A 130,931-nucleotide genomic window follows, 5' to 3' on the forward strand; every position below is an offset into this window, starting at 1 on the left:
ATACAGACATATTTCAATTCCCATATTAGACACAGTCCCTCAATTTCTCTTGAGTTTAGGTACCACTTGGCCGAACTAGGTCTATACCTACCTATCTAATCTAGGTTAAGAAAATTAGGATTAAGATGCACCTATGCTGTCTTCTTTTGGCATGATGACAAAAGATATTTTATTAAGGTGCACCACTTGGCCATAATACATTTCATTCTCTAGTTACAAATAATTAGACTTTTTAAAAAGAAAAAATGACAAATAAATAAGGCTAAATATATGATACTTTAATTTGAAAAGTTATTTCTTTTGAAATTCAGTAAAATAACAAAAATGCCCTTTGTAACTCCTCGTTGATGGTCGGCCACAGCTAGTGACTAGCTAGCTGGTGGTGGAATTTTTTTAGTCACAAATTTTATTTTGGTCATGTGAGAATATTTAAAGAAAGTGGTGGAGTAGGATTTGATCTCACTATAGTCATTGGGCATTTGAGCCAACAAAAGGTAGATGATCATTGGATTGCCAATGATTTGTTAACATTATAATGTAAACAAAAATATAAATTACTTTTTTATTATAGCTGCAGCTCGTGACAATAATTTATTTGGGGATGACAAGTCTTAATTGAAAAATAACACATCTTAATTTAATATTAACAAAGTAAATTTTCCTAATACATAACAAAAAATAATATGTATTAAAAATGACAATAATTTATTTGAAAATGATGTGTCTTGATTGGAGAATAATAAGTTCAAACTTGAGACTAACAATATGTTTTTTCTTCATATAAAAATAACATGTGCATTAATTAAAAAATAACAATTCATTTGAGAATAACAAGTGTTGATTATGAAAATGACAAGTTTAAATTGGATATTAACAAAGTAACTTTTCCTAATATATAACAAGAAATAACATGTATATTAATTAAAAATGACAATAATTTATTTGGAAATGACATATCTTAATTAGAAAATGAAAAGTCTAAACTTGAGATTAACAATGTATTTCCTTCCTAATATATAACAGGAAATAATAGATACATTAAAAATGATAACAATTTATTTGGGAATGACAAGATTTGATTGTGAAATGACAAGTCTAAATTTGATATTAATAAAATAATTTTTTCTGATACATACAAGAAATAACATGTACATTAATTAAAATGATAATAATTTATTTAGAAATGACATGTCTTGATTGAAAAATGAAAAGAAACTTAACAATATGTTTTTTTCTAAATGCATAACAAAAAATAACAGGTATATTTATGAAAAATAATAACAACTTATTAGGAAATGACAAGATTTGATTGTAAAACGACAAGTCTTGATTAGACTAGCTATGCCTGTCACACCCATAAATAAGATTTTCAATATTTATACCTAAATGACTATGACAGAAAGGACATCAAAATTTATAGTCTTTTGTAGATAATTAAATAAATTTAACACATACAAATCATTTAGGGAAGAAAAAAGAAACAACACAAATGCAAAACAAAAATTGTAATCAAGCAATCAAGACTTGTCATTTTCCAATTAAGACATTTCATTCCCAAATAAATTGTTATCTTTTTTAATTAATGCACATATTATTTATTGTTATGTATAAAAAAAAACACATTATTAATCTCAAGTTTATACTTGTTATTTTCTAATCAAGACATGCTATTTCCAAATAAATTATTGTCATTTTTAATTAAAATGCATGTTATTTCCTGTTATGTATCAGGAAAAGTTGTTTTGTTAATATCAAATTGAGATTTGTTATTTCTCGACATCTCTAGTTAAATTGTTGTCATGGGTTGGACCCACAGTAAAAGAATCAACTTATATTTTTGTTTGCATTACAAGATTAGTAAATTATTAATGGCCCAATGGTCATCTAACTTTTTGTTGGTCCAAATGACCAAGGACGGGATCAAATCCCACTCCTACCATGTCATCGACAAAATACATTTTTGTCATTTCATTGAATTTCAAAATTTCAATTTGAGAACAACTTCCCTCTCTGTCATTTTCAACCTTTAATCCCAAATTAGGATATCATCTGCCTACTTTATTGATCATTTTCCTTTTTAAAAACCCATTAAAAGACATAAGAACACTACATAGAGTAAAAACTCGATTGAAAAAATACTACCTCCGGTCCTAATTATAAAAGCTAGTTGACTAATTTGAGGAGATTAAGGAAGTAAGTTGAGTTAGTTATTTGTCCTAAATAGATATTGTCTTTCCTAAAATATCCCTACTAATCAAGTGTATTTTTTACTAGAACTATAATTATTAGAAGGACTATCTTGAAAAAAATTAAGTAAATATGAGAGATAAAGTGGATTGGGGTCTTATATTTAGGATCAAAATAAAAGTCAAATAGAGTCTTATATTAAGGATTGGAAGTACTACATCCAAAAGTATTATTTTCCTTAATCAACACAAAAACACAACATATTTAGCTGAAACCCAATAAATAGAACTACAATCAAAGAACAATCCACCTTTGAAACAGAACTATAAAGCAAGCTAAAGAACAATCACAACAAACAAACACAACACAACTGAGAAAAAGGGAGGCAACCACGAACCTTGCTAGCACCTACTAGCAAACAAAAGTAAACATAGTAAAACACAAATGTAGCAACAAACACAAGAGGAACCCAAGAGGAACCCCCAAAATGACGCCCTCTAAAGCATCCACCCAACATTTGTGAATACATCCTAGAAAGAGGAAACAGTTGTAAATATGAGCTCATACTTTTTAGGGTCTTGAGTTTACTCAAGGTGTGATATCCTTGAGTTGGTTTTCTGCATTTATAAAGAGTAGAGAAGTGAAAATCAAGACTAAGTCAGCCTTGTGTCTATTATAAATACCTAGTTTTGAAAACTTGCAAAAGCATACTGAAATTAGGCCCTTGCTACTTGGATGTAACACGAGGAAACCTTAAAAATAGGCCCTGAGGTCGTCCAACTTCAAAACACTCAAAACACAATCACAACAAACAAACACAGCAATTGAATTACAATCAAAATAGCAAACACAAAATAAATAAAGTTTAGAAGAAGGATGCAACCACAAACTTCTCTTGATAGAATTTAACACCAAACAAAAGTAATCAATAAAAAAAACCCCTAAATCATGCCCTCTAAGGCATCCATCCAAACCTTCAAAGTGAACTTGGCCGAGCAAACCAGCCGAGCAAACCAATACAACACTCATATCAATATACGAGAAGTTTGGGAATCCCTTCAAATTACCTAAAAATGGTATTCCATATTTTACACTGAGCAACTGTAATAAGCAAGATGGAAAGAAGCTTACCTTCTTTATTGAATAATATTTTTTGTTCCACATCTTACACTAAGCAACTGCAGAAATTATGTCTAATTTGGAGAGCAAGTAGGAGAAAGCAATTTACAAAAACAAACAGAAGATGGAGAGAACTTTTACCTTCTTTGTTGAATTTGATTTGTTACAAGAATACAAGCAATTTGAATTGGATAGCTCGTCAGAAGAGAGATCTTACATGGAAAAAATGAAGATGTAAAGAATCTTGGCTTATTGCTAATTTTTCGTCGCCATGACATGGAGATGGAGATAAGTTCTTCCCATCCTCTCTCTTCCTCTGTCACTCTGTCTTCCTCTACTTATTGCTAATTATGTTTTGTCCTACTTGACAAAATCTAATGATGGTCAAGCTCCCATAATTATGAATAATGTGAATATTAAAAATTAGCACTGATTATGTGAAGAAAATTATATTTCAAATATATAAATAAATCATACCATATATAAATCATAAATAAATATAAAGGAAGTCTATGAAGGACTTTTATATAGATAACAATGATCAATAACTTACATGTATGCTTTATCAAGTCTTCGTCATGTTTCATGTTTACAATTACCATCTCGAACAAATCATGCTTCCTCCTGCTGACAACCTTCAATTTCTAAAGCCAAAAGTTTCACCAATAAAGATGCTCCCATACAAAACAAGAGGCGCATATGATCATTGTGAATTTTTTGAAAAATCTTTTATATGAAATATATAAATAAACCATACCATATATAATCATAAACAAATATAAAGGAAGTCTATGCTTACTTTTATATATAGAAAACAATGATCAATAACTTACATGTATGCTTTATCGAACCTTTGTCATGTTCCATGTTTGCAATTACCATCTCGAAAAAACCAAGCTTCCTCCTGCTGACAACTTTTAATTTCTAAAACCAGAAGTTTCACCAATGCTCATATTGCTATGATTACTCTTGTATGAGTAATCTCATATGATCTATAATTATCTAGAAGAATTTCTATAATATGGAAATTTAGGTTGACCATGAACGTCACCCTCTTCCAACAAGGGGACGCATGCTGGAATAATCATTGACTATCTATCTTAACATTTCAGTCATGTTATAAGGGGAAAAAAATTTATTAGTAGAGGACATAGAGAATGTCACCAAACTACAATGATCATAAGTTCTGGTAACGAACTATGCCTGTGCAATCCTAAAAAAGTCACCAAATCATGATTTTCTAGCCATGATTTGTGCACGAGAGACTTTCATGTAGTGTGGTAAGCTTATTTTCCTCCGCATTAGGGGTAGCATAACCCTACCTAATTGCACTTTCATCATACTGGCACAAAATTATTTTGGAGAGCAAATCATGCACATAACCTAACATGATATATTCAAATCTCCAACAACCTCCACATTCTATTAGGGTAACGAATAATGTCCAGAAACAACAACCACATCATGAAAACAAATATATTGTGCAGAAAACAATTAAGAACAATGATTCACAAAGCACTAAAGAGCACTTGTACGCAAGCAAGAGAGTAACTACAATAAACAAAGACATTAATGGTAACAAACACAGCCTAAAAGCAACCACCACAATATGAAAACAAATACATTATGCAACAATGGCCAAAAAAAAAAAAACATTACACAACAAACAACTAAAAATAAAGATGGCAACAAATTAATGGTATAAAAAAGATTAATCACAAAAACACATTAATGGTAATAAATAATGTCCAGAAACAATAAACCACATCATGAAAACAAATATATTGTGCAACAAACAATGATGAACAAAGCACTAAATCAGGCCCTTGTATGCAAGCAAAAGAGTAATTGCAATAAACAAAGACATTAATGGTAACAAACACAACCTAAAAACAACAACCACAATAACAAACAACTAAAAATAAAGATAAAGAGAGAAAGTAACTTGGTAGCTGATACATTTCAGGAAATTCACCATAACAATGAAGGGGAAGCACAAAGTCATGACAACAAATATAACATGCAACAAACAACTAAAAATGATAATGAACAAGGCACTGACAACAAACATATTTCAGAAAGTTCAACTCAAAAAGAGCATTACAATCAATTCACACATCAATGAAACCATACACAAAATCCTTATCCCTTGATGGTAACGAGAAGCATACCACAAGCAAAAAGAGTAATTACAATGAATAAATTCATCGGTGCTAGCAAATAGTCCAAAAACTACAACCACAACATGAAAACAAATATATTATGGAACAAACAACTAAAAACAAAGATGAAGAGGAAAGCAACTTGATAACTAATCCATATCAGGAAGTTTACTTCTGCAGAGAAGTATTCACTATTACAATCAATTCACACATTAACGAAGGGGAACCACAAAATCCCTCCCCCTTGAGGGAGCCTAGACTTTCAAGCAGACCACAAGTGAAAGATTAATAACAATAACAAAACACAATAAAGGTAACAAATACAGTCCAAGAACAACAACCACAAGATGAACACTATATTATATAACAAACAACTAAAAACAAAGATGAAGAAGAGCCTAAACTTTCAAGCAGACCACAAGCAAAAGAGTAATAACAATAAACAAACACAACAAAGGTAAAACAAACACAGTCCAAGAACAACAACCACAATATGAAAAATATGCTATGCAACAAACAACTAAAAACAAAGATGAAGAGGAAGGCACCTTGGAAACTAATAACAATAAACAAACACAACAAAGGTAACAAACACAATCCAAGAACAACAATCACAACATAAAAAATATGTTATGCAACAAACAACTAAAAACAAAGATGAAGAGGAAGGCAACTTGGTAACTAATCAATGCCACACATTAAATGAAGGGGAACTACAAAATCCACACAAAAATCCATACATTAATGAAGGTAGAACCACAAAAATCCCCTCTCAAGGGCACCTAAACTTCTAGGAAGAATCCAAACAAAAGAGTAGTCGCAATAAACAAACATAGTAATCTAGTGATAATCATATGCTAGAAGCAACAAACACAACATGAAACCATAATGTCACATAACAAACAATTAAAAAATAAAAAAACACAGCTTTGATGCGGAAGGCAACAACAAAATCCCTCCTCCTTGAAAGCACCCATGCTATTCAAGAAGCATTCAATAACAAACAAAAGTTAATCACAATAAACAAACACTCCAATCTAGTAAAATCACAATCCAAGCAACTGAAAAAATCACTTATTGCTGGAGAAATCATCATCAATTCAAGCAACCTAGTAATCAATCCCTTCCCAAAAAAAATCACTTACTACTGAAAAAATACATTGACTATCACCATCAATTCAAATATCATCGATGAGGAAGGTAACCAAACAAGCAAATGCAAAGAACAAAGCCTTAATAGGAAAGACAACCACAAATTACTCTCCCTTGAAGAAATCCAAGCTTCTTAAGCAACATTATAACAAGCACAACAGTCCAACAAGAAGATGGAAAAGAGTGTGCATACAACTAAAAACAAAATACAACCTTGAAGCAGGAGGCAATTTAGTGACCAATAAAATCACTACTAGAAGAATATATTCACTACCACCATCAATTCATACATCATTAAAGAGGCAAGCGCAACCAAAAACTCTCCCCCTTGAGAGGACGTTCAAGCTTTTCAAGTAGAACTTCGTCTTATTCCAGATTCCATGGGTATCTGGTATACTACATCAAGATATATAGATTTAAAAAATGGAACATGACAAAATAATTACTAATAATATAAGAACCAAAGAAAGATGGACAAACAATAAGGAAAACTCAAAAGTAAAGAAAAAGAAAAGCAAATTGGACAACTAGTAGGAGGAGAAACAGAAAATTAAGTCCTATTCTAGATTTCATAAATGAGAACCAATAAAAGTGGAACATAAGGAGACAATGCTCATGATATATGCTTTAAAGAGAAAACGCGGAAAAAGAAACACAAAAACTGAGGAAGAGAGCAAGAGAAGACAACCAATAGGAGGAGATATCTTATAGAATGTTGTCCTACTTCCAAATTTCATTACAGCCCACCGAATCCTCCAAAACCAAATGCATAAGAAAATAATACTAATGATATCTTTGAAGAGAAAAGCGGAAAAAGAGACAATGAAAATAGAGGGAGTGGATAACCAGTAGGAGGATGGATCTTACAGAATATCATACTTCCGAATTTCAAATATCAATTACAATATCTAAGTCAATCCAACAGAGAAATTCTCCGAAAGTAAACGCATCATAGTGACGGCAAAAAGTGCAAAGGGAGAAGAAGTAGAAAAAACCACAAGTATATATTTATTACCTAGTATAAAAGAACAGATTTATTCAAACATTAAGGATAAACAAAGGAGAAAATTACAATGAGAAAGAGAGCAAGAGGGAAAAAATAGGGTACAAGTGGAAGAGCAAATTGAAGAGAAAGTAGGAGTAAAGATTTTATAAAAAGAAATTAAAGATGGAGAGAAGCTTACTAGCTTTGTTGACTTCGAGCCTTCACAATTTCCATTACTTGAACGGGATGGCGGCTACTAAGTTTTGATTATCATTAAGATGAATTCAAAGTCAAATGTAATTGATGAATTAAATAAGTAATTTATAATATTTTCCAATTATGGAATTTCTTTCGTATACTTAAAATATTTGTTAACCAACAAATATTTATTTCAAAAACAACTTTCAAATAATAAGATCATGGACCTTAAATTGCAGAAGCAAAGCAATGAATTCAAAAAACACAAGAAGAAGCAATTAAATCAGTAATTATTAAGTTTGAATTTAAATGAATTAAATAAGTCATGTAAAATATTTTAAAATAACGGTGTGTTTTTATTCTATTTGAAATATATGTTAAATATTAAATATTTATTTTCAAATCAAACTTAAAATAGTAAGATGGTGGATCTTCAAATTACATATTTTTGACTCAATCACAAAAAACATAAGATGAAGAAGAAGGAATTAAATAAGAAATTAATATGTTTCGATTCAGGCTTTTGATATGAATTATTTAAAACATTAAAATCAAATTTAAAAGAGTAAGGTAATAGATCTTAAAATTACAGATTTTAGAATCTATCAATCTATCAAATAAGAAAATAACAAGAAGAAGAACGGATCAAATAAGTAATTACTACAACATTATATGAATTAAGTAAGTAGTTTTAAATATCTGCTAACTATTAAATAGTTAGAAATTTAAAATAATGAGATAATGGATCTTGAAAATGAAGATACTTGAATCAATCAATCAGTTAAATATTAAATAATCATATAATAAAAATAAAAAATAATTGTTAACTATTAAATAATGAATTTTTAACAGAAATACTTAACAAATTTGTGTACTGCTGAATATTTATTTTTAAAAGGCATGCTGATATAGGTAATATTGAATAAATGGGCATATACACATTTTAATTTTCTTATCTACCCAGTTGATGACAGAGATAAGTCAAAAATAATAAAGTTCTTAAGACACGCAGCAAGATTTAAAAAAAAAAAAAAAGTTGTTGTCAAAATGTCATTGATGATCATTATAATCCAGACATGAAATTCAAGATCTTACCTCATCATGCTTGCATTATATTTCTTTTTCATGTTATAATCATGAGCTGAACGAGAAAAAATCATGAAACCAATCGCTGTGAGATGTTAGTAACAAAATCTAACTGAATTTGGAACTTCTTAGAGTGGTAACAGGGTTAAAATGTCTTGAAAAATCTTCATTTCATCTCACTTGAGTTTCACTTCACATAAGGATCCTCATGAGTTTCACCAGAAAGGATCCTATGAATGCTTCATTGACAGATCATATAAGCACCATACATGTAAGCACATTTGGAAATTAGACAACACACAAACAAAATCTGAAATAGAAATAATACCTGCAACATTTGAAGCTGTCTTGCCTCTTTACTTGTGGGCGTGATGATCAGCCAGCGATGGATGATTTATCAACCAATGCCTCCCTTTTGATAACAAACATTGCCATCATTGTTCCTCTAAAATTCAGTGATAAAGTCCATACAAATATGGTAGAAGTTACTTGTTTAGTCCTATATAAACTATTGAAAGTCAGACCTAACAGAGTATAATCCCATAATTTATATGATTTGGTCAGTCATACCCCCTTGAGGCCATGGTCTTCACATGAACAATGAATCAACGAAACAGAGAAAAGAAAATAATTTTGTCTTTTCTACAGAAATGTTCCAATTCAAAGAATCAACTATTTTTGAGCGCATTTAACAAAGGAAGTGTTTTCTGATCTGTCGAAAATAGAATCATCTGTGAGAAGACAATCTTCATGGATTAAAAGCGCTATACGCCTTCCATAAATAAATGAAATTTATCTGTAGAATAAGGAGGCAAGAGTTAACATCACAATGCACAAATACAATCTAGATACACATTTAAATTTCAATTTCAAACTTCTTCTAGAGTTAGGGTTCGACGCTAGTGTTTTCCTGCTAGAACTATCACAAGCAAATAGTGTTGCGCTTCTCTTAAACGGACTATTATCCGCAAAATCAATTATCAATTCAAAGATTAAAACCAAATCGAAACGAGTAATTATCGAGACATACAAGTACCCAATGAGAACAGAGCAGATCCCTAACGAATCAGTGAATCAAAGAGGATACACTTGCACGAGGAAAAAAATGTGTGTGGAGGAAATTGAGCGATCAGATCAATCACGAGAGAATCGAGGAAGTCTACCAGTCTTTTATGATGCCTCAGTTACATATATCATTGCACTTCAACTTCGTGAGACTCCAGTTTCGGTCAATCGTACCGTAAATCAAGAACTCTTGCCAGAGATACTCCCGAATAGGATCGTACGATGACCTCCCGACTCAAATAAACCAATTTCTACCCTCCATAATTACCAAGTAATTATATTACACAAATATACCGGTTGAATAATATAGCCGTTAGAACTAATTCGTCCGAATATTTGAGTAGTTAGCCGTTGTTTCCTTGAAATTTTGAACAAGGGAATTGCATCAGCTGCTTCTTTTTTCTTTTATTACACTTCACCAGGAGGGTAAACCTCACAACATAAAGTGGACGGAAAGTAATAATTTTGTCTCTTTTTTCTTTTCTTTTTTTCAAATTTTCAAAACAGTTACATTTTAATTCTCATTCTTAATGTTAAATATAAAATGATGATAATTTTGGAAAAAAGTGACATTTAATTAAATGTTCAGCAATAATAGTTCTTTTTTCAGCTGCAATAATGGTATATTGATAGTTAAAATTTTATAGAAAACCAAAAGAGTATTTGGATAAAGCCAATCTATGGTTTGAAAAATAACTTTTACAGAATACATTTTTTTTAAAAATAGATTTTGTGAAAAACTAATTCTGATAAAATAAGAGTGTTTGGATAGTTGTTATCAGAAGCACTTTTTATATATACAAATTACTAAAAAAGGCATAAGTTAATACTTAATATGATAATTACATAAAAATACATTTTATAATATAATTTAATTTTAAGAAATAAATTTGTTAATAATATATTTGAAGTGGTGCTATATTTGGTAGACCTCAAAGAAATAAATATTTGGTATATTTATTGATTATCATGGGTATTAATAAAGAAGCCAATTCATGAACAATTATATATATTCTCACCGATTTGATATTATACGATATACATGAACGCATTTAAAAGTTAGCACATATTAATTTAGAGTAAATTTAATTTCACTTTAGTATCTGAAATTTACAAATGATCTTCTTTATATATTCTTCACAGAATCTTAATGATCTTCTTTTTTCTTTTGTTTGTTTCTTTTTAAAAAAACTATAAAACCGCACATTATAGTTGGATAGATATGTGCAGAAGTACCCAAAAAAAGAGAGAGATAATACTAGAAAAATTAAAATTTGTTGTGCTTCCCCCACCTTTCAATATGTGCTTTCGCCAAAGCAGAGAGAAGGTGGAGTGGGCCGAGGTTTCTTCATAATCAAGAGCGAGAAAAAGGAAGAGCACATCTCGGTGAAGTAGTTCATTTCACTACCAGAAAAAAAGGCTTTTCACGGCGGTTAAAAGTGGTTTTTCACAACGGTTTTGAATGCAAAGTTGATAAAGGCGACGTTGAAAGGTAAAGAAAACACAGTGGTTGCAAACCGCCGTGAAAAATTGATTTTCCACAGCGGTTAAATAAAAAACCGCCATGGAAAATTAAATATTCATGGCGTTTGCTTAATAAATCACTGTGGAAAGTTAGATTTCCACGGCGGTTACAAAAAAAACCACCGTGGAAATTTAGCTTTGTACAGCGGTTTTTTGTTTAACAGCCGTGGAATATGTTTTTAACGACGGTTATATAGATAACCGCCGTTAAAAATATCATTTTTTTAAAAAAATTCTGCTCGATTTTATTTTTACTACTCTGCAGTTTATAGTTCCAAATAAATGTAAGCAGTGCAGAATACGCAAAACAATATCAATTAGCTAGTTAATATATATATAGCATTGAAATTTCTTTTACATAAAGCAAAAATAGAGAAATCGGCCAATAGAACTAAGGGGTTAAGACCAAAGAACACATATAGGCTAGAACCAGCAATTCTGAAAAACAAGTAACTACTTCTCTGTACAATAGAAACCATGAACATGTATAAGAGGGAACCAAGAGAAAACATCTAACAATGAATTTTTTGAGAAATGACCTAACTATTTGAAAGCTAAGTTTCAATATTTTGTACAAATATTATTGACAAAGTGTCCCTCATCAAGTTGATGTCATCCATGAGATATGGCACAGTATTTTGAACTACCTGTTAATAAAAAATAACATAGTAAACTTAGTTAAAAATGTGAAATGAATTGAAGAACGTCATGCAACGTAACTCATCTTTACCTCGTCTAATTTCTCAATCGTTCCAGTCTCAATGATGTCATTCATGTAGCGGATGACATAATATCCACATGTCCTTGTTGACAATGGTACTAACAAAATGAGATATAAAATTGAATATTAGACATTATTGATTATAAACATTAACTTTAATTCATCTAAAAATGTTTAAAAGTTAGTTCAAAACAACATATACCTTTGGAAGCATCCATCTTGGTGGTTGTCTATTTTGTTTAATCGCCACAACATTAAAACTATAAAAAGCCCTATCAATAATATAAAAGAAAATGATATTAGAGCATGTTTTTATAAACTTCACAAGTAATAAATATATAAACATAAACTAACGTGTCGATGACATCTTTGCTTTCTTCGGATGGACTTCCACAGAGTGAATCGAATAAACTTTTTTATCAAAAGGGGCACAAACAGTTAGAGTCTAATGATAACTACAAAAAACAAACCATGTTAATTATAACCCGACATATACAACTTGTGTATCTCAAATGCAATAATACACTTACCCTTCCACGTAAGGCGCAAAATATATTGGCTTTCTGATCTGAGTCATTGTGGTCATCATGTATATTGACCTCACTTCCACAGTATTAAGCTCTTTCTGCACCCTTTGAGGACACATAAATCCATATATTCCTTCAAGTCCTCCGTTTCGACAGATTTGATTAAAGTGCTTGTTGTTCAAATAAAAAAACATTAGGACATGCATAAAGTATAACATAAAATAAGAAAATGATATTGTAACTTACAAAATAGCAAGCTGCATAAAGACTATATCAAGCTCCTCAAAGTTGAGGAACTGAACGAGGTGCCTCTTGTCAATGGTGAAGTCGTATGTTATATCTGAACCCACAGTCCCCAACGGCATCTTGAAAGTAACAGGCTTATCCATGTTTGGCACCATGGAATGAAGAACCTCTGTAACATCCCAATTTTTGGGCCTAGAAGTATCAGAAATAGCCTGAATGGGATAAGCTACCAGACCCCTTTTTAGTAGAGGTCCTAAAGATGAGAAAGGAAGTTAAAACAGTTTCAAGGACTAAACTGCAAAGTGAAAGTTTTAAGGGGCTAAATTGTAATCAAAGTTAGAGGCTCCAGTAAAGTCTCAAAGGCCCAGAAAGAGAAAAGAGGCTAGATACAGACCAAAGGTTAAGTTAGAAGCATCAAAGAGATGGTTTTATGAGGTTGAGCCTAAACAGGGGTAAAACCATAAATTCATAAAGTTACAGCAATCAGGGGCAAAAATGAAACGTACTTAGAAAATTCTAAGAAAATCTCAAAAAATGGAAAATAATATTCTAAAGCTTTTTTGTGAAGAAAGATAATGAAAATACCCCTGAGATAACTTAAAAGGAATTTATAAGTTTATGACTCAGTTTGAAATGTAGAGGTAGATTTAATTGTTTGAGTCATAAGGAAACCTCAGAAAATTATGAAAAAATAGGGATGTATGATCTAAGAGACTATAGAAAATTATAAAATTAGTCTCAACCCCAGAAGACTAGCAAAATGGCTTTAAGAATACTTAAAAGCCAATTATGCCAAAAAAGGGTATTTTAAAGAATGATTTTTAAGTGGGGCTACAAGTCGAGTTATGGCCTGAGAAAATTCACAAATTTTCTCTAGAATACGAGGAATTTTATGATATTTTTGGATGAATTTTTAGAGCTCTGGATTGAATAAAATGCTCCAGTCAAATATTAAATAATTTGGTCCCCTAAATATGAGACAAAACCAAAGAAAATATCTAAGAGCCATCATGACGATGCTAAGTCAGCATACTGAGTCATCAAGCTTAATCATGACACCAACGAGTCATCATACTGAGTCACCAAGCGTAATCATGACACCTACGAGTCATCATGCTGAGTCACCAAGCGTAATTATGACACCTACGAGTCATCATGCTGATTCACCAAGTGTAATCATGACACCTACGAGTCATCATGCTGAGTCAACAGAAGATATTTATAGACAGCATAAAAATCAGAACGCAGTACGGGAATATTTTAGACAGTCTTTTGTCTACCCGTTATAGTGAAATCTCTACTGCATGACTTAGAAAGGTTAAGTAGCCTGTCAGTAGAGCTAATTATTTTCATCTATGCTCCTTTAAAATGGCACCATATATGTACCTTTTATTGGCCAAAATTTTAAAAAAGAAGTTGTCCTGGTGGTACAGGGTAAGTCAGAACCCGAAAAATATCCGTTACGGTGCAAGTTTGGCTTGATAAGTGGAAAAATAATTAAGCAAATACTTTTACATGAATTTTCCATTTCTTTCCTCCCTATTTTAATGCCAAGTTGATGAGTAGGCATGAAAGGAATTCTTCAAGTTGTTTGAAGAATCTAGAGCAATCAAAAAGAGTATAGAAGAACCTAGAGGGAACTAGAAATCTCTAGAAGCATCTACAAGCTTCTTGAAGTCATGACTCACCAAGACACTTGTCATCTTCTTAGGCTATGTTGCTTAAGATGTGTACACATGGAAAGGGTAGTTGAATGGAGGGCTAAGATCAAGTCTTATGCAAGAAGGGCATATGTGGAATTATAGAAAGTATGAAGCCTATAAATACCCCCCATCCATGGTTCATTTTCGTTCAAGCCCATTTTAAGAGAGGAAACTCTTGCAAAATCAAAACTAGAGAGAGAAAGAAGAGAATTCTAGAGAGGGGAAGTGACTTGGAACCAAGGTAAGGCTTACAAACTTCTCTATGTTGGTTTATGGTAGTTATATGTTGATTTTATGATAGTTTGATGATGTTGGGAAGTTATTTTTCTAAGGGGAAGTGCTGCCCAAATTTTATCAAAATGATAGGGAATAATTTTACAAAGCTAGAACATCAATCCAAAATTAAGAGAAAAGGGTTAGGTTCAAGAAGGGTAGTCTTGAACTTTATATAATCTCTTAGTCCTAAGACCCATGTGATTATGTTTAGGACCTTAGAACATCCAAGAGGATGTTTGATGATGTTGACCGAAACCAGTTGTGGTTGGAAAGTTAAGGGAATCAAAAGAAAAGCAAGAGGAAAGCTTGAGGTGCAAGGTAGTGAACTTACCCTTTATGTGCTTAATGTGGTATGCTCATGTGTTGGTTTGTATTTGTTGTTTGAATGATGTTATGACATGATGATTGTTGCTAGAAATGCTATTTTTAATAGGTTCCCATGGCCAAGCATTTTTATACCAAGCATAAAGCATGACGGCATGTCACTAGTTAACTTAAGTTTATGAAAAACTACATACCTTACACTAGCATCCATCTTGTGCATGTATGTGGTAATGTTTGCTACTGAAATTCTCCCGAATCTCATCCCTTCATAACCAACCATTTAGGTCAATCAACGATGGGTAATAATGGCATGAGAAGCAAGAAGTAAGCAGTGAATTATTCTTGTTAATGGATGAGACTGTTGATGAATGTATAATTCTCCTATTTTGTAAACTATGTTATGGATACCAATGATGCCATGTATTTAATTATAATGTTTATGGAATGAATAGAAATGTATGAGAATGAATGAGAAAAAGTAATCCCAAGTTATGTATGTCAAAGAAATAAAAAGAATTAAAGTAAAGAGTAGTTAAGGGGCAAAACGTAGGTCCTAGGGTAGTGAGTTTGTAGCTCTAGTTTGACCTAGCAAATGAATGATTTTAGCCACAAGATTTGGCATACTTATAGTAAATATCCCAAGGTTTAAAATGAGAGGTATATTGCCTTAATTGGATGTGTACACAAGGAGATACGAATTTTCAAAGTTGAGCCATAGAATCTCAAAGTTCCAGATTTTGCCAAATGAACAGTAATCTTTATTGATTAAACTGTACGAATTGTGCAAGGATAAGTCCAATTGGATATTTTTCTCTTAAAGAGATTTCAAAGAGCTTTTGGTATAATTTTAGAACACCTCAATACGATTTTTATAGAATTAGTTATGATTTTTCAAAGTTGGACCTGTAATCTGAAATTTAAATAATGAATAGTAACCCGAGTAATTATGTCGAAATTTTTAATCCACGGGCTTGTGTCGTGATCTGCTTGAATCATAACGCTTACAAATGCACACTCTGAGGGGTTAAAGGTAGGATGTTTCAACCTCCAAACTGGAATACATAAGCGCAACATCACCAAGAAGAGGCAAGAGTACAGGATCTGATGATGCGCTCGTTGTGGCCTTCTTCGCTGCCGCCTTCTTCACCATTGGCTTTGCAATAAATCTCTTTGGCCACAAAATGAACTTTCATTTAGCTTGGGCCAAGAGTCAAACCTCATCAGTAGGAATCGGCACTGGTGTACCCCCTGGCCACGAACAATTCTCTCCACTGTCACCCTTGCTTGATTGCTCAGAATTTTGTTGCCGTGAATCGTTGTGCCCATGAATGCTTGACCACTAGGAACATGAACAAGTGAATTTTCATAATCCACATAGAGAGTACACAGGCATCCCATTGTCTTCGACAAGGTCAAGGCTAGGGTCAGGTAAGACACTGTCAGTTGCTGTGTCTGATTATTACTGCCCTTCCTGCTTTTTATCACAGGTGAACCCTGAAACATGATATGAAATTAGTTAAGGAACATTAAATAAGTTTAAATGGATCAAATGAAACTTTAGAAGATTTAAAAAGATGTGTGATTATTACTTGGGAAGGTTCAGATACTTGGGGCATCTGGAATCCGCTCGTGCCTATCATCATCATAGTCTGTTAAAACTTGGCATCGAATTCGTCACGTATCTTTTGCATCTTTGCCATGTGTTGTTGACTTAGTTCAGCTCGAACTCTCTCTGTTTCTTCCTATAGTCGTTGGTCGAGCTCCTCTTTAGATACCATGTTAGCGGAGGATGATCTTGTGCTTCTTCGTGAAGCAGAGCCAAAAAATTCTTTAATACCAATCCCTTTAGAGGTCCCTCTGACTCTGCCGGGATGGTTAGCCTTTCCAATAGCAGTGGCTAAGATATCCATCCGTCCTTGAGGGATGAATGTACCTTGGGATAATTGCTTCTCAACTGTATCCTATAACATTAAAGCAACAAATTCAATTTAGGATAATTGAAAAAAAACAATTAATGAAGCATAATTCTTAAATATTACTTACAATCCTCTCAGCAAAAATAGCAAATTGTGGAGTAATGTATTGACCTTTTTTAATCCTCGCCGCCTTCCATTTTTCTTGGTGAGAAGGACACTCAATGGGTGGAATGTAGCCAGTAGGATCTGAAGCAGCAGCCATCTGTGCATTCTTCATTCGTTCCTCTATCATACTTCTTTCCAATTGAGAGAGTATCACATAACCTTCATTTTCTAATTCATCCAACTCAGCAGGATCAATGACTTTGCTGCAAATGGCACTAAAAAACATACAAAGTCTTGTAATAGTATTTCTCACATAGGTTTTCATAATGCCTCGAATAGCAAGTGGAAGTAATTGTTACATCAACACATGACAATCATGAGACTTCATTCCTGTTATCTTCAAATCTTGCATTGAAACAAGTTTGCTTAAATTAGAAGAATAACCTTGTGGCACCTTAATACTATTGACAAAACCACAGAAACTTCTTTTCTCTTCTTTTGATAATGTGTGCGCTGCTGGATGTAAATAAGCCCTCTTACCATCTCTTTCTTGTGGGTGGAGGACATTTCTTATTCCAATTTTGACTAAGTCCCGTCTTGTATTGATTCCATCTTTAGTCTTTCCACTTATATGCAAAAGTGTACCAATAAGGCTCTCACACACATTCTTCTCCACATGCATCACATCTAGACTATGTCTCACATCAAGACTTTGCCAATATGGAAGATCAAAAAAGATAGATCTTTTTTCCATATATTCCTCTCACCGGTAGTGTTCTTCTTCTTCTTACTGAAGACCACATTAATTTCCTCCACCCTCTGATAAACTTCTTCTCCAGTTAATGGTCTTGGAGCCATTTCATATTCTTGTGAGCCATTAAATGCCTTTTTCAATTTACGGTAAGGGTGATACCAACTAAGAAACCTTCTGTGACCAAGATATACCGTCTTCCTGCCATGTTTAAGTTGCATATAGTGGGTGCCTTCTTCGCATATTGGGCATGCTTTATACCCCTTAACACTGTATCCTGACAAATTTCCATATGCCAGAAAGTCATTTATCGTGGTGAAGATCATGGCATGTAAATTGAAGGTCTCTTGTTTATATGCATCAAACACATCAACACCTTCCTCCCATAATTTCTTCAGATCCTCAATCAAAGGTGCCAAATACACATTGATATCGTTTCCCGGTTGTTTTGGCCCCAAGATCATCAAAGATAGCATAATATACTTTGTTTTCATACATAACCAAGGAGGCAAGTTGTAAATTACAAGGAGCACTGGCCAAGCACTGTGTGTGCTACTAAGATTACCATATGGGTTAATTCTGTCTGTACAAAGCCCTAGCCGAAGGTTTCTTGGCTCACCACCAAATTGAGGAAATTTTTTATCTATTGTTTTCTATTGAGGAGAATCTGCCGGGTAACGAAGCTTTCCATCACATATGTTCTCATTGAAATGCCATCTCAAGTTCTTTGCATCTGTGGCATTAGCAAATAAACACTTAAACCGTGATATTATTAGAAGATACCACAGAACCTTCAAATGAAAACCTCTGGTCATCTCATTATAATCACCATCATCTTTCTTCATTTTGTATCCTGAAGTCCCACATTTATGGCACTTATTCAACCCTTCATAATCATTTCTAAATAATATGCAATCATTAGGACACGCATGTATCTTTTCATATTCCAAACCCGTTGGACACAAAATCTTTTTTGCCTCATACATTCATTTCGGAAGTGAATTACCTTTGGGAAGAATATCACTCAGCAATTCAAGCAATTCCGTAAAACTAGCATCGGTCCAACCATTTCTTGCCTTCAAATTCATCAGTTTCAATACGGTTGTCAACCTTGTATAATCATCTTTGCACCCTGGGTATAAAGGCGTCTCTGTATCACTACACAAAGTTTCAAAGGTGGGAGAGAACTGTGTAGAGGATTCAGACCTTATATCACGAAACATATCCGAAATTCTATCACCAAAGTCTTCATTCACAACCTTCTCATTTGCAGACAGTGTAGTCTTTCTAATTTCTCCATGCCATATCCAATTTGTATACCTCAAATTTATCCCATTACAGATAAGATGCTCTTTTATCTCAGAAATATTCCGTCGACTATTGTTTAAACATTTGACACAAGGACAATAATACAATCTATCTCTTTTACTAGGGGCATTTCTCTGAGCAAACTCAAGAAACCTTTCAATCTCATCTTCATATTCCTTGCTAATTCTCTTAGCTTTCATCTAACTACGATCCATTGCTCTACAGAGTCAATGAATATAGTTTTCAAACTCAATTCTAATTCCTTAATTCAAATATTAAAATAATAAAATCATTAAATGTTATTCAATAAATTAAAATTGACTAACACTTAATTACAAATTAAAGGGAATGTCTCTTTTTTAAAAATAAAAAATTTGACAAAATTTCCCTTAACAACTATGTACAAATTAAACACCAAATTAGGGAAAAAAAAACTCAATTTTAATCAACATGAATCCAAAAATATAACAAATAAAACTAAAGTAAAAATAACATATTTCAACGTTGAAATAGTTAAACAAAAATTATTTTAATAAACAAAAAAATATTATTCATAACATATTTCAACATGATAAATTTGAAAAAATTAACAAATTTGAAGAAATATAACAAATAAAACAAAAAAAATCAATTTTAAACCAATTCGATTAATAAAGATTTTTAAAGCTAAAACTTCTGAATCCAAAGCGAAAACACAAATGATATCTATTTGCAGTGAAATTTTAAACAACACTTTACTATCAATCAAAGTTCATAACAAAGAAAAAAAACACAAAATAACAAGTAGATTATTTATTTCTAAATTCTTATATTTATTACAAAAAAATTACCAAAAATTCAAAATAAATATCAAAAAATTATTTTAAAAAATTAAAAACTTCACAACTAATCAACTTCAAACATTTAAACATGTTTCTAATACGGTATATAAGAAGGAGTTAAGGTTTTCTCACATCCAATGCCCATCAATCAACAGTTCAACCACATAAAAAACGCAAAATGAACAATACAAGCCAACCACAATGTAAAACTAACAAACCCATTTCAAATACAACAGATTTTCATGGCCAAAACATTCTACAAACCAAGAAAAATTGAAAAGAATGAAAGAAGAGATACTTACAAATAGAGATGATTCATATGCGAAATGAGGGGCGTTCAAATGGCGGCAGACGGCAGCAAGACACCACAAGCTAAATGAAGGAGTTTAAACAGTGGGGTAGTAGGGGGAATGGCCGGTAATGGCAGTTTTTTGGTGGTGCGACAGAGGGGGACCACGGCGCACTATGAATGAAGCGAGAAAGAATGACCGAACAACACACGCTGTAGGGTTAATTAACGCACTTTCCATGGCAGTTTTTAAGAAAACCGCCGTGAAAAGTATTTTTAAATAACCGCCATTAAAAACACTTTCCATTGCGGTTTTTAAGAAAACCGCCATGGAAAATAACCTCACATTCAACTTATTTACAAAAATGCCACCGCCTTTTTTTCATGTCGTTTTTTTGCTTAACTGCTGTTATTTTGCAAATTTAAAAGTCTTTTTTCTAGTAGTGTCTTCTCCATCATTATATTCTCATCTCAAGTAAGAGAAGTCCCCTCTCTATCTCAAAACTCAGATAAATATACGAATTTAGCGAAAGCATAGGGGTATATAGTGAATCTTTTGATGGATGGATCAGACAACCCAATACTTGATCTTGTTTTGGTGAGCCAAGAAAGACCTCACTAATGCTTGCTTTCACGAGCCCATAACGATCTCCCATGTGGCAAGGCATTTTGTAGATTTTTAGAGGAGCGACGGCGAAGGAAGGGCGAACAAGCAAAGCATGAAATAATTCTTGTGAGTGTTTTTGTCGAATATATCGTTGGTAGCCTCCGACACTCTCACTTCTTAGTAAACCATGGTTTCACCTGCCAAAACCAAAGAGTGTTTGGATGAAAACAAAATCAAGATTTTAAAAGTGTTTTTACGATATACGAAATAAATATATAGAGGAGTTTGTCTCATTTGCAAAAAAGTGTTTTTGAAAAGCGCTTTCACACTCATCCAAACAACCCCTAAGATTTTGATTCAAACCAAGGTTTTAATAAAAATGAGACTGTTTGGATATCATTTGGTCCAAACCATGACCATACCTCCCAAATCATGATTTTGAATGATACCCAAGCAGGCCCTAAGACACACAATACCCCCCTCATTTTTTCTTATGCTTTATGGTGATCAAATAGAGTATTTTAGAAAAATTAAGTATTAGTCGTACCACCAATAGAAAATTCACGTTCACGCGTTAAAAACAAATAACCAAAAAAAAAGTAAACACTCAAAAACACATAAAATATTATTAGTAATCCTTAGCTAAAAATTACCATTAGTTTATAAACTCTTGCAAATCTTACAAACCTAAAAGTACATTTTAAATTTTATTAAGGTCTTTAAATAGACAAATTCTACATATTATCAACTAAGATCCCAAAACTTGCTTCTTGCAACCTAAAAGTAAATACGAAAGAAAATGCATACGACGAATGGAAAACTTAAAAATGTGGAAAATATTATCAGCCAAAAAAACTAATTTCGAGATCCACAAAGAGTAAATAAATCTAAAAAAATATGAAATAAGAGAATATTATCAGTTAAGACTTAAAAATAATAGCAAAAAAACAAAATTAAGACTTGAAAACACAAAAATATTATCCTTTAAAACCACTCTTTTCTTGTTCTTTAAATGGCTAGATACAAACTTGTTCTACCCTGAAAATATAAAACAGAGTTGATTAATCCATAAATAATTATCATTCATTCTCATTCATACATTCAAAACATGTTTAACTATTAAGATGGTTTGGAGGTCTGTAACTCTTAGAAAGCTTTTCCCACACTTGATGCAAAAAGAGAGAAAATAGCCACCTTCTAATCATGCCATAAAGAACTATAGGAAATCGACATATTCTTATGCCTTGGATGAAGCTATCGAAACCTTTATGATTAGAAACTTGGCAAGGCTTATAGTGGCTAATTCTTGGCTTTATCATGTGAAATTAGCTATTTTGACTAAAATAGTGACTTATAGTTAGTTTAATTAAAACCCTAGTATTTTCACATGTTACAAACATGAAGCGCCAAAAATACTAAGACCCATAGCTTGAGGTAGCCTCCCAACATATCAAAATAAACGCTCTCCTCTCTGGATCCCCACAAAAAATTTTGCATAGGAGGGGAAGTGAGAGTGGAGGAAAGCACCATACCTTGAGTTTTGAGAAGCAAAGAAATGGTGGAAATGAAGCCCTAAGAAGACGAGAAACCTCAGAGCTGCTCCTCTAAAGCCTACTCCTTTTCTTTTGTTTCGCATCTGGTTCCAAGCATCTAAATCATTATTTACCAACATGTTATAATTTTAATTAATCACAAATACTCTTCTAATCCTAAATATAAGACTCTTATATTAGTGTGTATAAAGGTTTTATATTTAGGACCGGAGGAGTAATTTTGATGCAATTTTCAGTTCCTATTTAATATTAATTTCTTAATAATATAATTTTTTGAGCTTATTGACTATTGGTTTCAACAAAACCGATTTGCAATTTATTAGGATCTTGGTATTTATTTTTTCTGTAGCGTATTGCTCAAAACCCCAACTTATAAATTCATTTCGATTAAAATCCTTTAAAAATTACCCCCTTTTGAGAGTTAGATAGACCATCACCAAAACAAATAATAATGTAATGGCATGTATAGATCCTATGTAAAGGCATATTGGTTTCTTTCATCACTCTGATAACAAAAAATACAAAAACTAAGAAAGCAAACAAGTCCAACTTCATAAGCCAACAAAGCACTGGCAATGTCGCAATCAATGTTAAATGGGTACAGAACAACAGAATTATGCTTGAGATTTCATTTCCATTTTATCCGCGGATCATTCTTTCCTACTCCAATTAAATCAATACTAAGCGCAATTGGGCACTTTATTTAAAATAGCATAATAAAAGAGATCAGGATCTTCTTGTCTGGCTCTGCTTTTAATTTCTATAAGTAAAGGTAGGAAGTGACTAGATTGATAAGGAGAGGAAGTGATTACCGGGCCGAATTAATTTAGTAAAGGAGAGGTAGCAAGCGAAATAGAGAAGGGAGTTTGACTTTGAGTTCTAAGTTCAGGGACATTTACTAAGAAGGAAGGGATTGAGTTGAAGCCATCGCTTGTTGGCTCACTCAACTGTGCCTCGGGAAAGAGAAAGAAAAGGCTATTTATCTATCCTCATAGCAAGCCTAGAACAAGATTAAGAAAGTAAAGTATACATGTTTCTTGGCATGAGAGAGAATCATAATCATCTAACCAAATCAGTACATTTCAATTTATCAATTCATTAGATTGTTAGACAGAATGATTAACCTTCCTCTTGATTCACTTGAGGATGATGAGAAGAAATCCAACTAAAATCAGAAGCAGATGAACTGATTTATTAATTAGTATATATTCTGACAACCGAATTACCGTCCTAATCCTATTGGCTCTATAATGTAAAAGGTAATTCATGAACCAGATCCAGAAATGAAAATAAAGTAAGCCTTTCCTCCAAAGCTAAGCACATTAGATTGCCTCCAAAATCAAGCAGGAGCTATATCACCCTTCTCTTTTTTCAGAGTCAAGAACTTCATGCCTATAGGAGAGTCACTAAGAAAGCAGCAATTGAAGGCGGAAATTTAGGAAGGAAAATAGTACAGATGCGAACGAGGGAGGAAAATTTAGGAAGAAAAATTATTGATAGGGAAAAGCACTGGGAAAATGTTTAAATAGAAAACATATCCATTGATTAAATTTACGATATGCGACACAGAAAATCTCCAATCTTCAATATAACAACAAGTTGAAAAACAAAAAGCTTATCACTGAAGAAAACTATACAAGCATCCAAATTCTTTGCCGATCAGAATCCAATTAAGCAAATGAAAACTAAAACGCCTGGATTCTGCTAGAATATATCGAAAGAGAAAGAGGGAAAATAAAAATATATATATCAAAGAGCTCAAGACAAGGAAAATCACATACCGAGAATTCATGAATCAAACTATAGATCAAATCATGGAGCTCTTGCAGTCCAGAAGTTTTTGATGGAATTAAACGCAATCCAATACCTTGCTCTTAGAGTTTGCTAAAAACTAATGCAAGATGACTGAAGAACAAACAATTGGGGTAAGCGAAGGAACCAAAGTGTTGAAGCACGTATTTAATGTTGTGTTAAATGTTTGTTTTGTATTTTAACTTTATAGCTGTACACGTGTAGGACTAAGATTATTTTTTTCTTTCTTGTAACCTAACTCTTTGGTTATATAATACATAGAAAACTAAGCCACTGATTGTAACTTAGCATATTTATTCAAATAATACCCTAATTCTTTCTCGGTATCAAAGCATATTTATTCAAATATTACCCTAATTTTTTCTTGGCATCAGAGCCTTTGGAGACATGCCATCTTCTTCTGCATCTGCCTTCTTAGGCTATGTTGGGTCACATGGGTCCTCTACTTCATCCAAGACATATTCTCTATTTAGCTCTTCAAGTCAAACTACCTCAATCAAGCTAGATCGAGACAATTTTTTGGTCTGGGAATCAATAGTTCTCCCTCTCATTGAGGGAAACAAACTAGAAGCTCACGTCAACGGAATACCAGCTCCTCCTCGTATCGTCCCTCAAGGTGCAGAGACGGTGACCACCTCAAAGTATGAAGACTAGTTTGCTGTGAATCGTCTCCTTATTGGGTGGCTCAGAAACATTATGACTATTGAAGTAAGAGCTCAGTTGCTTCATTGCAAGACAGCCTGTGACCTATGGGTAGAGCTCACAAACTAACTACTGCGTCCACCAAAGCTTGGATTATGGTTCACAAAACTAAGCTACATCAAACCACAAAAATGGGTTAAAAATGAAAGAATACTTAGCTAAGATGAAGAGCATTTCTGTAACATCCCAATTTTATTGGATACCAAATTGTAATATCCCACCTAAAATTACGCCATACCTAAATGTACAAGTAGCACATGCGTATGTTTACTAAGGTAAACAAAAGAAGAATCCAAACCTTCATTTTTTTTCCGCTAAATAACCATGATATGTAAAAAAAAATACCATACCCTAGCACATATCATGGTTATATAAAAAAAAATATCGTACTTACTTCTTCACCTTAACCATGTTAGAAAAAAGGCTCAACCCCTACATGGTTATTAAAATTCCCGAGTACCTGATTAACATAGACATTATATAAAATAAATCACAAGAAAAGTATCACTAAATGACCCGCTTATTCAAATGCAATTGCCATAATGTTCAGTTGGGGGTGTATAGCCCTTAGAGCAATCAATAAAAACATCCATAGCCAAGAAGAAAAACAGTCTAATAGTAATAACAATTCCAAAATAGGCCACTAGCAATCTAAAAGAACATCATGGCTCCTAGGTGGCAATTAAACGTAAAACAAACATAAATTTTAGAATCAAAGCACAATCACTAGTATAAGTGACCTCATGCTTACAGTGCCTTCCCCACTACGTCTCCCCTACTGCTCTCACCTAAAATTGATGAAGTAATGGAATGAGACCACTGTCTCAGTAACATATATCCTACCCACCTTACTTACCAGTACCCTTATGAGATGCCAGGTAGGACTAACAGTTCAAAATCAATAGTTACCAATACCATATAAATAGCAAGCAAAAAGGCATATCATTTAAGATCACATTATGTCATAATATTCAAACTAAACAAAATGCATCATAATTGTCACATTATCACAATATCTTAAATTTCCAGTTCCACCTTATAACCTCCTTATAACTGCCAACTGAACCCATGGGCTAATTGCTACCCATGTCATAACAGACTCTCGCAAGCTTTCTAAAAGTGTGATGCAGACTGGCCAAAGTTGGCAAAGCACACAGGGGCCATAGGTTCCTCCACAAAGGGTTACTGCTCTCGAGGTTACTGCCCTCGGGGTTATTGCCCCTAGATACCTTTGGAGTGTTGCAAGCCAAGGGTTACTGTCCTGGTAATATGGGCCAGCCATAGAGTGCCCTATGGCAGCCTATCACGTGGTCACAATGTCACACAATTTCCCATCACTCCTCCAGCATATTTATTTTCCATAGTTATATTTCATAATCATAAAATATCACAGCAATGGCATATAGTATAGTAGTTCACAGGATCATATCTCTAGGATCACAATATGTACAGCACCTAGCATGCATCAAAACAAACAATAAAACTAATTATAAAACACTAGACTCAAATATGGGTCGTTTGCAAAAATCATCCCACAAGGCTGGTTTTTTGGATCCAAAAGAATTTTTCATGATTTCTAGCAAATCTTTTCTCAAAACGATAAAGACCTGTCTCTAAAGATTCTATATTTATTAAAGGACTCATAGGAGTCACTAGCAAGTAAAGTAGGTACAAATCTATATTACTTGTTATCTTTTAGACACAAGTAGTTAAACAGAAATTTCAACAACCAAGGCTCTCCATGAGAGGCTACAACAATAACATATATACGATAATATTAATATATATAGCTCAGAACTATTAAAAGTCTATCCTAGACCTATACTAAAGTTTTTCCAAAGTCATCCCAAGGTCTTATAATTTATCCCTAGAAACATAAATCTTCTTTTAAATTCATATTCCTTTCTAATTTAATTAGTTCACTATAGTAGTAAATTATGTGAAGGTCTTGAATTCTTTGTTTTTTTTAAGAAATTTCCAAACCTTCATATTTTAGTTTATAAACTAGATTTATGTTATATATTGATAATGATTATTTTTATAACTAAATAGGTATAGATTTTGAAATATATTTAGTAAAATCTATGGATAATTTATACCTATTTAATTATCTTTTATAGATTTTCTTCTTTTAAATCAATTATAGGATAAAAGATGATCTTGTATAAAATCTACTCAAATCTTTTTTTTTTTGTGCAAGAGATACAAAATTATTGAGAGATGGAAATATCATATATATGTACACATATGTATTGGGGAAAGAAATGATGACCAGTTGAAAAGGAGTAAGTTATCTCTAATCCAAAATCATTAGTTATGTATTTTATTCTAGTTGTTCACATTGTGAGTTTGAAGCGTAATATGGGCAAGTAACTAAATTATCCTAAACATTCATATACATATGCAACTAGATACATGGCCCCAAAAACTCTACCAAACTCAAGCCTTTTGATCATAGCTCATGTCATGAGTGTTTTACTTCATTCATGTAATACTAAATTATCTACATTTATATATGGGTACAACTTGATGACAGGACGGGTACAAGTGATGAAGACATATCCAAATATATATATTAAAGATGGGAAACTATGAAAGGAAGAGAGGGAGCGATGGAAAGACGCACATATATATAAGAAGTGTGTGAGAGAGAAAATAATATATATGTTTATATACCTTCGAGAGAAGACAACGCCAATGATTTGTTGGTTGCAGAAAGGACAAGGAAAGTCGATCAAGATTGCTGTGGAAAGAAAGAAAAAAAAAAAAAGAACAAGAGACAAGCGGACTGATGGTTTGGCTCAAAAGGATGGAGTATATAAGAGAAGGAATACAAAAGAAAAGGAAGGACAAAGGAGAAGGTACCTACAGAGCGATCAGGTTTGCATTGCGGCAGCCACCAATAAGGTAGAAACTAAGTTCTTAGGTATTTGTAGAATTTATAAAATTTAAATTCCATCCCTTTATTTGATCTTAACTTATTATTCTTATTATTATCAAAATCCTATCAGATATGGTGAATTTAAAATTTAAACCATTCTTCCTAAATATATATATTTATATATTTTATCACCCTTTTATTTATCTTTAAATATTTATACATTGCTCTCTTTACTTTTCATACTCTTATTTTCTATTTAATTTTTACATCTAAATATATTGTTTCCCTTCTCTTTTATTTTATAATATTTTTTTATATATGGCACTACTTGTACTAAGTTCCCAAACAAAAGAAAATTGGGATGTTATAATTTCTGACCAGCTCACTATCGCTGGAGCACCATTGGCTATTGAAGATCTTATTTTTCATACTCTTAACAAGGTTGATGCTGAATACAATGACATAATCATCAAGTTAATGGATAAGGTGAACCCCACATAGGTTGAAGCTCAATCCTCATTGCTGGCTTTTGAAAGCCTATTGCACCAACTAAACCATTTCTCTATAGTATCTCTACAACCCTTGGCAAACCTTGCTCAGAGGGACAATATGGAAGGTCAAGATGTTGATAATGGTCAATGATACTCTGACTATGATTGTGGTAACTGGCACAGGTCAAGGGGCTCGCAAAGCCATAGATCTCATGGACGGCGAAATAGCTATAATAACTATGACAGCAATAACAACAATCGAAATTGTGAAAACGCAGCACTGTATATTTATTTCATTCAAGAAACCAATACATATAGGAGAGGGAGAGAGTTTCCCATATCATATCATATCTATCTAAATAAAATAATAAGAGATAAAACCAGAAATAATAATCTGATATCCCTAAGATAATGCAACAATAAAAACTAATTAAAAGAATATTAGAGTGAAATCTTGCGGCTGCTGCACTAAGGTATAAGAGTAAATTAGGGTTAAGTGGGCTTGAAACTTAGGCCCGCTTCCAACACTCCCCCTCAAGCTGGCGAATAGATGTTGATCATTCCCAACTTGCTTAGTAGTTCATCGAACTTGGATCTGGCCATTGGTTTAGTCATCATATCTACTATTTGCTTCCCAGAAGCAATGTAGGAGAGATCTATCACCTTAGCATCAATCTTCTCCTTAATGAAATGTCTGTCAATCTCAACATGTTTGGTACGGTCATGTTGAATTGTGTTATTAGCTATCTTGAGAGCAGCCATACTATCACACCACATTTTAACTGGTGATACTTCTATACCAAGTTCTTTTAGTAGCCGTACTACCCAAATTCCTTCACAAATTCCAAGAGCTAGAGCCCTATATTCAAATTCAGCAAAGCTCCTTGACACCACGGGTTGTTTTTTACTTCTCCAAGTCACCAGATTGCCCCAAACAAAAGTACAATATCTTGTGGTAGAGCGCCTATCATTAATTGCACCTGCCTAATCAGTGTCTGTGTATACTTCAATATCCTTCTTAGTGCCTGGAATTTTGTTTGCATCAGTGTATATTTCCATATTCTTTCGGTTATTTTTAGAGAAGAATAAACCACTGCCAGGGGTGGTTTTTAGGTACATTAGAATTTGATATACAGCCTCTATATGTTCCTTTTGAGGATTGCTAGCAAATTAACTTACAACCCCTACGGCAAAGGATATATCTAGTCTGGTGTGAGATAAGTAAATCAATTTTCCCACCAACTTCTGATATCTTTCCTTATTAACAGCCTTTCTATCTAGCTTCACTTCAAGTTTACAATTAAGTTCCATAGGAGTTTCAGTAGGTCTTGCCCCTAGCATCCCAGTTTCCTTTAGTAGATCTAGGGTATATTTTCTTTGAGACACACTAATACCCTTTGGTGATCTAGCTATTTCCAAACCAAGGAAGTACCTCAGATTTCCAAGATCCTTAATCTCAAATTCTGTAGCCAATTTTTTCTTCAATTCTGCAATTTGCTCAACATCATTACCTGTTAATACTATATCATCCACATATACAATTAACACGATCATTTTTTGGTTAGAGTGTTTAACAAACAAGGTATGATCTGCCTGACACTGTTGGTATCCAAACCCTTTGACTGCACGGGTAAACCTTCCAAACTAGGCTCTAAGTGACTGTTTCAACCCCTATAGAGACTTGCAAAGCCTACATGGCTTGGTTGCACGTTCTAAGCTCCATAGCCCTAAGGGTATTTCCATGTACACTTGTTCTTCCAAGTCCCCATTTAGGAATGCATTTTTAACATCTAATTGGTGCAACGGCCAACCTAGATCTGCAGCAAGAGATAACAACACATTTATAGTATTAAATTTGGCAACTGGGGCAAAGGTTTCCTTGTAGTCAATGCCATAGGTTTGAGTAAAGCCTCTTGCAACTAGTCTAGCCTTGTACTTATTAGTACTCCCATCAGGATTATATTTTTTAGTAAACACCCATTTGCTTCCCACAACAGACTTTCCTCGAGGTAGATCAACAATTTCTCACGTTTGGTTCTTAGCTAGAGCATTTAATTCTTCCTCAATAGCTAATTTCCAACATGGATTAGTCATAGCATCATTAAATGTTCTAGGTATCTCCTCATTATCCACAGCTGTCACAAAAGCTTTAAATGTAGGAGTGAGTTTATCATAGGATACATACCTTTTTATCGGATGTCTAGTACAACTCATTTTCCCTTTCCTTAGAGCAATTGGCCACTAAAGATCTCCAGGATTAGCCTCGAGTTGAGTTTCATGACTTAGCCTTGGAAGTGTAATGGAATCTTCACGGTCTCTCGGCTGTTCCATCTGATTCTCCCTTTGTTCATTTACTTGTGATTCTAGACCAAGACTATGAGGAAGAGTAGATGTCAATTCTGTTTGGTTCTCGAGTATGTTTGGTTCAGGAATCTGTATTTCAGGATCTAGATCTGAGTGTTCTACTGCTGGAGGTGTAGGAATAGATGTTGGAGGTGTAGAAATAGATGCTGGAGGTGTAGAGATAGGACCAGTATCAAGATCTGAGATAGTGGGTAATGATAGGAACCCAACCATAGGGATATTTGTTTGCTGTGTTTGCTACCTTTTACTTAAATGACCACCCTCAGGAGCACAAATTAACCATTCACTATCACTCTCCCCCTGAATGGGTAATTTGGGGTAGAATGGTAGAGACTCAACAAATTTAACATTCATAGTGACATACATACGTTTAATGGCTGGAGAGTAGCATTTATATCCCTTTTTAGTAGGGGAATAACCTAGAAAAATACATTTGATAGACCTAGGATCTAATTTTCCACCACTATCATCAAAACCAAATGCTACACAACCAAAGACAGGTGTTTGTAGTGGGTTAATAAGGTGAGAATGAGGAAAATGGTCCAAAAAATTTTGTAGAGGCATCTGAAATTGTAAAATTTTTGAAGGCAACCTATTAATGAGATAGGTAGCAGTCAGAATAGCATCTCCCCAAAAATTATTTGGAACATTTTTGTCAAGTAAAAGAGCTCTTGCCACTTCCAACAGATGTCTGTTTTTCCTCTCTGCCACTCCGTTTTGTTGAGGGGTATGTACACACGATGTTTGATGATGTATGCCTTTTTCAATGAGAAAAGATTGAAATTTTGAATTGATATATTCTTTCCCATTGTCACTTCAAAGAACTTTAATGGAGTTTTGAAATTGAGTTTGGATAAAGGCATAAAAATTAAAATAGTGAAAACTTCAGATTTTTCTTTTATTAAAAAAAGCCATGTGAACCGAGTGTGATCATCAATAAAAGTAACAAACCATTTAGCCTTGGAATTAGTTTCAACCCTAGATGGGCCCCAAACATCACTATGGATGAGGGCAAAAGGTTGGGTAGGTGTATAAGGATTAGGTAGATAAGAATTTTGGTTTTGCTTGGCAAATTGACAAGTGTCACAATGAAATGTAAAATCTTTATTCACAGAATTGGGAAACAAAATTTTCACATAATCAAAGTTTGGATGACCTAGTCTAGAATGCCACAACATAGTGTCTTCGTGAGACATAGAGGAGATAGAAGTAAAAGCTGAGATGGAATTTGCCATGGACCCTTTAGTGGTTGAGTTGTCTTATAGATAATAGAGCCCATTACACTCCTTAGCCTTGCCAATCACCTTCCCCAAAGCCAAGTCCTGAAAATCACAGTGAAATTGGTCAAAGATAGCAAGACACTTTAGTTGATAGGCTATACATTTTACAGACAGTAAGTTACACTTAATGTCTGGCACATAGAGCACATTAGATAAGGTTATGTTTGCTGAAACAACAATAGTGCCTGAACCCATAACCTTTGCATAAGTATTATTTGTAACCTGAACCCATGGATGCTCTAAATAAGTTGTAAATTCGGTGAATAATTCTTTAAAACTTGTAACATGGTCTATAGCCCCCGAATCGACTACCCATTTGTTCTTTGAATGAATTTTGAATGCTGAGAAAAATGCAGTACCTACGTGGGCTAAAGTAGCCAATGGAGTTGTTGTTCCACTAGGTTTCTCTTGAGAATACTTATCAAGAATTTTGCACAGAATAGTGAGTTCATCAGGGTTCAGCATGTCACTGTCTGTAGCACTACTAGTCATCATACCCTTGCTGTCTCTATCTCCCTTTGGTTGTTGCTTCATGTTTGTAGGCTTACCATGAAGTTTCCAGCAAAAATCACGTGTATGACCATTTTTTTTACAATGATCACACCTTTTTGTCCCTTTTTGGTAGCCCTTTGAATTGCTGCGAGTTACCATGGCTGAGGTTTCAACTGTTGGCAGAGGAGCAACATTCAAAGGACCCTGAATTAGTGCCTTGCGACTTTCCTCATATTTAATCATGTTAAAGGCGTCATCTAGAGATGGGAAAGGTTTAATCCCCATAATTCTCCCACGAACATCTTCATACACATCAGACAATCCAAGTAGAAAATCATGACAGCGTTCACATTCAATATATTGTTTAAAATATACCTCATCCTTTTGACGCGTCCATTGGTGAACCTCATACAAATCTATTTGCTGCCACGAGCGCATAAGAGCATTGAAGTATTGCGTCACAGATTTCTCTCCTTGAGTCAGGTTTCGTAATTGTCGCTTGACCTGACAGATGGCTGCTGTATTTTCTCGAACAGAGTATGCACGATTTGCTGATTCCCAAATTTCTCTAGCAAAAGTAGCAAGTAGGTAGTTCTCACTGATTTCTATAGTCATTGAGTGAACTAGCTAAGTCATTACTAAATTGTCTTCTGCATACCAGGTTGAATACTGCGGGCTGTCGGTGGCTAGAGGCTTAGGATTCCAGATGAGATATCTCTCCTTGTCCTTACCGCGTACGAACATAAGGATGTTTCTTGACCATTGAAGATAATTGTTCCCATTCAATTTATGGGAAATCATGATTTGCGAGGAGGAGTCGAATGCGAAACCAGTTGTAATGGTTTGGTTCGCACCCTTCCTAGAGTCTGCCATCCTTCTTGACCCTTTTCTGTCTCTGGCGGTGACTGGTTTTCGTCCCTGACGGTAGTGAAGGCTCTGGTTTGGCCGATCAGCGCTAACTTGAACGACAAGGAGGACGCCGCTCTGATACCATGTGAAAACGTAGTGATGTATATTTATTTCATTCAAGAAACCGATACATATAGGAGAGGGAGAGAGTTTCCCATATCATATCGTATTTATCTAAATAAAATAATAAGAGATAAAACTAAAAATAATAATCTGATATCCCTAAGATAATGCAACAATAAAAATTAATTAAAAGAATATTAGAGTGAAATCTTGCGGCTGCTGCACTAAGGTAGAAGAGTAAATTAGTGTTAAGTGGGCTTGAGATTTAGGCCTGCTTCCAACAGAAACAATGGTGGATGCCACTTTTGCTACTTTTGTGAACGTTCCTGTCACACTATGGCTGAGTGTTTTCACATGTATGATCGCTCTTTTATACCTCCATCTGAGTATTGTTAGAACAATATTGTTTTCACTCTGCAAGCATACTATGTTGGACCTCAAATAGTAACTGACCCATCCTGGCACATGCATAGTGGAGAATCTTACCATGTGACCCCTAATGCTAAACAACTGGATAGTGTAACTCCTGTGGGTAAGTCAGATCTTCTAACTTGTACTAGTGAAAGAACTAAAACAATCGGAATTGGTTCCACTTCCTTCAATTATTGTAACTCTGAGATTTGTTTGAAAGATAAATGCATCTAAAATATTCAGAGCACAAGTCAAAAACCATTTCAGCACCACCATTAAAATGTTCCAGTGCAATAATGGCTCAAATACAAACCCATTATAATTGCACAGGAAGCTAGAATAATGATGCGCTACACCTGTCCTTACATGTCTCCTCAAAATAAGTGGACCGAGAGGAAACATAGACATGTAGTTGAAATGGGTCTGACACTCTTGGCCCAAGTGAAACTACCCCTTATCTATTGGGTAGATGCCTTCCAAGTTGCAGTGCATTTGATCAACAAACTACCAACTCCAATGCTTGATAATCCAACTCCCTTGTTTAAATTATACAAAACAGAGCCAGACTATACCAATCTACAACCATTTGGATGTGCTTACTACCTGTGTCTTAAATCTTACAATGATCATAAATTCCAATCACAATCAATTATGTGTATATCTGGAACCCGCATCACAACAGAAAGGATTCAAGTGCTTGAGTCAAATGAGCAAAATTTATATCTCAAGGCATGTAGTTTTTTATTCTAAAAATTCCTATGTGCTGATGATTTTTCAACAAGAGAGCTGTCGTCAATAAAGAGGAACACATTATTCCTATGATAATTTCTCACATAAATAGTATTGACCACAACTCAACAACTATCTTAGAATCAAATTCTAATTCACAAGCTGAACTTTTTTTTTTACACCGAATCCTATTACTGCCAATCACTCTTCGGCCCATCCATCACTTCAGTAATCCACATCATGGGTTTCAAAATTCAACCCACCAAGATTCTGGCTCAAGTTCAACTCATCAGGAGTATCAAACACAAGCCCAAACTCAACTCAACATCCATCTTATGGTTACAAGAGCAAAAGATGGTATACACAAGCCTAGACATCCATTTGTGGGCTTATTAGAAGGAGAAGATAACAAAGTGACCGAACCTCATTGTGTTTAAGTAGCTTTATCGCATCCCTCACTAGAAAAGAGCTATGGCTGAAGAGTTTGATGCGTTGAGAGAAATCAAACATGGGTTCTCGTTCCCTTTGATGGTACACAGAAACTAGATGATAATAAGTGGATTTTTAGGACAAAGTATAAGGCCAATGGTTTGATTTTAAAGCACAAAGCAAGATTGGTAGCAAAAGGGTTCCAACAAGCTCCTGGAATAGACTATAGTGAGATGTTTAGCCTTGTTACTAAACCTATAACAATTCAAATTATTCTTACCATTGCTATTACATTCAATTGGGAAATCAAACAGCTAGATGTGAATAATGCTTTCCTTAATGGATTTTTGCAAGATGTATATATGCCTCAACCTGAAGGATTTCAAGATCCTCGCCAGCTGAATCATGTATGCAAATTGGTAAAAGCAATCTATGGTTTGAAGCAAGCTCCTCGTGCTTGGTTTGATCAACTTAGATTCACTCTGATGAGATAGGGTTTTCAAAATGCTAGGAGTGACACCTCGTTATTCTTTCTCCTTACACAAGGACTCACAGTATTTGTGTTAATCTATGTAGATGATATTTTGATCACTGGCAATAATCCAAGCTATTTGAAGTCCTTTATCTTTGGATTGAATAGTACTTTCTCTCTAAAGGAACTCGGCCCTGCTTATTATTTCCTCGGTCTTGAGATTTTCAAAGATAAATCTAGGATAGTGCTAAATCAAGGTAAATATACCTTAGATATTTTGAAGAAATTCAGTATGTTTAACTATGCTCCAGTGCCAACTCCCATGGTAACTGGTAGACAATTCTCTACTCAAGATGGTGAAACTATGAAAGATCCTTCTTTATATCAGAGAGCTATTGGTTCTCTTCAATATCTAACTACAACTTGTCCAGACATATCCTTTTTGGTGAACAAACTTAGTCAGTTCATGGAAAATCCTATAGATGTACACTTCTAAGGAGTGAAGAGAATATTTTGTTATCTCAAGGGCACCTATCAGCTGGGGCTTCACATAAAACCATTCAAATCTCTGCATTTAATGGCCTTCACTGATGCAGATTCGGTAGCTAACATAGATGATGGAGAATCTACTACTGGTATTTGTGTATATTCAGGTGGAATACTTGTATCTTAGGCCTCTAGAAAACAATGAGTTGTAGCTTGATCCAGTATAGAATCAGAGTATCGAGCTCTAGCAGATAGAGCTGCTAAAATTAGTTGGTTGAGCTCTCTGCTATTTGAACTTAGATTAACTCTTAGACAACCATCCATGATTTGGTGTCACAATCTGAGCAATCAAGCATTGGCTGCAAATCCCAGTTCAACATGCACGAAGCAAACATATTGAGATAGATATGCACTTCATTAGGGATCTAATATCATCATGACTAATCGACGTTCAATACATCCCTTCATCTCATTAATGTACAGATTGTTTTACCAAAGCTTTGTCTCACTCTCAGTTTTTGCATTAGAGGAACAAACTCGAACTGTTTTGGACACCCTTTCATTTGAGGCAGAATGTTGAAGCACATAGTTAATGTTATGCTGAATGCTTGTTTTGTATTTTAACTTTACAGCTATAGCTTACCAATCTCTTTACATGTGTAGGACTAAGATTATTTTTTCCTTCTTGTAGCCCTAACTCTTTGACTATATAATACATAGAAAACTAGGCCACATCAGCATATTTATTCAAATATTACCCCTAGTCCTTTCTCAAAGTAAGCAAGCGTAAGAACAATATTAATAGAAGCTCAAAGTAGTCGTTGCACAATAGTGTCGTTGCAGTGATGCAACCTTTCAATTCATAAGAATTTCAATCGATCAATTACATGTTGTGGGAGTTGTAAAATGAAATGGCTGATTTGCCTTTATTTTAAAAAGTTTAAGATGGCTCAAGTTAGGCTGAAGAAAAGACTATAGGCTATGTTTGGTAAGTAGGATTGGGGGGAAGGGAATGGGATTGGAGCAAAGATTGGGTGAAATTGTCATGTTTGGTACAATGGATTGAAGATTACCACATTGGTAGGATTATACAATCCTACCTCCCCCCCCAGTAACGCCCTCTGATCCTGGCATTAAAAGACACAAAAGACAAAAAATACCCATATTACAATAATGTTAAGACAAAATTACCCCTCCCATTTTTGCATCTCATCTCCTCCCAGCTCTCGATCTCTATAGTCTTTCTTGTGCACGCTCACTTTGTCACTCACGCCATCGCTCACACCGTTGCTTTCGGTTAGTCTGTTCATCTTCAATCACTAGTAAGATCAATTCTATCCTCGTTTCTCCAGTTTTCATTAACATTTTTTTTAATCTTCTTCTATTCACAAATTCTAGTGGATTTGGAAGATTGCTAGCATCACGAACATGAATCGGTTTACTAATGCTAAGATCATAAATGGTTCCTCAATGATTTTATAGTTCCTAATTTGATCTCCCTAATCTGATTCGTCATGCTTTATCATCAGCTTTATCTTCATCAGGTAGTGTATATATTACCTACTTACTGTTAATCAGTTTTTTTTTTTTCAACAAAAAAAAATTGATGTCAAAGGAAGCATATGCTAAGGAAGCTTAAGGGAAGGAAAAATCTAAGCATCGTAGATTTAAGAACCATTAGTCAAGATGGTTGAGAACAACATAAGGGGGATTCAACGAGGTGGTTAGTATACTAATTAATGAATAACAAAACTTGACATGAGGTTAGAGAGAGAAAGGGGCGTTCATCAAATTATCCACTAAAATTGAACGTATCGGAACCTTACCTAAGAATGCCTCTATATATTACTAGTATGTTATGTAGTCATAGACCCACCATCAAGTCAAAACTCCCCCATATGAAAAGGAGAGAATCATATACACATATATAGATGAACTAACAGATGGTGGAACTGGTAACACTACCAGAAAAAAGGCTTTCTACAGTGGTTATTTAGGGATTTTCACCACAGTTTTGGAGGCAAAGTGGATATAATCGATGTCGAAAGATAAATAAAAAATGGCGGTTGCAAACCACCATAAAAAATTGACTTTCCACAGCGGTTATTAATAAAATCACCGTGGAAAGTCAAGTTTACACGGCAATTTCATTAATAACTATCATGATAAATTGTTTTAACGTCAGTTATATAAATAACCACCACTAAAAACTTAAATTTTTTTTAAATCTGCATGAATTTCTTTTTACCTCCTTGCAATTTACAAAACAATTTAAAATCTAGGCAGTGCACAATATGCAGAACAATTTCAAGATGACCATGTGAACAAATAATCAACTAGTTAGTTAATATATACATACAGCAAGCATTGAAATTTATTTTAACATAGGCACAAAGCTTATTAAAGTAGAGAAGCAAAGTACAAGGGAAACAATGAAACAAAGAATAGTAACAAGTGAAAGGGAGCTCGCTAAATTCTGTCCGTAGAATAAAACTAAGAAACATGTATGGGGAGAAAATAAGAGAAAAAAATCTAACAATGAATTTTGTGAGGAATAACCTAACTATTTGAAATTTTCAAAATTCTGTAGCAATGTTATTGATAGAGTGTCCCTCATCAAGTTGATTTCATCCATGTGATATGGCGCAATATTTTGAAATACTTGTAAATCAAGAATAACATAGCCAACTTGATCAAAAATATGAAAAGAATAGAAGAATTACATGCAATGTAACTTATCTTTACCTCGTCTAATTTTTGAGCCACCCATGTCTCAATGATGTCATTCACGTAGTTGATGACATAATATCCACATTCAACACTCCCTTGTTGACAACGGTACTAACAAAATAAAATATAAAATTGAATATTAGACTTTGATTATAAATAGCAACTTTAGTTATTGAAAAAGATTTAAAGGTATATATTTAGCTCAAAACAACATACTTGTGGGAGAATTCATGTTGGTGGTTGTCTATTTTGCTTCTTGGCCACAACATTGAAACTATGAAAAGCCCTATCAACAATTAAAAAATGATATTAGAGCATATTTTTATAAACTTCACACGTAATAAATATATAAACATAAACTAACGTGTCGATAACATCTCTGGTTTCTTTGGTTTGACTTCCACAGAGGAAATAGAACCAGTAGACTCTGTTATTGAAAGGGGTACAAACAATTAGGGTCCAATGATAACTGCAAAATAAGAACCATGTTAATTATAATCCTATGCATACAACTTGTGCATCTCAAATAAAATAATATACTTACCCTTTCACATAAGGTGCAAAATATATTTGCTTTCTCGTATGAGTCATTGTGGTCATCATGTAGATCGACCTTGCTTCCACAGTATTAACTATTTTCTACACCCTTTGAAGACACATAAAGCCATATGTTCCTTCAAATCCTCTATGCTAACAGATTTGAGTAAAGTGTCTGTTGTTCAAATAATAAACATTAGGACATGTATAATTATAACATGAAATAAGAAAATGATATTAACTTACAAAATGGCCAGTTGCATGAAGACTATATCCAGCTCCTCAAAGTTGAGAAACTGAACGAGGTCCTTCTTATCAATGATAAAGTCATATGTTACATCTGAACCCACAATCCCCAACAACATCTTGAAAGTAAGGGGTTTCTCTATGTTTGCCACTACGGAATGAAGAACCGCCATACTGGAATATATAAGCCCAACGTCACCAGGAAGAAGCAGGAGTATAAGATCTGATAATGTGCTCTTTGTCGCCTTCTTCCCTGTCGCCTTCTTCATTAATGGCTTTGTAACAAGTCTCGTTATAATGACCATTATCTTTCTTAACTTTGCATTTTGAAGTCCCATATTTAGGGCATTTATTCAACCCTTCATACTCATTTCTGGTCAATATATAGTCCTTAAGGCACGTATGTATTTTCTCATATTCCAAACCCATTGGACACAAAATTTTCTTTGCCTCATACATTCGTTTTGCAAGTGAATTCCTTTTTAGAAGAATATCACTCAGCAATTCAAGTAATTCCGTGAAAGTAGCATCAGTCCAACCATTTCTTACCCTCAAGTTCATCAATTTCAACACGGTTGTCAACATTGTGTAATCATCTTTACACCCTAGGTATAAAGGCGTCTTTGCATCACTACACAAAGTTTCAAAAGTGGAGAGAACTGTGTAGATGATTCAGACCTTATGTCACAAAACATATCCGAAATTATATCACCAAAGTCTTGATTCACAACCTTCTCCTTTCCCGACAGTATAGTCTTTCTAATTTTTTTCATGCCATATCCAATTTGTATACCTCAAATTTATCTCATCACAGATAAGATGCTCTTTTATCTCAAAAATAATCCACCAACTATTGTTTAAGTGTCACACCTTACTATTATGTTGACTTAGGTTCCTTTCAAAATCATTTTAGATCACATTGGATGGTCTTGAGCTCACTTTTTCCTATAAAAACGCTAATTTTCGGATTTTTACTGTTCATCGGGTAAAAATTCAGTTTTTCTGGCCCAACTTCAAAAATTCATAAATTATTCTACAAAAATCCAATTGGGGTGATTCAAAATTCTAATTAAAGCTCTTTAAGTCCTATTTCAATGAAAAATAATTTCATTGTCCAATTCCTTATGAGAAAGTGTCAGGTTTTTTAGAAAAGCAACACTGTCCATTTGCCAAAAAACCCTGATTCCCAGATTCTGACCTTTAACTTTGAAAAATCATTATAAATCATATAATGGGCCATTTTTAACGTATTAGCTATCAAATTGAAGCTCAGGACGTTATCTTTCATCATACCAAATTTCAGGATTTAACGCATTCGGAACATAATCAAAAAGTCACGTGAACTAGTCAGTGTCAGTGTGCTTCCAACACTGTTAGTTTAATATTTACATAACCAAAATGAGCTCACGAATTTTGTGGCTAAACCCCACAAATTAGCCTTCAATCTGCAGCTTCTCCTTGGAGGATTCAAGCCCTAAAATATTACATTATTTTTGGGGGATGAGATTTTTGAAAATCCCAGTAGCAAATTAACCAACTATAACACCAAGCAAGCATCATTATTATGCATGATCATATTAGCTACTATTGGTGAACTAACATGCTTATCATTTGGCAAACTCAAACACGCAAAGGCCAAAGCAAGATACTATAAAGAGCAGCCACATAACAATCAAGAAAGCTCAACCACAATAATAGTAATTAACTATACAATAATCAACAATGCTAGTTAGTGGTAGTAGCTAGGTTTAACTTACTACCTTGCTCCAAAAGTCTTAGCTTTTCTTCCTTCTCCTCTTTCTCTTGACAAATATCAAACCCTAACCATGTGATCCAACAAAAAGGGCAGCCATAATCATTTTTCAACCATGAAAAAGCAAGAACACAAATTAAAACAACTCTTGAACCATAAAGCTTCAACCTTAGTTCACTACTTTTTGGATTTGGTTCTCTTTAACCGTAAAAATCACACCTTGACCTAACCCTACATGGTTTTTCATGTAGAACTCAAATATATGCTCAGATCTAGCAAAATAAAATGGCCTCCTTCAGTTTCATGTTGACCGAACCACTAGGGATTTTTAACCAAAAATCACAACTTTGCTTTAAAGCTTCCAACACTTGTTTCCTTTGGTTTACCCTACACCATTCCTCATTTTAAGCATCATGGAAGCCTTAAAACAATGAAAAACTCATCCTAGGGTTCAGTTTACCTCTTGGCCAAAATGATCACTCACAACAACAACCATGAAAAAATGCTTTAAAGCAACTTAAACTCACTTGCAAACACTAGGATCTAGCTTGTGTTGTTGTGTCTTAGCAAGTGTAATAATCAAAACTCCTTTCCCCTTTTTTTAACAACCAGTTAGGCCAGCCACAAGAGAGGGAAGAGACAGATTTTAAACCATAAAAATGAAAGAAAACAAAGTAAGAACACCTCTAGTACCAAGATCTACCTTGAAAGCTTGCTTGAATGACCAAAGGTGCCTCCTTTTCTTCTTGTTTCCTCTCAAGCTCTCTCTTTTCTCTTGCTCTCTCTTTTGGACGAAATGGACATCTGAAAATGGGGGAGGAATGAGCTGATTATTGGCTCAAAATATCTCAACCATCTTCTTTAATGATAATCCAAGTGTCATTACCCTACTAAGTCTTGATTCCTTTCTCTTAATTAACATAATTCCAAATGAAATTATTTACTAAAGTCAAAATCCTCTCCATTCATGGAATGACACTTGGCTAATTCAAATCTTCTCCTTCAAGAGCTTGACACTTGGCTCATTAGGATCCCTTGGATTTGCAAGACACCAATCTTGCTTTATCAGTATACTTTAGGCTCTGAGTTTAACTTCTTTTCTATAATTACAGTAGCTTAGACTCTGTAATTATTTTCTGTCAGATCCTTAATTTATTCTCCTCATTATTATCTTCCCAAATTTCTCTTTGTCTCAAAATTAATTTCCTAATATTTAAATAAAAAGAAAATTAATTTCCTTCTCTTTAGGGATTTTTCCATTTTTCATCATTATTTGGAAAAATCTTGGACACTTGAGGGTCTCCATTTAATTCCATAATTCCTTATAATTCCTTAGGATCTCATAGGAATTTTTTGGAATTTTATTCCCCTTAAAAATATTTATTTGGAATTTTCCAAATAAAATCCCTTAATTAGCCTAAATCACCCTTTAATTCTCTCATAATTTCTCTAAGGGTAATTTGGTCATAAAACCAACTTTATAATTTCATATAACTCTCAAAAGATATTATCCTCATTTTTCCTTAATTTTCCAAGGCTCAAAAATATTTTTCCTTATTTACATTTGACCAATTTTTCTTAATTAGTCAATTTCCTATAATTGGTTTGAAAAATTACTGTAATTATTTTTCACCAAAATCCTTTGACTTTTCCTTATTATTTTGAATCCTCAATAATTTGAGAATATTTCTTATCTCTAATTATCATAATGCTGGATGTGACATTAAGCATTTGACACAAGGACAATAATACAATCCATCTCTTTTACTAGAAGTATTTCTCTGAGCAAACTTAAAAAACCTTTCAACCCTATCCTCATATTCTTTGATAATTCTCTTAGCTTTCATCTAACTATGATCTATTTTTCTATCGAGTTAATGAGCATAGTTGTCAAGCTCAATTCTAGTTAACTCCTTAATTCAAATATTGAAATAATAAAATGATTAAATGTTAGTTAATAAATTAAAATTGACTAACACTTAATCATAAATTAAAGAGAATGTCTCTTTTTTAAAAATAAAAAATTTGATAGAATTTCCCCTTAAATATATAACAAAGGGAAAATTAAAATGAAGGACCAAGAAAAAGTTATTTATTATAAAGAATCTAAAAAATTGTAATTATTTAAAAGGACCATAAATAAAAAAATTAAATATACAAACACTAAATTAGAAACAAAATGCACTCAAAATTTTTAATCAAAAATAAAATTTTCTTCAACCAATAAGATGAGGACAAATTCTTTAACTCTATTTTTTTCTCAACCATGTTTGTCTTATTAAATATATTATAATAAAAAATAAAATATATAATTACTTTTAAAAATTAGATTAAGTAATTTCTAAAAAAATTGTTATATACAGTGAATGAACGAAAATATTAATAAAAATATAAAATCAAACAAATATCTATAAGTTCTGTAAAATAGTTAAACAAAATTATTTTAATTAAAATTAAAACTATTCATCATAACATATTTCAACATGCATAAAGTTTTATAAAAATATTAAATTAATTTAATATAATTTCTTTTCAAACACTTGTTTCTAATTTAAAGTTATAGAAAAAAAATAAAAATAGGTTTGTATATAAAATTTAGCTTTTTGTAAAAATAAATTAAAACACATACTTAAAGAAGTAAATTTTTATAAAAATATTATTCCCTATAGGTTCCCCATTCTAATTTTTCCTATAACAAATCCTAAATTATTTAAAAATAAACATATCAATCAATCAACCAAACTAACTTAACAATATAATAAACAAATTAAAAACAGGATAAATTTGAAGAAATATAACAAATAAAATAAAATAAAAATTCAATTTCAAACCAATTCAATGAATAAATATTCTTAAAGATAAAACTTCTGAATCCAAAATGGGGATACAAATGATATCCATTTATAATGAAATTTTAAACAACACTTTATCATCAATCAAAGTTCATAATGGAAAAAAGAAATTTACAAAACACTAAACAGATTATTTATTACTAAATTCTTAAGTTTATTACAAAAAATTCGAAATAAATATCAAAAAATTATTAAAAAAATCAAAAACTTCAAAACTAATGAACTTCAAACATTTAAACATTTTTCTAATGCCATATATAAGAAGGAATTGAGGTTTTCTCACACCAAATGCCACCAATCAACGTCTCAAGCACATAAAAAACAAACAATCAACAATGCAAGACAACCATAATATAAAACTAACAAACCCATTTAAAATACAACATATTTTTATGGTCAAAACATCTAACAAATCAAGAAAAATTGAAAAGAATGAAAGAAGAGGATACTCACTCAGCAGAGACTATTCAAATGCGAGAAGATGGTGTTGAAACAGCGGTGGACGGCGGTAAGACACCACAAGTAAAATAAAAGAGTTTAAAAGGCGAGAAAGAGGGGGAATGGCTAGTAATAGCAATTTGTTGGTTGTGGGACAGAGGGGGACCACAGCGTATGGATATGAAACTGTGAAAATGAGTACAACTGAACCCTATTGCTGTTTATTTTAAAATTTTCTATGACGGTTATTAAGAAAACCGCCGTGGAAAGAACTTTTTAACGGAAGTTCTTTATTTAACTGCCATTAAAAGCACTTTCCAAGCGGTTTTCTTAATAACCACTGTAGAAAGTGAAGCGTCAATTCACTTATTTTTAAAAATACCACTGCCTTTTTTTCTACGTCATTTTTCTTCTTAACTGCCGTTATTTTGTATCGTTAAATGTCTTTTTTCTAATAATGTAATTGAAAATTGTGTGTTTCTTGGATGACTCATTTGATAATCATTGGCAACATTTCTTAGTTGCATGTATCTAAGGGTCGTTTATTTGCTCTCCTACTAGCTAGCTTGCTGTTTATCTGACTTTTTTTATCGTGATTGTCCAGGCCATTTCTGAAAAGCGCTATGATAAAGATTGGACTATATCATCACTTTACCTGAGCTGTTAATATTAACTAAAAAAATTAATTAGGATGGGTCAATTTTGTCACAGGAGGTCACCATCTAAGAGGGGGCCAAATAAATTGAAGAAAATAAATTAAAATGGGGCACCTAATGTAGGTACTGTTGTACGAAGAAAAGTTTAATACTCAAAGATGAATGAGCACTCTTATGAAAAACTAGTTTGATGACAAGTGGCCTCCTCAATGATGAGGTTGTTGTGCTTGCTCATATATTAACTTCTGCTAGTCGTGTATTGAATCTGAATTTGTCCTCTTTGGGTCTTGAACTCTTTGAATGGATTACTAGAGTTTCACAATATTATTGTTCATTTAAACTTTGAGTAGAAAGTGACAATATAATCTCAACTTACTTTTTTTTTTGTTCTTTTTTGTTGGGTATATATGTATATTACATGTATATATTCTAATTAGAGTAATTAATCTGTGTATATGATTATGTGTTGAAGGATGAGTTTAGTTCAAGATTAGAGATTTTTTTTAATATCTCTTGGATTAATTCATGAATAAGAACTCCAAATTTATACATGTTTAAAATGTTAAAAAAAAAAAAACTACATCCCGATGATACATAAAAGAAAACTGGATCAAACACTAAAGAGAGACAATTTTAAAAAAAAAAGATAAAATCATCAATTTGATACACTTTGAGTTCTTATAGGATGTGACGGAGGAAATATAAGAATAAATATGTTGTGCTTTTTTTTTAAAATGAATTTATGGGCGAATATAAAAGGGAAGAAAACAGAGTGGGATCTAATGATGGCATCTGTCAACGAGGGGGAATATGGGAGTAGCTTTAATACTCAGGGAGTAACAATGAAGGGTAAGTAATGAAAGGACGCATTTAAGAGCAAAGGGCTTGGTGCAGTATTCCTATTCCTTTCTTTTGACCTCCTCAATTTATCTGAATTTGGTTGGAATACTGAGAGAAAATATGTGACAACTCCTAAGGCAGTATTGGATGAGTATGTAAAGGTAAATGTTTACTTCTGCAATTTACATATATAGCTACTGTTTACTGCTGTGATTGATAAAAAGTTTGCAGGCATATGTAAGTAATTTGCTGCCATGATTTCAAATTTCTGTTTTACATGCATCTACACTTTAGTACAAAATTTCTGATAAGTTGCATGATAACCATCTAATTTGTTGAAAAATAAACTAAACTTTAGCATGATGATTGAAGTACCTAACATTAGAACTCTAGGCACTACAATAGGACATACGACTAAAAACAAAATAGCATTATTGATATTACGGAGTGCAGAATCCCAATACTGATTAGCCTTGTTCAGTTTCTTTGCTGCTGGAAAATTATGGATAAACCTCAACGAGGGACCAGAACTGGAATTATCTTATAGCCCATTTCATAATTGTGCTTCAGGTTGTTTAATTATTTATTAATGATTGTTACTTGTGTTATCCTTGTAGGTGCATAAGGAGGCAGCTAAGTTCTGGAACAAGTCTTTCCCTTATTATGATGAGCTTCATGATATGTTCGGTAAGGACAGGGTAATCAGTAAGGATGCTCAAACATGTGAAGATGTCCTTAAGGAGTTTCAAGATCAGACTGGTTTGGACAACTCAATGCTTGAGGCTAACCCAAATGCTGATATGGATATATCACATGTCAACACTTCACATCCGGAAGACACTTCACATGTCAACAATCAAACTGAGCACATTTCATCTAATGCAAGTTCGGCGTCCAAAAAGCGAAAGCACACAAGAGCTGATCATGATGACATCTTATTCAAAGGTATTGAGACACTTGCTCGTTCATTTTCTGAAGGTTTGATGGAGGCAAGTGATTATCTGGGAATGCGTCTGGATAGGGCTGAACGTGAGAAACATTTGGATGGAATGAAGGAGTCACTCTATGGTGATCTTATGAAGGTTGAAGGACTTTCACACAAAGAACATATTGCAACTTATGTCAAGATGATATTTGATTGGATTTTTTGCCATGCCTCAAGAGGGCAAAGTTGATGTGATCCATGAAATAATATTTCCAAGAATATGCTGATGAATATTTTGATATTTGTGTGACTAAAGTTGGGATATTTTCATGAATTCCTTTCATGAGAAACATAGGAATATTTTGTTAGACTTGAAATATTTTGTTAGAGACTTGAAATATTTTGTTTCAAATAGGAATATTTTGTTACAGACTTGAAATATTTTGTTTCAGATAGGAATATTTTGATGGCTATTTGAAGTAAGATATAGATTATCTTACTTATCTGAACTAATATTACAGAAAATTATAGTAAGAACTGTCATTTGCTTTTTATCTTTTGATCTTACATATTATTAATTTTAAAATGCATTACTAAATTTTAAGTAAATTATAATATTAAGGACCTAGTGATAAATTTTTATTATAATTTTAAGGAATTATTAATAATTTGTTTGGGATAAATTTTAAAGAAGTATTGATTTGTTATTACTTTTTTATATATAAATTTGTTGGGATACGGTGGAAAATTTCTGATTTTCAAAATATTTAATTTATTTTTATTGTAAATGAAGCAAATTTTAATATATTTATTTTTAAAACAATATATATATGACAATGCGGCCTTCTTTTTATTAAAAAAGGAGTGTATGAGGTTAAGTCCCAAGTTCTAAAATACCAAAGGGTATTATAGTCTTTTAATTTTATATATCTTATTATAAAATAAAATAAATGCATATACTCCTTCCCCATGTTACCTCTAACCAAACACAAAATAAAAGTCTCATTCCCAATCCTATTACCATTATCATTCCCAATTCTATCACCATTTCCATTCCATCAAAAATCAATCCCTCCTACCAAACGTGACCTACATGGGCCTCTTGATCAGCGTATAATTATTAATATTTTTTGCCAACTTATTAATATATTTTGCGGGCATATAATTATTAATATAACTAATAATTTTGAGTCGTGTCAGATATTATTTGAAATGACGAATGGTTTGCAGGTTTTTTTCGGAAAAAATAAAAAAAATACCTGGAGAGAATGATATTTATGAGGTAGGATCATAAAAATTAAAACTATTTAAAGAGACCAAAAATTAAGATACAAGTTTTAAAATATTAAATTGTTTAGAATCAAAGTAAACCACCTAAATGCTCTTCCACATTACCTCTCGCACAATCTATTTTTAAAACTTTAAATTTCATTAAATTAAACAAAACTTCCACTGGATTTTTACAACCTGCATAGATTAGGGGGAAAAGAGTTACACAAACATTCTTTAGTAATGTCACAATCAAAATTTTATTTTTAAAATCTTCACAAACTTTTATTAAAAATAAAAATATATGATTTTAATTAGATGCGAGATCTTCTACAATGTATTATAAATGTTGAAGAAATGTTATATGTGTCTTGAATATAAAAATTATGTTTACTTAAGAAAAAATTTAAAGAAAGTTTGTATAACTTTCATATAAGAAATTTCTGAGTTATAAAAATAAAAAAAAATGAATGTAATGTTAATGAAATTAAAAAAAATCCAAATAATCTTTTATAATTTTTATGCAAAAGTGGTGATGAGGATGCTTCCATGAAAGAATACTTACTTGCGAGTAAGCTAAAATAAATATTTTCAATAAATATTTTAATGTAATCAATAAAATCTATGATAAAACATTATAAACAAATGATAATAAGGTTTGTTATTATTTTGTGGGGAATAAGGCCTTTTTAAAATCTTCATATACTACTGTAATTACTAAGATAGTGGATAGAAAATTTAAAATTGGTATATACTAGTTACAAATTAATTTTTTCAGAGTATGCCCCCTTATTATATTTCTGTTAGGTGAAATACCTCTTCTTTCATCTTTCAAATTTTTTTTTAATTCTGCCTTTATATTTATCTTGACATACTATCAAAAACGTTATAGAGGTTAAAAGGTTTGAGGACAGAATAATATCTTTTGAGTAATTATTAAAAAAGATACTATCAATATCATTAGTGCCTATGCACCTCAGGTTGGGACAGAGTCACACCTTAAAGATAAGTTCTGGGAAGATATGGAGGGGTTGGTTCAAAGCATACCACTCGGAAAAAAAAATTTTATCAGTGGGGATCTTAATGGACATGTCGATAAGGAAGCACGACAATTCAGTAGGGCCCATGGTGGTTTTGGTTTTGGGGAGCTTAATAGTAGAGGACAATCTATTCTTGACTTTTCTCTTGCATACAATCTCAAGATTGTCAACACTTGTTTTAAGAAGCGAGAGAAGCATTTAATCAAGTACAAGAGTGGTGTCTCAAAATCACATATTGATTTCTTTTTTGTTAAGAATCCGGATAGAAGACTGTGTACTAATTACAAAGTGATCCTGAGAGATAGGGTGACTGCCCAACAGAGTACTTTTCCTTGATGTACGTTTTAAAAGTACCAGGCAAAAGTACCATCAAGTGGTAAAACCCAGGGTTAAGTGGTGGCAGTTAAAGGGTGAGAAGCGAGAGTTATTCAAAAGGATCCTTTTGGAGGAAGGGATTTGAGAGTCACAGGGAAATACAAATATAATGTGGGAAGAGATAGCTACAAGGATTCATTTGGTAGCTGAAGCAATTTTAGGAGAATCTGAAGGTCCTAGTCAGAGAGATAAGGAGACTTGGTGGTGAGATAAAAGTGTGCAAGAGAAAGTCAAACAAAAAAGAGATAGTTTTAAGGCATACATTTGTGCAATAGTATAGAAAACTAGGAAAAGTATCAGTTGGCTAAGAAAGAGACGAAGAGAACAGTGAGCGAAGCACGTATTAAAGCTTATGAGGGGTTTTATCAAGAGTTAGGAACAAAGACGGGAGAAAAAAATATTTACAAGATTGCGAAGCAAAAGGAGAGGAAAAAGAGAGATGTGAACCAAGTGAAGTGTATAAAGGATGAAGATGGTAAAGTACTAGTTACTGATGGTGAAATTAAGGACAGATGGGAGGCTTACTTTTACAAGTTATTTAATGAAGGAAGCAATTATGCGATCAAGACTTACAGGACTTGCTAATTAACGAAGATGATTAGAATTTAGCTTTTTACCGCAAGATCCGTATCGGAGATGTTAAGACAACTCTCAAGAAAATGGACAATGGTAAAACCGTTAGGCCTGATAGTATCTCTATTGAAGTTTAGAAATGTTTAGGCGATGAAGGTGAGGTGTGGCTAACCAAGCTTTTTAATGAAATTTTACGCTCTAAGAATATGCCAGATGATTGGAGGAGAAGCATTTTAGTTCTTGTTTACAAGAATAAAAAAGACATTCAAAACTGTGCAAGTTACAAAGGGATATAAAACTTATGAGTCATACAATAAAGTTGTGGGAAAAAATGATGGAATATAGGTTGAGGCTGGAGACTTCTATTTCAGAAAACCAATTTGGATTTATGCCAGGGAGATCCACATCAGAAGCAATCTATTTACTAAGGGAGTTAATGGAAAGATATAGGAGTAAAAAAAGGGATTTACATATGGGTTTTATTGACCTGGAAAAGACTTATAATCTTGTGCCAAGAGAAGTAATGTGGACAGCTTTAGAAAAGAAAGGTATACGGGTTGCTTATATCAAAGCCATACAAGATATGTATAAGGGGGTAACTACCAGTATAAGGACACCTGGAGGTGAGACAAAGAACTTTCCTATTAAGATTGGCCTACATCAGGGATCCTCTTTGAGTCCATACTTATTCAACATTGTTTTGGATATTCTAACTGAACCTATTCAAGAAAGAATCCCTAATTCTATGCTTTTCGCGAATGACATAGATCTCATGGCGGAATCAAAAGAAGAGATTAACACTAGATTGGAGTTATGGAGAAGGACTTTGGAGTCGAAAGGTTTCTATTTGAGCAGGAACAAAACAAAATATATGCATTGTGATTTTGGAGAGAAGCAAGGCAATGGGGATTTGGAGGTGACGATGGGAGATTAAATCATTCCTCAAGTATCAAAGTTTAAATACCTAGGATCCATTATACACGAAGATGGGGAAATTGATGGAAACGTTTCTCGTAGAATACAAACTGACTGGTTAAAGTGGAGGAAAGCTACCGGAGTTATTTGTGATAAGAAGGTACCTTAGAAGCTCAAAGGAAAATTTTATCAGATTGTCATAAGACCAGCTATGTTGTACGGTAATGAATATTAGGCAATAAAGGGAAAACAAGAGCACAAAGTCAGGGTAGCAGAAATAAGGATGTTGAGATGAATGTGTAGTCATACAAAAAAAGATAGGATTCAAAATAAAAATATCATGACAAGAGTCAGAGTGGCACCTATCCAAGAGAAAATGATTGAAAATCACTTAAGATGGTTTGGACATGTGCAGAGAAGGCCATTGGAGACCCTAGTGAGAAAGGTAGATCAGACAAGATGGAGTCCTATAAAAGGGACAGAGAAAGACCAAGAAGAACACTTAATGAGGTCATTGAACGAGACCTCCTAGTCAACAACATATCCAAGGACTGGGTTGTTGACAGAGCACGATAGCACCGTGTGATTCATGTAACCGACCCCACCTAGTGGGATAGGGCTTGTTGTTGTTGTTGTATTTATCTTGACATACTACCTCTGGTCCTAATTATAAAAGCTAGTTGACTAATTTAAGAAGATTAAGGAAAGAAGTTAAGATAGTTATTTGTAATAAATAGATATTCTGTTCCTAAACTATCCTTGCTAATCAAATGTATTAGCTAGAACTATTATTGTTAGAAGGACTATCTAAAAAAAATACATAAATATTATAAACAAAGTATGTTAGGGTCTTATATTTAGAACCAAAATAAAAATCAAATAATATCTTATTATAAGGACTGAAGGTAGTATCATATATAGATTCATGGTCAAGAAAAGATGTACCATGCATGAATTGGATTTTTTTTTCAAATGATTTTGAGGAGGGATTCTTCTACTCATATAATAAAAAATTCTAATAAACGATATCATTTATTTATTTATAAACTATAATAAATTAAAATAATATGACTCATTTTTTATTATCTTGTGAGGTCCGCGTTAATTTGTTCATACTTTGATGATATGTTGTGAAGTTATGATCTGGGGAAACAAAACACTCTAAATATTTTGCGTTATTTCTGTTTTATTTATTTAGTGTCCTTAGCATTATTATGTAAACACACACACACACACATATCACCGGGAAAAAAATACTACTTGGAAGAAAACTTGCAAATATTCCTAGGACTTCCAAGAAATTCTTCAAAAGCCAAGTAGAGAAGAAAAAATTGCTTGCTGCTGAGGTCGTACACATCTGTCAAGTGAATTTTTGCCCGATTGTGATTTTCATGTCAGCGCTGTCAACGATGATTTTCTCCTTTGCCAACAAAAAATGATACAATATATCTCTACATACAATACAAAATCTAAAAGAATTTGTGTTATTCATAAGCCACAGATATCAGGGCTCGTGTCAAACTCCCCATAAAGCGTGGGTTACAATAATTTAAGTATATGCTCATGCTCAAAGGAACTAAACAAACCTATAATTCACGGGGAGAAAAATTTCTAACTTTTATCTTCAGTGTATAAAAGCCTCCCCCCATGTACTCTTTCAGAACATATCAAAGGTCAAAAAATATATATATATATACACACATGCATTTACCAGACCACAAGAGAACTACATTTTGCTCGCATGTCTTCCGAATAGTGAATGACGACCTTCTGCTATTAATTCTCCAGTTGCTTTATTTTTTAAGTGAACTACTGTTCCAGAATAACCTCCTTTCCGTCCCAAGAGCCTAGAAGTCATGTCTAGTTCATCGTGCAACAGTTAACGCACGCATATGATCACTACATTAAAACACGCTAAACTATGTCTGGCAACCTCCACATGAAGATTCATATCAATAAAATAATTGTCGGTGCGTGTAGCAGAAGGAATGACTAGAAATGAGGGCTTAAAACCTCATAACAGAGTAGGTGCAAAAAGCCAAGACTAAGATAAAGCAAACAATTACAGCAAGAACTCATAGTGATGCACAAATCCCTACCGACAGAAATATCAAAGAAAGAGTTAATAGCATATCTATACAGGAAACGTAGAACAAGTTAACATTCACAGTCGTCAGGTGGATCACTTAAACAATCTAAAAACAATGTGCTTTTTCTTTTTTTCTTTTTCTTTTGGCTTTTTTTTTCTTTTTTGATTGACAACAATGTGGTTTTTCTACATTTACATTAGTAAATACACGTAGTATATTGGGAGTGATAGAAACAAAATCATGGGTACGAAAATCAGATAAGGATCCAAACACCACTTGATGGAAAATTGAAAGCTTAAGATAGGGATAAGAGAGTTTAGGGTTTATTTTATACAAGACTTTCTTTATTTTATTTTGAATTAGGATTTTATCTTAGTTACATTAGTTTAACCTATTAATTATTAATTCTATAATTTGTATCTAGGCTTTATGAATAACTTAGGGCTTCCTCATTTGTCAGACATTTTTGCTCATTAATTCCTCCGTTCTTCTCCTATTCCCCTCCTTCTCCTTCTCCCTCTCCCTCTTTTCCCTTGTCCTACATCACTGCTACATTCTGATATATCTCTCTCCTGGAATGCATAAATGTTAAGGATCCAGATTGAAAAAGTTAGGGACTAGCATAGCTGCATAGGGTATGCTGGGTAGGAGTGAAGTTGGGGTGAAAAATTATCATGTACCAAGAAATTTTGCATAATTTGATACATTTAAATATCCTACTCTTCCCCCATCTGGTACTCCAATTCAGGTCCTTTGCGGGTCAATCTCGCTATAGGCTTAGGCCATTAGTGACTACCCCTGTAATTCAAATCAAACTTCCAAACAGAACTTTTCACAGATTTTCCCTTTAAGCCTCTTACTCTTCCTCCTCTTGCATACTCTCCCCAATTTCAGTTTCACTAGCACAACATAACTACGGTAGAAAGAGAGTAAAACCTGACCTCAAATTGAAAGGCACATATACCAAAAGTAAGTTTCCAGCAAATTCTTGCATTAACATGGGCATTTGAGAGATAAGAAATGGACATGTCAACAGAAACATCCAAGGGGAGACCTTCCAAATGAGCTACAGCACCTCCAAGTTCATCTACAAGGTTAGCTATTGCACCGTTAGGCGTTAGCCAACTTCCCAGTTCTGTCCTGTAGAAGCGAGCCCAATATGTTTCAGATTCTCAAATATTTTCATAAAATAATTTCAGGGAACCCAAAAAATAAAATAAAATTGCAAAAGCAGTAACTCCTGTCCCATAAGAGACTTGTACCTACAGCCAAAATTCATTAAGGATTAGGAGATTACTCATTATTCTGAATGATTTCCCCATTATATCGGCAACTTTTCCTACCAAGAAGCAAAAGTAACAAATAAAATTGCAGAGAACAACACGAATTAGCGCATATCCACAGTAGCAATTAGTCACTAAAGAACACAAATCCAGCCTAAACACTCCTATTGAGAACTAAAACCACTGAACTGAGTCTAACAATCAAATGAATGATAATTTTCCAATGTGGTAAATCAGCAAAAATTATGAATGCGAGAAATGCATTATGAAAGAGTAGAATAGTTTGAAAAAAAAGAGGGATAAGAAAACAGAAATCTATGAAGGAAGAATCGAAGGATGAGGCATGTTACAGTGAGACGGGGAGGGACTTCGAAGGTACAAACAACGAGACTGGGTTCGACTTGATCCACTTGGATGCCTCCGAGGATGAACTGCCGGCATAAACAGAATGTTGGGTGAGGCGTGAGAGGAGGAAGGTGGTGTGACAGGGATTGCGATTCCTCAGAGGTGACTTGCAGGCTGCAGCAATTCCTTCGCCTTCTCCGTCTTCACTTCAGTACCGTCAATTTGGGTAGGTGGCACCTCCTTGAAGGCAGTAATGTTAAAAAACAACTACTTAACAGCAGTTTTTTTTTTAATAATTTTAATTAAATCAAGACAAAATTTTTCTTAAACACTAAAATCACTCCTTCGAACACTCTCTAAATCAATTATTATTAAAGGCAATAATAATAATAATAAATACCTGCATCCAGGGGAATTGCCAAGGAAATGCCGGAATGCAAATTTCTGGGGTAATATTGTCATACTAATAAATAACTTGTTGATTTAAACATTTTGGGTTACTGTAAAACTATAGTACTGCTAGCACTGTTTCAAAGACAACTTAAATTTTTGTTACAAAGATTGCATTGAAATTAGTTTTTATTTAATATGATCTATTCAATTACACTCAATGCATTTCAATAAAGTGCTATAATATATAATATGAAAAATTGCTTAGTATTAGGAATAGGAAATTTTTTGTGGTTAATTTGACATTGATTAACGCTAATCCATTCATAATAATGAAATTATTCTAACATAATGATAAACTGATAAGGTAAGTTATTTGTTAGGAAAAATGACAAATAAAGACCTTCAAATTATCAAAATTACACAGAAGTCTCCTGAACAAGTAAAATTACTATAAAGGACCCAATCTCATATTACAAATATAAAATCTTAACGAAATGTCTGAAATGCCTCTTAGCTAAGTTGTGATTTGATTTCTTGAAGTTGTCTGTTGCTAAAGTAAACTTATTATTTCTTATAGTCAACTTGTCATTTGACATACTTTCAACTAAATTGTGATTTGATCTATTGAAATTGTCATTCATTAAAATGAATTTATCATTTCTTATAGTCAACTTGTCATTTGGCTTAAGAGCATTTCAGACATTTCACTAAGATTTTATATTTACAATATGAGACTGGATCTCTCATGGTAATTTTACTTATTCAGGTGACCTCTGCGTAATTTTGGTAATTTGGGAGGCCTTTACTTGTGATTTTCCCTATTTGTTATTTTAGTTTTACAAAACCTAATATCATAATGGCTTATTTACATATGAAAAGTTGTATATACCACTTTAATTAGTTTGTATCTATCCCTTTAAAAATTAATATTTATTTTTTTCGTTTTGTATGATTTGAACTGTGGCAAGTGATTTTACTTTTCCATAAAAAATGATGCTTATGGAGCAATCCGAACACAAAAAGATATCATATACTACCTCTAATCCTAAATATTCGGAACACAAAAAGATATCATGCGCTACCTCTAGTTCTAAATATAAGATATGATTTGTAATGCAATTTATATTATAGACTAAATTTTATACTTAGCACCAGAGGTAGTAAATGCTTTTACAATACGATCTCTCCCGCTGTAGAAAATCAAATGGGCCTAAAGTTATGATAAAAACTTTTAAAGAAATCATAACACATATCGTACTCAATGTTAGTCTCGCAGTTCCATTCATGCAGCATTTTGAAAACTAATCTATGAATTTGCATGAGCTTTCTCACATGCACTGGAGGATAAAATACTAATGGACAGAGGAACATAATTCAATATTGACACCAACCCTAATTTTGGTCTAACATGAGCAGGATGCTTCAACGATATTTTGTTACTCCAGTACTCAAATCAGATGGATAATTTTGTTTCAGCCTTACAGAACACTGAAACAAAGCGAAAATGAAACAAAGCCATACTTCTAAACACTGAAATAACAGAACAAATCCTCAGAGAATCTTATTCATATGGACACTATCATTCCTATACTAAAGCAGGACTTTTGTTCCCAAACTTATTTGCCTCTGCACTTTTAACCCAGTTTTTAGCGAAGAGGACCAACCGGTCTTTTATATTTATACAACCTTGCCACCAGCAGGAAAGCTACCAAATTCAGAACACTTAGCACAGCCAATAACCAGAAGAAATAGTCGATATGACCATAGTTCAGATTGTCAGGTATCCATCCAGGACTGCCATTTTTGGTACTGATATTCGTGACAATCGTCACTAGGAGCGAGCTCAGGTATTGTCCAAGTGCGACAGTGAGCAATGAGAGAGCAGAACACAAGCTTCTCATGGCATCAGGTGCTTGCTCATAGAAGAACTCCAGCTGACCAATGAATGTGAAGACTTCTGCACACCCTATGATAAAATACTGGGGAACCTGCCAGAAGATCGACAGGGGAATCTGGTTGAGTTCATAGTAATTGTGGCGTCTCACCATTCTAAGTCTTACGAGCTCCAGAACTCCGGCTGAGAGCATGGAAAATATGGATATGAAGAGGCCAATGCCCATTCTTTGAAGCTGAGTTATTCCGCTTTTGTGTCCAGTGAACTTTCGAGCAACTGGCACAATAATCTGATCATACACTGGGACCCAAAAGATTACGCTAATGGTGTCAAAGATTGAAAGAGATGCTGGTGGGATCTTAAAGGAGGATTTGCCAAAATGAGGATCCATTGTTGCCCCTTGCAACACAAATAAGGTGCTCATCTGACCATAGACAGTAGCAAAGATGATACCAGTGGCCCATACAGGAAGCAGTCTTATGATAGCTTTCAGCTCTTCCACTTGAGTCACAGTGCAAAGTCTCCAAGGGTTTGCTGGGCTCTTCACACTATCTGATTGCTCTGGCACAGCTGCTTTGTCAAAGAAGCTGAGACATCCAACAAAAGTGAATATATACCACGTAAGCCAAGAAACACATTGGATAGTCATATTCTGTTCTTTAATACTTTTTTTTTTTATCAATGAAGCTAACACAAAACAAATGACAATACTCATCCAAATTTCAGTAACAGCACCTGAGGTGGCATGAAAGCTGACTATATCACTATTTCCCTATGTTTTACAAATCAACAAACAGAAAACATTAAATAATCAAGTGATAGACTTAGGTAAAGACTCTTGGGTTTGTTTTTCATGTTGTCCAACAAAAAATAAGATATATGGAAGTTTTTTCTTTTTTTGTTGGCAGGGCAGCACATAATCACGTGTCATTGAGTTGTTAAAAAAAAAAATCCACTAATTATACTCTTATTAGAAATCCTGATAATGAACCCACTAATCAATTACAAAGTTCATTTTGATTGGTTTACCTTAATCCTTTCGAGTGATCAAGCTTGCGGCTTCCTTGGATAACAGATTCTGTATCTGCTATCTCATATAAAAGAGACTTGTCTTCAGGCACTTGTACTTTGTACTTTCTTATGGATGCAGCAATGACTTGACAGATTCGCGTGAGGGGGCTGCCTCCAGGCTTCTGGTTTCGGTACAATCTAGTTCCTGAAAAGAAACTCACCACAGCTATTGCCATGGTCACTGCAGGAATTCCGAAACCCCATCCCCAACCCACATTATCTTGCACCCAAACCAGTAAAGAAGAAGCAATAAGAGCACCAATATTAATTGAGAAATAGAACCAATTGAAGAAAGAACTCTTGTGTTCCTTCTCAACCTCATCAGCGTCATCAAACTGATCTGCTCCATATGATGACACACAAGGTTTAATTCCACCAGTGCCAAGAGCTATGAGGTAGAGTGCTACGAAGCACACTGCGCTCTGTGCATCAGTAGCATGACAATTGTCTTCACCATGACAGGTTGGCTTTATGCCAGGGACTGATGCAGACAATGTCAAGAGTGTCATTCCCTGTGTACATAGGGGAATCTTTTTTAGCTGTCTAAAGCAAGAAGATAGAATCAATATCAATATGAAATATATATCTGCATCGTACCATTCATAACCCATAAACAATTCTGCTTACCACATATTCATATGAGAAAATGCGCCCATTTTATTATTAACTTTTTACAAGTTTGAACACGTAATTAACCTTATTACAGAAGCCAATAGTTAGTTTTCTTCATCCTGAGTTAGTTATATGCATGTGTGATGCTTAAGTGATCAATATCAAAGCTAAAAATTTCAACCTCGAATTGGCAGCAGCGGAGAAACCATCTTTGAGACAAAGCATTAGCGCCAGATTATGGAAAAACCATATTTGAGACAAACCTATGCTTAAGTAATCAAGTACAGTACTGGAGAAACCATACTCACAATAACGTAGATTATGGAGAAACTAGCAATAGTCCAATATCTCCCCAGATAGGCATCAGCCAAAAATGCTCCAATCAATGGTGTGATATAGCATGTCCCACTCCAATCTGAGACGTTCTTGGAAGCAGTAGCACTATGCTCATGCAGCCTCTTCTTAAAATAAAGCACCAGATTTGTGCTCATCCCATAGTATGCCAATCTCTCACAACATTCATTTCCTGTTAATTAATTGAAGCATAAAACTTTAAGGATCTCAGAATATCAAATATTGCATTCCAATAACACCACACCATAGTTACCTAAAATAAAGGGACAGGCCTTCCAGGTCCCAGTTTTCTTCTTATTTGCTGGATTTCCGCGGAAATCTACAGTTCCATCTTTTGTATAAACTTCATCTTCTGCCATTGTTATTCAGAATTGGCACGCACCAGGTAATTTGCGCAGATGAGGTATTCACTTGCAATCGTGCCGCACAGGAATCAAAATACTATATAGGAAAAAGCAAGGAGATTATTAATTATTCACCCAGTCTTCTAAAAAATACAATGATATGGTGAAAATCAAGCGACCAAACTAGAAATGACTAGAACGAAGTGGTCCTTGTTTAAAGAAAAATGACTTCTCTGGAGCCACTCTAGCCGAAACCTAAAATAATCCATTTGTTTCTCATGTTTAGCTGTGTATCAATTCTTAACCTCCTTCAGGAGTTCAGAATTGAAATTTAATTGCAAATCACTCTTACAACCCAAGACAACTTCTAACAGGATCCGAAGCAAGAATAGTTAAAAAGCACATCAGGATATTAAGAAGCAAAATCTCAGAGAATTTCCACTTGAATCCGCTGAAAGGTATGGTTTTCACAAGCAGAAATGGTCCCACAAGCAGAATATATAATCAGAGAAATGCATTTCTCAACATGATAAATTAGCTATTCATACCAGAATCTACAGTGTTCTGGAGAACGCGTAGTTTGGGGTGATGATACTGATAACGATGAACCCAGAACCAGAATGGCCCTTAAACCCATGCGAGTGTTCTGTCACTAACCTGGCCTCTTTATACGGGAAAAGTTCTGATTTTTTTTTATTTATTCAAAAAAAAAAAAAAAGGCAGAGTATGAAAGTGCCGACCTTTTTTTGGCCGTGGGAATGAGAGTCAGAGATGCAAAGAATCTTGAAAACGATACCCTGTTTGGATTAGATTCTTCAAAGTAGAATCGCATTTGATCCCAGCCAGTCTCCAGCTTGCGTAAACGTTTTCGGCTTTAGAAACGGAACAACGTGCTGTGCCAGTATTTTCGTCACTGGGCAACGCATACTTTTGCCACCATTAATAATTAATAATTAGGACTGGAGGTGGTGGTGGTAGTATTATAATTATTATTACTACTATTATTATTATATCTATTACAATTCAATACGAAATAATCTCTCAGTCGTTTTTATGAGAAAATTTCGAAATATTTTATTGATTAAAAAGAACAAACTTTTTTTTTTTGCCAGAGATAAAAAAACAACAACCTACCTTTTGAAGTATTTATTATAATTTTCTTTTTTATCGTTATTAAAAAGGTGTATTTAATAATAAATCAATTATTAACACCCGGTAGTTGAATGTTAAACGAAGATACATTTAGAGAAAGAATATTACAAAAAAAAAATAGTACTTTTTATCAAATAAATTCGTTAATTTTTAATATTTTAAAATTTAACTCTGAAAAATAAATTATTTATTTAGTTCAAAAATAATTAACCTTACTTCTTTTTGTAACATCCTAAGTTTTTATCGGGTTTTAATAGCCTCTTTTGGGTTGATTTTGAGGATAGATTAGTGATTTAATCTTGATCTGGGTGTTTGGGTTAAATTTGAGGTTTGTTGGAGGAATAGGTGAACGTATCCCTCTCAAGGTATGTTCGCCGCGGCGCACCGGGAGTTTCAGAGGGGAGTGTCTTCTCGGAAAGGTTTGGCCGCGGCGAAGTTGTTCAGGTGAGCGAGGCTTCCCTTTCGGGAAGGTTTCACCGCGGCGAAGGTAGGGGTATGCCGCGGCGAATGTTTTCTGGGCGAGCGAGAGTTTCCTCTCGGGAAGCTTTCGTCGCGGCGAAGATTGGGGTTCGCCGCGACGAAGTCAGGTTTTCAGGCGAGTAATTCCTCTCGGGATTAGTTCGCCGCGGCGAAAGGTCGCGATTCTATATAATCGCTGGAGGGTTCAGTTGTGCGAAAATAAGAAAATTTGAAGGAGGAGAGAGGAGCTCTGCTAAGGTTTCGGTTTTGAGGCTTGGGAAAGACATTTCTAAGGATCCATTACCTCAAGTAAGTGATTTTAACCTCTAATCTATCTTCTTGATTGGAATCTCTGAGGATTTTTGGTGGAACCCTAGGATTTTCTAAGTTGTGATGAAACTGAGGTTTTTGACCGATTGTTTTGAGTTTAATTGATTGCTTTGGGTTAGTTTAAGTATTTAATCGGTGTAGTTTTCTTGGATTTAAAGAATCTTGAGTTTTTGGAGCTAGGGTTTATGGAAATGGATGATTTGGGATTGAGGATGATAATGTAGAGATTGATTTTGAGTTTTGTGAATTGGGTTATGTTAAAGAGGGTTAAATTGGATGTTTAATCGGTTTAGATTTGTTGTTGGAACTTTAATTGCTCAAATGAGATGTTGGAGGTTGAATTCCTAAAGTGGGTCCTTGAGGTTTGAATTCTAATTGATGCTTGGAAGGAGACTTGATGTTTTAATAGACTTTGAGGACTTTGGAGTGTTGTTTTGATAGTTATACCCTTTGAGTTGGGTAGAGTTTTGATGGGAGGTAGGAATTTTGTGTCCCCAAGTGTTGTTTTGGCCACATTATTAGTTTGAAAGCTAATATATGATGGTTGTGTGTTTGTGTGCTTGTGTAGACCGGTTGTGAGTCGTGGTGGTGCACGGGGCCACATTGTTGGTTTGTTATTCCTTGCTCAGGCGAGAGGTAACCACTTTCCAATCCTTAGTACTTGCTTCTGTGGTATTGTGAGTAGATTTGTGTTTTATGCTCCAAGTAGTAATTGTGTTCAAACTATATGTTGTATATAAAAAGGGAAAACCGTCTTGTGGGGTTTTTGATTGATGATGAATGAGTTTTGGAAATTGTGAAAGATATGCCACTGAATGAGGTTAATTGTGAAATGATTATTACTCTTTGATTATGATTTGAGCATGATGCATTGATTGGGAATTGGTGAGAGATTTGTCTGTTACTACCACGTGGTAAGGCCTCCATTAATGCATGATGGTTGGCTTAGTACGTCCCCATAGTGAGGGATAGGCCTTTTGGCTCCCTACGTCCCCCAAAGTGAGGGATAGGCCTTTTATGGCTCCTTACGTCCCCCATAGTGAGGGATAGGCCGGCTTCGGCTCCTGAAAATCCCCCAAAGTGAGGGATTTGGTTGATGGGATTGCATCATTGCACTTGCATGATTTGTTGTGGCTATCGTTTTATATTATTTATGAACTGCCCCACTTGACACCTCACGAGCACCTATTTAGTAGTACCTAGTATTGGAAAGGTTGGTTACTGGGACTTTGTCTCACCCCGTGGTTTACAATGTTTTCAGGAGAAGGTTCTAGGCGTGCGCCTTCGGGAAGAGACGCAGAGGCTTGAGCTTGGTTAGCTGTAGGCCTTTTGCTTTTGTCTATGTATGATCTGTTGTATATTGCCACAGTTAGGGGTCTTTTGTGATATTTTGACTGTTGATCTATTGTAAATTGGAAGATACGTTACCTCCTTGTTTTAGTTGGCCGGAGGCCATTGCTATTGTTTTGTGGAACTTTGTTATACCTGGTGGAAAACAAATTGGATGGGCTGATTTTTGGATGTATGTTGTTACCCGGGCCAGAGGCTCGGAGGCCCAGCGGATTATGATTGAATGGATTATTTTAGTTGCATGCAACGTCTATCGGGTTGACCCGAGTTTGAAAGTCAATTTTTAAAAATATGAAATTTTCCTTCTACTATGGTAGCTCGTTTTAACAGCTTTCCTTTTCTACCATAGTAGTGGACTTTATAATGATTTATGATGTTTTGAGGTTAAGGGTTTTACACTTTCTAAATGATCTGTCGAATAAAAAATAATACACTACCTCTAATTCTTAATATAAAAGCTAGTTGACTAATTTGAATATATTAAGAAAACTAATTAGTCAGTTATTTGTAATAAATAAGTGTTATATTTTCTAAAATATCTTTATAAATCAAATATATTAGTTAAAACTACTACCATTATTATAAGGACTACCTTAAAAAAAAAAGATAAATATAAGAGACAAAGAGGATTAGAGTTTTATATTTAGAACTAAAATAAAAATCAAATAAGCTCTTATATTAAAGACAGGAGATAGTAAAATCTAAGAAGGTTATCTAAAAATTAAAAATAATAATTCAAATTAAAATAATTAAACGATATGAATTTCATAGAAATTTAACAAAACTCTAGAGACGTTAATTTCTTAAAAGTCAAAACAAGCAACTAAAAATCTACAATATCGCCCATCATTAAGGAGAAGGAATTGATTTCGGCCAAGTCAGACGAGCCGGAGTTTGACTTTTGACCACACCTAATTTTTTAAAGATATTTTTAATTTTGTTATTAATTTTTTTGTCAATGAAAGTCAAATAGTAAGCAAAGTTGCCGTTTACACACAAAGGGACGATTTATTTATTTTAAAAAATAAAATACTCATGAAATTTGTGATAATGATTTAAATTAATGATAAATTGAAATTATACTTTAATATTCAACGATGCATTTGCAAAGTATGATGCAAACATTGAATTATAAATGGTTACCTACAATTCTCTTCACCATGAGTAACTAACAAAAAAATTAAAGCTATCTTGTTTGGCTCAATGAGAGAAAAGTGAAGGGAGGAATTTTAATGAAAAGAAGGAGAATGAAAAGATTTTAAATATTACCTTATTTGGATTTATAAAAAAGGAGGGAATGGGAGAAGAGGAGAGGAATTTTAATATTATCTTGTTTGGTTCATGAGGGGAGGGGAGGAAAAAATATTTTGACATTGACAATTTTACCCTTATTTTATTTAAGATTATTTTTTCAAATTTTATAGAATGTTTAATAAAATAGAATTGTAAATAACATTTATTGAGTAATATTTATACCAGAATTCTAGTATACTCTACAACGTTAAATATTATTAAAAAGAAAACTGAAGTAATGTTCAGCCACAACTTGTACTGTATTCCATCTTTAAATGAAATATTTGGTCGTACAAAGGAGAGAGCAGCGTCTGGAGACAAAAAAAAAGGATTTAGTATAGTATAGGGATATTAAAAATAAATATAAGCGTAATGATCATAACATGACAAAATATTACCATTTCCTTTCAAATCCTCCTATTTTTGGAGGAGAGGTTGAGAAAGGGAGATTTTAATTTTCCCTCCCTTCTTAAAATCTGCGTGTTACCAAACAAGAAAAAATATTAAAATCCTTCAACTTCCCTCCAAATGGCTCGTACCAAAGGCATCTAAAAAGAAATAATCGTTATGCATCTGAATGCGATCATGAAATTGCTCATATCATGTGGAAAATTTGACCTTTGTGGGCCTGAATGTGGAAAATTTGACCTATTATCACGTAATTATTTTGTACTTCACTTCATAAATTCAACTTTATATTCAAAAATACTCCTTTATCTTGAATATAAGGTTTAACGAAGATTTTTTTTTAATTCTAAATATAAGATCTTAATTAATTTATTTATTAAATTTATTATTTTTTCTCCTCAATTCTTTTTATGATTTCATATATTAAAGAGGTTTTTCTTTAATAAAGCAGTTTTTAATACAAATAATTAAAATTAATTAATTTTCTTTACACAAAATTTTAAAAGTGAGATGGATCTTTACACAAAAAGGGTAAGTTTGGCATGATGAAAAAATATCTTAAATTAGAGTTAAGGATTTGAAATAAAGAAAAAATAGAATACGCAGGTCAATTAGTATTCAATAATAAAATCATGCATCTTACAGCTTGTAAAGCTAAAAAAAATATAAAACATAAGAGGTGCTGAGAATATTATATTTTGGCTTCTTCTTTTTTTTAGCCTTTCACATGTAATGAAGCTGCTCTTTTGAGTAGGATATTATGCATTGCCATGGCGGGTCATAGTGAATTCTCCACTAGTGTGAAGACTTTTCTTTTTTGGACTTTCACAGCATAGAGGTTTGGTATAATGTGGAAAGATAAGTTCCATTGTATATTTTAAATAAGAAGGCTTCTAAGATCTAATATATTATAGAAATTCGGAAAGATAAGCTCCATTTTTTATTGCGTAAATCATGCATTTTATTATAAATCTTAGATTTTAAATAGATATTAATTAACATTGCATTTTGTAAAAATTGTTATTATTATTATTTTGGGAAACAAAAAAGTTAGAACGAAAGACATAAAAGAAATCCTAAAAATTGTAATTATTTTAAAAGACCAAATGCCAAAACATAAATTTAAATGTAATATATTACCCATAGTCAAATTTACTTCCTTTTCTCTTACTTTCAGAATTTTTTTTTTAAAAAATTAAAATTAAAATTGTCTTTCAAATTTGCGGTTGTGTTCTTTGCTGGTTATCTCCAAAAGGAATTAGCCATGTGCCAAATTCATGCATTTATCTTTTGTTATTATCTCCATTGCCATATGAATGCTTACTTTGCTCTTTTCAATATAAATATTTGGATGTTCATGATTGTGCAGAAGCAAAGGAAAAAGGTGGTTTTAGTTTTTTCCCCCCTTGAAAAACAGTTGAAGGTGGGAGGAAATGGAGGTAGATTGCTTCAGGGGAAAGGTACTTTATTTTACTTATTGTTAACTTTCTATGATTAGATCATTGGCAAACAAAAAAAAAAAAGGGCATTCTATGATTAGATCATATTTAATTGCCTATGGGTCAAGTAATAATATTGTATTAGGTGAGTTTCTTACCGGATGGAATACTAGAAAAATAATGATAAAATAAGTTTTTAGGAAATCAATTGACGTTGATGTCATCAATTGATTTAAATTCGAGTCAAATAAATCCCATTTTCTTTTTTCTTTTTTAATTCTTGAGTCTCAAACTTAAATGTTTTGCAATCCATTTTGTTCGGCAAATGAATATTTTTTTTTTCAAAATAATTATACTCACTGCACATGCTAAATGAAGTTTTTTAAGGTAATAATTGAATTCATTATCTTAAACGAGGGTTATAAAGAATGCAAAAAATAAAAAAGTTTCTATCATCAACTTCCACCTCAAAATTTAAAATGCAGAGAGTGATCAAAGATACAACAATTAACTTCAATAAGTGTGAAAGCTGAGCTATCTGTTTGGCAAAAAAATTATCTCATCTAACTAAATGACTGGTTAGGACCTTTGGGTCCTTACGAAGTAGAGACTAAATTTCATTTATAATGTCACAAAAAGGGTGAGCATTGTCACAATCTCTACTAGTCAATTCATAGCTTTCATACAATCTGAGCGAAGATCAATCCTTTGGTAGCCTTTGAACCAATATAAGTAATGATTCCAAACAATTCTGCAATAGCTGGTAGTGCTTTGGATAGCCTGCAGCCATACCCGCACATCTAACTCCGCCTCATCCACTCATTTAAAGCCATGTTTGGATTAACATTTAAGCTACAAAACGTGTCTTGGAAAGCGTGAAACATGGGTTATACAGTTATTTGAAGAAAAAAAGTTTGTTTAGAATTGCGTTTTTCTCCACCGCACTGTAGCTTCAAATTGATTTTTATCTCAATGCAACTTTTTCTTACTTTTGCCTTTAGGTGTGTTGCGGTGAGTGGGACCCACTAATCTTTTTACCTTCGTGTCCCTTCGTAGTCCAACACATTTTTTTTTTCCTACCAACCGTAAACAACACATTTATATTATTTATTATTCTTTTAATAAATATAATAATATTATATAATTAAATTTAGTTTTTTAAAAATAAAATTTTAAAATTTAATGATAAATATTTTAATATTATTATTTGAATAGATTAACAAAACTAAATAAATTACTTGATTATATTATACGTTACATTATCTCCCTAAAATATCTCTCTAAAATACTTATGTATATTCTTAATATTTTTAAATTAATTAAGTGAATCTTATACAAAACCTCATGCCCTTTTCAGTCTTTTACATTTAAACTTACTTTTCATTATTAATCCAAACATGTTTCAACTTTTTAAACTGACTTGTTTTAAATGTTAATCCAAACATAAATCATACTATATTGACTTTTACTCCAACTCACGTTTGTAAATATCAAATAGAATAAAAATCAGTTTTACTACCGTTAATCCAAACACACCATTAATCATCCAACACCGGTCCATTCACTTCTATTTTGGTGTGACCATTGAGGCAGCACTAAATGAAGTTGATTAAAAAAATTTAAAAAAATTAACATAAACAACTACAAATAATTAACTTAACTAAATATTTTAATCTCTGTAAATTATCTGATTTTATTTACAAGGTGTTTCAACAAAACAAAAATAAATAAATCTCATTAATTTTATCTTAAAATTTAATCACCTTCCAACTTTATTTAATGAACTAATAAGTTCAAGAAAATAATAGTCCGTAAAACAATAAATTAAGAATACAATTATATATTTATATAAGAAATTTAATTAGATAATTTACATTTTAAATAAAAATATTTTATTTCTCCACCTCAAAAATAAAATAGAAGAAGTATTCTTTTTTATTAACTTGAGTTCTCGCGAAGAATCAAATCGCTAAACAAGGGACCAGCGTCATCATGGGCCTGTTTGGATATCATTCCAAACCATGGTTTTGGAGACAAAACCATGGTTTGGACCAAGTGATATCCAAACAGCCTCATTTTTGTCAAAACCTTGGTTAGAATCAAAACCTTGGTTTGGACTGATGAAACCATGGTTTCCTGGAAAGTGACAATTTTTCGCTTCTGGAAAATTAAAAACGAGTCGTTAGGACTGTCAGAGGCTATTAACGGTGTATTTGACAAAAACACCCACAAGAATTATTTCACGCTTCGCCTGTTCGTCCTTGGCCGTCGCTCCTCTGAAGACGCCTCTTCACCCCTGTGCCGGAATATGTGCTAACTTTTAATGCGTTCATGTATATCTTATATATCTTATACCCCTGCGTCGGTGAGGATATATATAATGTTAATGAATTGGTTTCTTTATTAATACACATGATAATCAATAAATCAATAAATATACCAAATATTTATTTCTTTGAGGTCTGGGTTTGGCATACCAAATATAGCGCCACTTCAATATATTATAAACAAATTTATTTTTTGAAATTAAATTATATTATAAAATTTATCTTTTATGTAATTATCATATTAACTTATGTCCCTTTTTGTAATTTGTACATATAAAAAGTGCTTCTGATAACAACTATCCAAACACTCTCACTTTTCAGAATCACTTTTTTACAAAATCTATTCTTTATAAAATCTATTCTTCTCAGAATCTATTCTCCAGAAGCTATTCTCCAAACCATGGTTTGGTTTCATCCAAACACTCCCCATATCAAATTCGCACTCATTAATTGTGGTTCCTTAAAAGTGAATGGAAGTGTGAATGCACCTTTCATGACAACGCCAACTAAAATTCTATTCAATAATGGATTATCTGTCATACAGTAGGCGAGCATGACGTTGGACATAATGCAACTTCAGAACACTAATTAATTAATGTGAACATTGTTCTTAGACAACTAATATTTAATAATAATATATTAATACTACCTCCGGTCCTAAGACCCTGTTTGACTTTTATTTTGATCCTAAATATAAGATCCCAATCCACTTTGTCTTTCATATTTATCCACTTTTTCCAAGATAGTCCTTTTAACAATGATAGTTCTAGTCAATACACTTGATTAGTAAGGATATTTTAGAAAAGATAACACCTATTTATGAAAAATAACTAACTTAACTAAATTCTTTAATCTCTTCAAATTAGTCAACTGGATCTAATTAGGACCAGAGGTAGTACTACATACTTAAATTTTTGGGTAAAAAAAAAATCAGAACCCACTTAGGGGTTAGGATGGCCTAATAATTACGGGAGATGCCTAAATATCCTAATTAGTAACCTATTATTTGCCCTTTTGACTTAGGAATTAGGATTACTATTAATGCCCAAATGTATGGGACCCGCTGTGATTAGTAAATAAGCATAGACTCTTTTTTTTTTTCCCCCAACTAAGCATAGACTCTTTTAAGCTTTAATAATTATTGGATAATAAAAAGTTGCTAGGTTGTTGTGGAAGTAATGCTCCTCTATTGTGACAAGTGACAACTAATCAAGTTGAGATTATCAAATACCCTAATTAACTATGTTGTATAGATATACTACCTCCGGTCCTAATTATAAGACCCAATTGACTTATTTAAGGAGATTAAGGAAGTAAGTTAAGTTAGTTATTTGTAATACATAAGTGTTGTCATTCCTAAAATATTCTTGCTAATTAAGTGTATTAGCTAGAACTATCATTATTAGAAGAACTATCTTGGAAAAAAATGCATAAATATGAGAGACAAAATAGATTGGGGTTTTATAATTAGGACCAAACAAAAAGTCAAACGGGGTCTTATATTAAGGACTGGAGGTAGTATTATTTTTCTTGAAGTTTATCTATGCAGTTATATTTTAAGTATTGTCAAATTTAATTGATATTCATTTTTTAAAAATATTTTTTTAATTCAAGATATCTCAATCCTTAATCTTACTTTAGAGGAATCATATCTCCCCAGTCAATTGTGACTCATTTTATTATTAAATTTTAAACAAATGGATTTGGAGGAGCCGCTTGTGGGTTTGACTTGACCGGCCTATAGCAATCCATTGCACGTCTTCACATCTTCTTCTCCGCACGCTTCCTGTGTTCACATTGATTAATGACTAACAACACCCACACACACACGCACACATTTTCACCCTTTCTCCATCCAGATTATTTTATTCTCTGATTTTATCTTGAAAACATATTAATGGGTATTTTCTCAATGTTCTTGTTCTTCTTATTCACTATCACTCTATGCTGTTTTTAAGCTTTAAAAGAAGTGTCTTTTATATACAATTTCACACTAAGGAAATCTTTAAAACCTTGTTCTATAGTTATAACCGGAATGATTATTGTCTTATATACAATTCATATATAACAAAGTTAGATTTGAGTATTGCATTGAATTTATTCTGAAAGTTTAAAATTACAGCAATTTTGTTTCCTGCTGTAATATTAATTGTTATCATTTTTAACGGTGGGGGCAAAACTGCTGCGATTGTAAAGTTCTAAGGTAATATTGAACCCAATAAAACTTATGATTGCTCAGCGCTTCCAAATGAAAATTTTCCAAAAAAATTTGCGCCTTTAAACTATTTTCACAGGAACACCAGTTATTTTTTAAAGGGAAACCATATTGAAGGTACCTATACTTTCTCTCAATTTTTAATTTGGTACCTATGTGTTTTTTTCCCTTTAATTAAACATTTAATTTTATCTTTTTAGCAACATTAGCTCTTATAACTTTGTTCTATTGATATTTTTAATCTTTACATAAGGATTAATGATGTTAATAGAAGAAAAATAAAGATTTAGTTAAGAACAAAAAACACATAGGTACCAAATTGAAAATTGAAAAAAAGTATAAGTACCTCCAATATGGTTTTCCCTTTTTTAAAAAAAATGAAAAATACAAAATCCCAAATTAATTATTTTTATAAAAATATGTTATTGTTTGCAAATCAACTATTAAAGTGTTGTAACAAATTTTTATGGTCCATATTTGTCATTTTTCCTATTCTAAATTATTTTTTACGAGGTATACATATAACCTTCTATTAAAGATAATCCTATTTGAAATACTAGCGTATACCATATATAAATACATCTCCGAATTCGAACATTCATTCTCCACTCCAATAAACCCAAATTTGGCTTTCCTATTCTAAATTATCAAGCCACATAACATCATCGTTACATTTAAACGAGGGAAAAAACATTGAAATGTCGTCCCTAACCCATTCTATCCACATCCATAAGGGTTTTGGACTAGATTTGAAGGCCCTAATTGAGTTAAAAATCTTTCTCCCTTTAATACGTCTTGTGAATGTCGAAATATTCAGATTAACGATGTCCTTTTCTTCTTAATAAGATTAATCGTTTTTCCGTATTCCTGAGTCAATACATAAGGCTAAGCAAGACTTGATCACTCTGTTTTGTGGCGCCTGGGGTAAGAATTTCATTATTGTTCCATTCATTTTGGTCCAAAAAAACATTATTGTTCCATTGATCAACTTCTGTTGCTTGTTTGGGAATCCTTTGGCGTAAATTCCATTTGTAGTTTTCATGTTCCAGGGCTAGACTCCCACACAGACAGTTCCACGTCAAACAACGTGGTCTTCCCTAGCCACAGGTTAAATATCTGCCTAGAATTACTAGAAGACAACCAATAAATTACTTTCATCCAAACGGAGCACACGGGCATGTTCTGACTTTTCTAAATTGAAAGTTGCCCAGTGGTTGATCCTCTTATGGCGCCATTTAGCTTCTTCTTACCTAAGCTTTCCGAAACTATGAAAGTACTGCTAGCTTTTGCACAAATAAGATCTAGAACAAAACCACACACTTCACAGTTCAATTTCTTTTACCATATGTAAGTCCCCACAAAATGGCACTTGCAATACCAATCATTACACAAATGCAACCACAAGAGCAGAGTTAACGACAAAGTTCAAGTATCAGTTTGTTCCACAATTTTATGGACAGCATACTGATAACCATCTTCAAGACCATGATGTGATGGTTTTCCAGCAATTTGCCAGCCATGGTGCGACAGTTTGCTTCAGCGAGCTTCATACTGAACAACTGCACAAAATAATTAATTTGGCTGAGCACTGTAGATAACATGCGCGTATAGGGAACAGTTAGAAAAGATCACAATTTTAGCCTGGGATTGAAAATTATGGTTCAAGGAGGCAATACACCAGAATCTGCCGTAATATTCATACTTCATATAAAACAAATCTTCTCTCAGAGTAAACGGAACCAGTATATTTGAGGTCGTTAAATCACAAGACAAGAATTATATCTATACCAAATAAATATGAATTCAATGTATAAAACAGGGCCAGTTCCTTAAACTGCTCGCAGTTGAATTGCTTAAGCTAATTGGATAATATCAATTGATCAGTAGCAACTTCCACAACCAAAATTAATGCAGAAATTTCAAGGAAAAACAAAATCTGTGCAACAACTACAGCCAAGGGCTAATACACAGAAAATTCTCTGCTCAATCAATAGAGAAAAGTTAGCATTTACATTTATCTTCACACATTATAATATCACATGAAAGAGATGCAAAATATAGAATCAGCAAAGTTATATCTGCATATATGCCAAAAATAAAGACGAGAAAAAAAAAATCTTTATATGGCTAACCTGAAAATCTAGTAGCAGTACCTAATGCAAGGCTACATGTTTCAACGGGAAAAACTAATACCAAATGCATTGGATCAGAAAACTTGGGTGGAAAAGAGGGTGAGAAAAGAGACAAAATATCATATTTTGCATATTTTACAATATTAAACAAAATATAAATCTACCAACGAATGAAATAATAGAAGGGATCCAATGTACAAAGCAATATATCCTGAGCCTAACCATTTTAGCACAAGTAAAAGACTCATCAGATATGAAGACATACTGTATAAAGATGATTCATTACATAATATATTAGAAAAAAGGGACGGTCTAAAAGCTTCCATTGTAATAACTTCTAAGCGAGCTTGCATCTTAGGGATAAAATGAATGCTAAAGCTAAACAATTCCATAGCAATCAGCCGTGATTCTTGAAAAGGAAACTCAAGGCAAAGACAAAGGCAAGTGTTATTTCTATATCAATATATCCCTCCTTGTCTGATCACTCGAGAGCTAAATATGTATGTAAACCTATACATAAGGAGGCCAAGTCCAAAACACGAAAGAGGCCAGTTCTGGTTATCCCTTGAGTTTCAGGTAAGTGGATATTGTACATCCGATTTCCCTAAATAAGAAACCTATTTATAGGGCCTCTGGATGTAATATCATACCACCTCAGCTCCTTTTTATAAGCTCAAATTAATTACTTTACATAAGTTAATAAAGTTAGTAAAAATTTATTTCTTGTAAAATCGCTTAAGAGAAAATGGTTGAAAATCGCTTAAGATGGTTTGGACATATGCAGCGAAGGCCATTGGAGGCCCCGGTGAGAAGGGTGAATCAGACAAGACGGAGTCCCATAAAAAGGAACAGAGGAAGACCAAGAAGAACGCTTAATGAGGTCATTGAACGAAACCTCCAAGTCAACAACATATCTAAGGACTGGGTTGTTGACAGAGCACGATGGCGTCGTGTGATTCATGTAACTAACCCCACCTAATAGGATAAGGCTTGTTGTTGTTGTAAAATCTCAAAGTTACCCTCGCTAAAACTCATTAGGCAGAAATGTTTGACCAATTAGTTAGAAAGATTTATAATTAGTTAGGGATACTAGGTGGGAAAAATTAATATTTTAGACAAAATATGTTATATTATGAAACATGCATAACGTCATTATAGTAAGGACCAGAGGTAGCACCCATTAACAATCAGACCCAGTGTATGATATGTATACCAAAATGCCAGTCTTAATATCTTAAGTCCACCGAGAAGCAGTGGCTCAAATGGCACAACTCATATTGAGGGTAAGATCTGCGCCTGCAAAACATTTCAGCATTTGCCAACTCGTTTTGTTTTTTTGTTTTTTTTTTTGGGGGGGGGGGAGTCTTATCCAAATCTATCATAACTTTTTTTTTTTCCTTTTTACATTTGGTTTCAAAGGAAGCACAAGATCCCGGGAGTAGGAATAGGAAAGAGGTGCAGCGAGGATCAAACCCATATGAATCGGAACTGCTGTTATTCTTCCCTTTTCTTTTTTTTTTCTTTTTTTTTTGCCATTTAAGGTCTTATATACCTTCCCCATTTTCCCTCATCAAGTCCCCAAATTTCAATTATTAAAACGGGCACAAATGGATAACATCATAATGTTTGCCAACTGAATGTTATGAATTAGAGTCTCTCTGTTCTTCCTTTTAGTGGACATTAAACCAAATTTGAGTCTTTTGAGAATTACGGATGATCCAGCAGATCTTAAAAACTGAGGCTAGCAACAAAGACCTGCCACTTTGTAATATTTTCTAAACAAACAACAGTATTCATAAAAAACAGAAAGAGAACCAAAAAGAATTCCCACTCCAACAAAATTAGCACCCACGCATACGTATATAGTGTAGAATATATAACTCAATTCCTTCCGGGGACCTAATGGTTGTAAGAAAAAGATAACACAACAATAGAAAGTCCAGAGGTAGCGGAAGCTTACTGCGACGAGTACGCTTTTTGTACAGAATCCGATAACCGCATTCTCGGCACTGTATCACGTCGCCGGGTTTAAGAGTGTTCTCCATCCCACAATCTACAAAAAGTCCAGGAAACAAATAAAAAAAAAACGAAGGCTCAAGACCCAACAAATTTTAAAAAGAGACAAAAAAAAATTTAGAAAAACAGGTTCAAATGCAAAAGCATAAAAGAACCTCAGCCACACCCTGTATTTTTACCAAAAAAAACTTTACTGAGAAACAAATGGAAAACTGGGAGAGTTAACATACCCCCACAGATGTAGCTTACAGGCTCAGGTTGAGGATCCATGGCTTCAGCAAGTTGCAGTGAAGCAAGGTACAGCCCTAGGTCTTTCGATTAAGGGCTGGCGCCGGCGCGAAGCGAGGAAGACGGTAGAACAGTAGAAGTATGACTCTTACTTGGACGGCCCTCAACAGTACATGCACCCACACATAAAATAATTGACCGTGCTGGCAAAACCGTTCAATGGGCTTGTACGACCCAACCACGAGAGCAAAACTAAAATGGGCCGAAGCCTCTATCCCTAGATGTATGGGTTTTAAACAGTGTTTTTGGAGCCGGACCAGACAGGTTGGATCGTCAACCGGGAAGAAGAACGGTGTAATGTGATTTATGTTTGGATATGTGCTTATAAAAAGTCAGTTAAAAAATTGAAAGTTGTTTAGATGACTAATAGAAAAGTTAATTTAGTTGTAAAATGACTGAAAAGGATATTGACTTTATTGAATAGTAGTATTTGAAATTTTATGTTTTTAACGTGATAATAATTTAAAAAAATATGTAAAATTATTATGATAAAATATAAATAGTTTATTTGTGAAATTATAAAATAAAAATATTTGTTACAGAGAAAAATTTAAAAACATATTGTAGATAATTAATTAAATATATATAATAGACAAACATGAATATAAATTAAAATTTATTTGGTCTCTAATTAAAGTAAATAAAATTGATTAGATCATAAGCTTTGCACAATTTTTCTATAAGTCAGTTAGAAAAGTTGATCCAGATTGCGATAGATAAGTCAGTTAAAAAAGTTACTTTTTTTCATAAGTCAATTAGAAAAGAAGCCCCATCCAAACAATTTTCTGAACCACAATAAGTCACAAACCTCGGTTTCACGTTTCCCTGCATGCTTTTACCATCTGCAACGGCAATCCAAACAAGGCCCAAATCGTTCAAAGGATTAGCCCATATTGGGCTGCCAACCGGAGCGGAGCAGATCTTAGAAAACCGGACGAGTCTCATAAAGAACGTGGAATTGAAGATCAAAGAATGAGGATGAAGAAGAAGCTGAGGATAGACGATGAAGACTGAAATAGGGAATATATTCATTGAAGAAGAAAGAGGGGTGAAATTCTTATCTATAAAATCAATTCTTCTCTTGAGATGAAAGAAAAACCGTTGTCTCCTTCTCCCATCTCAGAGCCATTCTTCATCGCTGGAATTTAAGAGTCGACCGGGAGAAACAAAGAAAGATGAAGACACAGTGACTGGAGAGAGAGAGAAAACAACGCCCCCCTCAGTATTCCTGGTGAGTGGTGCATTCTTTTTTTTTTTTGGTGAGTGGTGCATTCAGAACAAGCATATGAAACACGCTTGGTAAATTGAAATTAATTAATTACTATTACTAATTAATAAATATTTTGTTTAAAAAAATCTTTTTATCAAATGAAATGCTTTTAAAACATTATGAAGAGAACCAATTTCGAAGGCTAATAGTGTCGTCTCTTTTTTCAATGTTATCTTTGAAGAGAGGTAGATGAGTTAAACGTGCATATGATATATTCTATCTATTTATTTTTGCCACTTATACTATTTATTTTTTTAATTTTTTAATATTAACTTTGAAGAGAGCTGAGTGAATTAATTGTGGGATCACATCATATCTGCTGGATACATATTAAAAATTTACTGTATTTTTAAAATTAACTTTTTATATCTTTAATTTCATTCTTTTGATTTTTTATTACTAATCAAGCCTGTATCTAAAATCATGAAAAATTACTTTATCACTTTATAATTTAATTTGTCAATTATCTCAGAGATTATAGTGTTTTTTTTGAAAATTTGATGTTTTATTCTTATATATGTGCATTATTATATATTTATATAATATTATTTTTATTTAATTATTATATTAGCAGTTCGACCGAATGGTTTAACCGATCTAATTGTTTCAACCATAACCCACTGATCTTTCTAGTTCGACATCTAGTCCGGCTTTTAAAACATTGGTTTTAAATAGTTAACCCTAAACTAATAGAAATTGAGTCTAGCGGAAGAGGTTAGTCTTTCATTACATGGTGAATTAAGATTCGAATCCCTACTAAAAAAGGTACTTATATTTAGTACCCAACAGTGTCTCGAATAGGATTACCTCCTATTAGAGGATACTTATGCTTTAGCAAAAAAGATAAATAAATAAATAGCTAAGCCTAAGCATTCTCTTAAATTATACTTGACCGGTTTGACGTAATGAAAAAAGATTAATCTCTCATAATATAACAAATCAAGATTTATATCTCTATTAAAAAAAGTACTCACGTTTAACATCAAACAATATCTCAAATACCACAGCAATGGGAGGATACTTATGTGCAGCAAAATAAATCATATTCGACCATTGATAAGATTAAAAAGGTTAACAACAATAATAATATCCATTGATAATGAAAAATAATTGCATAGACATAATAGATATTATATATCTCATAAATAAAAGTATAAAACATTTTCACCATGCCTTGTGTCAAAATTTCACCGACATGCAATAAGCTCTTGAAAAAAAATTTATGTAAATCATAAAATTATAATTTCATGAAAAATTGACTAAATGACGTGACTCGGCCATACTTTTTAATTTGACCCCAGTTTACTTCAACTCTGTCGTAATTCAACTTGTTTTTTGAAGCGGAAGACGTGAAAAGAGAAGTGTGAAGTTGGTATACAACTTGCAGATGAAGACCAAAATTAAAATTAAAAATATAAAAAATTGAATAAAATAATTTTTACACAAAATAAGTTGGGTAACCCGATCTTATTTTCCATATGCATTCAATATCCTAATGTTTTCTCTAATGCATCTAACATTCTGATCTTATTTTATTAATACATCCTGTATTTTAGTCTTATTTTTATAGTATATTTAGCATTCTGATATCATTTTTCAGTTACGTTTAGTATCCTAATTTTAGGACAGTGGGTATGATCCGAATATTTAGAATGCGGGATCATTAAAAATAAAATGACGTTGTTAGTTGCATCGAAAAAATAAAATTAATATGCTAAATAATGTGCTATAAAAATATTAGAATGGCGAATGCACACTGTTTTAAAATATTGTCACTCTGTGATTTACCACATGAGCTGCATTACGGAACGATACAGAAATTTATGGGGAGGGAACTTGAACAGTGGGTTTTAATTATTGGAGGAAGCCAGGAAACATGAGTGCTTTTTTAGCTGATTGCTTGTCGCAGCATTTGTTGTCATCAAACATATAAAACACAAAAGTAAGAGACAAATATTACAACGCCTATGAAAAGTGACCGTGGCAGTGGCAATACCCTCTTCACAAGTTTTTCTCTTCCATGGTTACCCTTTATTTGGATGGTAAGAAAAGTTACAGAAGAAAAAAAAATATATAAGAAAATTTAAATGAGAGGGAAAATGTGAAAAGAATAAAAGAAAGAGAAAAAAAAAAAGGGATGGAACCACCACATTTTTCCTCAACTTTGTTCCTTTGAGTTGGAAGAGATTTTGGAAGTGTTTGAATAGAAACCAAACCATAGTTTCAGAAGTGATTTCACGGTCTACAAGATAAATATGTGGAAGAATTTATCTCGATTTACAAAAAAGTACTTTTGAGAAGCACTTTTCAGGGTATCCAAACACCTTTTTGGGAAGAAAAATTCTTATCCCACTATTATGAATTAGTATCATTTACCATGCCGTCTCATCATTCCAGCCAATCTCACCAAGTCACCTCCACAAGTATGAGAAATATATTTCTTTTCAATTTTTTTAAACATACATATATGAAAAATATATTTTTAAACATGTATCATTTGAATTTTTTTCAATTTATTATTTAATTTTTTAAACATATAAAATTATTTTATTTCAAAAATTAAAATAAAAAATATATTGTTCAGGTATTTTTATTTGAAAATATCATGATAATATTTATTTTTGGGTTAAGGTGTAAATTTAACAATAAATTTTTTCACACGTCAGTTCGTAGGAAGAATAAATTTTGTAAAATACGTTTTGTGTTTTTAATGAGTGTATGAATAATTTTTCTAAATTGCTTCTAGTCAAATGGGAGACTCTTATTTTGCCTAAATTACAAACATAAAATGAAACAGTACGATCTTTTTTCCCCTTAATGAGATCATGCTTTGTAGGGTCAAACATGCTTTATTTAAAGCTTCGGAATGCCAAATAAAACTTGCTGTTTTTTTTAGTCGTTTTTTATTATTGATTTCTTAAATCAATATTATGTTTTGTATAACATTTTAATATATAAATTTAAATTTATATTAATTTCTTTTTGTGTACAGATAAAACATGCTTGTAAACTGTAGTAATTCGTTTGGGGAAAAAGAATAGGCTTGTCATTGTATCAAGAGATATAAGGTGTACTGGCACTCCAAAATTTTTTTTTAAGATAAATTTAGTATTCTAAAATATTTTGTAGTGTATTCAAATTCTAAAATATTTTTTTAAATGTGTCTAATATTTTAAAATATTTTTTGGTACATCTAGTACCTGAAGGTTTTTTTTTTGTCCCCAGCACCTAAAAATAAATTTTTGTGTATCTAGTACTAATATAAAAAAATATTTTAAAGTGTTGGATATATCTAAAAAATACTTCATAATATTAAATATATTATATTACCTTCAATTTTATTTATAAAATATTATTTATAGACTATAAATAAGATCTTATAAATAAGATAAGAGGTAGTATTTTAAGATATAGGATACATTTTAGAAAATACTTGACGTAGTCATCCCTCTTAACCCTCATATAAATATGGCGACGTTGATGGAAGAGTGGGGCGGTTCGTGAAGAGCACCTAGACATTTATATTTCCAATGCGGATGAGGCCAAACACTGCAACAGTTTGTCACTTTCTTGAATGTGACTCTTTTCTTAAAAAGAATAAATAAGAAAATTTGTTAATATAATTAATGAGAAAAATAACCACAAAATACTATATAAGTTTCAAAAAAAACAAATAAGACATCCAAATAAACAAAATAATAAAAAAGGCATCAAGTACCAATCTGCAATTTTGATTTTTAGCTTAAAGACCAAAATGCCCTTATTATTACAAAACGCAATGAGATTTACAACTTTCATAGTGAGAATTACTATTTCGTCAATAGGTTTTGCAATCTATTTTAAGGAACTAGATAATTTTTCTGTAAAAAACAATACAATTCCATGCTAAATTTTACAAAGCACATAGTGGGATTTACAGCTTTCATAGTGAGAGTTACTACTTCGTCAATGGGTTTTGCAACCTATTTTGAGGGCTAGGCATTTTCGTCTTTAAGCCAAAAATTCAAATTCCAGATCGGTACCTGATTTCTCCTTTGTCATTTTGTTTATTTGGATGCCTTATTTGTCTTTTTGAAATTCATATGGTATTTGTGGTCATTTTCCCTAATTAATATTATAAATTATTTCACCAAAAATACTATAAATTAGTACTCTTTCTTATCTTTATTGATGAATAATACTACCTACAACAATTTTATACAACTTAATAAAATTAATTATGTATTGTGTAATATCAAGGTTATTCTCAATAAAAAATCATTAATTAGAAGAGTTTGATTAATTAATTAGAAAATCTTATGTTTAGTAAGAAATACTATATGAAAAAAATTACTATTTAAAACAAAACATATTTTATCATGAGACATGTTTTTGGTGCTTATAATAAGAATTAGAAGGCATACTTTTTGAGTTTATAATAATCTTATCTTGTTAACAATTTTATCCACAAATTTTATAAAATAGTTTTTCAAAACAAAATTTCAAGTGTTAAACGAGTGACTAAAAATTTTTAAAATATTATAAATTACTTCCTCCAGTCATCTGTATAAGTTATAATCTTCGGGATAGGGCTAATTCTTTGTACAAGTTACATTGTTATCATCAACTTCTTTAAAAATGTATATTTCTTACTTATTTAGTATTTCCCATCAATTTGAACAAATATTTTAATCTAAGTAATTTAATTATTTGTAAATATAGGGTTTTTTGACCGGGATTTGTAAATACGGGGTTAGAGGTAGTATTGGATTTTTTGTCCACCATTTGACATAGTTATGCTGGAAGATGGCCACAGCCCAAGCCTATTTAAGATGGCTAATTTAATACTACCTTCGGTTCTAAATATAAAAACTAGTTGATTAATTTGAGTGAATTAAAAAATAAGTTAAATTAGTTATTTGTAATAAATACATATTATTTTTCTAAAATATTCTTGTTAATCAAGTTTGTCACCTAGAACTATCATTATTCGAAGGACTATTTTGAAAATAAATAAATAAATATGAGAGACAAAATAAATTAAGATCTTATATTTATGATCAAAGTAAAAATTAAACATGGTCTTTTATTAAGGACCGGAGGTAGTATGATTAATTAATTGATGATTTGTTTATTTTCTTATTACCTTGTATTTAGTGGATTAGGATCGTAATTAATCTTATAGAATTTAAATTTTAGATTCTGTTTTGATTGTGACAGTCCTTAGATCTCGCTCTATAGGTGTCCTACGATGCAATGAATGAAATGAAATACAAAGAAGCTGGGGATTACATTGTTTAGCCCATTTGTAATACTAAAGTCGCTGATCCTGCCGCAAACCAAACACCAACTCAGCTTCTTCTTCAAGTCAACCGTATCCAGTGGCACGACTCTACTTCAAGATCAGCAAGTCTCATCATTGCCCATAGGCTTGGACGGGAAAATGACCTACATTGCTTTTTGGTTGTTCCTTGTTTTCTTTTTCCTTTTTTTTTTGGTTAATATCATTTTTAATTTTTAAAATTTAATGTCGTTTTGATTTAAATCCTTAAAATTTGAAATAGGTGATTTTGGTTTTAAAATTTAACTTCATTTTGATTTGCCTAAAAAAATTTAATTCTTAGAACGGTGTTTTTGGTCGATGAAAGAAACAATGTTTTAGTGACCAGAACCATTGATTTCAAATTTTAAATAACAAAATCAAAATGAGGTTAAATTAGAAGGATTAAAAATGACATTAATCATTTTCATAATGAAGCAACATATTATGATATAAGTAAAATGGGAGTTTTACAAGGCTAAAAAGGAAGGATAATAATTCAATTGAATTAATTTAGAGAAGAGGAGAATGCATACTGAAAAGTGAGCAAATCTAAACGGTAACAAAAAACCGAACCGAAACAAATTCAATTTTAGATTTTCGGTTTGGTTATTTCAGTTTTTGACTATATATTTGGTTTTTATTTTTAACAATTCAATTTTTGATATTCGATTCGTTTATTAGGGGGGAAATTTGGTTAAAACCAAAATAAATATATAATATATTTATATTTAATAAACACATATGTGGGTGTAAATGAGCTCTTTAGATATATTTATATTTAATAAATATGGTTATAAAAATCAAGTTGGATAATGAAATATAATTAATTTATGGTTATAAATATGTTTTATTATGTTTTTTAATTTAAAATTACTTTTTATATTTATATATTTGGTTAACCAATTAACTGAACTGAAATATTTTGGTTAATTTGGTTTTGATTAATTTGGTTAATTGGTTTCAGTTCGATGTTTAAAATTGGCTTTACTCGATTATTCAGTTATCACAAAAGATCGAACCGAAAAATCGAATGTCTACCCCTAAAAGCACTTGAGAAATGAGAATATTTTGAGTAAAAATGACAAGCCAAACAACTTTCTGAGCACAAGCTTTTGAAAAGGGTTGGTCAACCAAATAATATTTGAAAAATTGGTCATAAACCCCTATTTGAAAACTTACTTAGAGAATGATACCTACATGTCCATAAAAGGGGGAAAAAAATGAAATGACCACGTTACCCTATGAAAGTGGTTTGCATATTATTTAGTTGGTTACTTAACTTGTACATTAGGAAAGGTGGTTTGCATGCCATGAATTTGCACCTACGAATGGTGATTTGCTAATTGGGAAGGTCACTTGCATATCATGGGAGGTCATTTGTATATGAAAATGTCACTTGCATATTTGAGAAGTGAGTTGCATACTAGGAATGTTACTTACATACTTGAGAGGTGACTTGCATATTGAAAAGGTAACTTATATGTCGGGAAGGTCATATGCATATTAAAGATAAAATCTGCACACTAGGAAAGGTTATTTGCATATCAGGGAGGGCGAGTCACATATTAAAAAAAGTGACTCGTGTGTCATGAATTTATACATATAGGGAATGGGGTTTGCATATTAGGAAGGTCACTTGTATATCAGGGAATATCACTTGTCTATTAGGGAAGGTAATTTGCGTTTGGGATGGTGAGTTGCTCATCATCACGGATAGTGTAGTCATTTCATATATTTTTTTGTTTGTTTTAGGGACATAAATGTTGCATGTCTCATTATCCAAATATATCCAAATAATTTCTCTAACAGGAATTTATGGCCAATTTTCTCTTTTAGTTTCAAATTAAGTTTGTAATTTGCTCAATGGATTCGCAAACTCCACACCTTGCTATATCATTTTCATTCGCAATTCCACTAACTGACCTTGTTTTTATGGGAAAATGGTCTCTCAACTTCTTTTTTCCTTCTCATTTCTATTGTTAGATTGAAATTTGAACGATTTATATTTCATACTTTATAAAATTATGAAGGGAAAAGATACTAAAATATCCTTCAAAATATTAAAAGATAAATTAGGATTGGTGAATTTTCAAATCAGATTCCTTGTACTATTTTGAAATTTTAAAATATTGTGAAATGACAACATTATCTTTATTTCCAGTAACTACTTTCATATAGTTATTGACTACTCTAGTTTAACTATTGACTACTTTTGTTTTTTAAGTTTCGGTGATTACTTTTATATAGCTATTGGCTATATAAGAGTAGTAAATAACTAAATAAAAAGTAGTAACTAGATTTTCAACAACACTTAATGCATTTTTTTGAATTTTTACAACAAAAGTTGTTAATATTAAAACTAGAGTAGCCAATAGCTAAAAAAGAGTAGTTACCAAAATTTAAAAAATAAAAATAGTCAATTGCAATATTAGAGTAATCATTAGCTAAATAAGACTACTCATCGAAATTCTAAAAACAAATGTGGTTAATAACTAAAATAAAATAGTCAATACATAAGAAAGAATATTCACTGGAGTTTTGGTAACCAGTCACTGGAACTTCGACGATTGGCCACCAATAGCGTCGTTGGCGCTAGAGTGCCGGATGCCTGGAACCGGCTAAGAGTGCTGAGGTGGCAATATTTTTTTTTAAAAAACAGAGAGAGAAAAATAGTGAAGGGCATTTATGTAATTTTACAAGATTTGAAAATTTCAAAATGATGCAAGGGGTCTAAATTAGAATTTTGAAATTCATTCACATTGATTTGTCCTTTAACAATTTCTAAGGTATTTTATTATCTTTTCTTAATTATAAATACAATGTTAAAAATTTTTTAAAAAATAAATAAAATTAAACTTACTAAATTTTAACTATGATAATTTAAAATAACAATAAAATTTTTTTATAAATTATGAAATTTAAACCATTCAAATTTTAATATTAATGGTTGATATTAGAAGAAATTGCAAAAAAAGACCTTGGAATTGTAAAAACGCAGATAGGGATTCTTGACATCTTCACTTTGGATTTTGACAATTTCAGGGCATATTATTCTTGTCAAAACTCAAAGAGTTGTCAAAACCCAAAGTGAAGTTGTCAAGGGTCCTTCTCTGCGTTTTTGTAATTTTAAAATTTTTTTTATAATTTTCCCTTGATATTAAAAGCTGATGAAAATTGAGAAAAAGAAGAGCAGAGAGACTTTTTCGTCATATTTGTACAAATGGAAGCAAAAGCAGGGAAGACTGAAGAGGCGGTGGTTGGTTGGGGCTAAAGCCTTAAAAAAGGGGGTTCACACGGTCGCCATCAAGTACACCCCCCATCGCTGTTGAGAATTTTGCGACCTTACGTGGCGGGTCACCATTGGTTTCTCCCGAGAGTTGTCATCCTCTGCTTCGGACTCCGCTGTTCATCAGATGTGAACGAATCAACGAGCGGAACGCAGGAACATGTGGGGCCCACTCTCCCTAGGGATTGTAAACACAACAATTATTTGGGAGGCTACCCCAATTGAGAAAGGCAGTATGTATGTGGTAACAGAGCGTGGGGCCCACTGCATCAACTTGCGAGGTCGTCATTCACTCTTGCCGCCTCATCTCAACCGTTGCTTTGGTCGTTCATTTCATTTTTTTATATTATTATTTATTACTAGTATTATTTTTTAGATTCATTTATTTAAAATTATACTCATCTGGTTCTTAATATAAAACCCATTTAATTAATTTGATTAAATTAAAAAATTTAGGTAAGTTAGTTAATTATAAAAAATATGACATGTTTTTTCTAAAATACTATAATAATCTTTCTTGATATTTCATCTCCCTTTTCTACTTAATTATGGTTGAGGGAGTATTCATAGGGGTAATTTAGAGAAAATTGATAAATATGAAAAATAGGTCTTATATTTAGAATAAAAACTAACTCAATAATTGGATCCTATATTAAGAATCAGAGGAGTATCACATTTATTATAATTAACTAATTTATATGATTTTATAATTCACACAGATTAACTAAATAACTTTTGTTACAATTTACTATCAATAAACAGATTTATATAAGTCGAGACAAAACTTATTTTACATACTTACCTTATATTTTGTAAATCACGATTAAAAAACTACTTATTAATCATTTCTAACAAGTCATTAAAAATAGGTTGAAAGAATAGCTATTATGATTAAAATTAAGCAATAATTATGTGGTTGATTAATAATCCATGTCTATATAATATATCGCTGTTTTTTTTTTTTGGAAAAAAATTATCTTGGTACAGAGTGCTATATCATATCAATTATATTTTGACTAATGCAGAATCTTAAATCAAATAAAATAATCACGTTTAGTCCTTTTAATATATATAGGAAAAATCATAAAAAATGCATTAAAAATATAAAAATTACAAATCGAGACTGTTATAATATTAGCATTGGTTTTGACAATACTTTTATGAACGGGTCTTGTAAGCAAGTTTTTAATTTTCAAGGGCATCTTTGTGATTTTCTCATATATATATATATATATATATATATTCCCTCCTTATTTAAATATTTTTTAATTCTCTTTTCACACATGGATTATATTTATTGGAGAGAGTATAAATAATGTGGCAATTTAATACAAATATATAATAGTATTATTGGATTTACGAAACTTCACCTGTTGGAAACAATACTTCCTTGATAGGCCCCAAAACTTTTTCATTTGTCAAATTATTTAAGGAAAAAGACAAAAAAAAAACTTGAAAATTGTGAAATCACAATTCAAGCATTTAACACTCCAAAATCTTAGGAAAAAAATGACGTTTGATTTGGTATTTTGTAAATTTAATTAAATGACTAAAATGCCATTGTTTTCAAATTTGTTATTGCTATTATTTATCATTTACTATTCAACACTTGTTATTATTAACTCATAACTTGTCAATAAATTTTTTGAAACAAAAGTATTTTAGTTATTTAACTATATTTGCAAAATATCAAATCGGGCACTACTTCTTTTCTTTGACTTTTAAAGCGTTAAGTGTCTGAATTGAAATTTCACAATTTTCAGATTTTTTTATTATTATCTCAATTATTTAACTTAGGCTATTTCTTTTATAAGATTATGTTTTTATTACTCTGCCAGAAAAAAAATTGAACATAATCCAAGAGTATCTAAATTTGTCAGTAAAATACTAAATTCTAAAAAAAGAAAAATCAAGTATCCAAACTGGGATATTGAAAATTTTGGCCCATGTCTCATTTATCAATTTGATCCCTAAAATTTAATTTTTATTAATTAAGTTCCTAAAATTTTATTCTTAATTTTATATTCTTATTTAATATCAGCAGACCGACAATTTTCTTCTGCAATCGATGAAGAGGTTTTCATCCTTAAGTTAGTGGTTAGACCACATACGTGATTAAAATTTTATATCTTTAAATCATAAGAACTAAATGCATGTGATTATGAAATTTCAGGGACTTGATTCATAAAAATGAAATTTGAATGACTGATCAATAATTGGGGCCAACTTTAGGGAGTGTCATTATTGCATTAAAACTTGATACACTCGCAGCCTAAAATTAATTTGAAGAAAGTAACATTAAAATATTATTAAACATTTTTCAAAGTTAAAAAAAAAGCAGAGACAATGCACCAAAAAAAGAAAAGGAAAGATATACTTTCGTCAGCTTCAAAATATGACTTTTTTTTTTTATAAGTATTAATTTAAATTTGTCTGATCATTTAATAATTTTTTTATTTTTATCTGTAATTAATTATATATCTTTCTTATCTCTTGTTTTTTTAATTATTCTTTTTCATCTCTTTTATGATTCATTGTCTCTTCTATTTATCTTCGAGTATTTTAAAAAAAAAGTCACATTATTACATTTTATTATTTTTAATTAATTTTTTATTTGCATGATTTAGTTATTTAATATTTATATTTTGAATCATAGCTAGTAGAGCATGAAGAAATTCTCTGTATCACTACAGAAACAATAATATTTGTCACATTAAATAAAGTTGACTACATACATCATATATTATCAAATTCAATAAATAAAAATTTAATGAAGTTTTACGTTAACAGTAGACAGCATAGTAACACAATTTTTTTTGTTTATTGGGACTAATGAGACTAGCTATGAAGTAGCATAGGTAGAGTTAAGCATTATGTATAAAAATACGTTAAATATAAATAATACTAATTGAATAAATGGGACAATTATATATATATATATATATTTAACGTGAAACCAAGAAATGAATGTATGGTATATATTATTAATTAGAACTAAAAGTCAAATATAAAAGAACAAATAGCAATAAATTGAAATTAAATGAGGACAATCATCATTTTCAGGAATAGTGCAGAACAGGTGAGGTTCCATTATTCATGATGAGCTGCCACAGGCTCCAAACAAACTCAAATATTATAAACAAATCGTTTAATCATAAATGCTTCGCAACTATATGCATAAATTAAGCAATATTAAAAAAAAAAGACGGCCAAAAAACCAAAAAAAGGAAGCAGGAAGCAAGACAACAAAAATTTATATGCCAGGATTTTTTTTTATATAACTTAGAATATTCTCAAATTATTTTAGACTTAAGACTAATCTTATTAGACTAGGACCATTACAACAAATACGCTTTTCTGAATTTGAGCTTGTATTTACATCCTTATAAGAATTAAACTGCTTACCATTTTAACCAACAACTTATTGTTATACAGATGAACTATTTTTTTAATACACATCTGGCATTATGAAATTTACTTAGGTACAAGTTAATAAAACTTTTAATCTCTCAAGTTTATTTTTATTTTGGTTCTAGTTTTAAACGGTATGTTTTGGTCTTTTAAATTTTTTTATATTTAAAATATTAGTTTTATAATTTAATAAAAATTTGAACTATTTTATCTTTTAAGAGATCAAAACTTGAGGAACTAAAAATTATATTAACTTTAGAAATACGCATAGATTTTCTAAACCAAAACAAAACTCACGTGTCCATTAATTGTAACTACATTGACCATTTGCAGAGAGAGAAAACATGTCTACTGTTAACAGAGATAAGAGTTTTCCTATCTTTTAGAAGATTCATATATACTTTTTTTTTTTTTTAAATGATAACTAGGAAACAAGCAACAAATACAAAGAAACAGACTTAACCTGGCAATTCTTACACTCCTTGATCGGCCCCGCCCCAGAAACGTTGGGAAGAGGTTGATCAAAGAGGCAAAAATTGCCATCAATCCCATGAGAAGACTTTGCTAAGTGGTCTGCTAAGGGAATCGATTCCCTCCCTACATGGCAAAATACAGTCAACCAATCTCTATTAATAAACAAGGAGAAAATATTTTATCAGTTACAATATTAACTTTTTTTTTACCTTTTATTTGTTATTATGTGAATTTTTATTTTTATAAAAAATATATATTAAATAAAAACAAAGTTAGAAATTTCTTAAATCTTGTAAATTTTATGATTTTTTTTTTTGGCCAAGTAAATTTTATGATATTAGATACGCATTAGATGGGAGTATACTTTATGGGTATTTTTACTCTTTTAACCCTATAAAAAAACCATTTGAATTAAATTTGTTTATTTAAAAAAGTGCACAGAAACCTGATAGAGCGTGTATTATATAATGAGAGGCAACTTTTTCTGTAGTTGCAGTATCCATAAGCACATACCCTCCAATCACAGCTCACTAGTTTCATTCGTCTCACCTTTTTTAAATCTTCCCTTTTTCCTCTCTCAAGATTATTGCAAAGCTTGTTTTTATTGCTTCTTCTTTCCTTCTAGCTTGCTTCTTTATATTTCGCCTTTTCTGGGTTTTCTTTCTCTCACTCCCTCTGTTCTTCAAGTGCTTGCTTCATTCACTCTCAGTTTCTCGTGTTTCCTTGTTTGGCCTCTTGCAAATTCATTGTTTTACGTTGTTTTGCGTCCCCAGCTGAGGAAGAGAATCTGTTTCTAAGAAGTTTCTAGTTTTTTCTGGGTTTGTGTTCCTCATGGCGTTGTTCTGTTGATATCCAAGTGGGAAGTTGATTATCTTCAGATCTCTCAATTGTGATTCTGGGGTTATCTCTGTGGAGTAACTGGATAACAGATTTCCATCTCAATTTGGGGATTTTTTCGCCTTCCTTTTTAATTTTCTAAAGTGGTTTTTTTCTAGATTCCCTATGCCTGGATACAAAAAGATATTCTGATTCCTTTCAAAAAAATGCTAGTGGGTTTGTCCTTGATAATATTCTTGAGTTGAAAATCTCTTCTCCATCTCTTCCCTGTTTCTCATCAAATTAACTGAAATCCTCGTTGTTTCAGAGATCACTCTTCTTCTTGAATTCTCCCTGATTCACTTCCATGCTTCAATAGCTTTCTCTTCCTTTTTTCTCTTCTGATTGGATTTGATGAAGTGGGAAATGGATATTCTCTCATCTTCTTCTCATATCTCAAATCCCACTTGGCTCATTCAAGACGCCATGAACACAACAAAATGGACTCCTTCAGAGAACAAACTGTTTGAGAATGCTCTGGCAGTGTATGATAAAGACACACCAGATCGGTGGGTGAAAGTTGCTGCAATGATACCTGGGAAGACAGTAGGAGATGTGATTAAGCAGTACAGAGAATTAGTAGAAGATGTTAGTAACATAGAAGCTGGATTGATCCCAATTCCAGGTTATAACAGTAGCACCACAACCTCACAATTCACCTTAGACTGGGTTAACTCTTCTGGATTTGATAACTTCAAATCACATGGTGGAAAGAGATCCTCATCAGGGAGACCCCCTGAACAAGAAAGAAAGAAAGGTGTCCCATGGACAGAAGAAGAACATAAGTAAGACTTTTCTCCTTTTAGAATCCTTTTGATTGAATAGATACATATGCACATACATGCATGTGTTTGTTGTTGAGAAGACTTGATATAGTTTATTCATTCTCTGAGATCTTTTTGTTTCATGAAGTTACTCTCTGTGTGTGTGTGTGTGTGTGTTTATATGTGGCTAGTTTTGTGCTGATTTGTGATCTGTGCGCCAACTGTTTGATGAAATTCTTCGCAGACTGTTTCTTCTGGGTTTGAAGAAGTATGGGAAAGGAGATTGGAGGAACATATCGCGCAATTTCGTGGGGACTCGAACACCAACTCAGGTGGCTAGCCATGCTCAGAAGTACTTCATAAGGCAGCTTTCAGGGGGGAAAGACAAGAGAAGAGCAAGCATTCATGATATAACAACAGTGAATCTGTCAGAAACCACAAGAACACCTTCTTGTTCATCTTTAGAAGACAACAAAAATAACAGCAGCAAAAATGGATGTAACACAAAGCAGGAGGCAAATCCGAGTACTACTTTAGGTCAAGCACATTTTCAATGGAACCAGGCAAATTCAGGAGGAGGAACTATGGGGTTTAATCCTTATGGGGTTAACTCTTATGGGATGAAAATGCAGGGTCAAAATCTGCATAGAAGTGATCTTTTTAATAATCATGATTCTTCCTACTTTGGACCTCAAACTCAGAACATGGTTTTCCCAATGCATTCTTCTGCTCACTACTTTTCTCATGCTTTATAGTTAATTGATATATGGCTCTTGTATTGAATCTTTAATGGCTACAATCATTACTCCCCCCACCTTTTTTTTTTTGGTTCAGTACACTATGTTTTCTTACAAGTTCTGTGTGAATACCATAAGTTGGAATTTTGAGTAAATTTTTAGCTTACTCTTGAAATATCAATTCATGTCATACGAACTCTAAAGAAGGTCCCCAAACCTCAAGAGTCCCAATTAGAAAATATTGAGAGTCAATTATATTCAAGGGACATAGAATTCCCTCACCCCTTTTTACTACTTGACTCAAGTTGTGTTGATTATTTATTTATGCAATTATTATTTAGGGAGCACTTGCATTTGCTTATTTTAAGTGATTTTATGTTATACGAAATAAATATATGAATTTTTTTCTCCAAAATGGAGACAAACAAACAGTCAATAACTTTTTTTTTTTAAAATCTCATTTTGTTACGCTTTAAAGGGAAAAAAAAATCATTATGTCAAATAGGGAGTGCTTAATTTTTCTTATTAGAAGCGAAGGCTCATAATTCAGATCTTGCAGGCATGAGAAAAAATAACATTCTCAACACTATAAAGTTGCATTAAAAAAAAAGCATTTATTTTTACTGGTCAAAACATGTTTTTTGAAATTTTTTATAACCCATTTGCCCCTTTATATTCTATGCACGTGGCAGAACCTTGACGGGTCAAGATATGGTCAGACTAATTTATCTTCATATAATCTCATGGGAGGGGAAGTTTCAACGCAAAGAACTTACCAACTTGGGTCATGTTTGTTATCCAGAATCTTGGGATTTAAGGCAAAGCTCGGGAGTGGAATAACATATAAAATATTTAAATCAAAGTGATAAAACAGTAATGTGAAGTGTACTGTTCACTAGAATTGTATTCAAAGCAAAAATAATAATACAATTGGGAGGTCCATATGCATATGATTTGATACCTCAAAGCATTTAGCAATGGTTCTTCAAAGATAAGATTAAGATGCACACAAAAGAGACATATATAAGATGGAGTCTTCAATCAAAAGTTGAATAGTAGGAACATGGTAAACAAAACAAGAGTATCTATATACATAAAGTGACTCTCATGCCAAACAAAGTTAAATTAAATTAAAGTTAATCAATATTATTGTTTATCTCAAAGTATGATCTCTCTACAACTTTCCCAATTGCATGGAGATCTTGTGATCTCTTTAAAAAGACAAAGATAGATATGGGTTTGAGTATTATTTTGGCTTCTTGTTCATCAGCATGGAATACTTTAAACTGGGTTTTGTGAATTGGAACTATCTTGGCACTTGTTTGGATCAAACTTGTATAGAGTATGAGCTCGCTTATTCTTTTTTTATAGTTACGTGACAATCACTTGAAAAAAAGAAGTCTTGACTCTTATTGATTCTATATTAATTTTAAAGTGATGTTAAAAATCACTTTTAACTAATACCGAAAATGCTTTCTATAGTGGTGAATAAATCAAAATTAAATTGGCTATATTATGTTAGCCAAGCTAACTAAGTCTCTGTACACTTGGTCCTGAGGCAAAAGCACTTTCGCTGAAAAATGGGATTAAGATATGATCAAAACACATTATTAGGATTCCTATTTATAAGTTACAAATATTAGAAGTTGTTACAAAGGAATTTAAAAATATATTCCTCTGATTCTAAATATAAGACCTATTTAACTAATTTGATTAAATTAATATAGTTATGTAAGTTAGTTAATTATAGAAAATATGTCATGATTTTCCTAAAACATTATGGTCCCATTTGGTACGAAATATTAAAAATAAGGGATAGGGATTGATATTGAAAGTGTAAAACTATATTAAAAGGGTGTTTAATTAGTATGAGTAATTGTATAATACTTGGGATTATACAAACCCATATATATGGGATTGGAAAATACTATGAGGGGAGGTGGTATTCTCCGATCCTATCTATATGGGATTACCTAATCCTATGTGATAAGAAATTACTCATGCTAAGTATCTTTTTAACATATGTTTTCAACTCCAATCCCAATCTTTATCTCTTATTTTTAATACTTCGTACCAAACGTAACATATAATCATCTTTCTTAATATCCTCCCTCCCTCTTTTATTTGATTATGGTTGAGGAGTATTCATGAGGATAATTTAAAAAAAATTGATAAATATGAGAAATAGATATTATATTTAAGACTAAAATCAACTTAATAATTAGGTCATATAAGGACCGGAGGAGTAATATAAAAAATTTCTAATTAGATAAATACAAGATTCACAGGGTTTGAGTTTAATTTCGTGATTTTATGGGACTTGCGTGCTTTTTAACAAGCCTATCTTAAAAGTTTGAATTAATTAAAGAAACATAAAAGTTGACTTAAACATCCTTTAATGGTGAATGTTACTAAATTAAAAGAGACTCCAAAAGTATTTAAAAAAAAAATCTAAAAGCATACTTTAGGATTCTACTTCTCCTAGTGAAAATTTGTGTGTGAAAAATTAAGGGTTTGGATTCTAATTCAAAATTGGATGAGTCACAAAGCACTCTGATTGAGGTATAATGGCATCTGATTCCATACTTTATTGTCTTCACTTTTCGAATTTTGGTGCCCCACAATTTTTATTTTTATTCATATAAACTTTTAGATTTTCTATTAAGTCTCTTGTGTGATAAGTTTAAGAAAACCCTCGTGTAACACACACAAGAAAGACCAAAAAGGGCGAATTTCACCTAAAAAACATTGTGTCTTCATCTATAAGGGTTGGGCTGAATGCAATAGTTTGATAGTAATTAAATAAGATTGAGAATTTAAATTTTCACTACTAGAAAAATACCATTTTACACCGCCTAATTTATCACAATTATTTCGCCAACGATGTAATAAATGAGATGGTGATATTTTTGTAAATAACAATATAGTTGTTACATTGATTATTATTACACCCAGTGTTATTATTACTTTTTATATTGAACATTAACCCAACCAGTGTAAACATAGTTAAATGACATCGATAGTTATAAACAACTGATATTACTAATCCTTACATCAGCCTATCTCTTGCTTTTTTGTTTTCCTGAAGTAATTTGAACTCGAATTGTCACCATGTCTTGTCATCGTCTATTTAGGATTAGAAGCCAATTGTACTTTCCCTGTTCTATCATCTTTGTTTACTACTGTTGGCACTACCACAATGGTGAAACAGTAGAAAATTACCCGCACACGTCCTCCATCATTTCCTCCTCCACCTCCCTACCATCCTCCCTTGCCTCGGCCTTTGCCTCTGTGGCTCTGCTTCCACCTTTGTAGTCCTATCTCTTTTTGACCAACTACTTGTAAGAGTAGCAGCGATTGATCACGACCTCCGACGCGTGGTGTCTCATTTCTACAACCTCAACAACAAGGTCAATTTCCTACTTGATGACAGGCACATCGAGTATGATGACATGGATGATCCCTTTACTACCTCCTCCTCCTCATTTGATGAAGAAATCTCCTCCTCCTTAGGTTATTAGCTTTTTTCTATTGTAAAAATATAGTTTTTTAATAAAAATATTTTGTAAAAGTTGCCTTCGCATCCCCCACCAATTATATATAAATATATATATATATATGATATTTTGTGATGATCTACTCTTGTGTTTGTTCCTTTTAATGCATTTTCTCTTCTCAATTTATAACAACAAACCCTAAAAATGGGTTGGAAATCATTCCTGGTTTAAAAAAAGAGAAGAACTGGTAACTGGTTATTTTTTTTGGGAGTCTTTATGCCGGGTGTTGTCAAGTTTGATGTAACATTTAAAATAAACATCGGTTATTTTATGTTCGATGTAAAATGAGTTTTTAACATTGATTTTTATGTTAATCGTTGTTAAAATTTTTCCCTAGCCATAAATAAAGCCCTCTTGCCCTCAATTTCACAGTCTCAGAATATAGAGAGGCGTGCTCTCACCAGTGGATTTGTGTGGAGATGGCATGGTTTTTTCAAGTCGTCTTATGTCGCTTGCCATTACCATCTTTGTCCATTCCTCCACTGTTCTATTCTCACTGTAGGTAACATCATCGCCATTTTATTTCTCTCTTGAACTGTTTGTCTAAACCCTAATACCAGTCTCTTTCTGTTTAAGATCAGTTTTGAATTTCTGTCCATTAAAGGTTGCAAGTTATCTTAGGTTTGAGGCATCATCGCCGTATTTGGTTTATTAAACAGGATGAGAAACTCTGTCAAGTATTTGGACATTCAAGTATGATCAAATCCAAGCTACAGTTCCTTGAAGAACCAAGTACTTGTTAAAGACCTAGCTCATCCTTGCAAAATGAATTGGCCTTCGTTTTCTTTCTCCCTGTCTACCACTTGTAACTCATCTTCTATCATTTTCTTTCTCTTTCGTGAGCTATTTTCCTAACCCCTAATACTAGTTAGTGGTTAACTGCTAGACTTTGTTAGTTGTTAACTGCTAAACTTTATGTTTTCACAATTTCTTTTGTTTAGCAAAAGAAATATTTAGTAATCAGAAGAACTAGCTAGTATAAAAAAAATTAAATTAAAAAAAGGTCCACTTCTTAAAGTGATAGTCTAAGAAGTAGACCTTTTTTAATTTAAATTTTCAAAGGTTACACCAATTGGTATAATAATTGTTGTTAAAGTTATAGTTTTCTATGTTAGGTTCCTAACTGGTGTAAAAAGTGTGGACTTTTAACACTATCCATTTTTACACTAGTCGTCTTTTTAATGTCAAATGTCTATTTTAACGGATATAAAAGACTTTTTTTTCTTCTAGTAGTGTTTGTGAATTACTATTTTTTAAAGTGCTACTCCCTCTTTAAAGTCAATAATACTTAATTTAAATATTTTGTACCTACAACAAACCCAAGTATCCTCCAAAACCCCCCCTTTAGTGCATAATGTTGACCACTTCCATATGCTAGCGTGATAGGTGACTTCAATTTAAATGTAACTGTAGCAACACTATTTTACCTTTTTAAAGTCTTTCTCATTCATATTTTCATCCAATTCAGTTCTCTTTATTTTTGAGCCTGCTTGTCCTGATTTGATCAAGAGAACCGAGCACACCAAGCTTCCAATTAAGTCCGGCTCACCCTTGCCTTGTCTTTAAGTCATCTTCACCAACATTTTGTCCAATTTAATTCTATTTCTTTTTTAACCTGTCTTGTCCTGTGTCATCTCGATTTGATCCGTAGAACCAGGCACACCAAGCCTCCGGGCATGATTCACACCTCTAGCGAACACAGATCACACAGCAGAAATTAAAAGTGATGTGAAAAAAAAAAAATGGTAAAGTTGACTTGTTTTGACTGAAAGTTGCTGCTTACTCACCATGCACTAACATAATTAAATTTGATAATACCAATTTCCTAAATTAATTTAGTAATCAGAGAACATGGAATCTTCGCCTCTAGATTCTCTAGAGAAGCAAAGTGGATTCTTTAACGATAAAATTTCGTGCAATAAAAAAACTAGAAGAAAGCAAGATTCAAGTGGGATTAGACGGGTAATATATTCTTAACAAATTATACAAAGCTGTGTCTCTTTAGGATTTGGTCATATGAAAGCATTGTTTTGTGTATTATGAATTAATATTATTTTTGTTTTGGTACGAATAGTTTTAAGCAAAGTCCAAAGCAAGCATCGTAATCATAGTCTTTGTGATTCTAATTGTACGGAGTCACTCGGTAATCAAACTATAAATAATTTTAATGTTTTAGCGTTCCTCTCATGTCTTGTCTCAAATCATTGATCCCTTTTACGGAGACAACCCAAGTTTTGTGTTTTTTCTTCATGAAATTTTTTTTCTTTAATTAAACAAAAATCATATAATGGGAATCAATGAAAATTAAGTCTTGCAGAAGGATTAGTTTTTCACAATATAATGAATTAAGGCTTGAATCTTTGTGACGAGAAGTGTCAGTGCCTGACAGTATTTTAAATATGATTGTTTTCAATACGATAATACTTGTAGGTAGGGCAAAAAAATCATATAATGAGTTTGTGTTGGCATTTTTATATATAATACAAAATCAGAATGCAGTTGCGAAGAGGGTAAAAGTTAAAAAGTATATATAATATAAAATTTGCGTAAATTTTAAAGAATAAAACATGTATAACAATTATATAACATTAGAAAAAATTAAAAAAAATGGGGGATCATGACCTCATTAGCATGGTGTTAAAATCCAACTCGATTCAACTAATTAAATCAGTGAGTTAATAAATCAGCCCCTGACCATCTAGTCAAAAGTTTTGGACGAATTAATTTAGTTAAATTTTATGTTATTTTCCTTTTACTGACTCTCAAACAATGCTGTTTTAAGTAAAGAAAAAACTACTAATATATTAAATTTATAATTTAGTAATTATATTTTATTAAATTACTCGTAGTTTATGCGTAAACATTTATTTATTTATGGGTTAGTGTTTTTATTTCCATTTATATGTCATTCTTTTTCGGATTACATGTTATTCTCTTTAAGAGTGGTCGGTGGTGAGGCCATGGGGACGACGAAAATTTTGGCGATAGACATGGAGTTACCCAAAATATAAGGTTTGCTTTGATTTTTTTTATATTTTAAAAACAAAAAATTGGTAATTTATTTTTAATTGGTGGTTTTAGAAATAAAAAAACAGTATTATCTTTTTAAAAACTAAAAACTAAAACAATCATTACATTTTTTTATTTCTTTTTTTCTATTTTGTATTTTTCGTTTTAAAATTTTTTTATTTCTTTTTTTGTTTTAAAAAATTCAAAAAATCTTCTTTTTTCCCCCTTATATCAACATCAGCAACAGCCACTTCTTGCAAAATGTGGTTTTTTTCTTGTGGTTTTTGTTTCCAATGTGAATTTTTTAAATAATTATCCAAACATATTCTTTTATTCTCAAAAAATAATTTTATAAAATTGTTCTGAGAACAAGAAAACAAGAAAACAAAACAAACAAGTCCATAATTTTCTTTTTTATTTTTTTAATTTTTTTAAAAAGAAAAAGGTTGTATTTATTTATAAATTTATGAAAATTTAACTCCAACTAAAAAAGTGGACTCAATTATTGTTATTGATATTAGAAGAGTTTTCACTGGTTAAATATAATGACAAAGTTCCTATTGATTGTTTATCACATCGCCTATTTGAGATGCAATATTTTTTTGAGTGGAACATTTTTAATGAGAAATTTAATTAGCAATCAAAGGCTTTTTTTCGTTTTTGGAATTCATAAGGGGAACAAAGTTTAGTACCTGATTTGATTGATAAAGTTTTACTCAAAAATTATTTGTCAAGTCAAATGATAAAAATTAAGGGCCAAAATAATAGTCAAGAGTGATTTAAATTTACTTCAAGTTTCAATTTAGTTCATAAAATTAAAAAGAAAATTTGTAGTCTTTTAATCTTAAAATTATTAGTCTGGTATAATAAAAATATTAACTCAACAAATTTAAATGGTGACTATGTAATTAAATGTTGACAAAGCATGCTCAGAATTTTAATTTTTTAAAAACCAAACTTAGGTCAGTATGCTTATATTTATTAAGTCAAGTTCATATGTTAATTTAATAGTGCATAGTTGTCTTTCTATTGGAGACAATCTTGTTTAAAGATTGCATATACCCATTTTAACAATTGACAATACCAAAAAAATTAAGTGTCCATATGAAAATTTACAAAGGAAAAAAGACAGTAAAATACTTTCAAAATTACTAAATGACAAATTAGGGTAAGTAAATTTCAAAATTCCAATTCAGGTCCCAGGTACCATTTTGGAATTTTCAAATCTTGTACAATAACAACATTGTCCTTACTGTCAGTGAATACTTCCATATAGCTATTGACTACTCTATTTTAATTATTGACTACTTTTGTTTTTAAAGTTTCGGTGACTACTTTTATATAGCTATTGACTACATAAGAGTAGTAAATCATATTACTAAAGTAATCAGTAGCTTAACAAGAGTAGTTATCAGAGTTTAAAAGTAAATGTAGTCAATAGCTAAAAAAGAGTAGTTACCGGAGTTCCAATGATCGGTCATCGGAGTTCTGGTCACATGTCATCCGAGTTTAAAAATAAATATAGTCAATAACTAAAAAAATGTGGTCAATATATAAAAAAGAGTAGTCATCGGAGCTTCGGCGACAGGTCACCGGAGTTTCGGTGATCAGTCGCCGGAGCTCCGGTGACATGTCTCCAGCGTTAGAGCTTCGGTGACTGGAATTGTTGAGGTAGCAGTATTTTAAAAAAATGTGAAAAAAATAGTAAAAGGCATTTGTGTAATTTTACAAGATTTAAAAATTCTAAAAAAAATACCTGGGGTTTGAATTGAAATTTTGAAATTTAGATATCCTCATTTATCATTTAGTATTTTTAAGGGTGTTTTATTGTCTTTTTCCTATTTACAAATCCTAATTTACATTATAAAAGCTCATACAAAATTTACAAGTATTTATGTGTAAATTTACATGTGCACAATAATAGCAAAAATAATAAGTATGATTAGAGAACTTGACTTAATGAATTTAAGTAATTTGACCTAAAGTTCATCCAATTCTGAATATAATTAATTTTCATTTTTAGAATATAAGCATTTGGAGAATTAGATATCTAATAAAATATTTAAATTACTAAACTATTACGTCAAAAAGAAAAAAAAATATTTTTTACAAGTCAACTCATTCTTTTTGATAACTTAGAGTAGAAATTATGCAAACAAAATCCCAAGGAAAAAAAACATTTGTAAAGTTGGATTTTTTTTTTTTGCTAAAGTATAGATATCCTTCTATTGGAGACAATCCTATTCGAGACACTGTCAGGTACTAAATGTAGGCACATCTTCCAGCGAGGATTTAAACCTTGGTTTATCATATTATGAGAAATTAGTCTTTTATGTTAGACGTAATTCCTGTTAGTTGTAAAGTTGGATTTGACTATTCTAAAACGGTCCTCGATCCGTGAACAAGTTGCCAAAATATCTAAGGGAAAAAAGAAATGAAAACAAATAAAGAAAGAACGCGTGTGGATTTCAATTGGCGCACACTAAGCAAAATGGGCCTGTAGTTTAGCTCAGCTTTCCTCACAGTACATTTTGATAAGTTCACCATCTTTTCCAAAAAGCCTAATCAGGCCCTTTTAGCAAGTGGAATTAAAAAGCAGCTCCCCCCAACTTTATTCTTTGGAACAATGATTAAAAAAAAGTTAGAATTTTATAAATACTAAATAAGGAATGTCAATAAAAATTTATTATCATTTGTAAATTCAAACTTGTCAATACCAAATAAAGTTGTGTTACCAAACTTTATTTTGGATTTGCAATTTCTAACTTCTCTTTCTGTTATTTTTCCTTATTCTTATTATTATTTCTGAAAATTAAAAACAATTATTTAATTATTATTACAAAGAGTGGAACGGACTCAGTAGTGTCTTGAGTTTTTAATTTCATAAAAAAAAGGTTATGTTAGGAGTTCTATTGAGATTTGTTGTTACATGCTCATCTAATGAAACGCAATGTCTTATTGAATTTTTGGGTCATAATTAGCGAGCTATTAGCCTATGGCACATGCTGCTATTTGCTGCTTGCTTTGTTAAGGTTTTGTTCAATTTCATGTATTAGGATTATTTATAATCTCCATGCATTTTGTTAATTTAGGGTATTAGGTTGGCATAGTACAATTATTTGATATAATCCATATTACAATGTACTATTTTTAATTCTTGATATAAAAGCTAATTGCGAATTATATTTAGTCCTAAATATAGCGATCTTAATTATATTTGCCTCTCAAATTTATAATTGATTCTCTAAAATATCTTTACCATGTAATCCAAATTGATGTGTATGCAAATTAACATATGGCCATTTATACCCTTTATGAATCAACATTTAGACACTTCCCCTATTTTTGGTTTTGATAGAGTTAGAAAACATCATTTCACATTTATTTTTATTTTTTCTAGATAAAATATAAATTTTATCCCATGATTCCTTGATAGTATACCGAACGAATTCTCCGTAATAATTCTTGTACATTATATTTCATATAATTCTTTGAACCAAACACACGAAATCTTATTGATCCGCAATCCCAAAAAGGAAAAAAAATCATCCTTTTCCTTTTCATGATAAAGAAAATCAACTTTAGAAGTTACTTTTAGTATGCAAACGAACACACAGTTAAAGCAATGCTTGAATTTGGACTCCTTTCACATGTCTTTTTGCACTCTTTGCTTTGTCCTTCTCCACATTCCATCACTTAGGGTGTGTTTGGTATGAGGGATTTGGAAGGGAGGGGAGGGGAGGGGAGGGGAGGGGAGGGGATTTAATCATTTTCTCTTGTTTGGCAACACACAAATTTTAGGAGGGGAGGGAAAATTTTTTAAAATTTCCCCTCCCCTCCCCTCCTCAACCTCCCCTCCAAAATTGGGAGGATTTGGAGGGAAAAGGCAATATTTTGTCATATTATGACCATTATGTTCATATTTTGTCATGTTGTGACCATTATGTTTATATTTTGTCATGTTGTGACTATTATGCCCACGCCTTAAATAAAATAAGAGCAAAATTGTCCATATTAAAATATTTTTCCCTCCCCTCCCCTCTTTTTTTATAAATCCAAACAAGGTGATATTAAAATCCTTCCACTCCCCTCCCCTCCCCTCCCCTCCATTAAAATCCCTCCCCTCCCCTTCCTCTCATTGAGCCAAACATACCCTTAAGGTGACAAGTTTCGAAAAATGAAGGGGGCAAAAATGGGAAATTAATGAATGGTCAATATTGCTTTCACTCCCACAATACATCTCATAACTTAAAACACTTAAAAAAAGACTGTTTGGTTCTTATTCCTTAGTCGGGTATGAAATTTTGATGCATTAATCAAGCTGATTTTTTTTGGACCTAACAATGCTTGAATTTGAATTTGTTCGTAAGATCACTCAAAAGATAACATGTGTGCCTCGCGGTTTGTGTATTGACTATTTTGGGTCACTGTGTTAGTCATTTTGTAGGCATGTTGCTTGAGCTAATAACAAGCTTGTTTTGGGAGACTAGCTAGACACATGTTAGGATAGGTTGGTCATTTTTTATAGTGTATAACCATGTGCTTACGCTTTCTTATTTATTCATGTTTTGGATTTTAAGTGCTTTTTGTGTACCACCTTTTTGTTATTATCAGTACTAAACTTTAAAACCTTGATAACTCAGATAAAATTCTTATCCTAATCAATCCCACTTTCCGATGTGAAAGCATTAGGTGGAACATTAATGCCTCTAATTTAATTTAGAAGAAGCTTTTGGGGATACACACAATGGTGGAGGGAGAGAGAACACGCAGGAGCCATGGTGGTCCCAAATTTTCAATTTTCTCCTTATATTATATAGGTCTCATACATTTGGGAGAATGACAAAAAAAAAAAAGCTGAAAATCTCAAATTAGATCTGATAACAACTCTTTGTTTGGTATTAACAACACTAAATTTGTAAATAACAATAAATTTTAGTTGACATTTCTTATTTGGCATTTATAAATTTCTAACTTCTTTTTTTCTCATTTTCCCTATACATTTTCCCCTCCCAAAATTTATGAAAATATTATACTATTTCTGGTTTTTAATATAAAAACTATTTAGGGGTTGGATTTACCTTAAAGCCATAGATTATTTATATACTGTTCATATTGATTATATTTCTGTGTTATAAGTTCTTCATAATAATGACCAAAATTTCATGTTGATCCAACCTTATTCTTTTAGCACTACAATGATATTAAACAATTCTCCTACACCAAATAATCAATGAGGTCATAGTAAAATCAAACTTTTGACCACCACAACATTATAAGTAGCTTTGATGCAGTCAATTGGCACTTGTGCAATTGAATAATTATCAAGAACTTATTTATATCTAAACAGTCATAACAACAAGCATTCATAGTGCAACAAGGAGATAAAGGGGAACGGGAATAAGTTTGAAGTAGTATGTGGGCTCAATTTGTTCACCTCAAGAAGTGACGGATTGAATTGACAAAATGTCAATCTATTTTGAGGTAAACTTTTTCTAACCCACCTCGCCAACCTACAGCATTCTCACTTTATACATTGTCTTACACTAATGCATAACTATATGATTGCAAAAGATTCACAGTCTGGCCAAAATGAGGTTTTAATCCTCAGTATATGTCAACCCAAAACCAAGGGGAAATAAGGGATCATGTAGTCTAACCCCCTCAGTTGGTTGATCAAGATCCTTAACCCTTCGAAACCAAGCCATAGGAAGCTGTCCTTTAAAGTCATGATCCCCAAAGATAACGTCTGTAATTCCCTGAGCTTCAGTACCAGGAAACCAAGCAGCAACAAGAGCATCAATCTTCTCTAACAGCCATGGTTCTAACACTAAAGGTCTTCCAGATATCAGAATAACCAGTGTTGGGATTTTGTCTGCAACTGAACTTATAATGCTAGGTCCATTTAAAGGGATCACAAGCTCAGAATTGTCACCAAACTTCTCTGCATAGGGTTTTTCACCAACAGCTACAATGGCAAAAGATATGTCATTGCGTTCTAGGGTCTCTTTTGATGGATTTTCCTCATAAATAATTTCTGTTTCATCTCCTACAGCTTCTTTGATGGCATCCAAAAGTGTTGTCCCTAAAATAGTGGGCAAAGGTTAAATGTGGCAACTGGCAAGCATGTGGAATAAGAAAGTAAAAGAGTGGTGGTGGTATAAAGCTTATGGCACTACCCTAAGCTCTTATAATAATGTCATGGATTTTCCCCTGCCCTTATGAGCCACAACCAAATGGGCATAGCCCATTGGACTTTGACCTCCATTGCAAACATGGCTTACCATGGGCTAGAATGTTTAAGAATAGAGGCTTTTTTTTTTTTTTTAAATGAAAGTTGTGATGTCCACGACTTAGGCTCTGTTTGGATAGCACCCCAAACCATGGTTTGGGGAAAATGCTACCCAAACAGCCTCTCCAAAAACCAAAACCATGGTTTTGGGTCAAAACCATGGTTTTGGGTCAAAACCATGGTTTTGACTCCAAAACCATGGTTTTAGAAAAAGCAAAATTTTTTTGCTTTTGGAGAAAAAAGGGAGAGTGTGAGGGCCTATATGATATGTATCTTGTTATTTTTTTTATAAACATATTTTTTTATAAATATATTTAATCTTATATTTTATAAATATATATAGACATTAATTATTTATTAATTATATTATCTTATGTATTATTAATTATGTTGGTAAAAAACATATTATTAACAATTTTATTTTTCAAATTAAAATATATCATAAAATCTATTTTTTCTGTAATTATCATATTAACTTATGTCTTTTTTTTAGTAATTTGTATATATAAAAAGTGCTTCTGATAACAACTATCCAAACACTCTCACTTCTCAGAATCACTTTTTTACAAAATCTATTCTTCACAGAATCTATTTTTTCCAGAATCTATTCTCCAGAATCACTTTTCCAAACCACGGTTTGGTTTCATCCAAACACACCCTTAATTGACCGACGCTAGTTGTTGTGTTGACCACTCTAAAATTGGAAATTTTATATGATATACTTAAAAAATTCACCTCCCATCCGCCCCCCCCAATTTAAAAGAAAGTTTCATTTATGCCCTATAAGAAATTTTGTTTTCTCCTATTTTACATTTTATATATCAAAAAATAAAACACACACACACACAACACACTTTTCTATCAAATTGATTTTAAAAGCATTGAATAAAACTTCACAAAATGCATTAAAAATTTTAAGCTTCTTAACTAATTAAAATTATGGTGTTTAAGAAATAAAAATGGTATATTCAATGTTTAGTTTTGGAGGATTACAAATAGATCTTAAATAAGAAAATCAATTATTTGTTGAATTCCATTTACATGGCAAATTTTCACATTTACATATATAATTAAATAAGAGTTGAAGGTAATTAATTTCTTTATTTGGGACCTATCTGTAACTCTCCTTTAACTTTAACTTTTGAGAAAATCCCAAAAAAAGCTCTTGAAATATAGGAAATTTCTGATTGGGTCCTGGAATTGTGTAAATGACAGAAAGGGTCAATAACCCAATCTGTCATTTGTAAAATTAAGAGGAGTTGACAACTCTGCCCTTATTTGTATTTATTCACTACAATGATTTAAGGAATCATTATAAGGGTTTAGGCGTTACCTAGATTCGTGTAGAGAATAACTATTCACTTTTTCGTAGTCAGGAATGCACCATGAGAAGTTTCATTTTGAATCAGTACAACTAATCATGTAATCACTTTTGCTTAGCCAAGCATGTGAAGATGCATTGTTATTAACTACAACTAATCATATAATCACTAGAACAGTGTAAGCGTTACCTAGATTTGTTTAGAGAATAACTATTCACTTCTGCTTAGTTAGGGTAAAGTTGTCAATTCTTTTTGATTTTACAAATGACAGATTGAGTCATTGACCCTTTCTGTTATTTACACAATTTCAAGACTAAATCAGGAATTTCCTAGATTCCAATAGCTTTTTTTGAGATTTTCCATTAACTTCTTTTTGTTCTTTTATAAAGCGTAATACTTTTTGACTTCTTGGATCACCTTAAATTATTAATAAGATAAAACTTAATAATAAAATGGAAAAAATGTTCTTTAATTGTTTATAGTGAAAATTTTATCAAACGCCATACAAAAGATAGTTATTTTTCATTTGGTAAAAACAGAAGAATATGATTCTATTAGTTAATACTAACTCCACCACTTTTACTATGTATAAATATTGCCATATTAATTTAATAAATAATTATGATTACATTTTCTTAAAAAAAATACTTTATTTTTATTAGGCACAAATATTAGGTAAATCATGAGATAATTAAAACCCTTACAAGAAAAATAAACTAAGCTCGTAAGCGAGAACGATTCATCTGTGATTTAAGCATGGAAAACAAAGGCATACCGATGGTAACTCGTCCACTAAGTCCTTGCCAATTTTTAGTCCAGCCTCCACACTGATAGCCCAGATCGTCTGCATGGCTTCCGGCTACAAGAATCCTCTTGGCTTGTCTATTCAATGGAAGAAAAGGTCTGCTTTGATCCTTTCCATTCTTCAACAGAACCAAGGACTTTCGAACTGCTTCACGTGCAAGTTTTCTATGTTGCTTCATAAATAATGGATTAAGTGAAACGAAAAATTCAGCTTGACCGGGTTTGGAAATATGGTAATGAGTGCTTAAAATGACAAGTCAGCCTAAACTTGTGAAAGGGAATTTAAAAATATTCTGAGTTATTCTTATTACCTTGCAACCAACCATATCCAGCAAAGATCTATCAGATAAAGGAGATTCAAAAATGCCAGAAGCGAATTTCACTCTCAGTATTCTCTCAACAGCATCATCAATTCTGGCTATTGGTACTTCCCCTGATTCTACAAGGGAGGTCAGTTCTTCCATTAACAGCTCAAATCTGTAAGGCACCATGACCTGCAAATTTTCTTGAACAGATGAAGAAAAAAGAAGGGGAAAAAACAGAAAAGAAAAGAAAAAGAAAAGCAAACCCTGATAATGGTATCGAGAATTGAAGGTCTGTACCATGTCAATTCCAGCATTAACAGCTGACATTATGCAGTTTCGGTAATCAGACCCACGAGGTTCACGAATCTTATCAATTCCCATCCAGTCAGAAATTACAATACCCTATAATAGCAGAGCCAATGGTGTAAATTAAACAAAATCATTAATTCACATGCTGTGAAACAGATGAAAAGGCAAAATAACTTTAGTAACGGTAGTGCATTTTTCAAAGAATAAAACAAGGAGTCTTATACTCTTTGGTTAAGAGAAGAGACAGAACAGCAAAGACTGCAATAACTTCAGCTTTAATTCCTACCATCATGGTTGTCTTACCTTAAAACCTAGCTTCTCTTTCAAAATTTCAGTAATAAGGTGATAGTGAGAATGGAGTTTGCATCCATTCCAACTAGAATAAGAAACCATAATGGTTGAAACACCCTGTGAAATGCAGTCCAAATAAGGAGCCATGTGGATTCTTTCTAACTCTTCATATGATAATACTGTATTTCCTTCATTTTTGCCTTTCTCAGTGCCCCCATCTCCAACAAAGTGCTTGGCGCAAGCAATGACCTTGTTCCTGAAATATTAATAGCATATATAATAAAAGTTTTGATGAAAACTGATAATGACTCCTAGTTTGGCGAGTTTTTTAAGAATGTAGTAATCTATGCCAGGATCTGCATGATAAAGTAGCCGAGTGTTTAAACGGGGAACATGAAAAAGAAAGAAAGAAAAAAAAGCATGGAAACTTTGGAGGCATCATAAATTTTCACCACTGAAGTAAGGAAAAGAAGTCTGAAAGGGAACATTTCTTTTCTAGGGCATGAGTCAATCTTGGAAAAAATCATATGAATAGACTAAAATAAAAAGAAAGCCAAAAAAAAACAGAGAAGTCATTGTGCTCTCAAACGTCAGTATAACTTGTATTTGGTATAGTACCTTCTATTTTTATAATAATCACTATTTCCATAGAAAGTTTCTTTTATAGGGTATGAATCAACCTAGGAAAAGTCGTATGAATAAACCACAAATTAAAAAAGCAAAAAGAAAAGCAGAAAACAGGGAGTCGTCCTGCCGTCAACGGTTAGTATGATTATATGATATAATTACTATTTCCACGATAAAAAACATATATCTCTAGGAATTATATTATAGTTTCTCTCTACCTTCCAGCCACGAAAGGATAACCATGTTGATGTCCTGTTGGAGGCTGGCCCTGCAAACCTGAAACTATGGAGCTCATCTTTCTGACTATCTCAGTATCTTCGCTATAACTCTCATAGAATCTTCCCCACCTGGGATCTTTGCAGACCTGTCCATTTTTTCATTCAAGTGAGACGTAATTTTTTATAGCATTATCCAGAGACATTACCAGGGGATGGTGAAATAAATATGGGTAGAAAAGATGTATATTGGTTAACCATGTTGATTTAAACGCCATTAGTCAGTGATTTAAAAAAAAAAAAAAAGTGAATCTGGCTATGCAATACAAAGACGAACAAGTACAACAGAAAAGGAGGTCACATGTTCAGACGAAAGTGCCCAATGTTTCAAATATTGCCACAGTACTAACATATACACTTTGCGGTTCATTAGCATGACTTGTAACAAGAATATAATACGGGTTAGTTATGATGACTTACTGCAACACAAGGAGCAAAGGCATAGTGAATTCCACTTGCTCTAATTTCAAGTGCTGTTGCAGCCCCAATTCTTTGAGCTAACTCTGCATCCCTACAAGCAGCCATCAGTAAGAAATGAAAGCTCAGTCTCAAGAACACAACGGCGGTTCTATATGAATACTGAAGCTTTAGTAATAAGCAAGCTGTTAACGGATCAATTCTTGTAGAGTAAGCAATTATAGCCTCCGCCCACCCGTCTTGTATATTGAACAAACATCAAACACCTTTGGAACCTACACTTTACTATAAATGGAATATTGGTATTCAAATCAAGTTCAAGGGAAAACACCAACCTAGTTGCTCCGAGGCCAATATTGTGAGGATATATAGTGGAACCGTATATACTATTGTTACCATGAACTGCATCGATCCCATATATGAGCGGTATGCCTAATCGGGACTCGAGAGCTGATTTTTGAAAGCCATCTATCATATCAGCCCAATCCGACGCCATTGCATTTTCAAAAGGACCACTACCTCCACAACTGAGCATGCTCCCTTCAAAGAAAAAGGAGGCAGATATCAGAACCAGAATACAAATGTTCTCAACCTTCAAATCCTGACAGAGGGGGGAAAAAGTCAGAGAAAAGAAAATAGTACCAATGGACAAGTCTCTAATGGCGGAAGGGGTTGCAACGCGACGCTCGATTTGGGTCATCTGACCAATCTTCTCCTTGAGAGTCATTCGGGAAAGAAGGTCCTTGACACGAGCTTCAATGGGTTCATTGGGATTCTTGTACACGCAATCCATGTCCTTCAAAAGCAGAGTAAGCACAAGAAACAGAATGTATTGTGAAGTGGGGATAGTTTGATCTCCATGTCTCTTATAGGGCGGGAAGTGAAATGGTTCGTTGATCAGCACGTCTTCATTTCACGGACCCAATGGACACGTTGATGACGACCAACAAGGCCGCGTTTGTGTTAAGATGAATATACCATATTACTTCCGATCCTAAATATAAGAGCCAGTTGGCTAATTTAGATAGATTAAGAAAATAAGTTAAGTTAATTATTTATAATAAATATGTGTTGTCTTTTTTAAAATATCCTTGCTAATCAAGTTTATTGACCAGAACTACCATTTTTTTTGGTACAACGAACTATCATTATTAGAAGGACTATCTTGGAAAAAATGAATAAATATAAGAGACAAAATAGATTGACGTATTATATTTAGGATCAAAATACATGTTCCCTCTATTTCTCCGAGCAAAGCTCTTCGCATCGCAATACCTATTGTGTCGGCTTGATCGTGGTTTACAATTATAGCTTTCATACCTGTTTATGTGGGATCGTCTCTCGAGGTAATATTATTATAGAGTTAGGAATTACCTTCAATATCATAGTAATTTTATCTCCTATTGTGATGATTTTAAAATTTTGGAGCAATACTAAGCTTCAAAAAACTTTCCTGTGCCTATTTATGAGCGAAAACTTTCCAACAAATTTTCAACTTTGCCCTTGTTACAAAATCAAATAAGACGAAGAGATTTTGAGATACCTATCTATCCTGAGAAAGAAATGAGGAGATATGTGGAGAATTATCATCACAAGTGGGGTGAAGGAATGTGGGATACGAATGAGGTGGACTCCATCTGTGTGAAATGGCACCGACCAAATACAGGATGGTGCAAGTTAAACATTGATGGGACGGGGACAGTGGAAGACTCAAATGGTTGTTGGAGGTGTGATCAGGGTGACAGTGGAGAGTGATTGGGAAGCTGATGAAGCTGAAGCAAGGGGCGTTTTGGAAGGTCTGGAACTGTGTTGGAGGATGGGGTTCCAAAAAATCGAAGTAGAGTGTGACTCAAAGTTGGTTGTGGAAGCTACTAACAACAGAGCTTCTATGGCGGGAAACTACAATATATTTGCAGGGATTCATGAAATGACAAAGCATGATTGGCAAGTGAAAATCAGCCATGTTTATCGAGAGAGTAACCACTGCGCAGATAGGATGGCATTCTTCAACTAAACATGATTTTAAAAATAATTGTACAGTATATGAACGAAAATATATACAGGAGTTTATCTCAGTCTTTGGAAAAATACTTTTAGAAAGTATCCTTGACAATAGCCAAACACCTTTAGGGCTGGAACATCAGGACAGTCATTTTCTGGCAGTCCCCTCCTATTGAGCATAAACAACCGTTACACGAAGACCTGGAGAGTGTAGGAATCAGGAGTCATCTGCGTAGAATAAGTAGTCAAGTCGTCTTGTGTTTTGTTCTTTGTTCACAAAAAAAAAAAAAAAGCAAAGAAGACGAGTTAACTTCACACCTTTAGACCGGTCACTGAAAATCAGATTCCAAAGTTAAACTCGCTGAGACACTAGCTAGTTTGATGATGTGTTTGAATAACGGTAGTAAAAATGATTTTTATCTTATCTGACTTTTATAAATTTGAGTTAGGATAAAAGTCAGTTAGCGTAATATGATTAATGTTTCGATTAATTTTTATAAAAATTAGTTTGATAAATTAAAAATTGTTTGAATAAGTAATGAAAAAATAAGATATAAAATGATTGAAAAGGGTATTATTTTTCTCTAAACTAATCTGCTTGACTTATAAATTGATTTGTAATATAGTGATACATATGAATGTTTTAGAGAAATTATGTAACATATAATATAATTAGGTAATTTATTTAGATTTCTTACTTTCTTTAAATTAGTTCATTGGGTTTTATATTAATGGCCGGTGATAATATATCATATATGCATATGTATAATTTGATAAATTTAAAAAAAACAATAACGTAAAATAATTAAAGAATATTAGTTAATTTTTTCTTCTTATAATACTTTTTATAAACATCATATTACCACTGAAAAAAAAATTAAATTATTGAGTCAAAGTAAGCCCACTTAAATATCTTTATTTTTTTAATTACTTAAATATCTTTATTTTTTTAATTTTCATTTGCTTTTTCCCTCAACGATGGTGACTGAAAAAAAACTCAAAATTTGGAGAAATTCTTACATACACCTCATAAATTCTCGTCAATGAAAATGCAACACCCGAGCTGATTTTAATTCAAAGGCTGTCAGCTTCCTTTTTGACACTGGCATCTCGCTTTCCTGGAGTTATGCGCAGGCAGAGAGGCGTGAAGCACCCCCACACCCATTCACCCTCGCTCCCCCGGCCGGCTTCCATACGTTTCCCACCTCTTCAATTCTTTCCAATTTTTTATTCCAAAATTCTTAATTCCTAAGTAAGAATTAGTTATTTAATAATTTTAATTGTTAGAAATTTTGAATACTTTGTCATTTAAATATTTTTATAATTTACTTGATAATATATCCACAAAATTATCTTTTTTATTTTAAACATTTAAATTTTATTAAAATAAATATAATTATTATTAAATTGTGACGAAATACGTTTTATGCACATTTTTTTTTTCAAGTTAATTTTTCAAAAAAGAACAATTTAATTAAAATTTGTTGAGTTAAATCAAAATATTGTATTAAACCCTCGTAATGTCTAAAATTCGGTATTATTTACATCATTACAAGAAAATAAATTTGCCAAAAATTTGAGATCAATTTAATTGTGATTCAAAGTTAATAATATACATTTTTAAAAAAAACAAATTAAATTATATTACTAATTTTTTTGGAGAATAAAGGGCAACTCTACTTTCATTGGTTTCATGAAAATTATTATGCTTCTTTTGATGTGACTGTGAATTTCACTTTTAATATATTTATCGAGACTACAAAAAATTTTAGATCTTATTAATTTCGTTTTAAAATTTAATAATTTTTTATATCATTCTAATTTTATTGGATGTGCCAAAGGAACATAAATAATAGGAAAAATCTTATAAAAGGAATTTAAAAATTATTAAATTCTAAATTAAAATCATTTCTTACAATTTAACGAGTTTTAATTATGCTTAACTTGCAAATAACAACATATTTTTGTATGAATTTTTTTATTTAAGATTTAGTAATTTTTATATTTTTTTGTGAGATTTTATCTAAACAATATACATTCTACTCAAAGAAAAAAAAAGTCTACATAATAATAAATAAATAATAAAATTGCTCATATACTTTTTGTCCTAATTTTAAGAACTCATTTGTATTATGATTAAGACCGGAAGTAGTAATATGATTTATAAATAAAAAAATATTATTTTTATTTTATAAGTAGAATTAGAGAAGTATTACTTCACTCCTAGGCCGATTTTCTAAATTCATTTAACTTTGATCTATGATGACTAGACCAGGCTCAACATGGGAGAGCTTGAATAATGAATATGAGAATATCAGAGGTCTGTGCGCGTGGGTTCCAGGGAGTGGGATGCTAGTTTCAAAAAAAAAAGAAAGAAAAGGGTAACAGCCTGCTTGAAAATCAGTTTAGGTGTTGCATTTTCATTGGTCAGAGTTTATTTGAGGCGACGCTTTCAGAATATGTAAGAATTTTCAAAACTGGGGCTTTCAGCGTACTGTGCTTTTTGTCCAAGCCAATCCAAACAGGCACAAACGGGAAACAACTCACCAACACCCGACACGCCCTGTCCAAGGCACGTTTTTCGCTGCAAACGCATAAATGTGCTTTTTCTCCAAATGCTCATTATCGTAGTATGATTTGCGTTGTCTCGTTCGTATTTAAAATTTTAATAGATAATTTTTAAATACAAAATTATTTTTTAAAAAACTGAGAGTTAATATGTTATCTCTATTTTTTTTTGACCTTGGAGTTAGATAATTGAGAAGATATTTTAATGAAATAATTGTAAAAGTGAGGTTAGTAACGTTTGTTTGGATTTCCGTTTGTCATTTAAACCAATGCACATATTGTGAGAAGTAATAAAATGATGCATCTTCAAAACATTTGATTAGAGCAGGCTAATCTAAATTAAATCTGATTATAGTAACCCCAGAGATGTTGGGTAGTAAATTGTAAGGTGTTTCTCTTCTGGTATAAAAAGACAATAAAGATAAAGTTGAAAAAGTAGTAAATTTTAAGATAAATTAATGATGTTTAAAGTTTTTTTTTAATTTTAATAAAATATGTTGAAACTGATTTATAAATAGAATAAAAAAAAGTAATTATAAACAAGTAGATATAAAAAGTGACATGAAGAATATTTTTTTTAAAAAAATTTTCGGGTCCAACACGGCTGCCTCGAATATGGATGATAACGACAAAAGATTTTCTTTTTTTCAAAAAGATGATAACAACAAAAAGTAAGGGCAATAATTGATGAAGGTTCAAAGTGGAGGACACAGCAAATACCACTTGAAAAGGACACAATCCTTTATGCATGCAGCTCATGTGAACCATTGGACAAGTTTAACGATTCGGAAATCTTCACAAAAACTAAGTGAATTGTTTGGATGTTCTTTTTGCTCATGATTCTCTTTGAAAAAAAAAAAAGATGGATGATTAATTGCTGTATCTATCTATAATTTATTTGATGTTCTAATTCGTTCGGATTTTAAAAGGGAAAAATTTCAATTAAGGATCGTATTAGACAATATATTTCAAATAGCTCCAAAAACATTTTGAAATATCACTGCAGAATCAAAGGAGCAAACTGAAACTCTATGACCCTGAAACTCTTCTTCTTCTCTTTGGAAACATTTGATAGTTTCAGCTCTTCTCTCTCTCACTCTCTGAAAAATCCGTTGTTGTGTTGAGAGAGATCATTCGCCGTTGTCGTCATTTCGGTAAGGAGAGCCTTTGCTGTCGGTGTTGTTTTGGTAATAAGAGTCTTCATTGTCATCATAGTCTCTCTCTCTCTCTCCCCCTCCCCGTACGTGACCTCTTTCACTGCCTTTCCCTTCAAAAATTTCTGCATATAATACTGCAAATCCTTCTCCATTTCTTCTATCGTAGATTTTATGGGTTTGGTTTGGACTATCGTAAAGTTACAAATCAACGCCAACATCACTATGGTGTAGCGGCACATCAGTTGCCTTGGGTGCAACAGGTCGCGGCTTCGATTCACTCCACAAGCACTAGCTTGCTAATTCAAAAAAAAAAAAAGTTACAAATCAACGAGAATTTTTTTTCCTACTTAGATTTGAGATAAAATTATATTGTGGGTTGATTTTAGAATCACATTGTTGAATGTTGAGGGTAATCTTTTTAGTTCCTATCATGAATTGTATTATGGATTTGCAAATTTCACTTCTAAAAAAAAAACAGTGATTTTGTGTTGTGAAAACTCGTATTTTTATTGAGAATTTGCAAATTCCTGCTATGAAATATACTGTGTTTAATTATTGAAAATTAATTGAAGTTAATACTTGAATGATGTGCAGCAACACATTATATATGGCTAGCAGCAATGGAAAGCAATTATTTTGCATCTTCCATATGGGAGGCAAATCTGTGAAGATCTTAGAAAGCAAAATGATAGATGAAGTACTGTACTGAAATTGGCTGGCAATTATGTAAATGCAGAACAAATTAATCTACTTGTAAATTGATGTACTTATATTGTTAATGATCGTATTCGTGTTGCAAATGTCCTAATTCTACTTTTGAGCTGTCACTCCCAGAGTTATGAATTATTTTGTTCAACTTTATGAATGAAATACATCTACCTGTAAATGGACATATTTATATTGTCAATGGGCATAGCTGTGTTGCAAATGTCCTAATTTCACTTGTAAACTATTGGTCTTAGATTTGCGAATTGTTCTGTCTAGCTTTATGAATGAAATAAATCCACCTGTAAATGGACATATTTATGTTGTTAATAGGTGTATCTGTGTTGCAAATGTCCTAATTCTACCTGTGTATCATTGCTCTCAGACTTGTGAATTGTTTTGTTCAACTTTATGAATGAAATAAATCCCTTTACAAATAGACATATTTATGTTGTTAATGGGCATAATTGTGTCGTAAATTTTCTAATTCCACTTGTGAACTACCGCTCCTTGACTTGTGAATTGTTGTGTTCATGAATTAAATAAATCCACTTGCAAATAGATATATTTCTATTATTAATGGGCATGTCCGTGTTGTAAATTTCCTAATTTCACTTGTAAACAGTTCCTCCTAGACTTGAATTATCATGTTCATCTTCTTCAATTCAACTAGTTCACTTGCAAATAGACGTATTCTTGTTGTTAATATACATTTTTTGTGTGTGCAAATTTTCTAATTTCAGTTGTCAATATGATAGCCACATTTGCAAAACATGAAGTTGTTAAACAATGTATCCTTATTACCAATTCCCTAATTTCATTTGTCAATAGTACATCATATGTTTATAAACTAGTGGGGATAAGCAGAAGATTAGAATTAATTGACATGAAACATACTCATAATATATATTTCCTGAAACTAAAATTGTACAAATCATCTATACACAAATTTGAACACATTATAAAGTAGCTTAAATGACATCTTGGATAGAAATATAACAATTGCTATGTCATTGTCATTTTTTTGTGCCTTTATCCGTTGAAACAATTTTGCAGCAGCACCTGACTTTGTATTTTTTTTGTAAGTAATGAGCCACCACAACAACTCAGACTTTAGTATAGTGTGTTGTTTCTATGGCACAAGGATAAGAACCATCAGTACCTTCGCACAAGTACAATAATAAAAACTTAAAATAATCAATGAATTCATAAAGATTTAATTCCATTGCTGCTAGCCATATATAATATGTTACTGCACATCATTCAAGTATTAACTTCAATCAATCTCAATAATTGAACACAATATATTTTCACAACAAGAATTTGTGAATTCACAACAAAAATACGAGTTTTCACGACACAAAATCACCATTTTTCTGGAGAAGTGGAATTTACAAATTCATAATACAATTCATAGTAGGAATTGAAAAGAATACTCTCAACACTCAATGGTGTGATTCTAAAATCAACCCACAGGATAATTTTATCGTAGATTTGAGTAGTAAAAAAATTCTTGCTGATTTAGAACTTCATGACAGTCCAAACCAAAGCCATAAAATCTATAAGAGAAGAAATGGAGGAGGATTTGGAGCATTATATGTAGAAATTTTTGAAGGAAAAGGTAGTGAAAGAGGTCATGTATGGAGAGAGAGAGAGGGACTATGATGACAGCAAAGGCTTTTGTTACCAAAACAGCACTGACAGCGAAGGCTCTCCTTACCGAAATGACGATGACAGTGAATGATCTCTCTCACAACAGCAAATTTTTTAGAGTGAGAGAGAGAGAAAAGCTGGAACTATCAAATGTTTCCAAAGAAGGGGGCAAGAGCTTTAGGGTCACAGAGTTTGGGGGTAGAAATGTCTTTTCCTTTCCTAAATTAATTTCACTTTGCTCCTTTAGTCCTGCAGTGATATTTTAGAATGTTTTGGGGGCTGTTTGAAATAAATTGTCTACTGCGGTCTCTAGTTGAAATTTTCCCTTTTAAATATAACAACTAGTTATAAGATCCTTTTTCTCCTTTTAATTGTTAGAGTAACTAATCACCCAAGATGGGGTGAATTGGGTGTTGATTAAAATGAAAAATCTTTTAACGATGTAGTGAAAACGATAAGAAACTCATAGTATAAAAACAATGAACAACAAAAAGTTAATAAGAGAAGTATAATAGATTAGCTGGAAATATAAGGAGGTATGAGAAGAAAAGATGCAAACTATGATTTATTCTGATTTGGTCTCTCTATAGACTTGCATCTAATCCCCAAGCTCTACATGAGATTTTCAATCCAATATATCTCTCATGTTTAAACTAGGCACTTGATAACCACTACAATGCATAACAACCTCACACCGAGGTAAGCACTCCCTCTTATACTCCTAAGGATTCACTCCCTCTTACACACTTTAAGGTTACAATTTAAATATTAGAATAAAGTTCAAATATTTCTTCTTTTAAAAAAGTGATAACTGACTCTTGAGCACATATAAAACTCTCCTATCTATCTCAAAATTATATGTGCATAATCTCTGAAGCACAAGGAAAAAGAGTATCCTCTCGGAGTTCTAAATGAAGATATGTTTGATTGATCATTTCAACCCTTTGATGTTATAAGCTTAGGATTTTTTTTTGTTTTGACTTTGAATGCCTTTTCTATTTGTAGTTGATATTGGACATTTGATCGTTGAGCATCTTCTTCCCATTTGGCTTGAAGAATATGACCGTTGAAATTAGCCATTGGAAGCTTCTGACAAAATGTTAATTAGCAATGTCATCAATCCATTGTGACTTAATCCATGCTTAATCACTTTCTAAACATGTTATTAGATGATCTATGATATTTCCACTAGTATCAAACATATTTAGATAGAGTAACAAAAGATTTAGACTTGATTTCGAATCCATCAGAAAAATAAAGTATGAAGAAGTTATCTTTGACTTGAATACTTATTAGAGCAAGCATATGCATTTAGAAAGATATCACTTTTTTTTTTTACTCAATAATTGACTTGAATATGTTTTAACTTGATAACTTGTTTGAGTATGAAGTAGAAAATAGAACTTCTGGTCCTTGACATTGAAACTCTAATGCAAATAGAATGAAGGTCAACTTTGAGTAACCGTAAATTTTCCAATTCAACTCCAAATTTGACAAATGACCTATCAACAGAAAGCTCTTCAAGTATGCTTTTGAATGCCACAAGTTACACTCCAAAATTCATTGTACTTTCATAGTTATCTTCATTACAATGAGGAAGGTTAGGAGCAAGGTGTGAAACCTTAATATCATATTTCAAGCAGCATATCTCCTTCATATGAAATTCGTTGGAGTTGATCTTAGTGTCCATAAACCGTGTTTTAAGTCTAGTTTTATATGAATTAAGTTTCCCCTCAAAAAAATTTATGGTTTAGGAGATATTTGAGAAATACCGAACATGTGTCAAAACTAAATGAAGAACAGAGCATAATATAGCTTTTGATTTCTTACTAATGTGTCGGAGAAACTTAGAATTAAAAAATGAACTCAAGAAACACATGTAAAAATTATCTCTAAAGGTTTTATTTGAGTTTCGATGAAGGGTGTTCCAAGATATAATAATATAACATCCAATTGGGCCACTTTAACTTTCAATTGATCTACTCTAACTTCTTGTTGAGCATAGTAACCTCTAATATCAAATTTAAGACTTGAATCTTGATATTCTTATTTGATTTTGTAAGTTCTTCTTTTTGTTGTCTATACTTTTACTTGAAAGCTTGTTGAGTCAAATATTACTTGATTACTTTATCGAGTAATGTTGCTTAGATTACTTGATTTTGGTTTTTCTATTCTTGGCCACCTTTACTCGAAGTCATGCTCCTTAGTCGAGCTCTCTCATTTCTTCACTTAACCAATCTACATGAGATATTCTCATTAAATATAATAGTTAGTCAAAGTATAAAATAAACATTTGATAAAAACTTTTTGCTCTTTGAGTAAATTTAGAATAGAATTTAAAAACTATGGACTCTTAAGTGCCAACTTGAATATGTTTTTGAGAACATACTAAATAAAGCATTTTCACAGATAGCTTTAAGTTTAAAGCAAAATGGCTATTACTTGGCTTCTTAATCAAGAAGAAGACAAATCAATAAGGTTTTTGAAGAGCGATAGAAAGAATCTTAAGAACTGAGATTGCAAAACTCAAAGTCATATGTGAGAAACAGGTTTCTCAATAAGTTTATTGAGAATAACTTGATATGCTAAAAACATACTTTTTGAGAAGTTTATCAAAAACTAGACAAAAGGTTTTAGATAAAAAAATCCAAAACTTGATTGCTTTTGTGAAATGAGTTTCTCAATAATGTTATCGAGAAATGAATTTCTTGGTAATGTTTTTGAGAAATGTACACTTAAAAGTTTTGGGCTGGAAGAGATAACACTCACTACAAAAAGAACTAAAAACTGTAGAGGTTTTTTTTGGTAGCGATTATCCTAAACCGCTGCAAAACAGAGATATTATAGCAGTTTTACACAAAACCACTACAAATTTGTATCGGTTTAACTAACTTTCACTTTGTGTCACACATTATAGTGGTTTTTTGCTCAAATAACTGCTAAAATTTGGCGCCAGCTTCTCGCCACACGGCGGGAGATTGGTGACACAATTGTAACGGTTTATTAGTTGCAATTTGATAATAATAACTGCAACAAATTGTTTATAGTGGTTTCTTTGTAGCGGTTGTTCAATAGGCAAAAGATGAACCGTTTTATGTTTGTAGCGGTTTTGTAAAAACCACAAGAAATGTTAAAATTTTGTAGCGGTTATAGATTAACCACTGCAAATTTTTTACAGCGGTTTTCTAATCAATCGTGACAAAGTGTTGAGTTATTCAATACAAACAGGACACGTGTCATAATTTTGTATCTGCTTGTCGGTAAACCGCTACAAAATCTGGCGTCTATATAAGTGCTCCCCCCTTGTTTCACTTGTGGCGTATGTGTGTAGGGAGGTTTTGCCAAAATTTTTTCTAAATCTTATTGTAGTTCTAGATCCAATTCCAGTTACCCAGGTGCAAATATATGTTCATTCATTAGTTAATTTGTTTAATAGTTACATCATTTAAATATTTAATTCGTGTTGTATTAATTTAATATTTATTTTAGCTTGCTTATTTAATTGACATTGATATTGTTTGACTTCATGATTATATCTGGCATTGTTTTAAATTTTTGTAGTTTGCATGTTAGTTATAGTTATTTAATAATAAAATATATTTATTTAGTAATTAATTTAAATGACATTTAGAGTGATAGTATTTTAATTACAATTTTTTGTATTTTATTTAATTTGAGAAACTTGAATTTACTGGTTTTTTTAAATTATTAATTATGATTGGGAAGATAATTATAAAATGTTTAGAATTTATTAAATTCATATTTAAACAGTTTTTATTTTATATTTTGTTTAATTAGTTATATGTGATTTAGATTGTTGAATTAGTTAATTGTGATGATTATATATTTTATTGTCTTCAATTTTTTTTAGTTTGCATGTTATTTGTAATTTTTTAATGATAAAATTTGTTTATTTAGTAATTAATTTTATTAGACATTAGGAGTGATATTATTTTAATTACATTTTGCAGTATTTTATTTAATTTCAGAAACTTAAAGTTGGTTTCTATTTTTAAATTTTTATTTATGGTTTAAAATGTAATTGTAAAATGTTTAGAATTTATTAAAGTTATGTTTAAATAATTTTGTATTTTGTATTGTTTAATTAATTATTTGTGGTTTAAATAGCATGGCTCGTTGACACGGTAAAGATCCCGTTAAGCCTATGAGACCCCTCGGTATCCTGAGCAAATTGGGCCGTCCAAGGAGCCAATAGAGGAGGATGAGGGGCCCATGATCAGCGCAGAAGATTATGAGATCGATGAGCATTTCGATCTCAACTTGGAGGGGGATGAGAGCGGATTCGAGGGTGATGTGGAGGGAGAGGTAAGGAGGAGGAGGAGAGGAGGACCACCACCACTAACAACAGCAGCAACAGAATCAGCTGCGTCGACCTAGTGGACAGTTGAGTGGTTGGGAGGTAGAGGTTGTGGGTAAGTGAAATAAGTTATTTAATATTAATAATTAAATATTATTGATATTATCTGATTATCAATTTAATTATGTAGACCAAACTGGCAATAGGTCCACAAGGAGATTGAACGTGAAGGACATGCATTACATACAGGGTGCACATGTCACAGTTCCTTTGAATGAGCACGGTCAACTAATTGAGCAGGGAGGACATTTGTTCAACTGGTATCTGACTTATCTTGGTGGATAGTACACATTGTTTCTTATCTACGAGCCAAACTAGAAGAGGAGGTCACGGAAGAACAAGAACGATGCTTGGGAGCTATTGAAGGTAATTAATCAATATATGAAATTTAAGATTAAATATTTTCATTAAAATAATTATGAGTTACATTATGAATTTGATTTCTTAGTAATTAAATCATAATTTCATTATTTAATTGCAAAAAAAAATTCATTATCAGGGATAACATGAAAATATATGCAGTGAAGAAGATAGGTGAGGGCTGGAAGAACAGGAGGGGTCGCCTGTACAATGCAAAGAAACACGACAGGACGAGACCCATGGAGGAGACACAGGCAGATGTGCCAGATGGCGTCCGTACCAACAACTAGGTATCATTTGTCTACCTTAGGGTGACACCTGAGCAAAGAGTATGACTTTAATTTATTGCATTATTGTTATGTTATTGCCATATAAGTTAACTAAATTTGTTATATTTTTGTTTAAGCTTCTTTTTCAGAGAAAAATCGTGAGCCATAGTCATTAAGATATCCAATATACGGCCAATTCGAAGACATTTGCTGTGACCTATAATCAGATTGTGGGCAATGCTGCAAATTTAATCAAATTATATGTATGTATACATATATATGTGAATTTAAATAATAAAAATGTTTTTTTGTTTTATTATAAATTGGCAGGGGAGGAAGATGTAGCAGAAGGAGGGATGAATGCCTATCTATCTATGATGAGATGCAGCCGCAGCTCCATAGGCATAGGAACGACACTCCTATATCTGAGCGGGTAGAGGAAGTTACTGTTAGTATTTAATTACAATTTTATTTTTTATTTAGTATTTAAATTTAATGTTCACATTTTTATTGTTAATATTATGTTAATTTTATTTAAATTGATTAAGTTGTTTTGACAGGAGATGATGACCCAGAGTGCTGCAAAACTTTGAGAGTCTCAAGAGTTAGCTATCGACTCCAACGCTTCACTCAGGGTAGGCTTAGCCACACCCGAGCACTCAGGAGGAGTTAGGGGACTTGGTTTTAGCGCCACTCCAAGTGCCGTTTACGGTCGGGGCCACTATGCGTCTTCTGAGGTGGGTGTTGATGTTGAGTTTGGCAAGATTAACGAAGTTGAACGAGCTGAATGACATTCTCCTGGCACATCTGATGGTCAGCCAATGCAGTGGCTGAAAAGAAGTATTTTCTTCACCCTTCCTTATTGAAAATTTAATTTGATTTGCCACAGTCTTGATGTCATGCATATTGAAAAGAATGTGTGTGATAATGTGCTATACATGTTGCTTAACGAACTTGGAAAGTCTAAAGACCACCTCTCTACTAGAAAAGATTTATAAGCCCTTGGAATTTGTCTAGATACTTGGCCTGATGATAATGACAGGTTTGAACCAACTAAATTCATATTGACAAAGTAGAACAAGGATATCTTCCTATCAACATTAAAGAAAATAAAAGTCCCTGATGGATATTCCTGCAACATCTCAAGGTGTATTGATCTACAATATCAAAATCTTACTGAGTTGAAGAGTCATGACTCGCATGTTTTGATGCAACAATTACTTCCTTTGGCACTTAGAAACACACTCCCTCTTGATGTCTCTACGATTTTGGTGGAGCTGTGTTCATTTTTCAAAAAATTATGTGTGAAGGTTTTGATACTTGAGGAGCTAGATCAACTGCAGAATGAAATAATTTTGACGCTTTGTCATTTGGAGATGATATTTCCTCCTTCCTTCTTCACTGTCATGGTTCATCTTATAGTATATCTTGTTCGAGAAGCAAAACTTGTTAGCCCAATTCAATATCGATGGATGTACCCTATTGAAAGGTGTGTTATATTATCTCTTTCCATTTTTCACATTTTAATCTCAATTATAGACAATGATTAATTATTAATTAATTAAAAATAAAAATATTTAGGAAAATTAAAATCCCATGTCAGGAATAAGACGTGGCCAAAGGGGTCAATAGCAGAAGGTTATGTTGGAGATGAGGTCCTAACTTTCTGTTCCAGATACTTTGACTATATCGAGACATCTTTCAATCGCCCCCCACGCATTGACTATTGTCCACCAGGTCCTTCCAATTCGAGCGACTTTTTCCCTCATGTTGGGAAACCAGTTGGAGCGTTTAAATACTTCAAACTGACTCATACTGAGAAGTTACAAGCACATAGATATGTCTTAATAAATTGTACTCAAGTTGAACTTTTTCTTCAGTAAGTTGTACACTGATTTTCTTTTTTATGTTAAAAATTTCTTCATCATTGCCTTCTCTAACAAATAACACCATAGGGAATTTAGAAGATATGTCAGGCGGCAGCTATGGGTTCGTTCACAAACATCCGTTGAGGTTGACAAGAGAGTCCACAGAGAATTTCTGAGTTGGTTTACACGTCGAATATGTAATGACAATAATCCCCACATAGCTAAACTCAAAAGCCTTGCATATGTTCATTTGATGATGCCAGGAGGTTTACTACATATAATGTCAATGGGTTCAAGCTCTGTACACTAGCGTGTGATCAGGGTTTGCTCACACAAAACTCTGGAGTTTTTGGCATGTTTGGAATGAGGAGTTATGCTGGTACCAGTGATAGTGACATGCGATTTGGAAGCATCCCTTACTATGAAAAGCCGATTAATATTGTTGAGTTAAATTATCAAGGACTTTTCACTGTCACTCTATTTAAGTGTTGTTGGGCAAATACGACAACTTTACGTGGACTCACTACTGACGAATTGGGCATCACATCTGTTAATTTCTCCAAGCTCATTCATACGGGAGAATATGAAGATATGAGCCATACATTCTTGCCTCTAAGGCATACCAAGTTTATTATGTCGAGGATAAGAAACACAAAGATTAGAGTGTGGTGGTTCACCTCAAGCTGCGAGATCTTTGTGACATGGGTGATGATAGTGATGACATCGTTTATGACAGTGAACCCTTCCAACCAACAAATTTTGAAAATTTCTTCTCCGAAGGAGATGACAACTTACCAATTGTTAGGTATTTTTTTTACAAATAATTTTGGTTCATTTTTGTTACATTAATTAATAATATATGTCTTAATTTTAATTTATGTGTTGTAATTATTTCTTATTATTTGATTTTATATATCTCCTTTCAGGCAAGGTGATGGAGACTAAATTTTTAACAGTTCATTTTAAACCATTTTTTCAAAATTAGTAAGTTTTTTTTCTTACAAAATTTTAATAAAAAACCACTGCAACATGAACAAAGATCGCTACAAAATGGATTTAACCGCTACAAACGTCATTCACCCTTTATAAATACCCCTACTCTTCCTCTCACTTTTAACACCCCTCCATCTCTTCGCGTCTCCTCCTCTCCTCTAATATTTCACCTCCCATTCTTTCCAGGTTGTAAGTTTTTTTAATTGTTCATTGATTTTTATTTTCTCATATTATTTAATTTACATATGCTAATAATTTGTTTTTCATTTTTTCATGTAGGATTTATTTACTTTTATTTTCTACTCTTTCTAATTTATTTCTTAGATTCATAAATAACATTTAAACTTTTTAAATTTTTATAATTATAAAATTGTAGATCTTCTAATAACTAATCTTTATTTAATATTTAAAATGTTAGTAAAGTTTCCTTATATAACAAAAATTTGAATAAAATTTAATTAAAAATATGATAAAAAATTTAATTTCAAAATTATATTTGTAAATCATATTTAATTTATTATATTTTATTTTCAAAATTTAATTAATTGCAAGCCTGATAACAAATTTTTTTTAATTTCAACGTAACATTTGTAGTGGTTTTAAAACCGCTACAAAAAACAAAATTAAATAATATTTTTATATTTGTAGCGGTTCATAACCGCTGTAAAATCCTCTCGGTGATGCCATTTTTGAAAATTTTTCCATTTGCAGTGGTTAAATAACTGTTACAAATTTTGCCGCCAAATTGAATTTTTTTGATTTCCGTTAGACAAAAATTTATGCCGACTATTAGTAGTGGTTTTGAGCTGTTACAAAATTTTAAATTCCATTTCCCACCTACTCACATGCATTTGTAGCGGTTTTTTGACCATTACGAATTACCTCACAGTGATCTCATTCATCACGTCATTACTAGTGGTTTTATAACCGCTACTAATTTCTATAGCGGTTTACTTTCTTGGGCCACGGTTCGTCTAAACTACTACAAAACCATTTGTATTGGTGGTTTTTGTAGCGGTTTTCATAACCGCTACAAGTGAAGCTACAAATCACCTATTTTAACCACTACAAATTACTTTTTTTTTTCTTTTATAGTGACTTGAGTTAAATCCTGAAAACTTGAAAAGGTTCTAGAGAAGGCAAACTTGTTATTATAATATTTGACATCATCAAAACTAATCATATCTAACATTAATTAAATCTTTAAGTTTGCTATGTTAGTTTTATTAGTACTTATAAATTTAATCTGTTGGCACTGTTAGCCCTAGTACATGGACTAAGGATGCTAACAGGGCAAAATTTAAAAAATTTAATTAAAAAATACTACCACAGTAAAAATTAAGAAAAATATAGATACATGTAAAATGATTTTCTCTCTATTAACTAACTTTATTAATTTTCTTAATGTTTGGTTGAATGGGTGGTCATTGAGAAGGATGCAAGGTGCTAGTTACTTCTACCTATATACGTTTACACACACATATGAATTTTATTTATACATAAAGATAATATTTAGGTCAAATTTTTTATGTTTATCATTTCAAGTTTTCTAATTATTAAACTTGATATTAGTATTTTCTTATATGTATAATTACATATATATTTGAAGGTTGTTACACATAATTAATAATAAAAGAAACTAAAGAAGAAAGTTGAATACGAGGGAGCGTGCTAGTCTCTTTCATATGCTATTAGCATGATCTGTAGGTTTATATATATTTGAAGGTTGGTACACATAATTAATAATAAAAGAAACTAATGAAGAAAGCTGAATACAAGAGAGCGTGCTAGCCTCTTTCATATGCTATTAGCATGATCTGTAGGTTTATACATATTTGAAGGTTGTTACACGTAATTAATAATAAAAGAAACTAATGAAGAAAGTTGAATAAAAAGGAGCGTGCTAGCCTCTTTCATATGCTATTAGCATGATCTGTAGGTTTATTCGATTAGAGGCATAGTGCTCTGGTATAAGGTAGAAAGAGAAAAAAAATTTTTGTTCTTGTTTATAGAGTAGAGGTAAATTTTTTTAATTTAAATATACAATTTTACCTTTTATTTAATATTATATTAATTTTGTTCTTATATGGTAGGATATATATTAAATAGGAATAAAGTTGAAAAGTTATTAAATTTTGAATGAAAATTAAAGAAGTTTAAGATTTTTTTTTGTATGTATAAAACATGTTAAAAGTGACTTATAAATAGGGTCAGAAAATTAATGAATATAAAAGTTAGGAGACCCCAAACTTGTTGGAATAATTGATTGAAGGTGTTGGGATGAGTGCAGAGAAAATAATTGAATTGAAAAAAAACACAAGACCACTAAACTTCTGCGTAAATTATTGAACTAGATATCTCCAAGCAATATACTCTTTTAGTATTAATATCTAATTAACTAATTTGTGTAGATTAAAAATGTTAGTTAAATCAGTTAATATGTTTTTTTAAAATACTATAATTATCTTCCTTCCTCTCTTACTTAATTATTATTGGGAGAATATCAATAGGGTTAATTTGAAAAAAAAAATTGATAAATGTGTAAAATAGGTTTTACATATAAAATCAATATTAATTTTTTAATTATATCCTATATTAAATACCAGATAATTGTAAAGCTTATTTGAAAGTGATGGTTTTTTTGTCATTATATGTTAGTAAAATTGTTTTAAAAGTTGGGCTAAAATATGTTTGGGCAACTATTCACAATCAGGTATACTTATTTAAGTTTTTTTTTTTTTTAAATTGTGAGGTTATGAGTTGACTTTCCATATGTATAATGTACATATGAATTTACATAAAATTTTTGTTCAAATTATGGATTATAGAATAATATGACACATAATTTTTTAAAGGAAAAATTACACTCAGGTCTCACAGAAGACAATTAATTTCAAAAAAATCCCTGAAAATCCCGAAATGATTCCTAAGTCCCAGGGACTTGTGTGTAATAAATTGTAATTATGAAATTACCTATTTACCCCTATTAATTTGAACCAAATGCAATTAATTTACAACCTCAACAGTAACTGTAGACAACCCGAAGAGAAGTGGTTAACAATCTTAGCAATACCCCTGGCATCCCACAGAGTGAGTTGTCAAGAGCACTGTCAAGGTTGTCAACCACTTCTTCTCGGGTTGTCGACAGTTACTGTTGAAATTGTAAATGAATTGTTGCAATAAAATTAATGAGGGTAAATAGGTAATTTCACAATTACAATTTATTACACACAGGTCACTGGGGGCTGAATCCTTTCTGGATTTTCAGGGACTTTTTTGAAATTAATTGTCTTCTGTGAGACCTGAGTGTAATTTTCCCTTTTTCAAAGCTAGTGCAACGTTGCAATTTCTTTTATTAGCATATCTATCTTTTTATTAGATATAATGCTATTTGAGAGTGTTTTCAAACGAAAAATATTACTCTTTCGGTCCTTAATATAAGAGGTAATTAAAGGATTGATGTTGGTCTTATATATAAGACTTATTTCATATGTTCATTAATCTTTTTCAAATTAGTTCTATTGATATTCTTTAACAATAATCAAGTAGAAATGAGAGAGGAAAAAAATAAAGGAAGATATTTAGGGTGTTTTAGAAAAATATATATTATATGAACTAAGTTAACTAATATTTTTAATCTATTCAAATTAGTAAATTAGATCTTATATTAAAGATAAGAGGAGTATTTTATTTTTGTAACAGTTTACATTAATTATCCCCTCATCTAATGTTGACTTGAAAATAAATTTTAAAGAAGAAAAAAATTATACCGATTTGGAAAGATTGGTTGCAATATTACTCTATAATTTTCTTCAAGGTGTGGTGCCTATAATTTTTATAAAATTTCACTGTAAATTTTGTTTTTTTTTAAAATATGTCACTTTTATTTTTCTTATTATATATATGCGTTGATTTCCCTATAATACCTAATTTGATTATTTGTTCCAGAAACTTTCCTTACTAATGAAAATTCCCTTTAATACATGCAATCAATATGATTGTTTGAGAGAATAATTATAATTTTGAGGGACAAAATAATTAGTATCTTATATTTAAGATTAAAATGAACTCTTAAATTAATTTTTATATCTAGACTTGGAGGGGGTAGTATGTTATTATGTGATAAAAAAAAGGGTAAATGCGACCAGAGAAAGAAAAGCGGCACATGCGCTTTGGTGGACAAGATTTCTTCACAAATTCCTCAAAAAGTAGGGTTTCATATAAATGGGCTAGTGATTTGCTTGACTTGGTTATAACTATGATAACAAGAGAAAAAGAACAGTAATTCATGAATAAAAGCAAGAACAATAATTCAATATTATCACAAAGCATAGACATATTGGAGTCTTTTCACACGGTTATGTTTATCAGTTTTGAATTTTTTTTTAAATGTTAATAAGATCATGGCATCTGTATTTTATTTTATTTTTTTTAGAGTAACAAACACTAATGACTAGGTACTCTTATTTAGATCTAACAATTTTTGAATCTATAATTCCATCAATGTATTAGATGTTGTATGAAAAAAATACATATCTCTACATGTAAAATGATTTTCTCTCTATTAACTAACTTTATTAATTTTGTTAATATTTAGTTGAATGAGTGGTCATTAAGAAGGATGCAGGGTGCTAGTTACTTCTATCTAAACACACACATATGAAATTTATTTACACATACAGATAATATTTAGGTCAAATTTTTTATGTTTATCATTTCACGTTTTCGAATTATTAAACTTGATATTAGTATTTTCTTATATGTATAATTATATATATAATTGAAGGTTGTTACACATAACTAATAACAAAAAAAACTAATGAAGAAAGTTGAATACAAAGGAGCGTGCTAGCCTCTTTCATATGCTATTAGCATGATCTGTAGGTTTATTCGATTAGAGGCATTGTGCTCTTGTATAAGGTAGAAAGAGAAAAAAAATTTTGTTTCTATTTATAAAGTAGAGAGAAATTTTTTTATATAAATATACAATTTTATCCTTCATTTAATATCATGTTAATTTTGTTCTTATATGGTAGAATATATATTAAATAGAAATAAAGTTAAAAAGTTGTTAAATTTTAAATAAGAATTAATAAAATTTAAGATTTTTCTTTATATGTATAAAACATATTAAAAGTTGCTTATAAATAGGATCAGAAAATTAATGATTATAAAAGTTAGGAAACCACCCAACTTGTTGAAATAATTGATCGAAGGTCTTGGGAAGACTTCATAGAAAATAATTGAATTGAAAAAAGACACAAGACCACTATAAATTTCTGAGTGAATTATTGAACTAAGATATCTCTAAGCAACATACTCCTTCAATATCAAGGCCTAATTAACTAATTTAAGTAAATTAAAAATTAACTAAATTAGTTAATATAACATGTTTTTTCAAACACCATAAGCATCTTCTTAAATTTTCATCCTTCCTCTCCTACTTAATTATTGTTGGGGGATATCAATAGAGTTAATTTAAAAAAATTGATAAACATATAAAATATGTTTTACATATAAAATCAATACCAATTTTTAATTATATCTTATATCAAGACAAGAGGAGTGTAAAGCTTGCTCGAAAGTGATGATTTTTTGTCATTATATGTTAGTGACATTGTTTGAAAAGTTGGGCTAAAATATGTTTGGGCAAATATTCACAATCAAGTATACTTATTTTAATTTTTTTTAATTGTGAGGTTATGAGTTGAATTTCCATATGTATGATGTATATAAAAAAAATCTTATTCAAATTATGGATTATCGAATAATATGACACATAATTTTTTAAAGCTAGTGCAACGTTGCAATTTCTTTTATGAGCATATGTATCTTCTTATTAGATACTACATCCGGTCCTTAATAAAAAGAATCTTTTTTAACTTTTATTTTGATCCCAAATAGAAGATCCTAATTCATTTTGTCTCTCATATTTATGTATTTTTTCAAGGTAGTCTTTCTAACAATGATGGTTCTAGCCAATATACTTAATTAGCAAGGATATTTTAGGAAAATAATACCTATTTATTACAAATAACTAACTTAACTTATTTTCTTAATCTTATCAAATTAGTCAAGCTTTTATAGCTTTTTAATAATTAACTGAAAGTATAAATATGCTTTTTCGAGAGTTTTCGATTGAAATATTACACATTTTTCGGTCCTTTTTATAAGAGTTAATTAAATGATTGATGTTATTTATATACAAGACCTATTTTAGGAAAAAAATACAATATTTATTACAAATAACTAATTAACTTATTTTCTTAGTCTTCTCAAATTAGTCAACTAGCTTTTATAATTAGGACGGAGGTAGTATAATGCTATTTGAGAGTGTTTTTGAACGACAAATATTACTTTTTCGGTCCTTAATATAAGAGTTAATTAAATGATTGATGTTGGTCTTATATACAATACCTATTTCACATATTCATCAATTTTTTTTTTCAAATTAGCCCTGTTGATATTCTCTAACAATAATCAAGTAAGAAAGAGAGAGAAAGAATAAAGGAAGATACTTGGGGTGGTTAGAAAAAATATATTATATTAACTAAGTTAACT

At 32.1% G+C, this 130,931-nt stretch overlaps 5 protein-coding genes across 7 annotated transcripts; 1 reads left to right on the top strand and 4 right to left on the bottom strand.

The window, feature by feature from the left end:
• Positions 1 to 54,284: 54,284 nt before the first annotated feature.
• LOC114736321 (uncharacterized) lies at positions 54,285 to 55,140 on the bottom strand (the record flags this gene model as incomplete). Its single annotated transcript, XM_028924111.1, has 3 exons — positions 54,285 to 54,525; positions 54,683 to 54,724; positions 55,019 to 55,140. Coding segments are annotated over 3 exons (405 nt in total), but the record flags the coding sequence as incomplete, so codon positions are not given.
• Positions 55,141 to 56,802: 1,662 nt separating this feature from the next.
• Positions 56,803 to 60,510, bottom strand: LOC114736339 (protein NRT1/ PTR FAMILY 8.1-like). Of its 3 annotated transcripts, none has more exons than XM_028924127.1 (5): positions 60,478 to 60,510; positions 59,591 to 59,778; positions 59,292 to 59,509; positions 58,330 to 58,883; positions 56,803 to 57,887 (listed from the first exon to the last, which is right to left on the bottom strand). In XM_028924127.1, exons 2-5 carry the CDS (start codon positions 59,694 to 59,696, stop codon positions 57,053 to 57,055), a joined length of 1,713 nt encoding a protein of 570 aa, XP_028779960.1. In that variant the 5' UTR covers positions 59,697 to 59,778; positions 60,478 to 60,510; the 3' UTR covers positions 56,803 to 57,052. The 3 variants fall into 3 exon arrangements, with proteins under 3 accessions (XP_028779960.1, XP_028779958.1, XP_028779959.1); XM_028924125.1 differs by lacking the exon at positions 60,478 to 60,510 and adding an exon at positions 60,230 to 60,312; XM_028924126.1 differs by lacking the exon at positions 60,478 to 60,510 and having other exon boundaries at positions 59,591 to 60,189.
• Positions 60,511 to 71,954: 11,444 nt separating this feature from the next.
• LOC114736342 (DNA-directed RNA polymerases II, IV and V subunit 12) lies at positions 71,955 to 75,182 on the bottom strand. Its single transcript, XM_028924131.1, has 3 exons — positions 75,033 to 75,182; positions 74,747 to 74,839; positions 71,955 to 72,213 (listed from the first exon to the last, which is right to left on the bottom strand). Exons 1-3 carry the CDS (start codon positions 75,070 to 75,072, stop codon positions 72,191 to 72,193), a joined length of 156 nt encoding a protein of 51 aa, XP_028779964.1. The 5' UTR covers positions 75,073 to 75,182; the 3' UTR covers positions 71,955 to 72,190.
• A 14,227-nt stretch (positions 75,183 to 89,409) lies between these two features.
• LOC114736320 (transcription factor DIVARICATA-like) lies at positions 89,410 to 91,365 on the top strand. The gene is made up of 2 exons (XM_028924110.1): positions 89,410 to 90,494; positions 90,718 to 91,365. Exons 1-2 carry the CDS (start codon positions 90,064 to 90,066, stop codon positions 91,226 to 91,228), a joined length of 942 nt encoding a protein of 313 aa, XP_028779943.1. The 5' UTR covers positions 89,410 to 90,063; the 3' UTR covers positions 91,229 to 91,365.
• An 11,812-nt stretch (positions 91,366 to 103,177) lies between these two features.
• LOC114736335 (beta-glucosidase BoGH3B-like) lies at positions 103,178 to 109,290 on the bottom strand. Its single transcript, XM_028924122.1, has 9 exons — positions 109,061 to 109,290; positions 108,754 to 108,958; positions 108,422 to 108,512; positions 107,945 to 108,090; positions 107,112 to 107,355; positions 106,797 to 106,901; positions 106,506 to 106,688; positions 106,166 to 106,367; positions 103,178 to 103,861 (listed from the first exon to the last, which is right to left on the bottom strand). Exons 1-9 carry the CDS (start codon positions 109,209 to 109,211, stop codon positions 103,377 to 103,379), a joined length of 1,812 nt encoding a protein of 603 aa, XP_028779955.1. The 5' UTR covers positions 109,212 to 109,290; the 3' UTR covers positions 103,178 to 103,376.
• Between the last annotated feature and the right edge of the window lie 21,641 nt (positions 109,291 to 130,931).

The sequence above is a fragment of the Neltuma alba genome, unplaced genomic scaffold (genome assembly GCF_004799145.2).
Source record: "Neltuma alba isolate B1F8T4 unplaced genomic scaffold, ASM479914v2 tig00013328_pilon, whole genome shotgun sequence".
In the NCBI taxonomy this organism is placed as follows: Eukaryota; Viridiplantae; Streptophyta; class Magnoliopsida; order Fabales; family Fabaceae; genus Neltuma; species Neltuma alba.

What these genes read in the sequence shown, in the direction of transcription:
- LOC114736339 (XM_028924127.1), bottom strand. Translation starts at nt 59,696, where the DNA reads ATGGCAGAAGATGAAGTTTATACAAAAGATGGAACTGTAGATTTCCGC. An exon ending in GGCCTGTCCCTTTATTTTAG is followed by an intron (nt 59,510 to 59,590) that starts GTAACTATGGTG and finishes ATTAATTAACAG; the next exon opens with GAAATGAATGTTGTGAGAGA. An exon ending in GATCACTCGAAAGGATTAAG is followed by an intron (nt 57,888 to 58,329) that starts GTAAACCAATCA and finishes TGGATGTCTCAG; the next exon opens with CTTCTTTGACAAAGCAGCTG.
- LOC114736342 (XM_028924131.1), bottom strand. Translation starts at nt 75,072, where the DNA reads ATGGATCCTCAACCTGAGCCTGTAAGCTACATCTGTGGGG. An exon ending in TGTAAGCTACATCTGTGGGG is followed by an intron (nt 74,840 to 75,032) that starts GTATGTTAACTC and finishes GACTTTTTGTAG; the next exon opens with ATTGTGGGATGGAGAACACT. An exon ending in CAAAAAGCGTACTCGTCGCA is followed by an intron (nt 72,214 to 74,746) that starts GTAAGCTTCCGC and finishes TATTTTGTGCAG; the next exon opens with TTGTTCAGTATGAAGCTCGC.
- LOC114736320 (XM_028924110.1), top strand. Translation starts at nt 90,064, where the DNA reads ATGAAGTGGGAAATGGATATTCTCTCATCTTCTTCTCATATCTCAAAT. An exon ending in TGGACAGAAGAAGAACATAA is followed by an intron (nt 90,495 to 90,717) that starts GTAAGACTTTTC and finishes AATTCTTCGCAG; the next exon opens with ACTGTTTCTTCTGGGTTTGA.
- LOC114736335 (XM_028924122.1), bottom strand. Translation starts at nt 109,211, where the DNA reads ATGGATTGCGTGTACAAGAATCCCAATGAACCCATTGAAGCTCGTGTC. An exon ending in TGGATATGGTTGGTTGCAAG is followed by an intron (nt 106,368 to 106,505) that starts GTAATAAGAATA and finishes TTATTTATGAAG; the next exon opens with CAACATAGAAAACTTGCACG. An exon ending in TAGTGGACGAGTTACCATCG is followed by an intron (nt 103,862 to 106,165) that starts GTATGCCTTTGT and finishes CCACTATTTTAG; the next exon opens with GGACAACACTTTTGGATGCC.